Source organism: Cyprinus carpio, chromosome B23, assembly GCF_018340385.1.
Source record: "Cyprinus carpio isolate SPL01 chromosome B23, ASM1834038v1, whole genome shotgun sequence".
Taxonomy (NCBI): domain Eukaryota; kingdom Metazoa; phylum Chordata; class Actinopteri; order Cypriniformes; family Cyprinidae; genus Cyprinus; species Cyprinus carpio.
In genome coordinates, this window is record NC_056619.1 from 19,860,930 (window position 1) to 20,005,108 (window position 144,179).

Here is a 144,179-nt window from a genome sequence, read left to right on the forward strand (position 1 = left end):
GTTGCAGAAAATAAAAACGATTCCTCTGCAAACACAGAACCTGATGCGTACGGCAAACGCACAATGCGGCAATTACAAGAGCTTTAATCGCCAGCCTGTAAATGGGCTCTGATGAGGAGTAGCCACTCAGCGACAGCACCTTGGATAAATTGCATACTTATGTTCCAGCATGTGTGTCTTCTTCAGTTGTTCTGGCGTCATTATACTTGGTACATTTATTGGGCCCGGCATACTTAGTTAATCTCATTTCCAGGCGTTCATGGAGGCCATTACTGTGTGTTTGATTTCTTAATGTGCTGCAAGAATCGCTTGTGTCTTGTACAACTATGAAATGAATGTCACGAATAAACAGCTGCTTTAACTGCCTCAAGCATAATTGTAATCAAGTAACGAAGTGAATTAATGTTTAAAACCATGTGAGTAAAGACAACTAGAGAACCGGACTAGAAGTAATGCAGTGCATGTGCTATTTTTCTAACAGAGGTGGGTAAGAACATCAACCAGGACAAAACTCTTGCTATCCAGAGATATGTGGACGGCTATCATGAACTTGTTAACCAAATGGCCACTCACCTGGAGAAGCATGCATCCGAAAATCATGAAGACCATGAGGAGGTGCTACATTACTCTGCAAAACAGGGTGAGATGCCTCAGAAAGGGTAATGTGTTTTAAATACTTTGAGTGATATTCCTGGGTCTCTATACAGTATCTAAACCATAAAATATGCTATTATGCAAAATACATTTCAAAGAGGAGACTATCATACAGTTTTCAGTTTTAGTTTCAAGTAAGATCATTCAGGTTTTAGTTTTAGTTTTTTCCCTGAAGGTCGTGAATTTTAGTCAAGGGCGAGCAAAGTCTCTGAACAATGATTAGGCATTGTTGACGAATTGTTGGGTTTCTGATGATGTGGATATCAGAACAGGCCATTTTGGCCTCTTAATTTCAGTAAATGCTGTTTATGGACTGGGTCAAACTGTTTATGTCTTCAGTGTCACATGATCCTTCAGAAATCATTCTAATATACTGATTTGGCGCTCAAGAAACATTTCTAATCACCAATGATGAAAGTAGTTGTACTGCTTCATATTTTTGTGGAAACCATTTTAGTTCTTTTCAGGATTCTTTGATGAATAGAAAGTTGAAAAGAAAAACATTTATTTGTAATTGAAACTGAAAGTCTTTACTGTCTTTATTGTTGTGTGTGTGTGTGTGTGTGTGTGTGTGTGTGTGTGTGTGTGTGTGTGTGTGTGTGTGTGTGTGTGTGTGTGTGTGAGAACTATCTTTGCAAACACAACTTCAACTGCTTAAATTACTTAAACTGTCAAAGTAAGAGTCATATAAAATATAGTTGTCTGTAAGCAACTGTAACATATCCAAAATAAATGAATCAAGCCAACAATTGTTTCTGATTGCTTGACAGCCAAAGAGTTCACTTGGAAAGATGTGGACTTGGTGGTGAAAAGGCAACCAGTACCACCTTATCAGCCCCATCTGCTAGACAGAGTATGGCCTCTACTTTACGGCCTCCTGCTTGGATTTGCTGGCGCAGTACTCATAAGCGTGGCCGTCTTGCTTATTAGCATATATGTATCCCATGGCAACAGAACCAAATCCAAGGCCAAGTATCAACGCCGTCGCTGTCCCCTTCTCAGTGTTGTGACATCATCAGAGATACGCCACCCAGAGGACACACGCAGACAGAGTAACGGATGTTCAGGACACTAATGAAGCCATGTTCATCAGTATAAAACACAATATTAAATGTGCCTTTGATGGCTGATCAAAGTGTCTGTTATCTCATCCAGTGTGCTATTAAAATTACAGTTAGACAGTCGCACACGTCGACACCTTCAGTTCCCACTGCTTCTCATAAAGACATTTCTGCAATAAAGCACCTGACAGAACATAATGACAGCAATCTGTTACCTCCATCGAGACCGCTGCCATTGTCCTGTCAGTGTTTTGATGGGAATGTAGGGGAGGCTGCGCTGGAATGCAGCCTGGCTGCTGTTGCCTTGACAATCTTTGCACTTCCTGTTTCCAGTCGGCGACAGTGGCGGCGTGCTCGTCTGGCATTGAGGAAAAACTAATTATCCAGCCTTGCTCCTTCTCCCCTGAGCTTGCACATACCCCCTGAAGCAATCCACAAGGCTAATAACAATGACAATGCCTGCAGACAATGCAGTCTGTACGTCAACCTCAGAGAGACAGGATAGACTGGGCGAGGATGGCAATGAAAACACACGGGAGAGAGCGCTGAAAGGTTTGCAACTGAGTACAGAAGGAACTAATTCAGCAAGATGAGCAATGCAACAGGAAATGAGCTCATGCGCAAGCAAGATATGTCTCGCACACACTGGCATCGTCTCTCTTATCATTTAAGTGCTTCTCTTCTTCTAACAAATATGTTCCCCCTCCTCATCCTTTTTCTTTCCTTTTATTTCTTCTATAATTGAACTAATTACTTCATTATACAAATCCAGACTAATGTGCTCCAGGAACCACACATCATGGATTAATAGTGGTGCTAAGCAGTGATTATAGGCAATTAGTTCATAAATCAACATCTAAACAAATTATAGTGCAGGGCAGGGGGGTGTTGTATGTTCAAAGCACATACTGAAACTTTAGGAGTTCCATCAGCAAGACCTGGCAGATTCGTAGATTCAGAACCGCCATGTAATCATCACTAATCAGATGATTTTAAGTTAAAGACCTGCAAGTATTTGAATATTTGTTTTAAGCTTATTTTAAAAAGGAATAGTGCATTCAAAAATATTTTACTTGACAAACAACTGTCTTTGTCAGACAACCAACAAATGATAGACTGGGAGTCATTTCATTCATTTCCAAAGTAATGTAGTACAAAAGCTGCATAAAGTTCCAACTAAACACATATGCAGAATTTTCAGATCCAGTTTAAGCTTGAATTATTGAACTTTTGCAGCTATGCCGTATGTTAACACCCAACTGGGTATGATGCATTCTAATAAAAAATAAGAGCATTAGAATTACCAACATTTTTGTAGTAAAACAGTGTGACCAATAAAGAGTAAAGTGTAAATTGGCAACAGTGTCATGTGAAAAAATCACTTTCAAAACAAGCAGAACTTGTTCACATTACCAAACTGAAATCTGCATGGGGAAATCTTTCACACACGCAAAAAAACAAATATTTGGTAACCATGGTAAAAGTGACTGTACCTTAATCTTCAAGCAGTATATTTGTAATAATGCATTGTTTTATATAACATTATAGATATAATTAAGAGTTATAATTTAACATTATAAATTATTTTATATTTATTACATAATAATCTACAATGATTAGCCCTAGAAAACCTACTATGCTTTTCTGTCAGACATATTGGTGGTTATTTGTTTTGTGTGGATATATTCATAAATTCATTAATTTAACACAAGGTGAATAAGAGGATGTAACAGTTGGTTCTTGACCAGTTTGCAAGTTCCATGTGACTTCCACTAGAGGGGGCGAAATGAGTATCGTACAAGTTGACCATCATACAATCATATGCAAATGTCAGTGGAAAGGTAGCTTCAAGGACAAAAAAACAGTCCAAATCCAACTCTTCCAGTATTCCAAGTCTTCTAAAGACATTCAATAGCTGTGAATCTTTACTTCTGCCTATTTATACTTTCATAAAATGTAAAATTATAATTCATTTGATCCCATTGTGCCAAAACTGCATTCAAACTTAAAGGGATAGTTTATCCAAAAATTTAAATACAAAATGATTTGTAGTTCTAATATTAAATACTAAAATATAAATACTAAATTTGTAGTTCTTATTTAAACATCCATTTAAAGACCACCAGTATGAAGCATAAGCCATTTTGAAAGGCCCATCATCATCATCATCATCATCATATCATTACTGCAAGGTTAGCTCTGAATCTTGCTGTATTTTGCAGCATTTAAGACTCTGGGTCAAGAAAAAACTGAAAACTGCAGATCAATATTAGTTGTATAACAACAAACCAATCAGATGAATCTTAAGTGCGATGAGCATTTCTAGATATGCTGTATGGGAGTTAAAGCTCCTATAAATGTACCATCCAATTGTTCATAATGCAAGAATGCAGTTTGTGTGAACAAAAAATGTTGTAGCTATATTACCTGCGTGACATAATGTATGTCTAACATCTGACATGTCTATTTTCCCGTTCCTCTCTGATCTGTAATGATTTTCTGATGGTGTTGAAATGCCATGACACAGCAAGCAGCCAAGAACTCATCTTTACAGCAGAATGAAGACAATGCCTTGGTGCAGATGGGCTCTGTCAGAAAGAAACACATAACAACATGGGTACATTGACATTCTCTCTGACACTTGCTATTTTGGTTGTCCCTCACACACATATAAATGTCACAAATGAATTCTGTCTCTCTCACACATGCATGAAAACAGATGGAGACATATCATAACAGACTCATCCATGCATTGATGCAAAGTCTCATCCAAAAGTCTGAACTTCAAATAAGATTAAGTATGTAGACATTTTTGCATCATCTGACATGCTAAAGCAGCATAAAAGTTTGCTTGTATGCAATTCCAATTTATAATTTACACATCATATTTGACATTTAAAATAATGTGTTTTGTCAACCGAAACAAATATTTAAAGTTTGTCAGGTTCACATCTAAAACATTAAACAGACTGTACTTCTGTCCCTCACATCACATCAAATAAAACATGGCATCTGCTCTGACTGAAGTGTGTTTTAACAGCATGCTCTTTTTTATTATCAAACCTAATGTCAAATATGATCACTAGAATAACGCTGAAGGTAAAACATTCTGTATTGTTTACTGAGACTCTGAATCAAAATACCAACTCGTTTGAAGAAGGCATATTTGTTCAGTATGTAAAATCAATAAAATACTAATTTATAGTCTACCCTAAAATACTATTGGCTCCTGCTGTCTTAGAAAGCAGGAAGTCAGTTACAAGCTTTAAAAGGGAGAGACAATTTGTTTTTGTTAGTTTTTTTTTTTTTTTTTTTTTTTTTGACAATTATGAATAATAAGAGCAATTTGTTGTCTTTAACTATTAATTAAAAAACAAAGATTTGTTGAGGAAAGATTCATGATAGATAGGCCTAACCTCACCTCTACTAAAAAGCTAACACAAGGAAGCAGGCCTAAAGGGGGAGGATAAAGCATCTACATCCCAATGTGTAACTCCCGTAAAAATGAACATCTCAAGATATCGGGATAAAAAGATAATTGGATAAAAAAAGGCTTTGCAATAGCAGTGCTTTAATGTCCCCGTCCCCTCAATACATATCATTCCTGCTCCCGTGCCTAAAAAGCAAAAAGCGATCGAGTCTCCAGGGCATGTTGTCATTGTCAATGATTTTATCTCATTTGCATCTTTGACATCTCTCGGGACCCACACGCATGTAACACAGACAGACTCCGTCTGTAAGCCTCTCGTACACACTGTACACACACTCTCATGCTGTTGAGATTACATCTGTGATTTAAGAGCAAACTTTTTCATCCTTATGTTTCCGAAGTTGAGTGGCGGTTTCCTTCAGTATACAAACGAGACTCTTCATTATTAAAGCTTTGGAAGCGCGTTGCTGAAGGTGTGAAGGTGGACTTGACAGAACCACAGTGCCCTCCAGTGGAACAGACACTACAGATCAGATTTACACTGCTCTCACACTGGATCTCTGGGATCTTAATTCACTTTCAAAAAAAAGGTGTTAGTCAAATGGAAATCTTTTTGATATCAACATGGGTCCAAAAAAGTAACAAACACGATGGCAAGTTTTTAGAAATTTAATATTTGCATTCGTTTTTATTTCATACATTTTTGCATTATAAATAATGTTTATGTATATGGTTACCATTTTCTGCAAATTGTTCTGACACTTAAATGAAAAGGTGGTGTAACCATCATGTAAAAATCACTGATACTTTTTATGTACTTTGAATACAAAATAATTGTTAATTTTTTTTTTTTTTTTTCACAAAAGTCATATTCATGTTTGTTTTGTTTGTTTGTTTGTTTTTTGTTTGTTTTACAAATATCGTGAATTTCTGAGTTATGACTAAGAAGTCAACATATCAAAAGTCAACATATCTGGTAGTTTAAAAATAAAAAACACTGTTTATACACACACACACCCACACACACACATATGTGTTAGTGCTGTCAAATGATTAATCGCGATTAATCACATCCAAAATAAAAGTTTTTGTTTAAATAATATATGAGTGTGCACTGTATATATTTATTATGTATATATAATACAAACACATGCACATATATCTTTAAATATATATAGTAATATAAATATATAAATGTATATACATGGAAATATTTTCTACTGTATGTGTGTGTATTTATATATATATACACACAATAAATAAACATTTTGGATGCGATTAATCGTGATTAATCGTTTGACAGCACTTAAATATATAATTTAATTTTTTTATAATTTTTTTTTTCAAAAGTGTTTCATATATTAATAATATTTTATTAAATGGCTTCTCTGTTGTTGAATAAATAATATAATTGTAGTATAAAAAAGATGAAACTATTTATAGCACCATTAATTTCAAGCACGACGAAATATAACATTTTTCAAAATCAGAAATTGTTTTATCACAGAAAAGGTATTAAAGTCATTTTTGGTAGAACTGCATTTTTATAAAACTATGAACGGATATGATGGATTTAGCAAAATAATATTTTATACTCTGCTGATTCACATTTAACACTATCCACACACTAACACCTACCTCATTATCAGGTCTAAAGGTTGGAGAAAATGAACTTATTTTGATTTCCACATGAGGTTCAGTACTGATTATGATAGACATCATCACCATCATTGCCACACATGCGACTGAAATCATTTCTAAAGCAAATAGTTGCATGTCTCACTCTGGTCACAGCATTGCTCACTGCAGTCTATTGGATCCAACTAAGCACAAAATATAGCAAGACCGATACAATCAGATGAAGCTGTGATTGACAGTAAAAGTGGACACTACATCTGCTTGTGTGAATGTGTAAGATAAGCGTCCTCATGGGGAACACATGCACGTACGCCAAAGCAGAACCACAGTGGTTAGCATCAAACAGCTACTCCATTATTATTCACACTAACACACAGTTAGCAACACTGATTACCCCAGTAAATTCAGTCATGAGCATGGGGCCTGTTTTTGGAGTCAGTGTATTAATGGAAATCACCCAACTACATAATCAACCACTCAGCACCTACATGTACATACAAGCATTATACGATATTAACATGCATGGAGGCGACGAAGTGTGCACTGACCTCTTCATATAGTTCATAATGAGATCCCTCGGGAGCCTCTTTACAGCTTTACACAGTCTGTTTAAATTTCTGTCCGGCTCCTGAACAAAGCCCGGTCCACTGTCTGCTTTAATTAGTAGAAGATAACCCTAACATCTGAATTTCATGAACAATGCTGCCAATCATTTCAGCTCAACTGAGAAAAACTACACATAGGCTCTTAGCCAGCTCTTTTTTCTCTGACGATGGGTTATTTTCTGAGGGATTTCTCTTACCGTGTTTTTTTAGAAGCTGAAAGGCCTATTGTTGAACGATTACACAAAGGTCAAGGCAGAGACACTGTGCATAATCAGGCAGATGGCACTTCACAGAGAATTCATTATGAGTAAGTGGATTACAACTCTGTAGTTATGAATGGTGCAAAATAGTAAAGTATGCTGCAACTCACATATGGCCATTAGTAAACTTTGAAATGATAAAATTTTGGCCTAATTTTAGCCTCATTAGCAGTGCAATCAAAGTCTAAAAATAAAAATGAAATGAATAGTAAAATAAATAAATAAATAATATACATTTAAATAAAAAATATTTTATTTTATTTTATTTTGTGAAATTGAAACTTTTATTTCACAATTTTAGGAATAAACTTTTAAAAAATGAATACATTTTGGCATAATTTTAGCCTTAGCAGTGCATTCTAAGTCAAATATCACTATTACTATTGCTTATAATTTTAACACTGAATAAATTAATTAGAGAATATTGAAAAGCCTGAAAAACATTTTTAAATGATTTGAGCAAAAAAATAAAAATACAATAAAATAAAATAATATAATATAATATAAAATAAAGTATTATTATTATTATTATTAATGTTATTATTTGTGTTGAATTTTATTACAAATTTGAAGTATAAGCTCTACTGTTCAAAAGTTTGGGGTATGATTTTTATATAACTTATTTCGGTAAAGTCTGTCGTAATGTTACATGAGACTTATGTCACATTCCCATTTTTATTTAACTTTCTAATTATAATTCTATTTGACACTTTCTAGTGTGTTTTTGGTCAAATAAAAAGTCTTTATGAGCATAACAGATGCTTTCAAAAACAGTAGTGTATATAAAACATAAAATGTTCACCATTCAACTAGATTGGAAATACAGAGTTCTGGCCTAAAGCTCTGATGGTGCAGTTCGATAGGGTTAACTCAATCTGACGTAATGACTTAATTATCACATGGCACAGCTGATTGGTTCTCTCCTGTATTGATAGCCAATGAGCTCGCTGCTCAACATTCAAATATATTACTAGAGCTTGGCGTAGCAGTGCATCTTGCTTCAGAAACCCTCCACCTTCCCCAGCTCCACCTGTATAGATATGCTTTGGGGTTATTTCATGTATGTCATATTTGCAGCAGCAATATTCTTACATGCTCACACCAGCATGTTGTGGATTTATTGGCAGTAGCAAGTCTCAGTACTTGCACTGCCGCCACAGCAGCGTAGCAGATCTATTCTGCCAAGACCAAATACATTAACATTGTCATGTACATTACCATGCCAATCCCTCCGAGAGTTGCCATGACAGAACTGTAGTTGCATGACTAGAAACATTACAGTGGTGTTTTCAAGATGGCTATTGTGTAGACTGATGCAGTTTAAAGAGAATATGTAGCCAAACTTGTGCTACAAACACAATGAAAACCATGCGGCTTAATGAGGGGAGTTGTGATTTTAGGAAATGATTAGCCTTAATTGACCTCTGGTAGACAATAAAATAGAAGAAAAATCCCACAGACTTGCACTGAAGTAATCTTTTTTGACCTAGCAAACACACAACATGCTAAACACCTTAGCATCTGCACCAAAACACCCAGTGATGGTGGCTTTTGCTCTTACATTTTCTTCATTGTGCCTATTAGCACTACAGATAAATTATTTTTCACACAGAATTTCATTTCTCATATTAGAGCAAACAGACAACAGAATTAATTGTGTACTACATGATGCATAACCCAGTTGCTCAAGTGGACTTTAAGTAATTAAGCATCCTCTAACCAAATGCAGAGGCGTTTGCAATTTTACGCCTAAATTAATTACCAATACCATTCATGGAACATTTATTTGCAATCAGACCAGCCGAGTGAGACAATAGACAACATAAATTATAATCTTAGCCAACAGTGACCAGCAATGTCCAGAGTCGGTTTGTAATGGCCAGCGGCTGGCCAGAGATTTATAGCACCATATTCTGTAAACTTGTTCATTAAGGCAAACAATAGATTGTGTCAGCAGAAGATCTGTAAGATTAATCACACTAGTTGATCACTGTCCATAGGTTGTTGGATATGTTTGTGTGTCATCTAAGTCTGGCTAAACTGAAGTGGTTTATTTATGCTGTAATGGTCAGCTGCTTGTTAGGATGCTGCAAATTGGAATTTCCATTTTAATGGAAGGACAGAGAGGAACATATCTCAGTGCTGTTAGTTTGTTTCCAGCCTTGAGTACCAGTTTTACAGATTTATACACTTCAGACACAATGAAATTGGGCCTGTATCTTTATCTAAATGTCACCAACCGAAAATGCTCTCCAAATTACAATTACAATTATCTTGTGTTTCCAATTTACCCATTTCTAATTTACTCGACAGAAAATGGACAAATGGTTCAGAGGTTGTTAAACTGTTGCCCGCTTCTATTTCACAGTGTCCTAGCAGGAACTTTAATTTAAAGCAACACAATGTAAATACAATGTAACACTATGTAACTTTTTCTGTGTTTAAAATTTGCAAAATGTATATAATGAGCGAGTACGTCATAAATTCATCTACCAAACCGCCTTTTTGTCTTATCCCAAATCACTACGGTACATTTATAATAAGTGATTATATTTGGACTATTGTGGCCTGTTCGGGTCGTCACCGCTGCGGAGTAACACATACCTGCGTGAATCGACATGGACATAAACTTGGAGAAGTAGCTCCGGTTAGAATGTTCCTCCGCGGGATACGTGCAGTTCTGTTTCTTAACCACTAGAGCGCCTAAATTGACATAGTGTTGCTTTAATAGCTGCCCAAAGTGGGATATGGATCACTTGCTCACGCATGGATATTTAATAATTTTTTAAGGTTTTTTTTAAACACTTTTAGAGTCAAATGTCATGCACATGAGTGAAATGAAGGGAAATAATTGGCATTAAACTATACATTTTAAAGGCATTCTGCATTGCAGGGTTATTCTCAAAAACATGTTATTTTTCACTCATAAAAAAGTAAAATAGTCAAGAAACTCCAAATAAAAGGCATCATTTATAACAGTTTATGAAATAATATTACATGGCTTACACATATTCACAATATATTTATATTTGAAATTGAAAATCTCTTGTCCCCTTTAGCTGATATTAATTTATTTGCTATTATTTTTTTCCTCCGGGTTAAGGCATAAGTGTGTAATATATATGTAATTAATATAATAATATTAAATAATTTAAAATTTTCCCTTTTATATATTTTTTTATTTCTTTGTTTGCTGCCAGTTTGTTAAAAAAAATTGTAAAAAAGTTAAAGTGCAATGGTCAAAGTACAGAGAAGAGGCTGTTTTAATATTAGTATTGTGAATTTTTTTGAATATGGGAAATTTACATTTAAATTAATTATTTAAAAATGATTTAAAGCTTCATTCATTTGACTTTGCCTGATTAGTGGTAAATACTCTGAGATAATAGACACCATCTTTATTAAAATAAAATTATGTAGTAAAGAAGAAAAGTCAAGTTGTTCTTTATGAGAAGTGGTCATGTTAAGATGCTGCTAAATACTTAACATCCGTTTTTATGGGAGAAAACTGAACTGATTTTTTTTTTTTAAATCATTCAAATTCAAAAATTCATATGTATTAATTAACATGAACAGACATGTATTTATTAATCTTTGTTAATCTTAGTTAATGAAAATACAGTTATTCATTGTTAGTTCATGCTAATTCACAGTGCATTAACTAATGTTAACAAGCACAACTTTTCATTTGAATAATGCATTTGTAAATGTTGAAATTAACATTAACTAAGATTAATAAATGCTGTAGAAGGATTGTTCTTGCTTAGTTCAACTAAAGTAATGGAACCTTATTCTAGAGTGTTACCTTAAACTCAAATTGTGTAGATTTACCACTAAAATCTACTTAAAGTAAATATATATCACACAAATAAAAAGTGCAATGCACATTAACACAGATACATCCTTCTCTACAGATGCTAAATGATGCTCATCAACTTGAGATGTTGAGGTGACATTAAGGAACATGTTCTCACACGAGGAGAGAACAGCCTGTAATTTACCTGCATCTCCAAATGCTCCCAATTAAAGTCTAAAACAGCAGGATCCTTGTGCACACCCACTGTGCCACTGCTCTTCTGAGCCACAGGCAGCTGAAGAACCAGGTGTGTGTGTGTTTGAGTGTTATACCCCAGGACGTCCAAGTAATAGCCTCATAAATCTACTCATGCATAAAAAGCCAAGCAGATCTCACCGCCACTGGGCCAGCTATGCCTACACCTGCCGTCCTGAGCACAGAAGCCAGTCGCCCTCCAGAGGCTCAGTCTGTGGAGTGCTTCATCCAGGCCCTTTTTTGGTGAAATCGTAATTTTGGTCATACAATTAGCTTAGAGCTTTATGAACACAGATGCTGAGGTACAGCCACATGCACAAGCACTTAAATTGATCGCTCACAGCTTTGCATTACTGTTCAAGAGAAGAATGTGAAATCACCGAGACTTTTATGCTACATGTTTATTTCATAATGCTGCATTGATCTGCTTTGATATACAATAAGCTTTTTTTTTTGCAATAATAAGCCATTATTAAAAACATTAGTTAGTTAAAGCATGAAAACTTAATGCAAAAAAATCTCATTAGCATAGAGCAAAACAAAATTAGTCACATAACTGTAAAAATCTAATTCTCAGTACTATAATGCAGAACAAAAAATTATTTTTGCAGTATTACAAAAATAATTCGCATTACCATATTGCAATGTCATTGGCATCCCTATAATGCAAAAAATGTAATTCTCATTACTGTAATTTACTGTAATGCAAAAAAAGTAATAAATTGTAAACTAATTATTTACCAACATTTTTAATAATCGATCGATCAATAGATAGATAGATAGATAGATAGTATATAAAAGTTAACGAGAATTTTGTGTGGAAAATTATATATATCTCATTAACATTCATCATATGCGATTTATGTATTAAGTTCACTCCATGCCCTGCCGTTCTTCCAGGGTTAGGTTGCTTTGAGGAATCATTGGACGATGCTGATGGTGATGATGGTGGTGACCATGGTGACGACGGCCATGTTGATGATGTCCATGGTGATGGTGACCATGGCTGGCGTAAGGAAGATGAGAGTGATGATGCTGGTGGCGGCTGTGGTGATGGCTCCTCCTGTGATGATGACCACCATGCTCATGACGTCTGCGTTCATGATGTGAATGCATAATCACCTTTGATTCAACCATCGCTCGTTCTTCCTGAGTAATGGTTGCACACATGGAGCTATAGAAGACGTCCAGATCTATAAAGACAACTCCTATGCCACCAAAGCCTTTCTGGAGCACCTGGACATTAATAAATGCAACATCATCATCTGATTATCCATCTAGTAGTTTTCATTTCTACATTATGTCACTGCTTTAAAACTACACTTCACTTACCTCTGCTACAAGACTTTGCTCATTTGAGGGACTTGTTAAAGTAATGAACCGCTCTTGTCCACTTTTAATGGCCTGACACACCTGAGAGGATAAGCGTTACAGATGATTAAACAATTTCGCCTATGCTCTACCTGAGGACGCTAATAATTAATGCTAAGCTAATACTATCTGTGGTTATAGCGTACCTGATCGCCCAGGTATAAGCCCAAAACATGGATGTGATCCTTCCTTCCTGTCTCTGTATTCATGTCATCATGCTTGAGGCGATCCCTGTGGTGATGCCTTCGATGTGACCGCCGTAGAAAAGTAGGCATGGCTAGATTGAGCTTTTGCAGGTCAACTTGCTGGTCCTGCCAGTGCTGGGTTATTTTGTCCTGTAAAAGAAAAGAAATATGAGGTAAACCCAGAGTTAGAATACTAACATGCTAGCAGATAAATATGATTTATACAAATATGACAGGTCTATATGCTTGCTAGTTCTGGAATAACATTAATACGAAGATCTCAAGAATTATAGATGCTACAAAAGTTTTACAGACCCATCATTTATCCTCTTTTGAAGCAGTTTTAATGGTGTCAGGCATTTAAGTTATATTATTCCTGGACCATCAAAAGATGTGGACACAGAAATGCATCCTACTAGAGCTAATCACATTATGCGGGCTGAATTTTGTAGGAAAAACACTGAAATTTCAGTGTCACTGAAACATCCAAAAATATGTCATCCTTGAGACACTCAGTGCATTTTAAAGCCAGCAAATAAAAGCCTGTCTCAACAAATTGCAAGAAATTTGAGTAATTTACAATGTATGGTCCATCCTTTTCGAGGTGAGCAGGCAGAATGGATATGAAGTCCACATACTTTGAAAGAAAAGAAACTATTAAGTACATAAAATAACCGAGCACAGTAAGTGTGATCTGAATAGTATGTAGGAACGAGACTCACTGTGAAAGCGTTCGCTCATTATAAGTGACTGCACTGTGGTCAGCAGGCTCTAGTACAGACACTGTTAGAAGAAGAGGCGGGGTTTCTTTTTCAAACGCGCCTTTTAGACTCTACAGACAAAATGGAAGCTTGTAATAAAAATACACTTTGTTTTTATTAAAGCAAAAAACATTTAAATGTGTTTTGCCTGAAAATAATAGTCCTTACCTTCAGAAAATTTGTGAATAGCTCTATGGTTCTGCTAGATTCACTAGAAGAAGGGCCATCCAGCCAAGTCACGTCTAGACCGTCTAAACTCTTGTCCTTTAGGTATTTCAATACCGTTTGAACAAAAGTCTCAACACCGGCCTCATTAGCAGACATCAGCTCCAAACTAAACAACAGCAAATTTAGTTAGTCAGATGGTGCAAATATGTGCAATGTCAATATAGTGTCACTATACTGTCAATATACAGTCATGGTATATATTTCAATGAGTTTTCAGAGATTCTCTTCATTGATAAGTACATGTAAAAAAAAAAAAAAAAAGTGGTAAAAATAATCATGAATTTTTTTGTACCTTGATGATTTGATTTCCAAGCCAAGCAAAATCTTCAAAGATAGATTTCTGGGGGAAATTTCATATTTTTACATATTATTTTAAAAAAAATTTTTTTTGTAAAAGACTAAAATACTGTATTAAGATCACACACACACACACACACACATATGTAAAGCAATACTATTTACAATAATAATAATAATTTTTTTAATTGTATTGTATATTGTAAATTTAATTGTAATGTATAATTTACAAATGTCTGAATTTTAGCAGTTCAGTTTAGGTTTATTATCCTTAACTAAAACTAAAGCTCAGACTAAAATTATTAAAAACAATTGTATTATTTGAAATTAAGTTAGCCATTAACTGTAATAAAAATATTTAAAAAATTACAAAATATAAAAACTTAACTAGTTGCCAAGGCAACATTTCTCATTTTCGTTTAGTACTAAAATAACAACAATTTAATTAAAATTAATCTTAAAAAAAAAAAATTACAAAAAAAAAAAAAAAAAAAAAGAAATGCTAAAATTTTATTTCAAATATTGACAAAAACACTAATAATAGATTCAGTCAGATAATGAGTCAAGAAAAGATCAAAAATCAGACCTCTCCTTCATCATTCTAATAGTAAGACTGTCATCTTCTGACAAGCTTTGGAGGTAAAGGTCGTCATCAGTGGAGGTCAAGGGGAGGATGATGTGAGAGCACGGCCCCTCACGTGTACGGTGTGTTAAAACATCCAGATAGCAGGTCAGTCTGTAACTCCTCTGCGCACCTGAGACGTATGAGTGAGAGAAAACTTTAGTGCTGTGTTATTATTGTCACTCTGAATGCCCTCGGCAGCAGCCTAAGCTTACTATTTTAGTTTCAGCTTGTTCTGCTTCTCAAATGTGTCCTTTCTCAAGTGCTCTCTAATCTAGCAGCCGTGCGCTTGTACCACACACCAGCGTCACAAATGCAATGCTCTCTTTGAGAGACTGTTGAATGACAATCTAAACAGGTTGCGAGTGGACTTACCGACTGAAATCACCAGGCAAAGGAATGCAAAAGCTGAAACACAATAGAAAAATACTTATTAATATCTTGATACACTGATAGAATCAAGAATTCTATGAAAAGTGCTAAGAAAGTAGTCTGTGACAGTGTTTTTTTTTTTTTTTTTTTTTGTGCAAGTTAGTAGGTCTGTGGTTGTTCCAGTAGCGGAAACCTAAATTAAAAGCCACATCCTGATGTGTGTGTAGATGTTGTTACAGATAATATTCAACTGCACAATTTTATAGCAATAAATTATGGCAAAAATGCAACATATTAAACGCTTGTCTTACATGTAGAGCTATTTTATGTTATATATTATTTTGTGGTATGTGTCACTATAATCTGTTATGTTTGCTGTAGATCCAAAGCACAGATGACTGAGCAACATCAGCAATATCTATGTTAGATATTAATATACACTACTGTTCAAAAGTTTGGGGTTGGTAAGGTTTTTATTTTATTATTATTGTTTGTGAAAGACGTCTCTTATGCTTACCAAGGCTGCATTAAATACAGTAAATTTGCAATATTGTGAAAAAATCTGCAATATTGTGAAATATTATTACAATTTCTTATTATCAGTGCTGAAAACAGTTGTGCTGCTTAATATTTCAATAGGAACCACGATGCATTGTTTTCAGGATACTTTGATGAATCTTTGATCTTTAGTAACAAGTCTGTACGCGTGGTCCCTTTTAATAAATTGCATGTTTTAAATTCTTTAAAAAATACTTACTGACTCCAAACAACTGAATGGTTGTGAATTTAAAATATAATTCTAGGAAAAATGATTCACTTCCAAAGACATGTAAACTGTCAGCAAATAATCTGCTGAAAAATTACCAGTTTAATAACAACATTTAAATGTCAAAGTTTCACAATAGTTTGAAGTTCAGAAATATGAAACAGAAATATGCACTGAATACTTGCCTCTGATGAGCTGCATTGTTCCTGAAGAAGTCAGTAGCTGCTGTGTTGTCTGATAAAGGCAGACTATATATTATACACATACAGACACCACTTCCTGTGTCAACACTGGCCCCAAAGTTTCCCCGTCAGCTTCACACTTTGCTGATGAGAAGCCCACATCCTGGTTGTATAACAGGCCTGTGCCATCCTTCTACACATACTACCTTTATATTAAAACAATGCTGATTATATTTTCTGAGGCAGCAAAATTTGTTAATTAAACAGAACATCATTAACTTGATACATTGTACAATAGATTTTCAATTTCACGGAATACTGTAGTTCACCCAAAAATCTAAATTTGCTGAAAATGTACTCACCCACCACATTCCATCCAAGATGTAGATGACATTGTTTTTTCATTGGAGGAGATTTGGAGAAATTTAGCATTGCAAGCATAACTTTCACCTGAGAAAGCAATATTATGGATAGATCACTTGTATTTTAGTCTGAAACAATGGTTTAAAGTTAATAATGTCTTAATTATTAAGTTATTACATGCAGCTTTTCACTTAACAAGATGATAATTGATGGACTGGAGTTTATGTGTGGATTACATGTGAATAATTGTGATGTTTTTATCAGTTGTTTGGACTCTCATTCCGATGGCACCCATTCACTGCAGAGGATCCACTGATGAGCAACTGATATAATGCTAAAATTCTCCAACTCTGTTCAGATGAAGAAACAAACTTGCCAACATATTGGATGGCGTGAGGGTGAGTATTTTTAGGCAAACTAATCCTATTAGGTCTGGAATAACTTTTATTCACAGATAATCAATGGAATTACATAAAAAACTGCACATATATTTATACACACAGATCTGGTTTTACATGCTATATTTATGTATAAACTGCAATTTCAGAACTTTACAATTATCAGACTGATTTTTAGTTCAAAAAATTAGTCATTTAAACGTAGGTATGTCCAAAATTATGCCATGGTTTTTCGAGAAGTACTTACATTTGCAAAATGTAGCTTCTTACACTCGATTGTGATTTAAGAAGACTTCAAGGACGCCTGTTGAGACCTGACGGCCTTAAAGATTCCTGATCCTCTTCCTCACTCCAGATTAAGCTTTGTTTTATCCAGCTCAGAAAGCATATCGCCACCTCTTGAAAAGGAGTGCGTGTCTGTTTCAGTCTGTATACAGATTTTAATCAAGGTTTACATTTGAGTAATGATATAAATATCAGCTCACAATGGTGAGTCTGGCCTACAGAGCTTCACAACACCTGTTTAGTCAAGAAGGCAGTAGAAATAAACCAACATTTAAAGCTAATGTTACAATGCTACATTTAAACTGTACAACACTCTCCACATAATACTTAGCAACTAATAGAAACTCTATGCAGTTTTGTGCTTTTGTGACTTTGAAGACTAGTTAAGTGTGTGGAATTCACTGCCGTAAATAAAGTACAGACGTACTTGTATGTGATGAGGGTGGGAAAGAAAAATAAGCCATTTGTTTTATTAGTTATTAGCGGTCAGAGTATCATCAATATCGTTTTGAAACTGATATTTCAAGGTTAAAAAAACCTCTTACAGCAGCAGATTCACGTTGAAGCGGTAGAAATCTAGTTAAAGAATATCATTGAACTGCTGCCCCCTGCTGGTGAGACATTCAAACACACTCAAACTTACAACCACAATCTTCAGATCAGTGTGTACAACAAGAAAGCCAACTTGGATTTGTGGGATAGATTTAAACAACAGTACTTTAATCCCCTTCAAAAGTCTCAATGTAACACATAATGTGCAAAGTTTTAAGCTGCAGGTAGTATAACTGTAATCAGATGGATCTGCATACAACTGGTTAAAAGCAATATGGTACAAAACTACTTTACATACATGCTATAGAGTAAAATATTGTTGGTAAAAGTTCAGCATTTTGAAGGTGACCCCTTCTACTCATTAAAACGAATAATACATTTTACATTTCTATGCAATCTAGTGCAAAGTAATCTGTTTTTGATACTTTTTGGCTCCTAAAAATGAATGGTTTTCCAAAAGAATTAAAAAATTATTTACTCACCATCAATATTATTTTTTGTTCAATATAATTGTATTCATATTTAAATTAATTTAATTATTAATATTTTTTTGTCTGTTTCTCATACAAAGCTATTATATGAGTTGGTTATTATTATTTTTTTTTACTATAAAAATTTGGATTTAAATGACATGACGGTGAATAAATGACAGGATTTGAGGAGAACTAATCCTTTAACATCTGCAAATTACAACAGATCAGACCACACTTAACATCTGCTCAACACGCATACAGACAGAGCACGCATTCCTCAAATAAACAAGACATGAATTTTAAAACATAAACACTTTTGTAAAATAATCCAAAAAAATCATTTCACATGATGACATAACATATTTAGCATTCAAAAATATGGTGAATTTAGCTCATGGTTTTAACTTAATACAATTTAGTGATAATAAGTAATTAAAAACATAACATATGCAGAAGACTGAGCACCAGTTAGTCATTCATTCAATTGCTCAGTCTACTAGTGGCAAAGAGAGGAAATGCATAATAATAATACATCAATGGTAACGTTCGGAACAGAATACTAGTCATACTGCCAAGTATTACCTATGCATATAAAGGTAGTATGCAAAACAGAATGCATTATGCACAAATAAGCTTAGAATGCTACATTGTCACATTTCAGTGAGTGAGTATGAATGGCTATTTTGCATGTCTTGGCTTTTAGTAGTCGGATCAAATAACAAGTCAACACGGTAAAAGGGGCTTGATATTATTACGGCTCATCATGTTGGTAATGGAAAGTCAAGTGCACTTCATTGTGAGATGTAGTGTCCTGTGCATACATTTTGGAAGAACTGTTCAGATGTATCATTGTATACACTACACCGAAGACATTAATGTTTTATTTTAAAACATTACACAACGTTACTGTGTTTACTCTATTTTTGACAAAATAAATGCAGCCTTGGTGAACATAAGATACTCACTGCAGAATTACTAGTACGGTAGTATGCAGTTCCGAACACAGCCTATCATAAATAGAACTTAGTATAAACAACATTTAAAAAGAAATAACAATTGCAATGGCAAATAATAAAGAACACTATGTCTGAAAACGATAGTAACATTAAATCAGTTAATTCCACCATCGCTGAACACTAAGATAAAGCTGTGCAAATCCTTCATCATACACTCATTCAATACTCTTAAAAAGGTGCAAAGATTGAACCTTGTCACTACAGCAGTCTCTTTAAAGTGAGCCTTTTGGACCACATTCTCCAAAAATGGTTTATAGTAATACCCTAAGAATGCATATCATCAGCACTCGCAGGAACAAATATGCACCCTTATAAAGGGGTAGAGACAAGGTCTACTGCCCCAATGACAATGTACAATTTTTGCACTTTTTTTTCTGACAGTGAAGGACAGCCTTCATTTCACATCTGACATTTGGAGAGAAGTTGCCCTGAGTAAAGTAACAACTACCTGTGACCACATCTAATACACACTTCCTTTGAAACATGTCAATGTAAAACCTCCAATTAACATCGAAAAGATCACAGACATTCACTGACTTCATACTCCAGGGCCCGGATCTGAGGAAAGGAGGACTAATTTGAGTCTTTTCTGTGAAAGCAAGGAGGCTGTAAGACGGTTTTAAAAAGGAGATCCATCTATCCATCCTTCCATCTCCACATTGGCAGGTGAAGCCGCCGACTGGCAACTACAAATCTATTACAGATGAAGGAGCCAATCAAAAGTCACTGAGGATGCTGATGTCAGCAAACTCCTGGCGGTAACGGTAGGAGTACATGCCCAGCAGGAAGGCCCATTTAAGAGTCATGAAGCTCCACACAGCTGACAGATAGAAGCTCTTGGGGTCAGTTATTGCTGGAGACAAAAACATACAGAATGGATTACAGACACTTTATACGTGTATAATATAGATAGATTTTCTGTGGAATGTTTTATTAGACAAAGCTGTCCATGTGAAGGTACTTACACTGCTTTTCTATAACAGCTAAAGCGATGAAGGTGGCAAAAGCAGCAATAGCCAGGAGGGAGAAGACCGTACTAACAAACATGAAGAACTTGAGTCCCTTCAGCCATGTGCGCCAGTAGTCCTGGATGTACATAATGTGGGTGACCAGTGCCCAGAGTGCCAGAACTCCTGGAGATGTAAACCCATAACATATACACATAGAAAAAAATTGAAAAAATTGGTATACACTGTAAAACATTTTTAATTAAATTTAAAAAAAATTACAGAATGAAATAAATGTAAAATGTACTGGTAATTTTCTGATATTATTCAATAGGTTTATGGAAATTCACGTTAACCCTAAAAAAACAAAGCAGATAAAGACCAAAATTCAAATAGCACAGATAAAACACCTGTAAAATATAAATATGGAAAATTCCTTAATATTAATACAGTACATTTTGCCACATTTTTTAAGGATTTTCATGTAACATTTTGAATTAAACGTAAAACTTTTCATTTACAATTTCAAAAATCTTGAGAGCAAAGTTTTGAGGAAAAAATCAAGTGTAATCAAAAGTAGTACACAAAAATTGCTTATTTAATTAGTTTGAATAAAATATTTAAATATTAATTATCATATACTATTTATTTTACGTTGTATTTAAATAGATAGATAGATAGATAGATAGATTATTTGGAAATAAATAAATCATATATATGTGGAGTGCATATACGTTTATTTCTTTCTCTGAGTAGAAACAGTCAAAAAATCTCCATATTTATGCGTGATTATTTCCAAAGTCATTTCAAGAAGATATCAGACTGTTCCTTTTAAGAAAGAAATGAAATAATCACCCATTATATCTCTGTTGGAATAACAAACCACACACTGCATATAGAATGTGACAGAGACTTTCCCAAGCGCAAGATCACACAATAATAGCAACGAATTAAAAAGCATGACAGTAAAAGAAACAGGATGTGAAATGTCTATATTTGACAGCGGATGTGTAAAGAAGTTAAGACTGTGGCCTTGAGTTTATTTACAGACCTGATAATCCGCCCATCCCCGCAGTCCACGGCTGTTTATAAAGCACATTCCACACGATAAACGCCGAAAATCCCACCAACATGCCAACCGTGGCATAACCCACACTGATGTAGATCCTTTTTGGACCCATTAATAATGTGTAAAGTACCGCAGTAAAGATGCAACAAGAGGCTGTAGCGAAGGATCACACCATCGATGAGAGATTATGTAATGCAGCGCTGCTTATTCGTAAACACGACTGCACGACCCGGAAGAGCTCCCCGGTATCACCATAGCAACAATCAACAACCTCACAGCCGCGGATGTTTCAACAGTAGAATAAAACGTTTTATTAAAGGCAACTAAATATGTGCGAGACATAAAAGAATCGTTTGTATGTAATAAAAAATGTAGATTGTTTTATTGAAAACTTGAAAAATTATATATTTAGGCTTGCAAAACACTTTAATACTTTAAATGTGGAAACAAATGGTTGGCATTTCATAAAAAGACTGTAATTTTCATCATGTCAGCAGTGGCTAATCGCATCGTGCTTAAAAAATAATAAACAATTAAATGTGCGTTCATTGCTGAGAATTTAATGTGTGTATACACATGCAAACTAAGCATTTATTGTAAATAATTACAGTATAAATTGGGCTGGGCATAAAGTTTGATTGAAGGTTGCAAAAATCCATGTAAATACATCAAATATGAAACAGGAATGTGATAAATAATAAATCAACCAGCCTAAACAAAAAAAAGTAATAATCTAGAACTGTGGAAAAGTGTGTAGACATATAGAGGTGAGGTGACACAGATAATGTCACATGTTTCTCTTGTTGTTTGTGCAGCACTGAAGATGGTGGTTTTAATCTGTTTCATCTTTGCTCAGTGGTTTTCCATCTACCTGTCATTCTCACAGCACTACAGTAATTGTGAAACAAACAAAGAAAGAAATCATCTTCTCAACTGAAAATGTACACTACCAGTCAAAAGATTTTTTGAACAGTAAGATTTTTAATGTTAAAGTATAAAGAATTCTCTTCTGCCCACCAAGCCTGCAGTTATTTGATCCAAAATACAGCACAAGCAGTAATATTGTGAAATATTTTTACTATTTAAAATAACTGCTTTCTATTTGAATATATTTTAAAATGTAATTCATTCCTGTGATCAAAGCTGTATTTTCAGCATCATTACTCAGTCTTCAGTGTCACATGATCCTTCAGAAATAATTCTAATATGCTGATTTGCTGCTCAAGAAACATTCATTTAACATTTTAATTATTCTTATTATTGTTGTTGTTGTTGTTGATGATGTTATCAACATTTATCTGAAATAAAAAGGTTGTTTAGAGGTTGTTTAGTCAGTATAATTTTTTTATTATTCATTTTTATAATTAATAGAAATTAATACTTTTATTTAGCAAGAATGCTTTAAATTGATCAAAAGTGACGATAAAGACATAATGTTAAAAAAAAAATTATATTTCAGATAAATGCTGTTCTTCTGAACGTTCTATTTATTAAAGAAACCTGAAAAAAATTATACTCGGCTGTTTACAACATAATAATAATAATAATAATAATAATAATAATAATAATAATAATAATAATAATAATAATAATAAACATGTTTCTAGCAGCAAACCAGAATATTAGAATGATTTATGAAGGATCATGTGACTGGATTAATGATGCTAAAAATTCAGCTTGGAAATCACATAAATTACATTTTAAAATCTATTCAAAACAGTAAATTTACATAGTAAAAATATTTCAAAATGTGATTTTTTGCTGTACTGAACAAATAAATACAGGCTTCTTTAAAAAAACATTAAAAATCTTACTGTTAAAAAACTTTTGACTGTTAGTGTAGGTCATAAAAACTGGCGGGAGCAGATCATGCATGCAATTCCATAAAAGAATAGAAGAAATGCTACACCCAGAATTTATCAGGCTGACATCATTCACAAATTGTTCCTTGCAACCAATTTACTTTATTGTGCACATGAATACACGAGGAACAATTGCCATGCCTTTGGGTATTATATATAAATTACAATTACATAAAATACAATTATTTGTAATTATGCATTTATGATCACAAAATGTGATCATGTAAAAGGTGTATGACAGCATGATGTTATAACTGCATAAACAGCACAGGAAATGGAGCTATGCATTTAAAATAATCAAAATGATGATCTCAAGTAGCACTGTTTAAGCATGAGCACACATCTTTGGCCAGACAGATGCTGATGCCCATGTAAACAGAATGAAAGTCTAGAGAGGACTGAACTAAATCAAGAGGCCACAGATGTACTTTGGCCCCATTTCCCCCGGTCACTGTTGAGAACTGAAATAATATGGGTTTTAATGTAATTCAAGGAAATGGAAGATTCATCAAGCTTCAAGACACACCTTCATAGGTCAACCTTCATGAAATGAACACAAAGCCTCATTTCGTGTCACCAATCAGAGCGCGGCAGGAAGCCTGTAACTCGGTGGCTTCAGTGATTCAAATGAGATCAACACTCGGCAGTTTCCTCTGTATGCTTCACAGACAACAAAGACAGACATAAAGAGATCGAGCAAGTGATAAAGAGAAAGAAAAAGTCATACGGAGATAGATACTTCACAAGACTCTCGCCTGGAAGACAAGAAAGACAAGACTGTCCTGATTGGCACTGAAGAAAACTATTTGGAAATAAAAGAAAACACTGCCAACATCATCTGCAGACGGACCAGACATACTGGTGAGTGTGTTTATGGAATCTATCACCGACAGATGCAACCACATTTACCTCGTGTAACAAATGACCCTGAAAAATGACCTGAATTATATAACTAGTAATAATTTCAGTAGATAATTAGAATTTTTGACTAATTCTGAACAAAATCTGAATCAAAATAATTGAAATATGAACCATGACACATTTTAAGGTAACTGGCAGTGCTGATAAAAAAAGGCAGATTGTATTTCACTGTAAATATAACAGATTATTGGAATACATTTTACAAGAAAATACAATTTTGGTGTTTTTAGAGTTTGTATTGAGGTGTTTAATCTGTAAAATTTGTATATAAAACAAAAAAAGATCCCATTATCCATTACAATAATATTTATTAATAAATACACTAATTAAATCAATACATTTATTTCTATATTTAGCTATTCAAATTAAATGATATATTTATTCAACATTTATTTACAAACTGTTTTAACGCATTGCCTAAATTGTGGGCTTTTTTTTTAATGCTCAAAAATTCTCAAATAACTTTAGGAAATTCTGCGGGCATATGATTCATCATGAGGCTACGAAAGAGACTTGAGAGACTGGTGGATGACAGGCGAGCATAAGAAGGTGGGCTGTGAATTTACAGAAGCCCCCAAATAGAAGACAGGAAGTTACACATGATTAGATGTGGGTGAGGAGGTGTGCATTTAAAACATCTCCCTCTGTGTGTTTTCATCACTTCATATTTCACTGGACTTCCAATATAAACAATATTTCCTTCCTCCATGGGCAACAGAGATCCTCTTTCTAAGAAACAGGCGCTCAGCTGGTATAGGAAGGAAAAGGTGATTTGGAATGACAGGATACTAAAAGCATGTAAAATCACATAGTGTTCTAGAATTACAAAGGGATGGGAACAATCTTCATGGGAATATGTGAAGCTTGAGATTCCAGTTAACGGGACATTAATGTGTGTGATTTTTGTTTCATTTAAAATTGTGTTGCATTGGGAATCTACAGGGAGTTGAAGATTGATTACAAAAGGCTGTGATTTGTTGCAGGAAGTCCTACACCCTTTCCCAAAGGAACTGTGTGCTTGTCTTCTCGCTGTATTTTAATCTCTGTGATGTGATTTATTTATTTATTTATTCTAGAAATGTAGCACATGTCCGCCAGTTAAAACTAGTTATTTGTGAACTTTCTGGACACTTTATGGAAGTGTAAAGTACTAAGATTTTTTAAACATACTATAAAACACTCACAAAATGTAATAGCTATAAATGCACACTAGAGGGCAAACTAAGTCAAGCAGCACTACTGCTCATCGTTTGGGTTATGGATTTGAACAAACTAACCCTAACCCTAAATATGAAACTTTGGCCAATAACATATTCTTTCATACTAGCAACATGAATGATATCTAAAATTGTAAATGCTACTTTTAAATTTGCCTGACATACAAAATATTCCCATAGATTTAAATATAAGGAGGCAAATTTATCTACAGACCAGAATATCTGGGGCGCCTCAATCTAGTTTAATGTATTTTAATTTTTTTATTTATTTTTTTTGAAACACAGGTGACATTTTAAGTAATAATAATTGTTTTAATTATAATAATTATAATGTTATTTATAATTATAATAATAAATATGCAATAAATATAGATCAGAAATATATTATAATAAAACACAGTAAAATTATATTTAATAATAAAGATTTAAATATGTCAAATAATAATAAATAAGTTAAAATACATGTACATGTATATATATATATATATATATATATATATATATATATATATATATATATATATATATATAAATTGAATCAATTATAAATATTAATATTTAAATATAATTATAAAATAAAAATTTAATTATCCAGCCTTTAACCAATAAAATCTATTTTACAAGAGTGTCCTGGCCAAGACAGGCAACAGTATAAATTACACGAAATAGTACACAAAAACAATAGGATATTTGAGGTGTACAATAAATTATTCCACTGCCATTATATTTAGTTGGTAATTAAGTATAAGGCTTTGCGAAACAGTTCTTCCGGCTGTCTAACAGGTTAACTGTCTGGGTCTTAATGGACTATTGTCTATGTGAGTTGATCTTAATCTAAAACATCTTGTTTAAAATGTTCTCAATGTAGCAACACCATATCTTAAAAGGCATCTGCATCTTTACATCTACACTGCACACAGACACATGCTGACTGTTGAAAAAAGTGGCAGACAAAGTGTCTCTTGCTATCTAATCTGAGTTCTTCTCATCTGATACAAACTACACGTTCAAATGCCTTGTGAGGGTCACATGCAGGAGAACTGGATTTCTGAGTTCTGTCTTTGGCACCGGTTTTGTCATAGCCAACCACTGACACACACACACACACACACACACACACACACACACACACACACACACACACACACACACACACACACACACATAAACATACAACACACAGCTAAAAGGAGCAATTGTGGATCTTCTTACCTTCATATGCATCACTGGGCCTTAGGGTTTATATCATTAGCTGCTGTGGAGCACGACGTACAGTACATGGAGGATATACATGCCAGAATGCTTTCGTTCTTTAAACAGATCTTGTCTGCTAAGAAGAAAAACAGATTCGGTAAGACAAAACTAATACTGTTCTGTGGAAGTGAAAGCCTGCTTTGCGAGTTTTAGAACTCATGATCAGAGTTTGTGAACATCAAATCACAGCGTTGTATTCTCTGTTGTTCCTGTAAGCACACAAATGCATGCTTGAATACTACTGTTTATGGCACTTTTCAAAAGCAGGGTACAAAATGAGGCCTGAAAATAAAAAAAAATATTAAATATCCAGTGAAAGAAGGCACTTGAGCTTTAGAAAATGCTGATCATCAACCTTAGGGGGTCAAACTAATAAAATATAAGATGTTTTGTGTTTTATTAGTTATTCTGTTTATATAAGTTTTTTTTTTTTTTCAAAATTCAGGAAATTTAAATCTCTGACTTGTGTGATTATGTAATCTTTATTACATATAATATTGTACAAAATGACAATAAATAAAACAAATGAATAGTTTGGGGTTTTATTTATATTTCCTGTGAATGAAAGAAAAAGGTTTAATAATGTATTTTATATGCTTGTTTTCTGGTCATGTAGATTAAAAAGTCAAAATAAGATGATTTGCTTTTTTGTAATGGGAAAAATAAAAGTAAGGAGCAAAACATGGGAGAATTTTATAAATTCTAAAAAAACTAAACATTAAATTTTGTATGATCATTATATAATTTTCCTACATTTCATTCAACAAATTAGGTCAAAATTATATTTCTGTATAGTTTTAAATGACCTCTGATATGCGCAGGCCAAATACAGTATATATATATATATATATATATATATATATATATATATATATATATATATATATATATATATATATAAATCCCTATTTAAGGAGTGCAGGCATTTAATATGTTTAAAACAAGATATTTTTCATGCTAGGTTCATTTCAAGGGATTTGAGCCTCTAAATCCATTCAGTCATGAGACTTCAAAATATACCATTCATTAAAGGTACCATACTGTACATTTACAACTCACGCAACTCCAGGCTAGAGCTTTGTCATGCTCATGTTGAAACACTGAATGCTTTGCTTCAGCAGTCGTTTCTGTTTTGGAGAGAGATGCTGGTTTTGTGGGTCTGCTGCTGCAGTGCTGACAGAGATAATAAACCCAGGACAACAGTTGAGAAATATTTCTGGGGCCCTTGTGGAGAAAGGCAGGTGAACAGAGCCAAAACTGGGACAAGCTTCCAAAAAATGTGCTAATTCAAGGACTCTTTGCAACCACCTAGTTACAACATATTACACATAATCATTAGGAGTTTAGCACATTATCACATAATTTTGCTTCTAATAATTTAGCCATTTTTTTAATACACTTATCAAGGTGTTTACAGCTTGGATTGCAAGTATACACCAAACCGCTTTTCTGTTTGTTATGCTATGCCGCGTGTTTTGATCCCCAATTTGTAATGATTAACATACACATGTAAAAGAGCAGCAACGTGCTTAATTTATATCTTGTTATTCCAGCATTTTGGACTGAGTGGAACAGCAAAAAACTCCACAACAGGAGTTGAGTGACTCAATGTTGTTATATCCAAGTCCTCCAGAAAGGGAAGCTCTCCTCTCTCCTATAACAATAGCCAGGGTCTAAACAAATATTATGTAATGTTTCCTGACCTCCAGCCACATGGACATGCTCAGGGTGGGACATGTCTTAAGATTGTCCCCAACATCACCTGTGGGTGGGGAGGACATACAGTATTGCCCATTATAGTACTGTAAATGCCATTCATTCCTTAAAAAGATAATACAGTACATTTTAAAAAATGATAATAATATCGTTAGCATGGGACACTAAGGTTAATATAAGTGCTGTTCCAATCCTTGTGAGCTGTTCGCCTAAACAGCATCTTTTGGCAGTGTTGCCCCAAATAACAGGCAGCAAAATATGTTGCCTTTTAAGACAACCTGTTTTAGCTCAAATCTAAGACAGCACTGCATATAATCGAGGATAAGGCAATCCAAGAATAGGCTGCCAGAGACAAAGAAAATACATACATTAATATAAAAAATATATTTGTTTATGCATATATTTATTTTTAAATATATGGTATATTATTTCAAATATATACATAAATATTATATTTAGAAATATTTAAATTATTACTTTTATTTAAATAATTATTCAATTTTATGTGTATGTAACTTTGATATATACAGTACATATAAAATATCTTACATAATGTTTTATTATTTATTCATTATTATATATCATTTAATGAATAATAACATTTTAAGGTTTGTTTGAGTTAGGATGTTACGAGCTGCTGCTAGACAGTGAGGCAGCTCAATAGATTTTGAAAAAGAGCTTGAGTTTCTATCTTTGGAACATCTTGCAAGTATAGAAATAAACAGCTAGCAAACACAATACTATTCATCGGAGTTCACAATATCCAGCCACTGGGTTTTGTGGGAGTCATGAGATCTCACAAATCATAAGCATGAGATGGGAAATAACATGATGTAACAGTAAAACGGAGAGCAGATTGAATCAAACAGTACTGACTTCCTCTCTTTCTTTACTTTTGTCTCCTCAGAGGCTCCAGCAATCATGTGCTCAGAAGACACACTCCTCCGGTCGTCTCTGCGCTCGTCCCTTGAAAAGGTACAGAACATTAAAATAACTTCCTTTTTTTTCTTCACATATGAACTCAACTATCAGTTGCTATTTTCTTTGCACTGCCTGGGGTAATTCATGCTTCTCTAATGCACAAACTCTAAATCAAACACTAAAGCAAACCCATTTCACTTTACTGTAAACATTCAAAACTCATTTAAAAAGGAGTTGGGTAAAATAACTATTCAAACATCAGAAGGATTATTATCCAAGCCAGTGCTGCAATTTCCTCTTCATTTACTCCTTCACTCCAACCTTGGCACCTGCATTAGTAAGTAAGGTGGGTTATGGACACGCCCCCTGATCCTCACCCCCTCAAGGTTTATCATGCAGCTGGAACACACAGATAAGAGCTCTGAAGGAGAGACCGTGTCAAACGCACAAGCTAAACATATTTTGCCTGCTCTAGCGGTTCTTTTACTGCTTGATGCAGAGTTTTGTTATGCAAATTTCTACTTTTCAGGATGCAGTTGAAATAATCCTTCCAAACAACGGAATAAGATGCTGTTTTTATTCCACTTAAAAACCTTTGCTTAATCTTATAATGTTCATTGCTATCCCAGCATATTATTATGCATAACAGATCATTTGTTCATGCACATTCAAATGGTTAGAAATGTCAAAACACTGTATATAAAACTGTATATATCAATATACAGGTAACTGAAATAAAATTGCAAGTTTTAAAATTAATTTTTATAACTGTTAAGCTATATTTAATTACATTTTAAGAAAAAAATGTAGGTTTTTAATACTTTATTTCAAATTAACATTCATTTTATTTCAAGTGATGAAAATATGTGTGGGGGGGGGTTTAAAGGTTGAGGTTTTAATTAACTAACCCTGGTTCAATACCATGGTATATAAATATGATCATCATTTAGCTTATAGGCATAGTGGAGAACGGGACTAGTGTTCACACTTCAGCCCGTGTGACAACTTCCCCCATCATAACTAACCCTAGGGCCAGTTCTAGCACTGTCAAATGATTAATCGCAATTTTGTTTATATAATATATGTGTACTGTGTTTATTTATTATGTATACATAAAAACACACACATACAGTATATATTTAGAAAATATTCTATATACATTTATATTCTTATATTTTACATTATATATATATATATTATATTCTTCTTAAATATATACATGCATGTGTTTTTATTTACATATACATAATATACACAGTATACACGCATATATTGTGTAAACAAAAACGTTTATTTTGGATGCGATTAATCGTTTGACAGCGCTAATATAAACACACACACTACGCTACAATCGTCAGAACTAGTCCGACCAAGTATTGCAATTAACAAAATGCTACAGTATATGTGACCCTGAACTTCAAAACCAGTCTAATTAGCACTGGTATATTTGTAGAAATAGCCAACAATACATTGCACGGGTCAAAATGATCATTTTTTTCTTTTATGCCAAAAACTATTAGGATATTACATAAACTTCTTTATGAAGATATTTTGTAAAATACACCCTCAGATTCCAGATTTTCAAATAGTTGAATATCGGCCAAATATTGTCCTATCCTAACAAACATCATGCATCAATGGAAAGCTTATTTGTGCAACTTTCAGATGATGTATAAATCTCAGTTTCAAAAAGAAATACCCTTATGACTGGTTTTATTTTTTTATTTTTTATTTTTTTGTCCGGGGTCACATATGATAATACAATTTTAATGTAAACAAACACCTGCGGATAATCCATGCGGATGCTGGTGTAGTGAGAGGCGGAGGCAGAGGCGGAGGCGGGAGCGAGGGGTGGCGCCTCGGCAGGATCGGCGAGAAAGCGCAGGCACGTCTGACAGCGAACAGCAGGTTTTAAAGGCATTCGGAGGCTGGAGATCACACGCACGCAGGAATGAAGCGTGCAGGTCCGGTTGTCCTTAAACGGGGATTGTCAGATCCTTACTGGAGATGTAGTTTTCGACATGTGTTGCTGCAACAGATTATCTTTAAGTAAAATAATTGTTCATATATCGGAACGGACTGAAACATGCATCTCTTTCGGAGTTATAAATACCAAGTCTTTCCAGATCGGTGTACCGGTGAGGAAAAACCTCAGATTCGAGGAATCAGCTGGGTAAGTGGGAAGAATTTTTTTTTTTTTTTTTTTTTTTTTTTTTTTTTTTAAAGTAGAATTGTTATTTGTCAAGAACGAAAGAGAAACGCCTATACTCTGGTTATTCCATGAAATAGGAGCTTGTTTGAAAAAGTAATGTTCTTTTTTTTAAAGATTTGAAACATTCTTTCAAAGATTGTTTTAAGTGTTAATAAATTACGTTCTACAATCTCAGGTTAAATAAACTTGCTCTGAAGTGTGCTTAAAAATGCCATCTTCATGGAAAAATAAATAATAATAATAATAATAATAATAATAATAAATGTACCTGTTTAATGATAAGACATTAAATGTTGGTGTCTGCTTTTTATTGGCACCCTTTTCTTTGAATAACCCAAACAATATTTCCATTCTGAATACATACAGGTACAATTTTCTCAGAACAACCTATGGACTCTGTATGGCTAATGAAGTGTGTTTGTGTGTGTGTGACAGTCAGGATGTGTGTGAAGGGAAGATGGCATTGAAACCAATGCCAAATGATGTGAAGCCGGAGGCTAAGACACTTAACCAAAGCCCCTTAGACATTGAACATTACCCCAAACAGTCAGGGAGAGCAGATTGTTATGTATATGTTTTTGTATTTACAATGTTGTTAAAGAGTTAATGAAGGATGAGTTATTTATAGCGTATTGTTCATTGTCCATCTTAAGGTTTGTTCCCTTACAGTATGGAAAAGAATGTGCACAGGAAGACCTACACCACTGTAGACCCTAGTGAACTTGAGTGAACTTTAATGAACTACAGAGTAAATCTCATATAATGAGCATTTTTACCAAAGTGAAGGATCTCAGTTCAAAAAGAGACTGACTGATCTCTTTAGATTACATTCTTTTCATTTGGTTTTGGTCATGTGACTTTCATATCAATATCAAAAAGAAAAAACAAAACAAAATACTCATAAACACGGGATGAGGAAACATATGGACACTGTGTAAACCTTAGTGGTGCTTTCCCACCTTCATATTACATTAAACATTGATTAACCTGCACATTTACTCCCATACTTATCCATGTCTTTAAATACACATGGTAAACAGTAAGTCCAATTAGGATGTGTTTTCGTTTCTGCCCTGCTGACTGTCAGATTTTATGCGGTGGTCTTTTATATATCAAGATACTGGACCCCCTTTTCCTCTTCTACATTCCAGCAATAAGGGTCGTGACTCACGTTGCCCAAGGACCCCCGGGAAAGAGATAAAGAGCCCTAGTTAAAAAAGATACCCATGTGTTGTGTCAATGTCTGCACACTTATCAGAGTTGACTTTTATCTGTCTGCTATTTTCTGGAGGTTTGTTCCACCTGAAATTATGTATATTTTGTCAGAATACGTTACAAAACCAAACTTTAGACTGAGACATTTGTCTTAAAGGAAATAGTTTACATGAAAATTTGCTTAAAGTTTACTCACCCTCAGGCCATCCAAGATGTAAATGAGTTTGTTTCTTCATCAGCGCGGATTTGGAGAAATTTAGCATTAAATCACTTGCTCACCAGTGAATGGGTGCCGTCAAAATGAGAGTCCAAACAGCTAATTAAAAAATCACAATAATCCACAAGTAATCCACACAACTCCAAACAAATCCATCATTAAAAACATTTTTTAACTTCAAACAAACTATTGCTTCCAGCTAAAATATGAGTCCTCTATTCATAATACTGGTTTACTCGGTGAAAAAGTTGTCTGAATCAGGAGAGATACCTGCACAGATCAAGCACAGTTTAAAACAAATCAAACAATCCCAAACATTTCATTTTTTCATTAAGACTGTCCTGCATTAGTCACAGTGTAATAAATTTGTGTCCATCACATAAGTGGGATTCCCATAAGAGTTTCTAAGATAAATGACAAGTCATCTTTAATTTGTATATGATTTTCTTTCACTGCCATGGAGCTTGAGATACAGCAATTTACATTTAGAACTACATCTTACTAAATACTGAATAATGTAAATCTAATTTAACAATGTTTGACAGCAAAGACATCTATCTATCTATCTATCTGTCTATCTATCTATCTATCTATCTATCTATCTATCTATCTATCTATCTATCTATCTATCTATCTATCAGCAATTATATGGTTAATTTGGACTCTCAATAAAATAAAGGAATAAAGACACCTGTCAATAGCATTTCACGATCATGTGATTTCAAATACTTCCCAGCACCTTCATCACACTTACAGTCAATATCCCGGTGTAATTTCCCTCTTGTACTGGAACATGTGATCCAGCAGCTGTAGTTTCACTCTACACAGTTTACTCAGTCAACAGAGCCACAGGGTAGAGATATCTCCATGCTGCCAACCTTATACTAAGTTAAATCAGGCGTGAGGATGCAGTGAACCTGATCACTTGAGAATCATCCAGCCATTTTTACTGTCCATTGCTGCTGTTGAAAGCAAACCAAGCGGTGGAAATGCTGAGAGAAAAAAAAAAACTAGTTTCAAAACAAATCAGCTTATCCTTATAAGATCTGAGAAATGATACATTTGTTTTAAATGTTGGCACTGTTGACTGGCTGATGCATTTTCTGTGGGCGTCTGCTGCATTAACTCCCTAGGTGGCGTGGTGTAGTGTAGCAGTTATAGAATAGTAAAATTATGATTTACTCACCCGCATGTTGTTCCAAACCCATATGACTTGCTTTCTTCTGTGGAACACAAAAGGAGATGTTTAGCTCATAGTGGTGTCATTTAACAGAATGCCAGGTTAGGTTATGAATGACATTAGAGCGACTAAATTATGACAGAATTGTCCTGAATGGAGCGAGAAAGGAGAAAGCCTTAAGTATTATTATAATAACCATGAGCCATTGTAATTGTAAGGGACTGTTCACACAGGATAAAAACGAAAGATTACTTTTCACAAAACCTATTAAGATACATTATCAGGGCAAGTCCATGCTTCTTAATGCTTCACAGCATTAGTCAGCTGATGCTGAGTAACACCTGCCATGGGAACAGAGTCTGACAATGCCTCATAAAAACTGAGTTATGGACTCTCCACCATATGGACAGAGGGGACTCAGGTGGAATTCGGGCGGATGAACACTGGAGAGTTTCTCTTTGTCAGAAGGTTAGAAAACTATGCTGGCAGCATCTCAACTTGTAGCTCACGTCCTTAATGATTCAAGTTGGTCATCATGGTAACGCTCCCCAGCAGCTATTTTCTAGTCATGCAAGTACAGCTCCCGTCTGTTTGAATAGTGAAAGCCTGAAGCTTGCAGTAACATTTCAAAACAAATGTATCATACATTCTACCTCTAACTCAAATAAGGCTAAACATGTGTCATGGAAAATCTGGAAATATAAGGAAATTTTGTTTTCTAGGCCTGAAAAAGTTTACATTTTAAAAACAAAATATTAAAGGTGATGAAACTTTCTAATGTACTTTTTTTTTTGTTTCTCTAAAATATCCAATCTGCTACTGCAATACTGCTTTTGTGCAGAGTAAAACTTGCTCTCAATCTGAATCTGTGAATTGATCCAGGTTCTTGAATAAAAGAATTGGTCAAACTGGTTCAGGGTGATTTATTTAAATAATGATTTTTTTTTTTTTCAATTTAATTGCATTGGTCAATAATAGATATGATTAGGTTCTTTCCATATAAGTCATGGGCACGACCAGAGTTAAATAAATTGACTAGAGATTATTTTTCTATAAAATACTGAACATATGCAAATGCATTTTTGCACTTTTGGGTGACAGTATGCAGAATGGATTTAAACATGATAAAATGTTTTAACAGATTTAAAAATATTTGATACACTTAAAAATAAAGGTCTATCTATAGTTCCATGATGAGTCTTTTGCAAAAAGGGTGCTATGGAAAAAGGTTCTTCAAATTTTCTTTACACTAAAAAAAGAAACAAAGAAAATCTTTTAAGAACTGTTCACTGAAAGGTTATTTTGGATATCCAAAATGGTATTTCTGTGGCACTGCGAGAAAAACAAAACCCTTTTGGAACCTTTATTTTTTTTAAATGTAGCTGAAAGCAAAAATTATATTGCTTGACCAACATATTTAATAAACTTACATGGAAGCTGTGTATTGCATTGTGAGTGACAGGAATTCCAATTCTTTAGCACACAGATTCTGTGTGGGCCTGGGTATCCACCTGTACCAAGAAATACAATATGATGAATTATATTAGATATTACCCAGGTCAGTTCATTGCAGAATCAATAACTAAAAAGCATTTGGGCATCTAAATCACCGGTGGTTAACAGCTTACCAATAAATATTTAAACATAGTTTATCCATTATTCTGTCTTCAATCTCATTGATGCTTTGATTTTTATGATGTAGAGGAGAGAGAAGCTTTTCTTGGCCCTTGATTGCGGACAGAGATCAGAGCTGCTGGCAGTTGTTGTTAGTTGGCTGAACAGAGAACTAAAACCTTGAGTGCCTCTTGAGCAGGAATCCAATCAGATATGGAAGCTTACAACCTGGTCATTCTCAAGTATGTGTAAAAATTGTAATTCTGAGGAAAATAGGCAAGTTTATATCTCACAATTTGGACTTTTCTGCTCAGAAAAAAACTCACAATGCAAGTTAACACCTTGGAGATTTAGTCTTTTTTTCTCAGAACTGCAAGACAAAAGTCAGAATTGTAAGATATACTGCATTGGGAAAGAAAAAAGTGAATCGTGAGATTTAAATATCAGTCAAGCAAACTGTATTGCAACAACAAATGATAAACCTCTTAGTCTTAATGACAGTCTCTGTCCCTCCTCCACCACAAAAGCTTACAAAGCCAAACATTCCTCTTAAATTCTTTGTACATCTTAATTACATTATGGCAGTTCATTAGTCTTTGCTGAGAGGGAGGCAGGTGGCAAAGATCATGTGCAGAGCTAGTGTCAAATACCACACATGGCGGCATTAGTCTGGCATGTCTTCTGGCATTCTTTAGCCCACGGTGCCTTTGTTGTATCGTGTTTTAATACTTTTGACGCTGTACATGGACAGAATGGCAATTTTGCCAGTTGCAGATTAATTGTATAATCTCAATAATACTATAAAACTAGATTTAGTGATTGGTTCTTGCCTATAGGCCACCATAATGCTAGAGCAGGAACTCAGCTGCAGGTTCAATTCTTATCATTAAACTCTTTCTCTCTCTGTTTTTCTCCTCACAGACACCTCTGCCAGAAGCCGTGGATACACAAGACACCATCAAACAGGTATGAAGGTCTTCGAACAGTGGCCTGGGTTTTGTACACGTTGACAAGCCTTAAAGGGACAGTTCACCCAAAAACGAAATATCTCATCATTTTCTCACCTTCACGTCATTCCAAATCAGGATCAGTTTTCCAAATCAGTTCAAACCAAATCAATTTTCATGCATTTACAAAGAATGAAGGCTGAAGCTAAACAAAGGAGAAAGAAGTGCAATAAAATCAGCTACTCATTCATTATGATTCAAATCTTGTGAAGTCAAACAATACATTTGTGAAGATGAGACCAAAATTTGAGCCATATGAACCTATTTAATGAGGCTTTTGCATGCTTTTTAACTTACACAGATGAAAGAAAGCCATACAGGTTTGGAACGAACACATGAGATTACATAAATGATAAAGGAATTAGAATTTTTAGGTGAACTTCCCCGTTAAATGAGTTCCAGTAAAACTCATCATAGGGATGTGTGGCATCTCTTTAACAGAAAGCATGCTTTTATCTTCACACCTCTGACTGCTATGCTATGTGGTTATAATATCATGCGCACAGAGATTATAAAGGGTGGTGCTCTGTACAATATTGTTAAGGACATAAAACGGCTGATGGAATTCTAAAAATGGCTCAAAACACAACCTGAACAATAATATTACTCATCTTTTGGAGTAGTTTTGTCTAGATGTCACAACATTTCTCCAGAATGGGTGAGGCCACAATACAGATTAATTTGAATCATTTTGTTGCTGTTTTTGACAAACAACCATAATTACTCATCATAATGTTCAAAACACAGGTCTTTCATTCCATCTGAGTGTCATTTCATGTGGATTGCAAATGCAATGTCTGTGTTTTGATCATTAATTTGTGTGCAATTGTATCGCATACATAATGGTTTGCTTTCTAAAAGTGAATTAGTAGGATTGCATACACATTTCACCGTTCTTTCGCAGATATTTCACTACTACAGATGGTTCTAGCATTGCAGTGTCAACTCTCTCTGCTCATATAATACATGTCCCTTCAGTATCATGTGAGCCCCCGAGGGAAGAAGCCACTGTAAATATGTTGTTGTACTGGCTCTCAAATGTACAGCAGATTTTCAAGATCTTGTTAAACTAGGTCAGTAGCTCTGTATCAGCATCATGTCTTAAGAAGTTTCTCCTAAGATTTCACTGGGAATATACAGAAACAATTGAGTTTACCTACAGTAAAAGTAGCAGCTCATATAATTAAATCTGCACATCTGAGCACATTTTGAGAATTTAAGAGGCTAAACCCCCCTTATGCTCCACCTAAACCCCACCTTAGTTCATTCATCCTCATCTGTCATTCCTCAAAGCATTGTCAATGATAACTAAGAATTATTCGCTGCTAAACATGCATAGCTATTGTTTCTGCTTGAGCAGCTGCCTAACCCACTGAAACCACAAATGAGTCTGTTTTGTGCCTTAAAAGCATACTCTAATCACCATAAATACCTATTTACTTTGCACACACCTTCCGGTTCTTTTCTTATGTGATTCTGCATTGACCACAAAGAGGGGGAATGTCGAAAAACCTGAGAAAATGCAGCTAAAATGCTTTTTGTTTTTCAGTCAATAGTTTTAAGCAGACATCTGGGCTTGCATGTTTGAGTATGGTCAGTGCCTGATGGGACAAAAGGCAATATTGCCAAGGATTTAAATGTGGTTTATCAGAGCTCTGGGAGGACATTTCATCTGTGGAATGCTCTCAGCTTCTTTTTTTGTGGGCACAGTGATTCCTGGAGTGTGTTCCTTTGAGCAGAAAGAGAATGAAAGTTGTTTTCATCAAGCTCTTTTCAGTTATTACTGGTGTTTTTAAGGCAAGCATCACTATTATCATTATAACTCCTACAATAAGTAGTGTTTTCTAACTAAGGGTATTCTGAAACCCTAACCTTGGAAAAGAAAATATAAGAATTATATTAAATGTATATGTACTATTATAGTTTATATTTTGTGTTTTTTAAATGTACTATTTAGGTTGCATTTATTTAATTATTTAAGTTCAGTTTTGTTTATTTTTTTATTATTAGAAATTTTAGTGCTTATATTAATAAATATGTATATTTCTTCAGCTTTACTTCAGTTTACAAAATAGTTTTTAATACTTTAGTTAACAGTAATATCCTTGATAAGTTCATAACCATAATGCGTCCCGAGTGGCTTGCTATGTATTGTAGAGAATGAAGCCTTTCCCTCGGCTCACCAAGGTCACACCATCACGACTGCCTCCGCTGATACCGTCGCCCACAGATGGAAAACACTGCCTGTTTCCTCCCCGCACAACAGAGGAGGACGGGTCTTTGCAACTGCTACTACAAAACCCTATGCATGTGGGTGACTAACACTTGTATACAAAGGAAGCACAATCACATCCCTGACAAGTCTCTATAGTTGAGGTATTGTGTTAGAAGCTTGCAAAGCTCAGTAGGGTGAGGCTCTGTTGTTTTGTTGAGCAGCTATTCATATTCATACAAACAGGGATGGACAATAAGGATGCCTTTCAGTAGTTCAGGTGGCATACAGTAGTGACCACACCACAAAAAAGTTTTTGTTTTATACATATTTTATCACATTGTATATATATACAGTATGTGCTACCCTGCTGCCTCTACATTGTTTGTATAGCAGCATGACCTACACTTGAACAATGCCACCCTTTCCCTCTGGACAAACCCTTAGTGATGTTGAGACATCACATAATCAGTGTTCTATGACTTGGTAGTTTGGTTGCTCTCCAGGGATCCTTAGACATACCTGAGAGAATCGGAAAAACAAGTAGATAAATATAGCACAAGCACAGCCAAAAAAAAAAAAAGACAAAAAATTGTATATTACAATAATACACATTAAACATTAGGATTGTTTGACATTTTCAGGTTGTCAAACATGTCCAGAGTTAACGTGATGAACATGTATTGCCTACTACCGTCCAAAAGTTTTATTTTTAAAGAAATTAATACTTTTATTTAGCAAGAATGCAGTAAATAATATAAAAACCTCAGAATTTATATGTAAAAATTGTATTATGATTTCCTCAAAAATACTAGGCAGCACAATGAAAATACAAACAAAATAATTTCTTAAGCACCAAATCAGCATTTTAGAATGATTTCTGAACGATTGTATGACCTTAAAGACTGTAGTAATGGCTGATGAAAAATCAGCTTTGTCATCAGAGGAATAATTTTAATTTTTAAAGATATTAAAATAGAAAATAATTTTAAATTACAATAATATTTCACAATATAACTGTTTTACTGTGACCAATTCTCACTATTAACTAGTTGCTTATTAGCATGCCTATTATTAATATATTGGCTGTTTATTAGTGATTATAAAGTAGGGTGACCAAACGTGCCATTTTCCCAGGACAGGTCCTGGCCAGGATTTCCATATTGCCTAAAATATCCACGTTTTGACATTGTTTGTGCTGCGCAGACCAATTGTTGTATGACAAAGTACCGTGAATGTACTTTGATGTCATACACCAATCGGTAAGCTCAGTATCGGTATTTGCATCGCTTTGACTGTTCTCTGTAGATCCCACCTTCTCACGCACCACAACTGGTCAATTACGTACAATGTCTGCATGTTACTTGTCAAACGATCATTACCTTCATTAAGTATGAAAACAGGTAACCAGAGCCAAAACCTGGATTTTTTAGGAAAATTTAGAAATCCTGGCCAGGACGTGTCCTGGGAAAATGGCACGTTTGGTCACCCTATTATAAAGCACATATTCTGCATGATTCTAAATGCCTAATCCTACCCAATACCTAAACTTAACAACTACCTTAATATTAATAACAAGCAAATTAAGAGTTTGAGTCAAAATTTAATGGTTTGTTATTAACAAGAATTGGACCTTAAAGTGTGACCAGTATTTTTTATCAAATAAATGCAACCTTTGTTGGCATAATTCAAAAACATTCCCAAAATCTTAGGACCCCAGATGGTTTTAGAACCTTTAAATGGTATTGTACCCCTTAAAATGACCTAAGACATTTTCAAAGCTTTTACAAACAACATTAATATGTGAATTGAATGATACAGTGGATATTTGGATTAAATGGAGAATGAGCAGCCATGCTTTTTGTTGTCACAGGTATCCTATGATACATCTAATCCCAAGTGTTCAGGAGAGTTGTCAAAGTCAGTGATCCACAGTGAAGTAATTATCCCCCAGGAGACTGTAGAATGCTGGGAATAGGCTGCCAGCTACTGTTCCCATCTATACCCTCGTCTCCAGGGACAGAATCATGAAGCAGAGATGACAAGGGAGAGATTTACATGCCCAGGGTCTGCAGACACAGAGTCTGGACTCACGCTGTGTAGAGTGAGCTAGATGGAGAGTTCTGCAGCGTGTAAGTCTCGGAGGATACAGGCTAGATGTAGGTTGACCACATTTACTAGGACTGTGCTGCTTAGTTGACTAAACTACTTAGATACTAATTATCAAATGAGTTACGTTCGTTAACAGGCATTAAGAAAACTGTAACTCTGAAATTGTCCAGGGATCATTTGGACTGGGGACTAAACACATGTTCTGTACAGAGCTGTCCTTGTGCAGCGTTTAATGAAGTGGTCCTGTGAGAACAGCACTGTAGATCTGGCCTCCCTTCGAACTGAAAAGATGGGTCAGCTGATCCCTCACGGGTCAGAAGCCAATTACATCACCGTGACTGACCGACCAGGCCAGAGGCCTCCAAGAAGGGGCACACGCCACCGCCCTCAGCAACAACCACAACAAATAAAGTGTGAGAAATCAAGGCAATTCAAGTTCAAGACCTCATCCTGGGACAAACTGTTCTGCAGAGGAACAGAACACACAAATAAAGGTTCAGACTTTCCGTAAAAAAAAAAAAATCACAAGACTTAAGAATGAGACAGCTAGGGTGGAGCAGAAGCATGTGTCCTAATCCACATATTATCCATTCCAAATAATATGCAGTATTGCAATATGTGTTTTAATAGGAAACTGAACATTTTGTTTAAATTTCCTGTAGATTTGACTGAAGTGCTTGTTCTTTTTGAGCTAATACTGCCCACAAAAAGTGGTTGTAGTATACAACGATATATATACCTTTCATATATACTGTTATGGTACATGAATAATACACTACTGTTCAAATGTTTGGTGTCCATAACTTTTTTTTATTATTCAGCAAGTATGCGTTAAATTGATCAGAAGTAACAGACTTTGTTACCATTTAAAAAATGTTGTTCTTTTAATAAATATATTTATTAAAAGAAAAAAAATGAATCACAAAAATATTAAACAGCTCAACTGTTTTCAACATTGATTAGAAATGATTCTTAAGCATCAAATCACCACACAAGAATGATTTCTGAAGGCTTGTGTGACACTGAAGACTGCAGTAATGGCTACTGAAAATTCAACTTTGTCATCAAAGAATTAAATTACATTTACAATACATTAAAACAATAAAAAAAGTTATTTTAAATTGTTATTAATTTCACAATATTAATGTTGCCAATGTATTAAATGCAGCCTTTATGATACTTCTAAACAACTTTACCAAAAAATTTTGAATGGTAGTGCATGTACTTTTGATTTTGACCAATAAGCAACCACCTAGTCATAGGCAAAAAAAAAAAAAAAACACACACACACACAAAACACCTTAGCAATCACATAGCAATGCCCCGACAACCACTCACAACACTCTAGAATTATGGCAGCACCACTCTCGTTTTTAGTCAGTAAATGCACAAATAGTTATCAGTTTTACTTGGGTTGGCGTGCTGTTACGGCCTCATGCAACAGCACCAGGCGTTTGGCTTTGAACTTGCAGCTTTTGATGTTGTGAAGCATAAATGTAAAAATAAGGGGTATTTTGGTGTGTGTGATCTCTACTAAAACCACTTCAATCACTTTCAGAGTGTCGTCAGGAAAAAACAACAACAAAAAAAACAGCATATGTTATATTTTTAGCAATAACTTGCATGCCTCCTTTCGTTATTGCAAACCTGCACTAAAACCAGCTTTCAACTGGATGCCTGTCTAAGCGGGCCATTCTTCTAAAACTAGCTTTTAATGCAATGCTTGCCTTCCCAACTTGTCTATATCCTCCTATGTTTACCTACACTTCAACGGAGGTTTGTTTTTTTTACAGTGTGTCAATGCACCGAACCAGTTTTATCACCATGTGATCAGTGAGTTGGTCTTGGCAGGCATGCAAAAAAAAAAAAAAAAACGAAGGCTGCGTAGCAACCACGGTGGCATGCTTCAGTAGTTCAATAAACCCTAGCCTCAGTCAATGAGGTCGAGTTCTTACACTCCAGTCTTCTAAGTCTGTTTGGGAGCTAGAGCGGGACACACCATCTGCGGGGGGTCCAACAGAGTGAAGGGTGGGAAAAGAGGAGACGTGTAATGAAAACAGAAGTCTTGGAAGGGAGGGATGGATGAAAACAGCAAGTCGATAGAAGGAAAACAGACGAGTGGAGAAACAGCTTCCATACGGGGGAGGAGTGTGAATGTTAGCGATCTTCAGTTTGGTAAATTCAACTCGGCGGAGGTGGTGTTGGAAAAAATTTAGCATGTTCTCACCCTCCACTCACCTGTTCAGTAAAACACCAACTTGCTGTGTTTCTATATGGCTGATATGGTTGTAAAGGAAATTTTGTGTATGACTGTAAACACAAGAGTAATGGAAATTTGTAATTTGGAAATGAACAAACTTTCACCCAATTCAAAACAACATGAAACCGCAATTGCAATGCATTTAATTTGCATAATATGGTGTATTCAGTGGAAAATAATTAGGGTGAGATATATCTCTTGATGAAACCGTTAAGGTGACTGGGTTAATATTACTAGTCACTTTCCAGAATGTTTTCCTTCACTGTTCCTTGCTGGTGGAATGCGCTTTCCACTCTCATCCGGAAAGCCAAATCCCAAACAATATTCAAGAGACCGCTATAAACTCATTTCTTCCGTGAGCACTTCATTGCATCCTACTTAAAATTTTTTTTTTTTTTTCTCAATCCCTCCCTGTTCTAGCTAATACTATTCTAAACAATGCCAGAAACTTTGTATTATTAGCACTTTTTTGTCTTTATTTGCCTCTTTATGATGAATCGCTTACTGTATTCCTCATTTTTAAGTCGCTTTGGATAAAAGCATCGGCTTAATGAATAAATGTAAACTGTAAATGTGCTTCATATAAATTTAAAGTAATTCAGAAACTTTTTAAAACTTTCAGGAAGTCATTAAGAAGATAATTGGGGTCAATTTTAATTTCCTGTTATATTTAAACAGCATTCAAAGACATTTGAAATATTACAAAAGACTGTCTTCATTAGTACGAAATAATAAAAAAAAAAAATGTCAATAAAAATATTCATTACCTTTTTTCTGTTTCTCTCCATCAGTTTTTATCCGATCGGATCCTGAAGGCTGCGCGGGTGGTTTACAGCACTCTGATGGAGCGTAACCCAGGCCTGATAAGAGACAGAAAACACCATCTTAAGACCTACAGGTGAATCTTTCACTCCGTCTGTCACATGCTTGTGCAAAGCATGTTATATTTCTGACTGTGATGGAAATGCGTCTAATTTTTCCCAGGAAGTCACTTGGCATCCTTTGGAGAAACAAATAAATCAACTTACTCATTACTCAACCATAGAGACATGCAGATAAATGTGTAACACTTGAACTTCAGTCTGCTTTTTGACTGCTTTGTCCCACAGACAGTGCTGCAGTGGGAAGGAACTTGTGGATTGGCTAATGAAACTCAATGATTGCTTCCAGTCCCGCAGTCAGGCAGTCGGAATGTGGCAAGTTTTGGTGGATGAGGGCATTCTGAGTCATGGTGAGTAATCATCTATAGATATCAACACAAGATCATCTCCATTTTTTGCATGCTTTTCCTTTAAACAAGAGTCCTATGGTACAGTGATGGTATCAGACTGTAATACTATGGCATTTTGATACATATCATGGGGCTGAGGAATTACATCATGGTATTTACTACAATAGTACATGTCCAAAAAATTGTTTTGTCATGGCCAAAACATGCTATTACCATAGTATCTAAATATATTGACTAACTGGTAATGAATGTCTCTGTAAAAATGTGCAGTGAAACAGGAGTTAAATTTCCATGACAAAGACACACAGTTTTACCGCTTCATGGAGGCAGAGTTTGAGCTTAATCACACAACGAACGAGAAAGACTCCAAAGATGAAGAACTCCAAGAGAGTTTAGCACTCCTGATCCAGATGGGTCCAGATGCTCTTCTGACTATGATACTGCGTAAATGGTAAGACACCAACAATTGTGCCAAAACAGTCTGAAAAATAACAAGCATAAACACAGTTTATATAGTACTAGCACTTGAAGACAAAGAGTGTCATTTCTGTGCACTGAAGTCACCAGATAAAGAGCTTGCTGAATAGAAATAAACTTTGATTTCATTCGGGGCTTAAAAAAAGAAAGTGCCATTAAAATTTTCAGTTTAATTAAAAAATGCATTTAATGTATCGCCATTGGCTTAGAAACAAGCTAATGTCAGACTCTTTTAGCAATCAATATCAAATCAATATTTGTGACAGTTATAGTTGTCTGAAGATATTAAGCTGGGAGAGAATTTTAACATAAAAAAGCCCCACACTTCACTTTTATAAACAGCATAAGATTTCTCAGTGTAATAATCTGTGTCCATGTTTTAGCCCAAGCCAGAGAACTCCAGAGGACCTGGAAGTTATTTATGAAGAACTTATGCACGTCAAAGCTGTGGCCCACTTGTCTACATCTGTGAGTCAACAATCGCTGACTGCCGTCATGTTTGTTTGCGCCACAAATCTTCATTCGTCCCTCATTTCTTTCATTCTCTCCCATAGGTTCGGAAGGAGCTGGCAGCAGTACTGGTTTTTGAAAGCCATGCCAAGGCGGGAACAGTCTGTGAGTGTGAAACCAATGATGACATTTCATTAGTGGTGGGCGGGAAGAAGGAACGGTGCTAATATTGAATTTGCGCTTAGCCAGAGTAAAAATGAGCAGCGTACTTCCTGTTTAGACACCACAGACAGACAGCATAAGAATGAGATGATTAAATCATTTTATTGTGTAATTCCCTTGTTATGTGATGAACTGGATGACTGACATCCTAATATCAGCAAACTGAGAGACAAAAGGAAAAGAAATGAAAGCATTTACAGCACGTCTGGCGTCAGCGCAGCAGTCATTCATGCATAGTGAATAGCACGAGTAGGAAGCAGACACTGATGATTATCTAATAGGGAAGTTTAGTCACTTTTAAAATCTGTCAAGTTTCATGAGCTCATATTAGTTCAGTTTATTCAGACTCATATATTCACATATTAATGCTACATTATGATTTTAAATTTCAACACAAATTCTGATATTAAGATTAAATGACTTTAAAATAGATCCAGCGGATTTAGTTATTAGAATTGACGTCAAAATGAAACATAAAATCCTTTTTTTTCTGTAATAGAATGTATTTCTGAGTGAAACAGGATATAAAACAAGAAAAATCAGATGAGTCTTGATTTTATTTATTGTAAATTACATTAAAATGAAATGAAAGTAAAAAGTTAAATCTTACAATTTTTCACTAAATATATTTTTATGATCAAGTTTTTCATAGCATGATTATTTTAGTTACAACAGGTTTTCTGCAGGTTTTCTGAAGGTCTTTTTAAGACCTTTTAAAAACCAAGTAAAGAATTTTTTTTAAATGCTCTCTAAATGTAAACATGTCTTCTATTAGCAACACATCAAAGTTTAAAAATACTTCCAATAGATCTCCAGTATTTTTAATTCATAAAGTGATTTTCTTCATCAGTATTTTTGTCTTGTTTTCCAGCGCAAATGTCTAAAGATTCTTAAATTAAGATACGTTTACTTGCATTAAAAAGTCTTGTTTTATGAGAAAGTAATCAAAGTGAGTTTCTGATTAAAAAAAAGATTAAATATTTGCCATAACCCATTGACAGATATTTGTTCTCGTTTTAAGCATAAACCCACTTAATTTTATTCAAACTCTCTCAGAAAACAAGCACCTCGTATAAATTTATTATGATTTAAGGTTGTTTAGGGTTTTTTTTAGATTTATATTGGAAAACAAAACAAAAATACTAACTTAGATATTAATTTAAACATTTAATGCCATTACTTTATGAATTTAAGGCTTTCTGCTCCAATTCAAGATCTTTTAGGTCTTAATTTGTGAAGGGCGAATTAAGACTTTTTAAGACACACAGAAACCCTTCACAAAATTATTGTCTAAAATGTTGAGGGAAAAAATTAATCTGTTCACATGTCTAAATTTGGTCAGCCTAATCAAGCTTTTTCTGTGTGTGTGTGTGTGTGTGTGTGTGTGTGTATATATATATATATATATGTATATATATATATAAAGGTAAGTTTGTGTTTACTGTATAAACTAATACAAAGCAATGTGTGTGTGTTTATTTCAGTATTCAGTCAGGGGGACAAAGGGACTTCCTGGTACATCATCTGGAGAGGCTCTGTTAATGTCATCACACACGGCAAGGTAAAGCTATTTAACATCACTTGAGTGACCTTTAGAAGTCATTGAGTTTAAATATAGATATACTTACATGGTTTGAAGGTAATTCATAATGTGCGCTTCCTCTTAAGGAAAGATGATCTTGTGTATGTGCGTCACATAGGGCTTGGTGACCACGCTTCATGAGGGAGAAGACTTTGGACAGCTGGCCTTGGTGAACGACGCCCCTCGTTCTGCCACCATCATCCTGAGAGAGGACAACTGCCACTTCCTGCGGGTGGACAAGCAGGACTTTATACGTATCCTAAAGGTAGGTTGTGTGTGCGTAGCCTAGGATCTGCATGGATGGGTATCTATGGTGGTCTATAACCTGAACTGAACTGCAGGATGTCGAGGCCAACACTGTCCGCCTGGAGGAACACGGTAAAGTCGTCCTGGTTCTTGAGAAGAGCTCAGCGCAGGAGTCCACCTATCAGGGAGGATCAGCAAGCAGCAGCAAGTAAATGATTCTGTCCATTTTCATGCTAAATTGCATACCTCAATGATTTACTTAAAGCTTAGTAATTTTAATTCTTAATTAAAGTAATTACTGCACCATAAGCATCATCAAACAGAATAGCAAAAACTACTGTTTACTAATGTAAAAAAGTATTTTAGCATCATATATATATATATATATATTAACATTTAACCCTTACTGTAAGACTACATGTCAATGTTTTAGTCCAAGACAGCAAAAATCATTGAACAATTATAGATTTCAGCTCATGATGATGATTTAACCCTGTAAAGCCTGACATATAAAATAGCTACAAAAACTATTTAAAACAGGTTATTGAACCAGTTTATAGACAAAATATTAAATACATAATAAGATTTTTAAAAAAAATTGAGTATTGTATTTAATTTAATACATATGATTTTATGGCTCATATAGCATGATATCACATTTATTCAGAGGCCCAAACTGAGCAAAAATGTATTTGGTGCAGAAATTCTGACTAGTTGTAATATAAATCAATGAGATAACAGTATAGCAGACTAATTACATAAACTGCATATAAATATCTGCTGTCTATGTTTTCTAACAATATGTCTTTGTAAGATACTTAAATGTAGTAGATTGTGTATAACAGGTTTTCAGCAAACTTTTGATTATGTTGATAGTTTAGACGCCTTAAAATGTGCATCTCAAATATGATACAGTATGCATTTTGGGGTTAATAAAAACAATTACTTAGCAATTTGAATTGTGTTTACTTTATTTATGAAAATATCTCTTCAGTGTTAAGCCCATTTCACCACACATGTGAGTAAATTAAATCAGCCAATTCAAATCCATCTTCATAAACCATTTATATAAAATAATTTATATGAATAATACATATCCAGAATAGGTAAAGCAGTTCAGTGTCTGCAGTTAAAGATGATTCATCCTGAGTACTTTACCTACAAAAGTGCTATTGTACAATGAAATGCAAGCTCAGTCATTAGTCATCACTGTTATTTGATTTCAAGTGCAATGAACCAATTATGAATGATGGAAATGGAGGACACTTAATTGTCAATCTGAATTATCCACCTCTCAGGTACACAGTAATGTCAGGAACGCCAGAGAAGATCCTAGAACACATGCTGGAGACGATTAAACTGGAAACCAATGGCACTGATTTTATAGGTAAGGCTGGACTTGTATAACATTTCACTTAAATACGAAAACTTTAGGAATCTAGAATTTGTTTGTTGAAAACCGATCAGTTAATTACAGTACCACCGCAGAAGAACGAACTGAGGGAGAGACCAAAACATTCTTGCTCATTTGGTGTTTAAAACCAGCAGTCAGATGATTCTGATTCTCCACACAGCTCAGTAAAGAAAACAAGTCCTTGTTATTGAAGTTTATGAGTCTGTTTTGTACATCTCCAGATCCCAGTGTGACTGACTTCCTCTTAACACATCCAGTCTTCATGCCCTACAGCCAGCTCTGTGCAGCCCTCCAGCATCAATATCCTGTCACTACAGGAACTACTGATTTTTTACTTCACAATGATATTTCCTCTGTGTTTTATTTGTTTTGCCACCAGTCTTTATGCCAAAGGGCACAAAGTTCTAACTGAAACAATAAGAAAGTGTATCCTTAACCTACATTTGTACCTACCAAGCGGAGCCATCGGAAGGTACAGACCTGGAGAAGGCAGCGTATGCTCTCAACACCAAGCAGAAGGTTGTGAAACTGGTGGCTCACTGGGTGGCTCTGTACGGTCTGCTACTGAGGGACAATCCTGTGGCCTCTGAATTCCTGGAGGTAAAACTATTTTAAAGGCTGTAGTACTTCAGTAGTAAAACGTTTCAATTTTCAAATGTTTTCATGGTACTTTAGAGGTGAAGATGGTACACTTTAAAACGTGAAGACTGAATATAATAAAATAAAAACTGACTTCTATAAATGTTAAAGTACACCAATATTATTATGTTTAATCCAAAAATGTAATGCATTTTCCCAGGGAGGGAGGGAGGGAGGGAGGGAGGGATGGATGCATGGATAGATGGATGGATGGATGGATGGATGGATGGATGGATGCATGGATGGATGGATGCATGGATGGATGGATGCATGCATGGATGGATGCATGGATGGATGGATAGATGGATGCATACATGCATACATACATACATACATACTGTACATACATACATACAAAATAAATAAATGTTAACCAATATGGTCATAACCTAACCTAACATATATAATCCAATCAGATCCCAATGAATACATTGTCACCTTACTTTATTTTCCTTTGAATACTGTATGTATTTTCTCAAAAATGTGTCACAAAATAATATAAGTTAGTTGCATTGTCAGTTCTGTTGACACTCATGTTGTCTTTAAATGTAATGCAAAAGTAAGTTTATTTAAAATATCGCTATTTTTGTGATAGAAATTTAGGGAAGGGGTGATGGCTGACTCGAGACTTTCCAGCATTCTCAAAGAACAGCTGAGGGACAGAAGAAAGACAAAAATGTAAGTAAAACACTCGCCAATGTCCATTTGTACACATACAAACACTTGAACAAAAATATTTGGGCATAAGGACCAAAACCAGGTCTCTTATGTTATGATTTGTGACCATGTGACTAATGGATATGGCTCAGCTGTACTTCAAAGTCAAGTGAAGTAACTTTTATCGTTATTATACCAGTATTTGCGCAGTATTACACTTTGAAGCATTTTCAGAGCCAAACTGATGATATAATCAGAGTCATAAAGTAATAAATACCATATGTGATTTTTCGTTGACCTGCTTTTATAAAGTCCACACCTTTTCTCTTGAGTCTGCTATGTCATCAAACCTCTTACATAATGCTACATCCCTATTATACTCCTTACAGAACTGAAAATGGATGTCACACTCTGACAAAGGTAAGAGGCCCTGCTTTCTTAGTCTAACTGGGAAACTTAAACGATAAGAGACCAACCAATAAATCCTACTTACTTTATGACACAGCATGATAAACAGACTCGCCGGTGGAAAAGTCAACATCTATGAGGCCAGAGGTCTTTAGAGAACAAATTCAGAGAACAAATCAAAAGTAAATCCCGTTCTGTCAGAGTCATACACGCTATATTTAAAATGTTCTCCCTTGCTGCAAAAAAAGTAACGGATTTCTGTAGGAAATACTAGTAGTGCAATGCAGTAATGCAATACTGGTAGGATTTTTCACCTTTATCTGAGAGAAGGCATCCTAGAAATGGTTTTAAAAAGCCATAGTCCATCTTTCACCGGATACTTGATTTTTAATTTTTTTGGATTCCTCACATTCTTGGAATAAAAACTGCACTTTTTCACAGAAACAAAAAAAACCATACCTGAGACCATCGATGCAGTCCATTCATTTAAGAGACCCAGTCTGTCTAAACATGTTGAAAACTGCCTTTTGCAGCTCTAATTTCCAATATTGTCATCTGTTTGTTTCAGCTGAACCAAAAGTTTGATTGGTTTTCTGCTCACGAAGAGCCGGTGGGGAAATTACGGTCGATTAAAGCTCAAGATAAAGGTTTGTATTTTCACTTCAGTGAGAGTTTTAATAATAATCAGTGTCATAAAGAAATTAAATTAAGGGCAGATGAAACAAGGATAATATCCCAGTGAAATTGCTCAAATTAATCAAAATAGACACCATTGAATGTACCTAATTAAATTTGTTCATTTAAAAGAGTCCAATTGTCCGTTTGCAGTCTTATATGAGATCTTTAAAGCGGATCATAAGGCTGTCAATGTGATGCTGCCGGTCGATGCTTCAGTGAGCGATATCTTGACTACATTAGTGGATCCTGAGAGAGACTATGTGCTGGTCAAGATGAATTCCTCAGGAGGTAAGCTATGAGATTCAGGTGATATAGGTTCAGAGTTTCCTCTGAAGATCTTCTGACTGTGCCAGAACAGTTACAGCTTCAATATTAGATTCTGTCCTACCTGATCAGATATTTTATGTGATCCAAGTGTCTTCTGCTTCTTGCAGACAGGGTCCAGCTCAAGTTGGAGACCACAGCGGTCTCTGCCTCTTTAGGAGTGAATGAGAAGCTTTTCTTCTGCTCTGCCAGCCAAGTGGAACAACTGGTGAGGATGCCAACAAAATTATTGCTGTGGAAATTCTAGCCATACAAGTCAGCAGTAAATATATACATCAGCTCTGACATATTTGTTTTTCTGCATACTAAAATACTTTGCCAGGTTGGTGATAAAATGTTTTTGGATACTTTAAATAATGAGCTTTTCTCAGCAAATATTCATTTATTTTTATTTGATTAATATATCATGTACTTATTGAATGAGACAAAATTTCAAAATTCAATCATATAGTTTGAAATGTAAAAGGTTACATTCTGCAGTTAGTTAATTAACAGAATTGTCGAATATTATGGTTCAGATTTAAGAGTCTCCTTTAAGAGTGTGTGTATTTTGCCCCTGACAGACACCGGTGAAAGAACAGCTGGGGCCAGAGAAGAGCACCATGGACACTCTTGAGCAGATGTGCTCCAAGGACATAGCCAGCCAGCACACCAGCTACGACTGGGAGCTCTTCATGGCCATGCATGAGGTAACAGATTTGTCACTGGCACATGAAACGGTTTCATTATAATCTTTGATGCAACTTACCTGGTTAAGGAGGAGTACTAAACAAAAATGACTAGAAACTAAGACTAAATGAGAGGATTTGATATGTTAAAGCAATCGTTCACACAAAAATACAAATTTAAGGAAAATGTACTCACCCTCAGGCCACCCAGAATATAGGTGCAGTGAATGGGTGCCGTCAGAATGTGAGTCACAGCAATCCACACTACTTCCGTCCATCAATTAACATATAGTGAACTGAAAAGATGTGTGCTTCATTTTTAACTTCAAACCCTTGCCTCTGGCTAAAATACAACAGTACAGTGCTCTATCTATATTGCTTTCTCCAGTGAGAAAGTCGCCTGGTTTGATGAACTATTCACAAGCAAAACCAGTCCAAAACAGTTCTAAGCAAATACGTTGGTGAATTTTGATGAGAGAGGACAATAGGGGAAAGAACTGATATTATTAATTATGATGGATTTGTTTCTTACAAACACATACCTTTTCACTTCAAGATATTAATTGATGGGCTGGAGTGGTGAGGATTATTGCGATGTTTTTATCAGCTATTTGGACTCTCATTTTGACGGCACCCATTCACTGCAGAGGATCCTTTAGTGAGCAAGTGATGTAATGTTACATTTCTCCAAATCTGTTTCGATGAGGAAACGAACTCACCTACATATTGGATTGCCTGAGAGTGAGTACATTTTTAGCAAATTTAAATTTTTGGTTGAATTCTACTATTCCCTTAATCACCATAACCAATAATCACAATAAGAGCATCACAGCATACTAATCCAGTAAATATCAGCGTGTACTTGGCATTTAAATAGAAATCGTCTCACACGTTCAGGGACACAAACGTCACAGGATGTGATTAGTCATGTGTGCAGCGTATCTGTTTGAGAATTAAACATGTCAGTGAAATATTTTAATCGCACGCCTGGCTCACACCTGCTAGGTAAACATTTGAAATATCTGACGCCGGCTCACAAATACCTGCATATCAGATGAATGCTTGTTTCAATGACTGTTTGTCCTACATTCAGAGCAATGAAATACTTTGTACAGAGCAGATAAAAGCAACTCTAACCTTGAAGAGATATACTAATATAGTATATATTTAAAGAAGAAAGAGTTTAAGAATGATCACTTTAAAAAAAATCCAATTATTAATGGGATAAAATGGGATATCATTAATGGACAAAAGTTTGGAGTAATTTAGATTTTTCATTGTTTTTAAAAGCATCTTATGCTCACCAAAAATACATTAAGACAGTAATATTGTTAAATATTATTACAATTTCAAAAAACTGCTGTATATTTTAATGTAATTTCAAATTTAATTACTTCTCATGATGGCAAAGCTGAATTTTCAGAGTCACATGATCCTTCATAAATCATTATAACACGCTGATTTGCTGCTCAAGAAACCTTTTTACTGAAATTACTGTAGACATAACTAAAGTTAGTCTGCTGTGCTACAGGTGGAGTTGGTCTACTACGTTTTCGGACGGGAAAAGTTCCCTGGATCCACGACGGCTAACCTCGAGCGGTTTGTGCGTCGCTTCAACGAGGTTCAGTACTGGGTGGTGACGGAGCTGTGTCTCTGTGAGGACCTGGTCAAGAGAGCCATACTACTCAAGAAGTTCATCAAGATGGCTGTTGTGTGAGTACAATATCTATTCACAAGATTCAAGGCGGCCATACGATACAACACACATGCTTTATAATAGAGGATATTCCACATATCTCAGTGGTTTATTCGTTAATGCTTTTACATTAGTCTTCCTTTACGTCACACTTTCGTTAAAGTTCACCTTCAAAACATGACTCACTGTAACCGCCCGACCCACTAAGACTTATTCACGTAATCTTTAAACAAACTTTGTGCAAACTCTGTTTTGCAACTTTACAGCTATGTAGAAACTTACATAGGAGAATGTGTACAAACTATCCCACTAAATGTTACAAATATATGCTGAAAAAGTTTGTAAATACTGGAAAATATTGGGATAGAAACAATGTGCACTTAGAAATATATTTTTAAATTTTACAATTACAAAGAAATCTCAAGTAACATTGAATTATTGAAATATAATTTTTTTCTAATAAATAATTTTGATCTATTTCAGTCTTAAAGAGCAGAAGAACCTGAACTCGTTTTTCGCAGTGATGTTCGGGCTCAGTAACAGTGCTGTACAGAGGCTCAATAAAACATGGGAGGTAAGAACAACTACATACTATTAGTCTAGTCTAAATGAGCCTTTTGTTTTGTGTAAAATATCATAAATTTCTTTTGAGACCTGTAACACGTTAAATGACCCTACATTAAATTTGTTGCAAAATATAACTATATTATCGCACAGCTCTTTATATAAAGCTGCATATATAAGTATGTCCAACTTTATCCATATACTATATAACAAATCTCATCTGCTTGATTGATTGTAATGTCGCAAAATGTTAACTATATTATCGGGAAGCTTTAATCTTCTAAATGTGACTATAAGGCATGAAGATATTATAAATATTATAGTTAACCCAAAAATGAAAATTTGCTTTAAATGTACTCACCCAAAGGCTGTCACAATGTAGATTAGTTTGTTTCTTCATCAGTACAAACTAAAAATTGTGAAATTTAGAATTATATCACTGGCTCACCAATGGATCCCCTGCAGTGAATGGGTGCCGTCAGAATGAGAGTCCAAAAAGCTGATAAAAACACCATTATAATCCACACAACTCCAGTCCAGTCTTGTGAAATGCTGCATGTTTAAAGAAGAAGGGAAAAAAACAATCATTAACATGTTTTAACTTTAACTTTAATAGATTAATACTCATTTTTGGGTTAACTCTTCATTTAACATCATGATGTTCTGTAAAGCTGCTTCAAAATAATGTATAAACAAATACATTTGACTTGACTTGACAGAGACTTCCAAACAAAACCAAGAGGATCTACTGTGCATATGAAAGACTGATGGTAAGATCAAATATTTGCACACTCTTTACAAGGATTTGTCATGTCTAGGTACTATATGAAAAGTAATCACCTCTTTGTTGTAGGATCCATCCCGCAACCACAGGGCCTACAGACTGACTGTAGCCAAACTGAGCCCTCCATACATTCCCTTCATGCCTCTACTGCTTAAAGGTGCAGTTTACTACTGATCCAGTTGACATTATTTACTATTATTTACTATTTATGTCACGATTATTTAGTGAAAATAAGTTTAATCAATTTATCAATTAATCATTTGCCTGTGTAGACATGACATTTATCCATGAGGGAAACAAGAACTACACTGATAAACTGGTCAACTTTGAGAAAATGGTGAGAGTATTGCCTTCAGTTTAAATGTTGCATTAAATTGAAACTCTGTTAACATTGAAAAATATTAAATATGTGCTTTTTCACCTTATTTTAGCGCATGATTGCCAGAACATTGAAGACAGTTCGAGAGTGTCGAAGTCAAGCTTACGGTATGGCTCCCCCTAGTGGTTTGGATTATAGTGTGTATACTCTCTAGAATTTCATTTTCACGCTGTGCATTCAGTCTGAGCAAATCGAATTCAGTAATATTCTGTGCTTTTGCAGTGCCTTCATCTCCACAGAAAGGCTTGACAGAGAGAATGTTCTTGGATGCCCAAGCTATCCGACTATCAACATGTACGTTGTTCTTTCTTTTTCCTTTAGTATGATATATAATGCGAAAACATGAAGTAAATCAGCACAAGTCTGTCATTGCAATTCAGCATTGATTTCTCTCTCATATCTTGCAGATTCAGACCAGTCCCTGACCCTGCGCAATGCAGGCAACATAAAACAATACATCCAGAACCTCAAAGTGATCGACAATCAGAAGAAACTAACTCAGCTCTCCAGAGCCATAGAGCGCTGAGACGCCACAAGACTGCCTTTCTTTAGCCTGTCCTGCTCCATATTGGAGAACAAAAGCGACTGATGGAATCCATGATCTCCCTATGTGTGGTTAATTGGTGTAAATTCTCAAAAACTTTGTCAGTCAGTGCTGCATGGACTGTGCAAAGCAGAGCATTGGCTGGGAAAACGCTGACGAGTGACAATGCCTTATCAGAGTTGTTCTGATCTGACTGCTGTGACTAATATGCGCCGTATCTGACACACTACACCATGAGCAAAGAATTTCACTTTAGTGCTGCTGGCATTAACTGTTATTTATAAAAAATGTATACCATGGTAAGGTTGATACTGATTACAGTTCTGTATCTCTTATCCACGTTGTTTCCAAACTAGCAACGTTGGCTTGGACTGCTTTTAGAAGCATGATATTGTGTAAAAAAAATTATTTTAGAGACAAAAACCTGAACAATGTCTCAGTAAATAAACATTATATAGATATTTTGACTGACAGTTGAGTCTGGACCATTGAATTATTGAAAATGAATGCACATAGATGCAGGGATTTTCAGTAAAGCTACGGTCCGTCAGCACTTTTTAACAGTATTGTGGCTTGTTTTGAATATCAACCTTTGAATTTCATTGTGAGCAAGCACTGGTTAACAACAGATTGTACAGATTATTACTAGCTGCTGTATATATAAGCTGAATACCACGAAGCTAAACCAGTACTATGAAGAGAGCACAGTTTTGTAGAAATTATATATAAAAGTATATATATATCTTATGCATTTTTCTTAATGAAGTGTGTTTATTTTTATATAAATAAATTATTGAACATGGTGCTTTTTTGTTTGTTTGTTTGTTTAAAATTATTTATCTACTTAGTATCTCTTATTCCATTTTTATTTCTTAAAATAATTTTTTATAAGCATGCTAAATGATCTAAAAAGGAAAAACCGTTCAACCAGAAGTTGTAAAAAAAAAAAACTGAAAGATTTATTTTGAAATGCAAATTGTAAATACAAATAATTACTTGAACATCCCTCTGATTCTCCCCAATATGGGGCGATGAAATACGTCAAATCAGTATCAGCTGAAAATTAAAATAATCTCCTCACCAAACATATTTACAACTTAAAACAAAAACACAAACGGGGATTTGGGGCAGTTTAAAAATAATAATAATAATAATAATGAAGACATACCCAGTGTTTCCTCCCGCTTAAACTCTAACTTTTGAAGGATGAAGGAATAAATAATTTTTGATAATGTACAAGAGATTCAAAACATTACTAAGGATTCAAGTGGAGTCTATGTGTCAGTTATTTGGTTTTGTACCAATTCAAACAACCCCGTTTGGTTAGTTCAACCCTCACAGACACAATGTGTCTTAAATGACAGGATGTTTACATTTGACAAATAACTACTGGTGATTAAAAACCTAATTTTTATGGTACAGTCACACTTTATATCATTCAAAATCTGGGCCTTTTTGGCAGTTGAGTCACGTTTCTGTATATTTAGACTACAGAATTACACGTTCTTTTAAATTATCTGAACATCTGGGCTAATTTCAACCCTCAAACTGGGTGTTGTCTTCAAATGCTCCTTATTTCTGAGAACTTCTCTAAAATATAGTATTAATATGCACATGACAAAACAAGTTGAAAAAAAAATAAAAATACAACAATATTGCACTTCCATACAGATTTCCTACACATCCCACAGTTCCAGCTGCTTTCCCTTTCTAGGTGGCTCGCTGAAACAGGAGTTTCACGATGGGTGATTGTAGTTACTTCCTGTCTGATTTGGCCACTTCAGCACCATGATGTACGGAGGCATTTCTACACTGTGGCGCTCCATAAAACCAAAAAAAAAAAAAACCTCGCATCCAAATGCACACAAGCAGATGATCACATAGACACGCATACAAAAAAGACAAAAAAAAAAGTATACAGGTGTTTTTCAACATTCAGTCCCTGGATGAGGCCTGCTGCCTTGGAAGAGGTTTGCTTTCAAATCTCCATCCAAGTCCACAGTGATTCTCCGTTCACCCACAGAAGTTTGGAGGGACGACCCTTCCGCTTTTTGGCCCAAGAGTCTGTTAGCGTAATGGCAAAGCACAGCTCTGCTTCAAGGCATCGGCGAGGTTTCACAGGCTCGGCGCGGATCCAGTTGAGTCCCAGATGACTTTTAAGGCAACGTTGTCACTTGTTACTACTACGATAACAGGACGGAAAAAGCTGACATTCAGTAGGGAAGAACGGTCGCCTTCCGCGAAGGATCCTGACAATGTTTTCCGCGGAAATGAGTCACTCGATCCTTTCCGCGTCATCACCTGAGAGCGAAACCAACCTGGCTTGCTTTCTTCAGAAGATACAGAGGAGACTGGGCTGAAAACATCTCATTTGAAGTGAAAACCCATTAAAAACAAAAAAAAAGACAGCAGGAAACTGGAGATGAGCGTCCATGGTGAGGTATCAAACTACCTCATTCTCACTTTCAAAACATAATTTATGAGCAAAACCTGTATCAATATCTTTAGTTGGTTGTGAAATACTGCATAGAAGTTTTTTTTTTTGGTGCAAACGTGTGTGTGTGTTTAACGTTAAAAATGTAAAATGCTACACTGCAGATGCTGTTTAACCATCTGAAACACATGAACAGTTACGGACTAAGACCAAAGAACTAAATGAAATTGTTACAAATTCAAACATAATAAATGTTACTCTTAATATTAGTGCAGATTGTGTCGCCCAAAATGTATAGATTTAGTCTCATTTTCTCCTTTAGCAGGTTGCCAGGTGAGGCAAGTGATCCTGAGTTTTGGTTATGATCTGTTTGTGAGTGGTAGGCTATAAGTGGTGGTTAAAAATGGAAACCCACATCAAGGAAAAACATTAATATAAAATAAACACTGTCAACATTCATTTGGCTTTAAGTCCTCAGGGTCTCATGATCTAGTGCAGTACAGTGAAGATCCAGTGATCTTTCCTCCGTATTCCTTTACTGCAGTCTAGTCTTTGTCCTTTTTTTTTTCTTTTTTCTTTTTTAACAGCAAGTAAGCTCTCTTTGGATGGCCTCTGGTTAAGAACATTCTCTGGGATGTGTTTTCTGAATGCTCTCTTGTGTAGTTTAGGCCTCGGATGCAGCCTGAGGTTTGAGCTGGGCTTTTTCCATGGCCGTGCCGTATGGAGTTCTCTTGAAGAAGCCGAGCTACAGGAACCAAGAAGAGAAGGAGATAAAATTATGGTGAAGAAAAGACTCATTTACATCTAACAGGTTTAACAGGTTCGAATTATAAATTAATTCTATTACAAAAAGTACCGATTAGCTAGTCAAACTAAACGATCAAGCCCAACTAGAAATCAAAACGGCAGACACTGACCTTGTAGAGGACGTAGATCAGCAGTGCAAGCAGTAGAAGACCAGCAAGAATAGCCAGAATGATGATCCACAGAGGAACAGCATACGTACTGTCCGGCTTATTCCAGACCACAGGAGTGACCACCTACGGGTAACAGACAGAAGATGAAGATCAGTGGGTCATTTAACTAATATGAACCAAATATATGGTCTCTATCGATGAACGTGAATTAGATTGGATGAGTAAATTACCTTTTTAGCACCACTAGGAGTCACTTTGGGCAAAATGGCATATGGCATCTTTTCCACTTTGTAACTAGCAAGGCACTCCAGAATGAAGTTTTTATAAGGATTCTGCAATAAAGCATTAAAAAAAACACATTTAGAACATCAACAAGAGAAAGTAGGAAAATTACAAATCTAACATTATGTGAATTCATTTGAATTCTGAACTGAATTAAGCTTTTTATGTAACAATCCCATATGCTTCCAGATGGGGGCAGTATCGTTTCACTGAATCCCAGTTTTTCAGTCTGGCTTTGCTTCTCACAAAACCCCTCTGACATTCCAATCCGCTGAGCTCTCAGGATTTCTCCTCCTAATGTATTTTCAATGCACTCACTTATAAGCTTTGTATTGGCTAGAACTGCAGAGAGCATGTAAGGCGTCTCTCAAAAGAGCTCCTGTTCAGAGATATCATCTGACTGGCTTTAACATGCATGAACAGACGCTCACAAACTCTGTTAGTTCACTTATTAGTGACCATGCCATACACAGCCAGACTTTACATCAAAAACTTGGATATTTCCTCAGTGTAAGTTGGAACAGACAGGTCAGCAAGCTTTGGATTCTGAAATTTGGCTTAGTGAAAGCTTGTACATGCCACGCTTTGCTTTTATAGCAGTATTAGTAATAATCTAGAGAAGACAGCTTTGGCATCAAGGTTTTCCACTCACCTCCATGAATGTTTCTGCCCAGATTCGCGAGCGAACATGCAGTATGGCACTAGTCCCTCGCTCCAGCAGGCCAACGTTACACGTTAGAGTCCAGCAATCCACACTGGAGCAAGACTAACACATCAGAAAAACAGAGAGGTAATTATGATCAACATAATGAAATTTACAGAAGTATTTCATCACACTGCATGCTAGCTCCTGGCCACAACTCATTACAAACCCCTCCTAACAACAGTCATTCAAATAAACAAATGACACTGCAATGTAATGACATCATAAAGATGTGCTCTTTAAACAAACATAGCTCAAATGAATTAAATTTCCTACCAGAAATACATAAAATCAGCATAAAAGCATGCCTGCATGTCATCTGGGATACAAGCATTAATTAAAAACCCATGTGAATAATAGAGATGGGACCATAAGACGTTAGCGTCACGAGCCAACAGCGATGACAAAAGACCTAATGTTAACGTCTTGTGCATCGACTGCTTTAAATTAGAGGGAATTCACTGGTAGAGTCACAGGACTCTGCCTACAGCTGCCTAAAGCCAAATTCCGACCCTCCGATGCAATAACATTTAGCTCCCTGGTTTTTACAAGCTGTACACTACCACATACGTCATTGGATACTTGTAATGTGACATTTGTTTCATTAGGTGGGTAGAAAATAATGATCACAGAACATACGAAATTCCCTTTATTGGTATATGGACCACATCAACGTTTTGCTTGGTTTACAGCTCTTGCTCTTGTACTGCATAAATAAATAAAATAAATAAATAACATTTTAATTATTTAATACTTTTGTAAAACTTATGTAAAACTTTTTATGTAAGAAAAAATAATTACATAAGAAAAAATTTCTTTTCTAAAGCAAACATTTATGACTATCATTCATTTTTACCATGATTTACAGGAGACAACAACTAAAATGTCACTCAGTGTAACAATATTTTATATACCAAAAAACTCATTTAAAATATAATCAAATTTAGTTTTATCACTTACTCTTTTATATATTTTAAAAAAGTACAGGTCAGAATAATGTTTTCATTTATGTAGACATTTATGTTTTCTATGTATATAAAATCACTGTTGTCAATTTAATTTGATACAGACACCAAAATTGTCTATTTTGGTATTACGATAGCTATATATAGATATATATATATATATATATATATATATATATATATATATATATATATATATAATATATATATATATATTATATATAATATATATAATATATATTATATATATATTATATAATATATATATATATATATATATATATATATATATATATATATATATATATAGATTAGATTATATTATATTATTAAACAAGGTCAAGTTTGCTTCAAGTAAATTCTTGTTAAGGGACACTCATTATTGTTGTTTGAGGTGTCTACGAGTCCTGTAACACTGTTCACTAGGTCATGTCAACAGAGACTCCTGTTCTCCCTCACTAAAATAAGCACAAGGGATCAGGCCGGAGAAATAAATAGCCCTCTAGGAACACGTCACCTCAAGCAAGAGATGATAAATGTGGGTGATTGAGCGCAACAGGCGACAAAGCCCTCTTTCATTTGGTCAGGTACAGAGCAAGGATGAGACCTACGTGCCTACAGCTGGACGACACAATCAGCTGCTGTCTGAGAGAAGTGCTAGCTGAAGCGGTTAATGACGCAGTGAAGAACGAGAAATTACAGGGCAGAGCGAGGACATTTCAACAAACCCATCACTTTGGAGAGTAATGAGGTCATTAATGTTCTATCACATGGTCACGCACATATGCAAGCACACAAAAACACACACATACACCTAAACCAACCAAGCAAAACATCTTTAATGGCAGCCAATCAGTCGCAGCAGATCTCTGACCCTGTATAACTTGACCTTCTGAGTTCCTACACTAGTGAACCAAAGGTCTTACGGCATCTGAGGTCATGAGAACGCTGAATTAGGTGTGTTTGTTTAACATTTGCATTTTACCCAATGCAAATGTCTCATGCTGACCTTCCTGCTGACAGGACTCAGCAACTGTGTTCCAAAACCTAGCGAGCAGCCTACCTAGACAGAGTTCTGGCCAAATTCAAAAGCAGCATTGCATGTGTCAATCAAGGTGAATGTAATCCCAGAATGCATACATCTCAAAATTTTACCACCATTTTGGAATCTAAATAGCTATATTTAATTCATACAGAGCCCATAAAGGGACATAATGTTGGAAAAAATAAGATGGAAAAATTACTTTTAATGATTTTGCATTCTTTTCCATTCTGTTTTTCCCTGAGTTCTAAAAAATGTTACATTTGTTCTAAAAAACTTTGCATTCGTACACAAAACTTGAGAACCGTTGCATTCATTCTCAAAACTTCTGCTTTCCCACAAGAAACCTTGTGTTTGCTCACAAAAGTTTGAAATGGAGATTTCTATCTTTTCCATTACCAGTTTTGTGTTCACTCGCAAAGGTTTCTCAGGGGAACACAAACCTTTTGCAAAAAAATGCAAAAGTAATAAAATGTAGGTTTTCCTCCCACCCCATATTATTTACATCACCAGTTATTGAAACAGAATACAAAACTTTCTTGGAGGAATGCTTTCACGTTCTTGTGAGTAAATCATTTTTCCTCTCATCTCATTTTTCTCCATTTTAACCAATATTTATGTGGGCTATGTATGTTTTTGCACATTAGTTTCCCTCCAACCCAAGCTGGTTTGCTGGTCTTGGCTGTCTTAAGATGGTCTCTCGGCATGGCCAGCTGAAAAGTGTCCAAAACCCCTCAAAAACCAGCCAACAGATCAGCCTGACCAAGCTACTGTAGTAGCCCAACTAAGACCAGCAAACCAGTTTATGCTGGTTTATGATGTTTTAGCAGGGTTTTTCCAAAAGTTTCCCCACCCCCACCTTTACTTTCAAGAAATCTCACCAGATTGGTCAGCTGAGACAGCTCGCCCTTGTGTGTTTCCCTCTTCTCGATGTGGTGTTCGTGTGCTGCGTCTCGTAAAGGAGGCTGCTCAGTAGAAGACTGCTGGAGCTTCAGAGAGAGAGAGAGAGAGAGAGAGAGAGAGAGGAAAGGGAACAGAACATTGAGTGGAAACTCACCACCCTTTTGGACACTGTGGACTCTGACATCACGGTTCAGTCTGTACTGAAGCCCTCTGACTCAACACGGACATTCATCTGTGAGCTCAACGGGAGGGACACATTGTGTGGGACGCAAGGGGCATTTTGCAACAGATGTCTGAATTTTACCCAACTTCTCTGTCATGTAGACCCATTCACTCCTCAAAACCAAGAAACACACCCTAAGCGGCATGAGAAACTGAACAAACAACCACTTAGGGGAGAAATTCTGCAGAATTCCAGATGGAACAGCAGTTTTGTGTTACAAATCATCCAGATTTCTCCCAAAAAAGACAGGGGTATACAAACCATTATAACAAAGAATAATCATTAGATGTTTAGATTTATTCTTTTATGTGACCCACACTTTTTCAGATCATTTGTATAACCCTGGAGTGAGACAGAGAGATGTTGTAGAGGGGTCCTTTAAAAAGAGCTCTGATTGAGCTGATGGCTGTGTTTATATAGACAGCAGTGGGACGTGAAGGGAGCAGATTGAGATGAGAGTACGGCAGGAGGATCAAAGGCTGCTTTAATGCCCATGGGTGGGGCTCTGTGAGGGACAGGGTGGACTCCAAGAATGGACATATTAGGAAATATGGATGGATGGGTGGTGTGTGCATGTGTTGGGCATATGTATTTGACTGTATGGGACAAACTGGGTGTTACTGACAGCGGATGTCCCTTAAGTTTAAAACCTTTAAGAGCTCATGATGTTCTGATGGACATCTGTTCTCTCCTCACATGACTGCATGTGAGTCTCCCATCTCTAATGTCTTTACAGCAGAAATGACAACAGTTTCACATTCCTGTAAGAATAAGTTTGAGATAACCTATCAAGAATATGTCCGGGTCATTTTCAGCACTACGTTTTTAATGAAGAAAACAAATGTTGCCATGGTATAAAAAAACTTATAAAACAGTATTTTATATATATATATATATATATATATATATATATATAGTGTATATATATATATATATATATATATATATATATATATATATATATATATATATATATATATATATATATATATATATATATATATATATATATATATATATATATATATATATATATATATATATATATATATATACACACACACAGTAATTACATTTTAATTAAACTATATGTCTTCACATTTATTCATACAATTTTCTGCATGTTACATTTTTTCACATTACAATAATGAAAATTAACTAAATGTACTGGTCCTTAAAATAAGCTTCCTTGTATTTGATTATTATATATAATATTATATATTATATATTTTAAAGTAAAATCAGTTTTCTTCTCTTTTCTTCATTATGGGTGAAACACGACCCAGACATGTTCGCCCATAAACGGTGCTTTAAAAGAAAAGCCTTACAGATCAAAGTTGTTCACATAATGACAGAAAGCACCCCAGTCTTAATTATTTTGTGAGTTCGTACTTTGATTAAATCTCTGCCCTGCGGTTAACCCACAGCCTCTTACCTTGAGGTTCAAGGGGTTGACTATGTTGTGGGTGGTGCAGTTAACAGGGCCCTCTGCTGTGACCTCCAGCGGGTAAATGAACCTGTTACTTTGAAGCCTCAACGGACATTTGAGCTGCAGTAGAGTGTGACTGATGCGGCTCGGCCCATTGTTCACCAACTGAGAGGGAGAAACAGACAGAGAAAGACAGAGATATGAATCAAAAATCTATGGTATGTCATAATAATCCCTCTCAAACCCTTTGGTTTAAAATCAAGGTTGCTGCCTTGTCATTTTCATGATTACATCATCACAACCACAGGATAAAATCGAGCTGTTAAAGTAACTCCACAGGTGTTTCTGTACTCTCTGGTCATCATAAAAGGATGGCTTGATGCCTTGTGCTATTTTAGGACCTCTATGTAACTTTTGGAAATTCTCCATGACAACCTCTACATGTGCAAAGTATTTGTATGACTCATCAGCAAAACCCTAGCAGAAAGTATGTGTCATATAAAGAAACCAATCTGCAAGCAGCAATTAGTGGAACTGACCGACATGAAATGGACTTAGTGACTTCTGTGTTAAAAAATAATAAAATAAAATTTTAATAAAATTAATAAAATAAAATCTATGACTGAACAATGCATCCATCACAAACTGCAAGCAAACATATTTTCAATGAAGAAAAAACTTTTAACAATAGTGTTGCATTGACTGTATTTTATTTCTGCTTATAAAAAGTTTAAAAATATATAAATATGAATGAATGAATGAATGAATGTTTTTAACAAGCAGTGCATGAAAAGAAGTCTCTAGCTCAAAAAAGCAGGCAGGGCTAACATTTAAAACATTGCAAATTTAACTGCTAGTTGCTAGGCAACTATACATCCCATAATTACACCATAGGGATTTATAGCTTTTACTCTGGATTCCTATCAGTGACAGGCCTCTCTGACTTCAAGTCCAACTGAAGGACTCAGACAAGGTCTTTACCTCGTAAGTGTGCTGGACGGAGGGTCCGACATCCTGTTCAACCATCACATTCTTGGTCAACTTCCAGTTCGGTGGGGGAAAGAAGACCTTGTCTGGTCGGGAGACACTGTAAAATGAGAGATAAAGAGAGAGCGGAAAATGAGAAAGTGAAGGAACAGGGAGAGCTTCCTAGTGAGAGTTCCAGAAGAGCAGTGGACTTGTGAAGTGCTTCTAAATGGGTTCTGCATGTGAACTCACCCCTGCAGAATAACATCTGACTGGACCACCACCTCCAACTTGTAGGAGACGACTTCACTCTGGGAGTTATTCTCATTCTTACTGCAGATTGAGGGACGGAGAGCTTATTAAAGAGCATACTAAGGCCTCTTTAACGACATGTGCAACTAACCTAACCATATTAAAGATGCATGATATATGGGGAAGCATAATAGTCTCACTTACAGTATGATTAAAAATATGATGGCCAATATGAAATACCTTTTTAAATAAATAGATAAACAAACAAATAAATAATCTATCAATTTTTGTTTAGACAATCATACGTTTTTTAAATATCAATAAAAAAAGTGTATTTCTTTATATAAGATTTCCTTTATGTATATTTCTTTACACATTTCATATATTTCTTTATACTTTTCTTATCTATAAATAATTTAAAAAAAAAACAATTCAAACAGTGAATTCAAGGTGTCCTTGTTACAGTATAATTATAGTTATAATTTAAGAACTAAGAAATATGAATTAACTGCATGTGCTTACTTAGGGTTAGGGTTACTTGCATATAATTATGCATAATTTATTGTTATTATAATAGTAAGTACATGTAAAGTAAATTTAACGTGTAACAAAGGTGCTAAAAAAAATAAAGTGTTACCATGATCTTTTACTTTACAAAAGTACTAAGCAGTTATTCATGTTTGCTACTATATAGTTTAATTGTCTGTAGATAGTGTGAATGTTTATTTTTTTAAAAACTAAATTAAAACACAACACAAAAACAAACAAAAACAAGACAAAACCAAACAAAAAAACACCACAACGCAAAACAAAAAACAACACAACACGCAACAAAACAAAACAAAACAAAAAACACAAAACAAAACACACACACACAAAAAAACAACAACATTAAAGCTGTGTGTTGGTTTCAAGTTTCATACCTACGGATCTGCAGGTCAAACTGCACAAATTTGTGTGTGTCCTTCAGACGTGGTACTGTGAATCTCAGTCCGGCCCATAACTGAAAAAAAAAAATATTTTAAATAAATCCAAAGTCAATTCCTACAAGTACATATACATATACAAGTACAAGTACATTTAATTAATTTATTCATTCATTTAAACAACCCAAAAATGAGAGAAATGCAAGCAGTTTCTCATAAAGGAGACAACAATATTAGCAGTGCCACAACACTGAATTTCAGCTTTCCAAGAATTACACCAGAGAATTCTCTAAACACACAAATCCCCCATAATGCACTGCCATAGCAACGGAATTGGATGTTGAGGTTGGTGGAATGTTCCTTTCCTGTATTCCATCCAAAAAACACAAGTGGAAACAATAAAACGTATCCTCGCTCATTCATCTAGTGATGTCATGTTTAGGTCCACTGTCAAAAGCACTCCACTTAGTTACTACCCTAAAATGCTGAAGTCACCTACCCAACCCCAGACTGCATGGGAGTTCCAGCCTCCCTTTTATAATTGTGGTTTTATGCTCCCACCGCACGCACATAAACTCTGGCAAAAAGACCCCATACGAGCGGCTCTCGGCACTCAGTGTGTGAGAGTTCGGGTGTGGGTGTCCGTGCAAGTGTGCGTGTGTGTGTGTGGGGGTGGCTGTAATTTCTGAATTTCTCATTGCATGAGATACTATCATAGATACAAGCCAGTTGTTATGAGGAACCTCTTAGGTGGTCCTGGAATCCAAAAATAATAGCATTAATAATAAAAGTGTTGAATAAAACACCCAAATAACCTGCCCATAGCTAATGAGAGCAGCTGACTAAAAACAGACTGGGGTGTCTGGAAACACATATTGACAGGGAGCAGTTTGAACAGTCACTCAATTATACTCCATCTCTGCAAAACCACAGATCACACCACCACCACACAGTGGCATTTTGGAGAGGGGAACTCCACTCTCTAAGGGAGCAGAGCCAAAACGACTGTCACTTCCTGCATCACTGCTGGGAACTTCCTGTCTGTCCAAACATGATCCTACACAGCCCCCCAGACAGCACTACGAGCTGACTAACACAGGTTAGATGAATAATAAAGGTTGCGTGACTAACAGGGCACAATTATGGTTGCTGGAGGCCTGTTTTTTTTTAAATGCTAGATGACAGTAATCAGAATTTCCATGATTTTTCCAGACGTTTGTGAATACTGGAAAAGGATAACTGGATAACCATAAATTATTTTATAGAGATTGCGCACACAAAAAGCAATTTCGGTAACACTTTATTTTAAGGTGTCTTGTTACACGTTACATGTACTTACTATTATAATAACAATTAATTATGCATAAGTACATGCAAGTAACCCTAATCCAAACCCTATTCCTAACCCTAACCATAGAGTAAGTAAATGTAGTTAATTAACATTACTCAGTACTTAAATGTATAATTGCACTGTAACAAGGACACCTTAAAATAAAGAGTAACCGCAACTTCTATCCAAGGAAAAAGAGTTGAGCATAACTACAACTATATATACTGTAATATAGAACAATAGATTTAATTATTTATTAAATTATTTACTTATCCATGACTTCATAAGATTCTTACTTCTATGACTGTTCAAATCACAATTTTCCAATTCTCAGATATGCTGGGAAAGCAGTAAGATTCAATTGCACTTGATAAAAGGTGCTTTTTAATCAGCTGAATGTGAAATCCCAAGTCACTCAAGTGTGTAAATAACACACAAATAGAAAGAATAGTTAGGTGCTTACGCTAGTGCCTGATTTCATGGGGTTTCCCAGGTCACAGCTGAGGTAACGGGTCTGATTTTCCGTCTCATAACTGCAGGTCAGTTGGGTCAGGCTCTGTCCGGAGAAATAGAGAAAAAAAAACATTACATTTTGGGAAACACACACACAGTGATAACTCACAGCCCGTCTCATGTCTTGACCTGCTTAGAATAATTGTGGTACTACTGCTGACTGTTACATTTATGTGCTAAATCATCCCCACACAGGGTTAGGGTTAACAAAAAAGTACAAGTAATTAATTAAAACAGACCCTGTTTGGTGCCCATAATCCTCCGGTAAGCACTACCCCTTATTAAAATGTAAAGTAATTTATATTTTTGCCTCACTACAGGATTTCTCATCACATGTCTCCATTATTAAAAAACAAGTCTTCTCTGGAGTAACAAAGTAACAGAACAAAGGTCTTTCTCAGCTGAAATGCTGAACACATGTAGGAGTAATAGGCAGCACCTGGAGGGAGGGTCTCCATATCTCACCTCGTTATTGCGGGCTATTCCGCTGTAGTCGGCCTCTGGTGGCAAGACCACATACAGCTCGGCTTCGTAAGCCCCGCCTCCATCGTTCTTTGCGTTGAAAGTCAGGGTCAGAGAGTTGTCATCGCCCATGTACACTTCCTTCCTGTCCCTGTGGAACCAAAACACGAACAAAACATAAAAAAATGTGTATTGGTGGCTAATTTACTTTCTATAGGGTCTATAGGGTGAAGACCAAATATTCAAATTGTACAGTTTTTACAATGGAAATTAGGGGTTTTTAATAGGAAATGTTAGGGATTTTTAACTGTGAAGTAGTTTTGAAACTAGCTGTGAATTGTTAAGCATAGAGGACATTGAGCGTATGTAATTCTGCTGAGCTTGCTGTAAATGTTACTCAGATCTTTCCAACAGGAAGCCCTTCCTCCAGCACTGTACACACATTTCCTATTAAAAACCCCTAATTTCCATTGTAGCTATAAAGTTGAACATGCAACGACAAAGACTGTGAAACATTCCGCAATGTTCCCTTTATTTCTATTCGTTCGAGTTCCCTCCCCTTTTTCTTTTCTCTCTACATCTCAGACACAATGAGAAATTCCATGCGAGGGCCACACAGACGCTTCCAATTACTGCCTGGCCTCGTAAAGCCATGCTGGGGAAGCGGCACATACTGAATTCAAACGCTGGCACTCGGTTGGTGGAGGACTCGAAACATTGAGAAAGCCATCGCTTGCTGTACTTTCATAACAAACCCCTCCAGATGGCACATATGATGTTGGGTTCATGTCATAAAGAGGTCATGATTTGCATTCAATGGCTAATCAAAATAAATATAAAGACCCTTACATCAACTGAACACCAGCAAGTTCTAATAATCACATGGAAATGATTTAGTATAAGTTAATTTGACAGAAACCTGGATCCAGGAAGCAGATACTGACAGCGGTACTAAAGAATAGCCATGTTGTCCGAGGCATCTCTGATGTATTTTCACATTTTCTCCTAAAGAATAACCCCTCACGTGAATTTCCAAGAGATACTATTCCCTCTGCTTGTTGAATGACAAGAAAATCCAAATCACTGTTGAAAATTAATACCCTCCACAGTTTAATACACATTTGCCTTAAGACAAACGCAACAAATCTGTAAGGTTTTTGGTAAGACAGTCGAAGAATAACAACAGACACAAACAAATCTGAGTATAAAAGAGAGAAAATGCCCACAGATTTTACAAATCAACTGCAGGAAACTGCCATTGTAACTGCAAGGAAAAGGGAGCCACAGTGAATTACAAATTTTCCAAACTTATCCGCTTTATCTATGTAGTGTTTTTTTTTCCACAAGCCAGCCAAGTCCCAGCACCTGTTGCATAGCCCTCCTTTCTGTTTTTTCCTGTGCATCTGTCCAAGTGTGTCCAACTTTCTAAAAGCTGTGACTCATCACATATATTTATCCATATATCTAATCTAAACAGTAGCTGGAATAGCCATAACTTCTAATATCTCGTGCCTACTTTATATGTGCCTTTATTGCAAACTTTGCAAAAAGCACACTAAACCCCAGGCTTTTATTTCTTTTTTGCATTCCATTCTAATCATCTTACCCGTGCACAGAGATTTTCAGGTCAGGGACGCAGATGTTGTCCTCTCCGCAGTCCAATAAAATCTGGGCCTAGAACACAAGCCAGAAAAATGTTAAGGTAAGTTACTGACAGATTATAGTCATTCATTTGCAACCTATTTTAGAATCAGAATCAAATTCTTATAAATAAAAATGAATCTCCTGGGACCTGATTTTACATTTGACTGGATGGTGAAAAGTGGGTATTACATACCAAAATAAAGCCAGAAATGATCTACAGTTTATGCAAATACAGACTTCTATTCATTTCGAGATCTATTCATTTATTTCAGAATAAATTAAAAATGCAATTCATGACAAGAATTTTTTTTATTTTTTTTATTAATTTTTATAACTAGGTGGGGGCATAAATGTATTAAAAAGAAAAGCCTTAGAAGTTTGGCATCATCTTGTGTGTTATTTTTTATATATATATAAAAAAAAATATTCAGCAAAAAATTCATTAATAATAATATTTTTACAGTAATTTAATGCATATTTGTAAGTAGGGATAAGTAAAATTTATAATAAGACCAGAAATGCACCTTTAGAGTAGCTCAATTTCAATTTCTTTGAATTAAAGGGTAAAAATAGAAAGCAAGTCATTCGTTTACGAACAATTTGTTATCTAAAAAAAACAAGCTGTCTGAGATTCTCCAGTCATTTTCTTAATCACATGCAGGATCCCACCTGCAATCCAGTGTTTCTAATGTCCTTCAGGCATCATCGCCCTATAATTAGCATACTTTTAGTCACACTTCCCATAACCAAAATCCCAACTAAACATCTCTAGGCAGTTTACACAGAAAAAAAATCCAATAAACCTTTACAAACTTACAAATTCCCATGAAACTTCAAACTACTTACACTACGAAATAGCTTTTCAAAAATCCAAACAAAGCACAGAACAGACAGCAGCAGCCGGCTGCATTATAAACAGTGTGTTCACTTAGGTTAAGTGTTAGCACATAACCATGTAATGGTCAAAGAATATTGACGCCTAATACACTACCGGATATAAACAAAATGAATATAAACATTGCTGTTTGCAATCGTAAACATCACTCCTCAGTTTTAGATTAGTTTACACTGCTGAATGAATACTGGGTTGAAGAGCAGATGTGTACAGGCTTCAAAAAACATATAGAGCTCACTTGAAGGGATAAAGAGCTATGGTTGTACCCATAAGGCCGTTCTATATGCCACCAACATCCACATCAGAGGCTGCCGACCCTGAACCACATGCTAGCTGCACGCGACACCACCCAACTCTCACCACACAGACAAATCCAAATATATATACACATCGCATAAAGCGCACATACATTAATGAGAGAGAATCTATATAAAATTTATGAATGACTCGAAGACATAAAGAAAAGGGGAAAGTGGTGCCGCGGCTAATTGCTACCACCTGATGCTGTATTTTCAACATGTGCAAGGTTGACGCAACATGACGATGAGGATAAGAAAATAGAATGGGGAGATTAGAAAGGGCAAAGTGGCTTCCCTGTAATTAGCAGTTGCTGAGCTCTAATTACAACCGATGAGGGCGGCCACCCCTTTCCATAGCTCTGTATCGGGTCGCTCCGAACCTCCTGGAGAGGGTTGTTTGGGTTCACTGAAGCAACCAAACAATTAGAAGCCCAAGCAGAGATACAAGAGAGGGTCACATGTGCATATGTCCTAGCTGATCCACAGCCAAAACCACCATAAAGTGTTTACGGAAGTGTCAAGGTCTGCAAACAGCATGATTGGGTCAGCAAACTGGAGGGCGCCTGGCGGGATCACCAACAACATTTATAAAAGGAGGTCCAAAACATCTCAATCTATTGGCAAGATGAATACGGAGCCTCACACCTATAGTCCACTGAAAATAAAGACAACAAATAAGCTTTTCCCCTCCAGATTTATTAATTTTTTTCCATTAATTCTTGAAAAGAAAGTCCTTAGAAATTTGACAGCTATTTTTTTATTTGAAAATAATATAAATACTAATAAAAATAATAATATGACTTTTCATTTTTGTTATAAATTACTGTAAATAGTGTATATTTATGTTATAATATTTATGCTATAAAATATATTGTGGTAAAACTATCATCATCATCATCAACATTATAATTTTTGTTTTATTAACTTAAACATTTTGTATATTTATATAATATTTACAAATATTTTAAAAAAAAAATCATTTAATTATTCTAAGAATAATGTGGATATTTTTATATATTTGTACTCTATAAAAATTTGTAACTTTAATAACAATAGGGTTAGAAGAACAAGAACTTTTTATTATTATTACACTTTTTTTTGTGTGTGTGTAATTTAAAACAGTATAAAACCAATGTGGACAAAAAGTAACTTTCTAAAATTATGGCAAGTGTGTTTTAAACTCGGTTTTTAAATGATTTTTCCCTTTCTTTATATTTGACACTCTCATTTATCATGAATAAAAGGGCTTCCACTTAGTTTTTTGGCTTGAATAAGCGAAAGTTTTAGAAGATCGTTCCATCTGCAATGTTTCCAAGACCTCGGATTAGAATGTTTCTGCATATGGTCAGTGCGGCCCATGTGTTCGGCACGGTCTCAATAACTACTGAAAGAAAACTGCCACCCAAAAAGCTAAACCTAAACAGACGGCATATGGCCTGCGAGAACCTGCCCGGAAAAAAACAGAAATCTATTAACCCTCTATACGCACACAAACCTCCACAGTGGAGTTTCCACAGAGCCCAGAAAGCTACTCCTAGTGGGACAGTGAAAAGTTCTACACGCTACTCATTTCCTTCAGCTCTCAAATGGCTTTCCAGACAATTTGGAGAACATCCCAGATGTATGTTTTGAAAATCTCTTCATAAAGGAGGAGAAGAACGTACCGCTTCACGCAAAACCTCAGTTTGTTCACATAAAGCATTGTGGGATATCTGCAGCAGCAGATGTACGTACTTTCTGTTCGATGAGCTCTGCTGTCTGGTAGTTAAGGATGGGCCGCAGGCCGTATCTGTCTGCCGCAGCTTGAAGGTTCAGGCTGAAGTTGAGCGCAACGAAGATGGGCGACAGCTTATCCCTGAAGTCCTTCTCATCCTACAGAGAGGAAAACAGAGCGGGAGTTTGTGAGAAAGGTCAGAAAGCAGGACAAAACGACACTCTTAATCCCTTGCAGCATTTTTGGCATCTGTTGCCACACTTATCTTGCTTATCTTCACTTTTAACACTTATCTTGTACAAAGAAATGGAAAATTAAGTCACTAAAATGACGCAGGTCATCTTTCCCCTCAATGTTTCCAATCGTTAGCCCCACCTACTCTTAATTCTCATTGGCTCATCTTCTGAATGCCACATTAGGACATTTTATATTCAACTTTTATATACTGTATATACTATTAAGTCATTTATTTGCAAGTCACATGAAAGCCCAATTTCTAGATAATCTAGACTCAAGATAGGGAAGTCGTGAATCATTGCTGTCAAAGGCGAGTTGCAAGTCATCAAATTTGAAACTCCAAGTCCAAGTTCAAAACCCTGCTATTTAGTTCACCATTAATGTCCTGCTTTTGTAGGTAATCTGGGGTCAAACTCACCCGCAAGAAGATCTTGGTGTCACTGCAGACTCTTGCTCCATTTGGCACAGTCAGAGTCCTCTGCAGAGCGGGAAGCTGGGAGTCTAAAAACAGAGCTCTCCGTACAGCCCCCTTCTGCTGCTGCTTCAGCCGGTCCAGCTGAACTTCAACGTTAAACTCTACAAAACACACACATTGACTGATATATTTCAAAAGTTTTGGGCACAATGCCTTTACATTGGCTCCAGCATACAGGTGCAAGACCGAGCCAAGCTGACACAGCACTAAATCTCAAAGCCTGTTGAGTGGGTCTGAACTTTGTGCTTTGGCAAGCATAAAGACGTCTTTCAAACATTTAGTTTTTATCATTATCCAACACCTGAAGAGAATGGCTATAAGAAAAGCTATAATGCTTTTGATAGAAAATCGTGAGGGCATGAAGGAATTTGCATGCCGTTCAGATGCATGTTGGGCACCTGTGCTCAGTTATCTGAGCGTGTGCAGTAGGTGTTATTCTTCGCACATAGTCTAGGCCTCTAATGGCAGGGCATATGGTGCTATCATTAGCCCAGGGGGAAATGGAGGGAAGTAATTGCTGAATAAATGCATTGTAAAGGTTGTGTAGGTATAAAGAACAGCTTATGGATGGAATGGGAAACATGAAGGCTCTTTTAGATGCCTTAAACCAGATTTATTTTAGGTTGTGAGGGAAATTAAGTCATAGAATAAATGATCGCCACAATGCATGGGTGTTACAGGTGATTGTAAGGGCATGACTAGTGTTCTGGGTGGTTGGTTATTTAAAAAGGAATACTATTTGCAAAGGGGATCAACAGGTGGTTAAACAGGGGCAGATGTGGCTTACCGAGATGATTTGGTAGGTGCTTCCCATTGGCTGAGAGGCAAAAGCTCAGGTTGACACTGTAAGAAACAGAGCAGACAAATGATGAGAGATGAAGTGGATTTATTACAGTGACGCATTAGAAACACATTGGTTGCATCTCTTTGGCTATGATATTTGCTATTATTGTTTCCTCAGGCTGTAACACTTGACAGCTTGAAGGAAGGATGACTCCAGTATAATGGATCACACAACATATGTGAAGATGTTTTTAAACAGGATAGTTTAACTGATGTAATGTACAATTTCTGAAAGACGTCTCTTGTGCTCACCAAGTGTGCATTTATTTGATTAAAAAAAATATATAGTAAAAGAAGCAATATTATGGAATATTTTTAACATTTTGAAAAACTGTCTACCATTTTACCATTTTTGAAATGCAATTTATTTCTGTGATGGCAAAGTTGAATTTTCATTAGCCATTACACTAGTCTTCAGTGTCACATGATCCTTCAGAAATCATTCTAATATGCTGATTTGGTACTTAAGAAATATTTCTTCTTATTATCAATGTTGAAAATGGTTGTTCTGCTTAATATGTTGTGGAAAATAAATGAGGGTTCAACTGAAAGGAAACAAGAAACTAAAAAATGAAAATACATTTTGAAAAACAAGTTTAAATGAATGAAAGAAAACATTTTAGAAAGAACTGAAAAAGTTTCCAAAAAAAGAAGAAAAAGTAATAAAAGAAATAGAAGAATCCAAAAGAAACACAAAACACAAGACACAGAAGGGGAAGAGTGAAAGACTGAAGAAGAAAAAAAGAAGAAAAATCACGATCCAGGCTACTTTTGACCTGTGCAATAAACGCAGTGTGTTCCCATGTGTGTTTCTGAGCTTCAGTATACATCTGTGTGTGTGTGAGCTCTCATGCATGTGCAGCTCATTGCGTCCTGATGTTTCCCAGCTGTGTTCCACCACTAAACAATATCTCATTCAAAGCCACTGCTAGATCCCTCTCTCTCGCTCTCTAATTTCTCCCAAAAGCCTCTGTGTCTAGGCAACGACTTGTAATCAACACATGCGTATACAAACTTTCCCTGTATAAAACAGAACAGGCGAAGACACTGACATTTCATGTCAGAGAGAGAGACCAGCCCTGAGGAGTTTCCTTTCCCTCCACAGATAGGACGCATATTTCAAAAATGCATGGCATAGTGTTGGGAAAAGGGCATTTCATGCTTTTCGCCACCTTCTTGGCTCACCCTCAACCAGCATAGCGTGTCCAAACCATTTGGAAAAGCCTTGCTGACAGCATAACTACACCCTTCCATATGTCCAGCCTGACATACAAAGCCCAACTGTGGATGTAATGAAGTAAGCTTGATTTACTAAATTAGATTTTTTAAATTCCCACATAAGTGCACTTCAGTGCAGCTTAAATGATGTTAAATGTGAAACACTTTTTCCATATCATTGCATGTTGAATGTTTAGGATTTGGATAAACAGTCTTATAAAATCTATTTACTGCTTTGGACCAGGAATGCAACAAATTCTGGCTGATACAAGATAGCAGACATACCAGGACACTTGCAGGGTTTCGTTCCCACGGCTTATGGTGCAAACTTTCTCCTCAGGATTAATCATAGTTGGAGAGACAGTCAAGGTAGCACTGGTGTTCACAATAGGACGAGACCTGGAAATGACATAATATCCTAAAGCATTTAGTCTGCACTCAAAAGTATTTTAAATAGCTTTATGATTATAATTTAAATAGGAGTTATTGGTGAATTCTCTTTTGCTCACAAAGGCTGTATTTAATAGATCAATAATACAGTAAAAAAATTTGAAATATTTAAAATGTAATTTATTCTTGTGAAGAATTATGCCATTACTCTAGTCTTCATGTCTGTGACTGACCTATAAAGAACGGCAGTGTTTGCACCAAATGCGCCAACAATAAGATCTGCAAGAACAAAAAACATGGTATCAGACTAGATTTCAGCAGCAGTATCAGTGGTTTATGGTAGCTAAAAACTCTAGGTTTTCTCACCTGGGTATCCATTATCATCCAGGTCTTTGCCTCCACGAATGGCGTAACCAAAACTGGCAGGTAGAGCTGACGGTGTGGCAGAAGCCCATTGGCCAGCGATCACCTGAGAGGGCTTTTCCTTGAGTCCTCCAGCATGTCCGTTATAGATGAGCACCAGACCCTGTTTGTTTTCCCCACCAAATGGACAACTGATGGCCACGTCTGTTAAGAGAACAGTGTGAATTAGAGGTGAAAAAAAAAAATTACTTACTTTCATGTTATAGGTAATAACCGATAAACAGCAGAAATTAAAGGTCTATATTATTTTGTCAGAATATTTTAAATATAAAGTTCTAAAAAAACTCAAATTAATCATTTTTAAATTAACTGAAAAACGGAACGGAAGATATAAAAATTCTACATTGTTCTGTCTAAAAAAAAAATAATTTAAAATGATAGGGCAAAATCTCTCACCGTTGTAACCATCTTGGTTGAGGTCTCCGAGAGGGGTAATAGAGCTGCCAAACCGGCCGAACGTATGAGTGCCGGTGAGGTGAGGTAGCTGAGGTGTGAGATCCAGAGGTCCGTTCTGCATGTACACATAGACCCGACCCAACTCCTCCAACCTCCCATCAGAGTCACGAACCATGAACATTGGTGCGCCAACCAGCAGATCCGTCATCCTGGAGGTGATACGAACCACAAACTTAAACACTGAACACATTCTTGTGGTAGATTCTTCTCTAAACCTGGTTGTGTTTACCTACCCATCATTGTTGATGTCAGTAGCAGCCACTGCATAGCCAAAGTAGGAACCCATCTGAAATTTCAGAACATTAAAAACTGAAACAGATCTCAAATCACATGTAAATACAAACTGTACATACAAACAACATGCAGGATCTTATGAATGTCACATGGACTATATCTTTATGCCTGAAGGCACATGTTGACATATACTTCAATTGATTATGGTTTGAGTACATGAAAAGAGCTCTTTGATGATTCAGATGTGGCTCGGTACTCTAGCCCCCTGAGGTGGGCACACACAAATGCTTTTTGATTGTATTTACTCAGCTGAGGCAATCAGAGCAGTTAAAGGCCTCCCAACAATTTCCATTTGCAAAACTGTGGTGCTCGTTTAGGAAAATTGCCCGTAAACTCTTGCCTCACATAATCTGCCCTTTACTGCCTACCACAGAGCACTCCAGCCTGGTTTAAAGAGTCTTGTAAAGGAAATGATTTTTGCTTATGTCATCAGTGTGCAACAGTTTGAAGAATATCGGGTGGGACGAAGCTTTACAAAGCAGTAAGAATGACATAAATTCTGTTAAAATGTCGCATACTAAAATAGCTGCAGCAAAATATACTATTAAACCACAAAAGCCAGTAGAACAAATTGGCGTACTTGCAATAAAATGAATGCCATCAAACTTACCTGCTCACCAGTGAAGGTCTTCAGCATATCCAGAGAACCATTGAGAATTGAAACCTGATCGAAAGACAACACACTAGAGTTTTCATTCCATCGAGTACCATCATAAAAACCTCTGGTTGATTACCAACTCCAAACTAAGTGTCATACTATAGTGGATGTGTAATGGGTCATATTTAATGCACTAAAATCTGACTGAAAAGTTTTCTGGCTAAATGTCACAGTTGATAGTGTGACTGCTTCCTCTCACCTGTCCATGCAGTTTGACTCCTCTGGGAATTCCAGTCACAAAGTCTGAAAGCAGCCGAGCCAAAAAAAAAGAGAGGAAAAAGAGAAAGATTTAATAGTGGAAACATGGAAATGTGAGTTCCTCAGGAATTCTGGCAATCAGAGTACTCCAAATCACTCCACAGGCTCTATTTTCGAATTTGTTTAGGTGTAATGGATTCATAAAGACGGTATAATCATAACACTTCCTTTGAAAGGTTCTACAAACAGTGCATGGATTTAATGCATCCGTCTATGGCTATTCCAACAGCAGATGATGATATTAAATCACTATCAGTGGTACAACACTGTCACCGTCGTTCTATCTCCATTTTTAATGAATATAATAAAAATGACATCAAAATAATCTAGTCAATCTGTAATCGAATGAGCACTATAATGTAGAGGTTTTATATTTTAAGGTCACAACACTCACCTTCATCATCATCCCCATTGAACTCGCCGACAGCCACTGAGTAACCTGTGGAACGTATAAAAATATATGGGTCATGACAAACAGAAAAATCTAAGTATTTTTAACTTGACAGCTAATAAGAGGGATGGAAAGACATACCCATGTAATTGTCATCAAATGTGATCTCTTTTTTCTGTTTGGTCTGCATCTGGCCTTCCACTGAGGTCAAGAAGAATCCTGGGTAATAGGCTTTGACTATTTCTTGTTTAACGGCAGTGATCACTTGGCCTAGAGATGGTAAGGAGAAACTGATCTTTTAATTGCATTTGCATTGAGGTAAAGGTCACAGTCGATGCAAATAATAAATGCAAATATCCACATTTTGATGGAAAGCTAATCATATTACAAAACAGACGTTTAAGGAGGGTTCATACACTACTGCTCAAAAGTCTGTAAGATTTGTTTAAAAGTATCTTATGCTCACCAAGGCTGCATTTATCTGATTGAAAATACCATAAAACAGTATTATTGTGAATGCTATCACAATTTAAAAGAACCATTTAAAATGTTATTTATTCCTGTGAGGGCAAAGCTGTATTTTCAGCCAATATAATCCAGTCTTCAGTGATACTTCAGAAATAATTCTATTCTTATTATTATCAATGTTGAAATCAGTTATGCTGCTTAATATTTTTTTGGGGAAACCATGATGCATTTTTAAGGATTCTTTGATGAATAATAAGTTCAAAAGAATAGCATTTATTTGAAAGAGACTTTAATAAAAAAATAATGTTTTGTAAATTTAAAAATGTCTTTGTCACTTTTTTATCAACTGAATAAAAGTGTTAATTTCTTTATTTTTGTTAGTATTTAAGTTAGAAGCCCTTAAAGACTATTCTAAAACAAGTGTTTTTATTTTAAAAGCCAAACCTTGCCAGAAGTAACTGCCAGGTCCTCCAAGCACCACCTTTCCTTCCTGTAACACAGCAATAGTATCTAGGTGAGACCAGAAGGAAATAGCAGATAAGCAAAGCATTTTGTTCTATTCAGTTTCAATATCGTCGTACCTGTGTAAAATCAGCACTGAATCCACCTTGACAGTAGCCTTGTCCTTTTCTTCCACGGAATTCTGCAACAAATGGCAAGTTATGTTACTGTGACTTCAAAACAACTGAAATGGAAAAGTGCCACAACAAAGCAACCGCAAGCTCACCTGTGCGGCACGGAGCATATTCCACAAACTTAGTGAAGTTATTGACAGACATATAACATGAGCCAGTAGTATCAGCATGAGGCTTGTCCTCCATGGCTCTCCAGGAGTAGAGGGGGGCACAAGCCTATGGAAAAGATAATACAAAAACACCCACATGAGTAAAGAGTAAAGCAACCATGATGATCAATTCAGTTCACAGTTTCATAATCCATTAGGAACAGCACCTGGACTTTTGATGTTACAGCATTATCCACAAGCCAAAGAGTCAGAAGGAAAACTAAAGACTATAACGAATTAATAGAGCTGGATCTGATCTGATTAATTATCATTTGAGACTTACAAAGTTAATTTAATAACATGAACTTAGACTTGAGTCACCAACCATACTTTGGGTTCAAGCACAAATGTTCAAGAGGAAATAATGGTTTGTCATGATTTGAACGAGAGTTTATGTCTGACTATTATACTGACTATTTTTCATGAAATCAAATGAGTAAGAAGATCTTACCAGCACACTATCTTCATGCACTCGTACTGTTGCTCCAAACCACTGATGGGATTTGAACTCTCCCTGATGTACTGCTTCATTCACGTTCATGTTTAGATCTCCTACAGCCATGGAAAAGAAAAAAAAAAAAAAATCAAGTGAATATTAACCCTCTGGAGTCTAAGGGTATTTTTGGGGCCTGGAGAAGTTTTGTCATGCCCTGACATTTGTGCTTTTTTCAGTTTCTTATAAATATCTAAATGGCTAAAGTCTAATCTCACTGTAATCAGCACAAACTAGGCTATAATAATATGTGAGCAGCATGTATGTACATGATTGTGTTTTTGAGACAAAAAAAATGTTATGCGTGGTTAGTGAAAAACTAAAAATGTTAAATCACTTGAATAAGGCAATAAAACAGATATAGAAAATTGGTTCCCCGGGACTTTTGAGAACTGGAGCTTGTAGCCTAGAATTTTTTTTTTTCTAAATGATGTGAAAATCATCTTGTTTACTCACTTACAGAAAACAATATATTGATTTAATTTTTTTTCTAAGACACTTTTTGTTGGTAAAAAGTCATATGCGAGTAGGCGTCAACTATCATGAATTCACACCTGAGAAGACAAAGGCCTGCATAATGAGCTGCATAATGAGCCATTCAGTCAGCTGTGTCACTGAGAGGGATGAGTTACAAGAAAGAATGTGAGGACAAAATAAATGTATATAATTTTATGTTTGTAGTTTATTTAGAATATATTTAATTATCCCACAACATCGGGGTTATCAGGAGAAAATACCCCAAAACGCGTATACGCGTTAATCGACTCCAGAGGGTTAACTTTTTTTTTTTTTTTTTTTTACAAAGACACACACAGTTTATTCTGTTTATTTACAAAAAAACATTATATGCAATAAATGTCCTTGCCTTTATTGTGCACAAGTCACCAAAAATGTTTATTTAAAAAAAAAAAAAGAATATTATATATATACTTATATTATATATATACTTCTTGGTTTTATTGTGCACAATTCCCCAAAAACTTTTATTGTGGGGACAGGGGAAAAATATTAACTATAATTATCATTGCATTTCACAACCCATTCACATCCCAATGGATAAAATCAAGTCTGTCCCAACATTATTTTCCAGTGAATATTCTAGTATGTCCCATCACATTAGTCAAATGTGACTTTAAGCACATTTAGACCACTAATAAAATGAAAAGACCAAGGTGGAAAAAAAGAACAGACTGTATAGCACAGGCTCAGGTGTCTGCTGAGGTTAAAGGTCATATCATGAAGAGCAGGCACAAGACAGATGGTCACATATGGGCTGAAATGGGATTCATAATCAAAAACAAAGGTGACATGTCCTGGCCAATGAGAGAGGTTGGGACTCAACAATAAGACCACCAGACCAAGACCATCAGAGATCAGGTTCAACTGCCAGAGGAGTCACTAGGCCAGAAAATTCAAACTGAATCACCCGAAAGCCTCTGTTCCCCACTCTGACTGCCAAACTGAACTTTGCCACAGACATTTCTCCAGTTGCACCATAATTACAAGCATGATGCAACAGCGTTCTGTGGTGTGATGGAGGGGAAGGGGGAAAGAGAGATTGAGGAAGAGGAGAAATGAGTGAAAGGTACAACTGGCAGTAACACAATTCTCAGCTGGCTCTAAAGAGGGCCGGGTCTCATTCGCAGTGAAGAAACTGTGCCAGCGAGCCTCATCCAAACAAAACTCCAGCTCAGAGCTCAAGTTATGTGGGTTAATATTACGAAAACTGTCAAGAAATGTCTGGATCATACTGCACCCCCGAATCAAAAGAAGAAGAATGGGAAATTATATTTTGCATTAAGAAAACCAAGTCTACAATTAAAACAGCCAAAATATTACTAAGCACCATTAATCAAACCCCTTCCCCCAACTGTCAGTAGCCTACTGCAATGCAAAAAAAACTTTAAAATACAACTTTAAACATTCTGGTAGTATTAAAAAGAAAAAAGAAAGAAAGAAAATTAATAAATGAATACATAAATGAGAATGTATACAAAGTGAATAATGTATACAATATATACATGTTAACAATTAATTATTGTATCCATTTTTACAGTTTCGTATTACAGTTTTCCTTATCTCTTAATTTCTTTTTTTAACACTGATTTTTTCATGTGCATAACAGTCATTAAAATAATGTCAGAATATAAACAAAATACAAAAAAATAGTGGTCTTAAAATAGGCCAAATCAAATCTTTATGCAACATGTGAAATATAACCCTAACATTTCTATGTGTGTGATTCACTCAATTGGTACGACTCTATTTTACTGTCTAAAAAGATGTGGTCTCATTCTGTGTGAGGAAACGAGAACCCTCATCCAAGCAAAACAGGAGCTCAAGCTATCTGTCAGATACACTCCTACTGATACAAACACACACTCTCTCGCGCTCTGTCTTCAGTTCACAGCACCCTTCACCTTCCTTTTCCCTTTCTCAAAGTCTGTCATCCCTTTCTAGGAATTCCGCTTCATTATTTTCTCTGTTTAAGTCACCATCTCCCACTCATTCTTTTACTATCTTGTATAGTTTCTTTATCTCCCTCTACTTGTCATCTCTGTATACTTGTCCTATTCTTTTCCAAAGCACCCTTAACACAGAAAGACGCACACACATGCCTCCTTTTCCCCAGACGTCTTTTGTTTCCTTCTCTCAAGGATGTTTGGTACCCCAGCAGGAAAGCAGTGGGGATTAGAGCCCTCTAATAACATTAGAGAATATATGCCTTATGGTCACCTCCAGGGTGATGGTTTTTTCTTTCTTTTCCTCCCTGTCTTTCCCTCGCTTGCTGCCAAAGTAAAGAGGCCTAAAGAATTACGCAGGAAAACTAGCAGCCCTGCCCCTGTGAGATCCCTTACAACTGAAGACTCAAGTGAAGTGTGTGTAAAACACGTTATATGGAAGACGCCAGCTAATGTGAAACTAGTACAGGGTTGGTGGGGGGGGGGCAACGTCGATGGAGGTGGGCCGTTAAAACTAACAATTATCTCACTTTCCACATCACGGGTGAAGCGTACAGCTGGGAAGATAAAGCTCAGCGGGGAAGGTGGGGAAAATGGTGTTGTTTGGCTACGGTTAGGGGAGAGCTACCCAAAACTGGATGAGATTTCCTTTTGTGTCAGAACAACAGTCGTGATTGTTTAAGAATCTGATGCAAGATACTGTTGAGTTACAACTGTTGGAGATTGAATCTGTGCATTTATTTACACGTTTAATCTGATTGGATGGCTTAACACAACTTCTGAGCAGTCTGATTATCTTTAAAAGAAACAAAACTGAAAACAGCTGAAACATTAGTTTTCAGATTTAAGTGGTGAGATCTTTGTTTGAAATACTTGCTGACAAAATGCAAAATGTTAATAGAGCGTAAAATGGGCTGTTATTCACTTTCTCCATAGACAGACTTTTAATGACAACAAATCTAGAGAGATCTAACATGAGCTCTTAATGATATTTACTTAAAAAAAAACAAATAATTAAAATGAAGCAAAAATAATACAAGAAAAAATAATAAATGAATAAACAAGTCAAATATTTTTTTATTAACTTAAACTGAAATAAAAACTGAAACTTCACTAAAACAAATTATGAAAATAACTAAAATAAAATTTTAAAAGGCCACATATTAATTTACATTTCTGATAAATGGTACAATTTAAACCTCTAAACAATAAAAAAAATAAACAAACTAACTAAAAAAAAAAAACTCAAAACTGAAACTTCACTAAAAAAAAATTATGAAAATAACTAAAATTAAATTTTAAAAGCCCACAAATCAATTTACATTTTTGATAAAATGGTAAATTATAAACCTCTAAACATTAAAATACATAAATAAAAAAGTTTTCAATGACTCAAAAAAAACTGAAAATACATTCAAATAAATTATGAAACTAATTGAAAAAAGCTCACAAATTAATTTACATTTTTGACAAATGTTACATTATAAAACACTAAACCCACCTACATGAAACAAAAATGACACTACTAAAAAAACTATTTAATATATGGTTCGTGGAAGATTCAACTCAATCTTCGAAATATATTCAAGAGTTTTGTTTGTTGTTAATAGGAAATAAATAACATTTTCCGCTTTGCTCAAGGTTAAATCCAACTTTATCTTAAACATCATATAAAAACGTCTGCATTGTGGATCAGAGCTTAGTCTGGTAACGTGAGACTAATGCTGATGTCACCTACAGGATTTAAGAGGAAGTATTCAAACAATTAAGGCACCTTAAGAGACACCTCTGCTGTGATGTACAGCCATTTTAATCAAAATTCCGTCTATTGCTAATCCTATGAGTGCTCTCAGCTCCTGGAGTCAGGCCAAGACGACCTGGCCGACTCTCTCATGGGACGGTGGAGGTGAGGAGGTCACACACACACACCTCTCTCTTTCAGTGATGAGAGAAGAGCCCCATTAGTGGAGTATCTCGATCAGTGTGAGACAAAGGGAGGGGTAGCGGAAGGCACAAGCCACATGGCTAAATTCAGTCATCAAATCAAGCATCCCCGGGGAGACGCAGCGAGACAGGGAAATGAGAAGAGACGAGAGTCAACGCTAGCTCTCCTCCGATTCCCGCCCACTCTCATCATTCTCTGTTATTTGCTTATCAGAGAGGAAGAGGAAAGAGGTCAGATCTAAAGACACGATTAGCTAATGCTCTCTCTGACTGAGGGATGTTACGCAGGAGGAAGTACTATGTGACCCTCTTGTGGCCCACTTAAAAGAAGCAATAGAGCATCGGTGGCCGCAGGGTCAAGCCCGGATTTAAGTGGTGAGGTCTTTATTTGAAATATTTGCTGTGACTAAATGCAAAATGGAAATGGAGGCAACAGTAAGACTGGGCTGTCATTCATATTTTTACAGAAATAGATTTTTAATTATGACTCATTGCCAAAAATATAATTAATGAAATATTATGAACTAATAAACAGTGTTGGGTAGTTTTTTGTCTCATATTTACATCATATAGTTAAGCAATATAACACCAGCAATAAGTGGAATATCACACTAGTGCAAATGTGATACTGATCTTATACAACAGTTCCTGAAGTAAGAAGTTAATATTGTTATTTTAGACACAATGTTGTCCGTTTTGCTCAATTTTGCAAATGGAAATATAAAAACAAAGCAGAACTGTCCACGTCGAACAAGCCTAATGATTCAATGGACCATTCATAAAGAACTATTTACTACACTACTAAATGAATCAGCCATTTGAAGAATCGAATGAATGAATAAATGACTAGATGACTTAATCATTAAGACATTTACCACCACCTACTGACAGTTTTAGTTTATTATTTAGAGTATCATTTCATTAAAGAAATAATTTCATATTTCCATAGTAAAAATAATAAAATTAATAAAACTAATTATTAAAGGTATAGCTCACCCACCCAAAAATGGCAATTGTGTCATCATTTACTCCCCCTCATGGTCCAAAAGAATATATGTAATAAATTTTCTCAAACAAAATATTTCTTGCTGAAGTTACTTTTTGTAATGTCTGTTTGATGCTTTACACAACAATGACTTTAAATTATTTTTGGGGAGTTATTTCTCAGCCAAATTTGATGTGCGATTAATTAGATTAATTAATCGCCACATCATGTAATTAATTAGATTAAAAATTTTAATCGCTTACCAGCCCTAATATAAAATTAAATAAAATATATGAATAGATTAAATGAAACAAACATCTATGACACATAAAATAAAATAAAAATTTAAATAAATTCAAGAAATTAATTGAAAAAAATAAAATAAAATAATGATGGGGGCAATACTTCCAGAACCAATGGTGCTAAAAAAAAAACATCTAAAATAAAACTAAATAAAATAATGTGGGAAATACTTCTAGAACCAATGGTGCTGAAAAAGGTGGTCATTATCATACCTTTATTTCAGGTTATGTTCTGAACTGCTGACACTAAATGAAATTGAAGTAAATGCGTAAAAAACATTTGTCAAAATATCCACCATGTTGGATCTGTCAGGGTGTATTGACATCTAATTGAATGATCATTGGATAAGCATTAACCTCTGAGGCTAAACCAGCCTCTGTAATGCATCACACGTCACGAGGTATTAGCTAGATTCAATTATGATCTTCTGCTTGACTACTGAGTTAAACCAAAATAAAATTATATTTTAATTGAAGTCAAACATAATAAAAAGAAGAGCATGACATTTACATGACTCATAAGCACACACAATACGTTTGCCCTACATAGGAAAATCTGCTATATGACGTACCTGGCTGTTTTCTAGAACATGCAGCTGTGCGTCATAAGTTTCAAAACGAAAGAAAATTTTTAATCATGGATCTTTGTGACAGATTTGTTGGAATATATCTCCCTGTGTTTGATTAATAGACAGTAAATCACAGCTTGGATTTTCAGAGGAGACTTTGATTCTGAAGGAAGGAAGCCAACAGTCTCTCACTGAGATTGTGAACATTTCATTGTCCCCTGACATGTGTTCTACATACTCAGCAACTTGGAACAGTTCTTAAGACTGTGTCTGCTTTAAGAAAAGAGACAATACACAATTGATAGAGCATAGAGTGCACAGCAATCTGAATCCTAATGAAATGCATTTTTTATGTTTTACGTCACCACCACAACTGAAATTATTCTGGCATGGTGAGTAGATCAACGACCAACAATGCTAGCAATGTTAACACGCAGGCACTAACAAGACAGCCACAAAGCTGCACAGTCTCTGTGCATATCAAGAATGAATATCTGTTGTAAACGCCACTTGAAATTCTTCCAGTGACGTTTTTTTCTTCCTGTATGTTGAGTCTTTTCCTGACTGACTAATAATATATGATCTTTTTGGTCATGTGATGACATTCCAGATACATTTTTGCATCAGAATCAGACTTCCAGAAAGAAACTACAAAAAACAACATCTATCTACTCATTTCAACCATTATTTAGCAGTTGCTGGTAAACATGTTCTGTTGGGAAACGTATCTAATTTAAGAAAATCAGAGCTTTGATGGTAAATCCGGAAGTGAAGGGCTTTGCAACTAAAAGGTGCTAGCTTTCAGGAAGCCACATAAAGGAAGGAGCAAATTTCCATCAACACTAGGATTGTTTTAGAAAGGATGTAGTAACTCAAGTCAAAACACTGGATCCAATATAATTGTTGGTAAAATTAGCATTGTACATTCCCATTCACTACATTAGCCGCACAAGCTTAACAAACTTGATTTGAGGATCAAAACCATAGTATGTATTGTACTGATGCACAAAAATTTCGGCAACCAAACAAATGCAGCCAAAAAAAAAAAAAATTGGACAAAAACCTTGTCTGAGGACTGACGATTAATTATCGCTTATCTGATGACTATTTTTGAGAGTAATAATTTAATGCATATTTTGTGCAAACATTGATTACTTGCAACAAGTCAGCAGATGACTTGTTAAGTAATCAGCAAAAATTATGGTAAAGTAGCAATATGTAATTTTTTAGAGACTCACTCATTGCCAAACATTTCATATTTATTATATATTTATATAAAAATTTCCATTACTTGTGATAATATGACCATTACCTAAAATAAAATATATATTTTTTAAGGAATTTTATTAGAGCTTGTTGAGGTTCATTAAGTTTATGTTGAAGCACTAAAATAAAGAAATAAAAAAACTAATAAATAAAAAAATAAAAAAAATACACCAATTATTAAAACTATGAAAATTAAAATGAAAACATACATATATATATATATATATATAAAAACATTCAAAATAACAGTATCTCAGTAACACTGGACCAGAGAATACGACACCCTGAAAAGCTTTTTGAGTTTAATCTTCGGTGACCACCCACATCCACTGGTTGGTGAGACTTACCCTGTGTATCGAACTCTATGCTGCTGCATTGTGATTGGCTGAGGCTCCATGGACAGTAGAAGACTGATCCTCCTTCTCTGATGTTGGGCTGGCTGGTGTTGGCTTTGGGAGCTCCAACTATAATACTCACACTGTTCAAAGAGAAAAAAAGATGAAGGAAGCTGTTAGCATACTAATAAGACTATGAGGAATATTTATAAGAGAACAGGACAAATACAACAGTGTTCAGACTCACAAAAAGTCTATAGGAAGCTTTGTTAAAGGGTTAGGATTCGAACATCAGAGCTGTAAAGCAACAATTATACTTCTATGTTGAAGAAGAAAACAGATGAAAAGTGTTGGGAAGCCATTATGAAACAGTAGCATGTTGAGTTACAATCAAAATGGGATTTTGCCATGCTACATCAACAGCTTGATATTAGTCTCATTTCGGATATGATTAAGATTAACATATAATAAAGGCCAGCAGACAACTTATGATTTTTGAGGAAATGGACCATAGCTGAATTATGTAACAGTGTGGCCATGTGCAATAGTTAGTAACTTGGTTAGCAACATGGGACCACCAACACACAACCACACACACCAGGCCCACTGGGTAATAAGTCAATGAGAAAACAAGAGCCAAGACTGCTGAAGTCAAGCTAGTGCTGCTTCTACAGCTGTTTATCTCCCTGAGTTATCATAAACACAACCAAATATTTGAACACATACAGACAAACATAACAACACCATATTTAAAAGCATGATCTCCATGTAATGCACATGACAAAACTTCATAAACCAAAAAAACTTCTCAACAGAGAGGAAGAAACAATTGTGGTTGGACAGTACAAGGAAAAAAAAAAAAAAAACAGGAACCAGAACACTGCTGTGTGGTTTCTAAGATGTTCTGATTGGTGTTTAGTGTGTTGCTATGTGGTTGCTAGGTGGTTTCTTACAGGCTCAAGTCAAAATTGTCTGATATTCTGGTCTCTAAGTATGGCTTGGTTCCTTCTTTTTAAGTACACAGTCAAATGTTTGTGGCCAGTAAGACTTTTTTTTGTGTTGTGTTTAAGAAATGAATAGTTTTATTCAACGAGGACACATTAAATTAATCAAAAGTGACAGGAATGTTGTGTTAGATTATATATGTTGTTCTTTGAACTTTATTCATAAAAGAATTCTAAAGAATTTATCATGGATTCCACAAAAATATAAAGAACAACCGTTTTCAACTTTGATGATAAAAAAAGCACCAAATCAGCATATTAGAATGATTTCTAAAGCATCATGTGATCTTCACTGACATAAAAGCTAATATATTCATAATATTGCTGTTTTTTTAATGGAAGCTTGTCTCCCCAACTGAATAAAAAATATAAAAGTTAATTGCTACTTTTTAACTCACAATTCTGACTTTTTTTCACAATGGTGTGAGATATAAAGTCAGAATTGTGTGGTAATAAAAATATCAATTTAGCTTGCAAGTCTGACATTGTAACTCGGAATTATGAGTTCATATCAGAAGGCAGAGCTGTTAGCTTAAAAGTTGCAACTAGCTTTTATTTTTGTTATTCCATGGTGGAAAAAAAAAGCTTCCATAGTTTATATGGTATTTTTGATCAAGTAAATAGGTGAACAGTAGTGACTTCTTTCAAAAACTTTTTTTTTTAATCGTACCTACCCTAAACTTTTGAACCATAGTGTGAATCTACAGGATTTTTTTCCCTGTTTTGTCATCTGTCAGGAGAAAATTATGAGAATGACCATTAAGAAAAGTAATAGCACATTGTTTCTTGAGATCTGACATTCGAAACAAGCTCTCTGAAATGTACCCAACAGTTGGACAGCAACTCCCACAGTCCCTGCTCTTCTAATCTGTGTCTAATTTTCCAAGAGCCGGCATGGATTGGTGCAGTGCCGCCATGACCTCATTGTCTGTAAACTTACTATCATCTTTCCTGTCATTAAGGCCGGTCCATTGAGAGATGGGGGATGGGGGTGTGGAGGTGTCTGTAAGAGGGCACAGGAAGAGAACACCCTTTCCTGCCCCCTGGGCTGGTCTCAGTCACGTGTAACAGAGGGCTTACTTAGAAAAGCTGTATTCAGTAAACCCTTCGGTCAGCCTTGGAGAATCAAGCACACTTTAGATGGACTGCAGAGATAGAGTCCTATGGGTAGGACCAGATGACCACTTGAGTCGAAAACAGCAGAGCAAGCAAAAGACAAATCGTTGACCACATCCTAAATGAGAGGGCTGGATTTTCTCAGCTGTTATTTACAAAAAACAGTGTGTCTGGAAGCAAAGAATTGAACATTTGAGAGCATATGTGATACGAAATACGTGACATTCTGTTGCCACCAAGTCAAAAAAATAAATTAAAACAGTAGCGATGGGAACACCCTATTAAGAAATGATTAAATCATTTTTGATAATTTAAACAAATCTATATTTTGGTGTAAAAAACAACAACAACAACAACAACAAAAAAAAAAACATTCTATTTAAAAAAATAAAAATCCCTGAAAATTAGAAATGTTGTCTTTGATTTAAAATATAAACAACTAAAACTTAAATTAAAATTAATAAAATAAATGACAAGAGAACATAATAAAATTCCTTAAAAACTTTTACTTAAATGAAACCTGAAACTATAAAAATAAAAGCCAATTCATCATATTTCTAAACTGACTTTTAATGTTTTGGGGGTTTCTTTTGTCTTTGTCTTTGCTATTTTTTTTTTTTTTTAACTATGCTTTGGAAGTCACGCAACAAGATTTGTTGTACAATGACAGTAAAAGAATTGAATAATTTTATAGGAAAGTTTCCAAATCCTGCACTGGGAGGAATGCCAGATGAAAAAGAAAAGGCCTGAACAAAGGATAAAAAAGGAGGACATTAAACATAGAAATGTTTGTTGGGGTCACCACATTTTAAGGCCACTACAAGTGGAGCACAAACCACACACACACAAAAAGAGCAGACGCTCAATTTGTTTTTATAAGGGGGGGAACCAAAACAAAGCCTTTTTCCGGTTTGGACAGAGTATCCCATTTTTCCGCCATATGTGTGTATGGACAGAGGGAGTGTCCCAGAGGTGTTATAGAACCCCAGCTGAGGTGTAATGTCAACCCCAGATTCCCATGATGGCTTTCTCCTGGGAATTAGGGCATCTCACAAGATTCCCACTCTCAGCGATAACACCTACAGATAATGTCTAAAAAAAAAACTCAAATGTGAACAAGCTGGTCCACCTCAGTTGAACCCCAGCACACTATGAATGAACTCAAGTGCACTAGTCTGATGAAATGTTATGTTGCTATGATGCATGTGAAATGCGTCTAACAGCTGCAAATTCACTAGCTTTCCCAAGCACTTTCACTCTTCTGCTCGAGTTCCTGGGACGCTGTACACTTACACTACTGCTTTGGCTGACTGCTCACAAGTGTACAGTTACAGTGCAGCTACAATCACTGCACTTCTGTTATAATAAATTACACTAATTTAGTCTCATTACGGTTGAGTTTTATCTTGAAAGTCACTGGAAGTTTCCACGTAATGCAAAACCAGGTTATGTTTTAAATATTCATTCATTTAAAATTAAAAAAAATTACACCACAATGTTTCTGTTTAAGCATGAGAAGGCAAGTAACTTTGTGCCTTTATTTGCAAAATAAAAACCTAATTATGTGGCACACATGTAGCCTACTCTCACATTAAATAATGCACATTGAAATATGCCACTTTGATGCAAAATTATAATAAACAAACTAACTATCAGGAAACTTAGAAAGACCAAATTGCTGTAAATAACTGTGTGTCTTCCGCTTAACACTCATGAAACGTAGCCTAAATTGTGCCGTTTTGATAGCGATCTGAAAGAACTGTAAATAAGAAACAATTAGCATGTAATGGGGGTTTATCTTATGGGGCGGTCTTAAATTTCCTTCTTTTCTCCACTAAATGCTTAAATGTTGGGCTAACATTAGCATAATGATAAGAGCCAGAATGCTCTTGGCTTAGATGCTAGCTTTTGTAACAGCTCCACATAAAATGAGAAAGACTTCAGGAGGCCTTCCAGCAGAACAAATGCCAAAGTGAAGCTAACTTTAATTAAAACAATCTGGCCTTGTAAGAGAACAACAGAATGTTGTTTCAATTCTGTTATATGGGGAAGAAATGTTGCTTTAACTGTTATTAGCATCTGTAAGTAGTTGGTGATCAGAATTATTGCGAAGGTCAGAGGTCATTGCCTATGGAAGTTGGATTTTTGCAACAGTGGGCATCATTTACTTACAAGTTTATGGAAGACATATTTGTATGACAAATATATATTTTGAAACATTTCAATTAGTTTTTTGTCTATGAAAATCAACAGGATTTGATTTTGTTTTGGACCCCATTCACTTTCATTGTATGATAAAAACCACCTGAAGCATTCTTCCCAAAGAATCACTCGCAAAAAAAACAGGAACACAAAGTAAACAGAGTCAGTTTTAATTTTACTTTAAGGAAGAAAAGCAACATTAACACCCCTTGTGGTATCTCTGAGAGAGACAACCACTGACTCAAACACCATTCTCGGTGTGGCTCTAATTAAGCTAATTGAGTTAGTCTGACAATCCGGCTTGAATATGTTACCACTAAAATGCTAAGCTTGCTAGATACTCACCACCAAGGCAAAGGACTTCTTAAGACTTAACCCATCGCTTCTGAGGTTTGGTAATCAGACCAGAATTAAAGCTATAAAAATGAATCGGCGCACCACATATATCATCTACTTAAGTTGTGGTGAGAAAACGTTGAGTGAAAGATGCTGATAGCGCAAAACTAATGGCACTAATGCTTAGAGGCCATTAGATGGCAAATGCCTTAATTTCCACCACCTTCTGCTTAAAACATTCTCCCACCCATACCACACTTCATTATCGTCCAGCTGTTTAACTTATGTCACTTGAACGCTGTCATAAATGCTTAAGCTTGCCAAGAAACCACACTCGTTGCTAATGAAGGTGAAAGAAAATCACAAACAGACAAAACACACAAAACCTCCATCTATCATCATTACATTGTAAATGACACAGAAAACTGCATGAAAAAAAGAAAGAAAGAAAGAAACTGAATTTTGGGGGAAGTTTTGTATACTACATTAGGACTCATCAGCACATTACTGTTTGAAAGTTTAAGGATATTATATTTTAAATTAAAACTTTAATTCCGGTAGGATGCATTAAATTAACCAAAAGTAACATTAAAAATTGTTAAATTGATACTTTCTATCCATCAAATGAATAATAAGAAAATGTTTCTTGAGCAATAAATAAACATTTAAGAATGATTTCTGAAAAATCATTTGACACTGAAGACTGAAGTAATGGCTGCTGAAAATTCAGCTTTGCCAACACAGGAATAGCTAAATTCCATTTTAAAATATATTAAAATAAAACATTTCACAATATTACTGTATTTTACTCCGAGAAATTCAGCCTTGCTGAGCATAAGAGACTTGTTTTAAAAACATTCAAAAAAAAAGTCTCACAGTGGCCAAACTTTTGAATGGTAGTGTGTTTCCTATCTTTGTGTGTCAAAAAACAACAAAATCAATCAAGCAAACTGGATTTCAATATGCACGCCAAGAACAATTCATTACCATCAGTCACTTCTGTAAGTAACTTTAGTTATTTGTGATTATCCCAGTTTTCCCATGGCCACCAGACATATTAACAAGACTGTAATTCTTAAGACTGATTGCAGTTTGTGGCCTTAGGAACATTTTTGAAACTCGGCTCAAACAAAGTTGAACAATTATCAAGCTATTCAGAGGCAAGCAGAATTTGAATGTTGTTATTAGCAAAAACGGTTACAGTGATAGCACACCACGTCCTCCCAGAAAATGTGGAGTGGATCCAACACAAAGTGTACACTGTTGCAACTCTCCGACATCAAGAAAAATCCAATGACCTCAATGAACTAACATTTTCAAAATCAAAGAAAGCCAAAGTGAAATTCAAGGCCCGGAGGGTTCGTTTTTGGGTGTTTTCCTTTGCGCGACGCCAGCAAGCATTAAGTCGGATGCCAGTCTGTCTCTGCATCGTTAAGCAGCTAAGCGGCTGTGATGGAAGCAGTTAATAATGAGATGGATAAAAGTGGGCCGAAGAAGATCTTTCTGTGGCCCCCGTCTGCTCGCTAGACCTGATCCGCACGTGCTCTGTTCTGCTGTCTGGGAGTTGCGGCCCAAAGATGATGAACAAAGCAGTGACTGCTGGGTAAGCTGGCACTGGGGGACGACAGCTCACTCACAAAGCTGGCGTGCCAAGAGCCCTGAGGAGAACGGCATAGTAATGGAGGAAAACCAGAAAGCAGTCACTAAATCTCCTTATATTAATACAAAAAAATTAACTTTGCGCAAGAAAATTAAAAACACTCAGTTTGTGTACAAAAACTGAAAACGATTAACGGATTCACTTGTAGTCAAACTGCTTCAAAGTTTGCACAATGCATTGGAATGTTGCAAGATGCAACAACAATCTCTAGTTCCAACAATAAAAAGTCACAGGCTCGTAAAAAAAAAAAAAACACTTGTGCAATGTCTGCTCCAGTGTTGTGCTGGTCTGGAATAACCGTTAAAACGGCACAAATGCCCTCGACTGTTGATCTGATAAATGCCCCCACCCTGTTTTACACAGGCAGATTTTAAATGTCACCACAAAATCATTTCCTCCCAAAGGATATGGTTGAAATCAACATCAGTAAACCAGCTGCTGAGAGGTCAGCCATATCTAGAGCACTTGGCTTGACTCGCAAAAAGCCAGCTCTGCACTACCTGCTGTGCCAATTAATGCACTAACTATCAAACCAGAGGGAAGCTGAAGTGGAAGCATAACAACAACATGCTAAAGGGTGTATTTTAAAGAAGTGAAGACTGGGAATCGTGTTAAATTTGATGTACCTTTATTTATGTCTAACACTCTCAATACAGTTTGAAGTGCATTTTTTCCACTTAAAACTCCACTTAAAACTTGTCATATCAATTTCCACACGAAAACATTTATCTCTTTATCTAGTAAAACATCTATTACATTCTTGTAGAATAAATTACAATATTCATACAAATAGGGCTTCCAGCAACAATTAAGCAAAAATGTTACTTTTGTATTTGATAAAGCATCCACGCCACTAGGTGTCAGTGCTAAGTCTGAAATTACCATTGTATCCACTAAATAAACATGAACTTGGTGGCTGTGTCCATAATTGCATACTCTCTGATAAGGTACTTCTTTTAAATAAGTAGTTACTTTGTGGCCATTACAAAGTATAGATGTTTGTAGTATGAATGTCATCCAGGTATACTATATTCGCCATGTTGTCTTTGTCATGTGACCTACAGCGTCAGTTGGGTTGCTTCATTGTCATTCACAAATCCTCTCCCATTGCCTCATGGAATAGTAAAGTGTCCAAAAGTAGGAAGTCATCCAGGTACTTTTTGCCTATTGTTTTATGAATATTGTGTTTTTGGACTTTTCTCACATACTGTTTTTCACCAAATACACAGCAGGATGTATTTAATTTCACATGCAGTCATTATGCTGATTTTATGTAAGGATATGCTGTCCCCTCATTAATAATGTATAAAAGTTTATACTTCAAAAAGCAAACAACCTCTTGTAGGAGAAAACAGTCTGGAAAATGCATCTAAGAAAGCACAAACAATGTCATTCAACTGCAAGCCACATTTTCTTATGTGACAGGACAACAATTTCAACCACCCCATGACATTTACATAAACACAGACTGTGGTTTTACCTTTTAAATCTCTTGATACCAAATTGTAACCACATCCCCCAAGAGCTATAATTCACACATTCACAGAGACCAGAAAACATCCCATAGCGAGTTGCAACTGTTGGCCGTCGACACCTCTGAGGGAGCTTTCTCAGCATGGAGTCCCATCTTTACACTTAAAAAGAGTAAGAGGGGCCATCAGGTGCAAACAATTAGCATCAGTCGCTCACCTTTGCATGCTATGCCTTGCGTCCTTTGTTTGTAATCCTGCAGGCAATAAACGAGCCATCTAAATGCTGTCTGATTGGAAATTCATTGTCATTGCCAGCCCAGCAGGGGCCTGATAAACCAAAACAGAACAGATCAAGATGATAATGATCTACCCAAAGTGTTCATCAGGAACAATAGAGATCTGCAGTAGTCCACGCATCAACCCCAGGCCATTGTGGAGCCCAAGGGCAATGCATCTGCAAAGTTGACTGGGCCATTTGTTCTACCGTGATCGAACACATGCCTGTTTTTCCACCAGGGCACTTGTACACCCTTGCACACAAGAGCCTTTTATACGAGCCTGCCAGGTCCAACAAAGTCATAAAAAGCAGACATCTTGTCAACGGTAAAGACAATCTAACCCACAGTCCCAATCAGCTAAGGTTGCACCCAAATAGTGGACTATAATTTTACAACAGGCCAATCTGATTGACACTACCATCACAGCCAAATGTAATCGGGCCAAAAAAGCTAAACAAGGTTTTATCGAGAACCCAAAACATGAATAAATAAATACAGATTTAAGTCACATGGAAAAGTTTCACTACTGAACCGACGCACAAAGGACTCTATTGTACAGACTCCATGGAAAACACTAGTCGTCGTAGGGAGAACCTGGGTGAAGAATAGCTTGGCAGCCAACGTACACACACCCATCTCCAGCTGGATGCAAGACTACAGACAACAGACAGTCTAATCCATGGAGGAAGAGTGAAAATGATAAATAGCAAATGAAACCCTGGTAGAGCTGAAGTAGATCTCTGTATTTAGCAAAGGCAAACTGAGCTCAAGGACAGAGGTAAATATTGATGTAACAATGACCTTCTTAGAGAGAGTAAACTTTGTGAGAATGATGACCACAGCTGAGGACGACCTACTGTACACGATATCAGGGCCAAACCATCAATGATGTAATTCCAATGTACCGTTCTATACAAACATACGATACAAGACAATGGGACGTTCTTAAGAACAAATGTCTTCGAAACTTCAAAACGAAATTTGTATTCCCAGAAATACTTCAATAATGTTCTTTCCGGGATCAATCCCGGGTTGGGAACCTAGTAATATTGCCGGGTTCAGTCCCGGAATGAGCTCTGTGTGAACAAAAGCCAGAACCAATGCAGTAAAGGGTGTTTTGTAGTGATGATGCACGTTATCGTGTGATTCTTTTACCAGGTGTTTTGAAGGCAGATCAACGTTCGCAACAAAAAAAAATATGTGCAAACTGTAATGAGATTGTTTGCCAACTTAAGTGAAAGTTAACGTGCCTAGCGTTTATCCTGATGTCACGTGTCATTACGGGACCTTTACGGGTTGTGTGTGAACACACGCACATATTCCGGGAAATCACTAGCAGTGTGAAAGGGGTAAAATCTAGTGACCCGGGAACAATTGCTGGGACACATTACCCTTGTATTTTCCAGAATCACAGTGTGAAAAGGGCTTTAGAGGTTGATAGATGGACAACATCTTTTAAAATTTATCTTAAGAACTTCATAAAAAAAAAATTCTATAAGATTTTTGTGAATCTAGCCCCAGGAGGTCATTATCAGAAGAGTGCCGAAGGTTTTGATAGCCAACGCAACTTGGTAAACCTCAACTTTTGGTAATAAAACAGACAGAGGCAGGTGAGAAAGTTTTTTGTGTTTTTACAGTAATATTCCTGCCATTGTGGCGGTAAATTTGTTGCTTTTGGCCACTAATGCAGACAGTCCAGCTCCTCGGATTCAACCACAAGCTTCAAGTGGTCGCCAACAATCATCAAACACCAAAAACCATCTTTTTGAACATCATAAACACAAAAGGAATTTATGCATAGGAACACGTTATTCTTTGAAAACAACACTTATCATCCGGGGCCATGCAAACCCCAGCAGGAAGAGAGATGGTGGTGTTCGGTTTCTATTGTTTCTGCAATCCAAACATTTCAAATAAAGCCATTTCGTTTTCTGACATTCAAACCTACATCCAGTCCCTGATCTTTGCCCTTTCACGGTACAGAGGATCATCTTCTTATCCAAAGGTAAAGAAGACAGAATGAGGAATGTGGTGTACATCATTTTTGGAGGTAAAATAGCTGTTGGGTTTCTGACAAGAACATACAAGGAGACACTTGTTGCAATAATCAACTAAAAGACTTGAGAATATCCTCAAGTCAAGTTATCAAGTAGGACATCTAGCCATTATTTTTTAGGACAAATTAGGTTTATATACCAGACCATCCGGATGAGGCCCATATGTAGGAATTGCACTGTTCTTCTCTCAGCATTCAAGAACCATAAATTTCTCTTCCATGTATACAGCTGTTAAGCCCCCTGACACCAAGATCATGAACCCTGTCCTCAGGCAGTTCTCAGTGGTGGTCTGCATACTGGCTAATTCTATTAATGCGTGCCAAGGAGTACTATTCTCCTCAGACTATCAGGGAGTGGATGAGGCCAGGAGTGAATGTTTTGCAAAAAAAAGAAAGATTTAGAGAGCAAGAGAATGAGGGAGAAGAACATGCAGGACAGAGAGTTTATACCTGACACCAGATTCTTCATTTTAAGAAAAAGAACACTGAGTCTTCAGACTTCTGGCTGCCGCTGTTCAAATGAAGTTTGGAAGACAGGCTTTTCCATCCCACTTTGACTATGATTTCACTAAAATATACGTAAATCAAACCTCTACTTTTTGAAAATAATATGGAGGCACTCCACTGGATCTTAAACTGCTGTAACTTCTAACTATAGCATGACGTAATAGAAAGGTCCTAAACTATATATTTTCACTCAGTGTTGGGTTGTCCAACTGATTAATCAGCTAGTCAGTTTAAAGGAGGCCCTGAATACATTTGTGTCCTTCAGACCGCATTCAGCACTGCATTTCTGAAAAACATTGTAAGCCAAGTAAAAGGTAGAAAACATTGTAGATGTCACTGGAGCCAATCTAATTAGGTTCACGATGCTTTTGGGAAACACAGCCCAGACCTGGTTCTAAAGGGGTTTTCCATAAAAGACATGTTTTTATGCTCAAAAAGATGAAATCCTGATGTTCATCTAAATGTTTACATATGCTCAAAGTTAAAAAATATTTAAATCCAAAAATGCACAGCCATTCAATATGGTAACTGTCAAAAATTCAACAAATAAATATAGTAAACAGCTAAAATATAATACATTAAATGCTTTTATTGCATAGATGATTTGAAGGAGCGAATTTAGTGAATGTGTATGTTTTGACAGCACTGAAACTTTAGAGAGGATCTAAGATAAAATGATTCCTAAATTATTTTAATAAAATAAAATTAACTTCAAAACCTTTTTTTTTTTTTTTTATGAAAAATAAAATTAATGAATAAAACACACACAAAAGATCAGTTAGTCAATTTCAGTAGCCCCTAGACAACTGCTGGTCGACATACAGCACCGGAAAATTAAGAAATACACATTCTATCGAACGCCTGGGAAGAAAACTCTTGATATCCTACATTCTTTCACCCCTTCGCTCAGGCTCCAGTTTGAGGGCCATCCATCCTCCACGACGCCGACGACATCTCAGGAGTGAAAAGTTCAGATGAAGTCATCATTGAGAGAGCTGCCTCTTGCCATGACTTCACAGTTCATAAGAATGAGGCCAAGATGCCGTGTAGGAGTCAGGGGGTGTACGGTCTAGAGTATTAGACTGGAAGTACAGGGTAAGGAGTTGAAATACCATGCCGAATTACATCATCATAAACCCAGAACGGAGAAACACACTTATAGGTGCACACACACTCCTCTGACTCATTCAACCATGCGTCATGCTCTAAATCATTCGCCGCTTCTGAATCGCATCTTCGCCAGACACACCATGGCAGACTTAAACAATAGCTGGAGGGTCTGCCTTAGATAAAATGAGCAAAGAAAGACAATAAAAGACTAAAGCGAGAGGAATGGAGAAGTCTCCCTGAAAATAACACCCCCAAGAAACCAGATCCAGCATGAGCCCACTCTGACTAAAGCCCCTTTACAGCTGTGCACGGCCAGACACAGTCCAGCAGACAAACACAGATGGAGATGGCTGATTGTGGCATGTTCTAGTCAGGGCATGCATGATTATTACTGCAATCATACCTCCGAAGTCCGAACAGTGCCGCACAGCTGTCTGCAGCTTGAAAAGAGAGTAATGCAGCCAAAGGGCAGGGAAACCCAGCAGATCAGCATTGTGATTGAATGGCATGCCTCATATTTCCCCTTAGATTTATCAACTCATATGTCCACAGAGATCATATCTACAGGTGGAAGGTGATCGTGTGTTCTTGCAATCGAAGCTAGATTACATTTACGATAACTGCTGCTCCATTCAACAACATTCTCCATTCAAAGCTGTGCCAAAGGCAGAATGCAGGTATTTGGGCTACATATAAAATCATTTATGCATCATATTGGCTTAGCATTACTATTCAATAAGCAAGCACTTAAATGGACAGTTAATTCAAAATTCTGTCATAATTTACACATGGTTTTTCAAACTTGCATGCCTTTTATTTTCTTTGTGGATAACAAAAAAGTTATTCCTAAAAATATAATGTTTTTTTCCCATACATTGGAACATGGTCCAATATTGATTTGGACTCTTTTAGCTTGCATTGTATAAACAAAACCAGTTGAAACACTCTTACCAATATCTTTATGTTCCACACAAGAAAGTCTTACAGGGTTACACCAACATGATTAAATGATGGCTTTCGTTTATAATTATAATAACAGGATATCTATAACTTAACATATTAGCCAAGCAGTGAAGCATCACTTAATATCAGTCTTTAATCCTCAGAACATGCATTCTGTGACTTATCTACATCATTGAAAAAGTTCAGTTTTTTCCCAAGGGTTACTCATAATCTAGTAAAGTTAATCTTTGAATGGTTGGAGATTCTCTTGTTAGATTATGTTGAAGGTTTAAGTGACCATAACACATGCAATCAGGGATAATTATAGGGGGCGATCTTCATTCCTCTTTAGGAGAGCTGGTACCTTACTATGACATCATTAACTCTAGTCAATTCCTATTTATAGAAAAACCACCAGCAATGCCACTGATAGAGGCATTGTCATCCGCTCACATCTAGACATGCACACACACTTCAAACTTGCGGTAAACAAACACAAAGCCACAATTTTAGGACTGTCGCTCCCCAAAGTTGGTGATACGCTTTGATCTGAATGGCAGTTCACAGACTGGGCTGGGATTGTAAACAACAGTTGGGGGATACCCCTGGTTTCATTGCCCCCAGAGTACATTTAGAGACCCTTAGTTGAAAAACTTGGCTAGTCTTCCTTCATCACATTAATAAAAAAAAAAAAAACACGGTACCTTTCTTGGATTTGAATGACAGTAACCTTTCATACTATGGTACTGTACTTAATACAGAGGTGTGTCACTACATTAACATTTCTAAGATAAAAATGCATATGGGAAAAACTTACATCACAGTCATAGCCGGATAAACAGCAATAGCAGGGTGGACAAAAAACACCAATATGTGGCTTTTAAAGTTATTAAACAGCATTTACATGGTCTATAATTAAATATCTGTATATAGGGCAATTAGTGAACTTGGTCTAGTTGTAGGACTTTTCTTTGAATGCACGCCAAGCCTCTTTAATTTCAATATATAAAATAAAAGAAGGAAACCTACCTTGAGTCAGTCATGTAAAAGTCCACCGAGTACCCGAAGTAACTACCGTTGGGTCCTGTGTACACCGCTGGGTTCTCCACATCCAAGTTGAAGGCAACAGACAAAGGTAGAAGAATCAACAGTGAAAGTCCCATTGAAAAACAGCTCGGTTTGTGTGAAGACGCTGAAGTCTTTGGACGGTGCCTTTTGGAGCCCATGGTAATCGATATTTCACAACCCACTTCTTTATTAAACTTCTCTCAGAACAAAAGAGGGCACTTGAGCGGAATTCTCCTGAAGATGCTGCCTTACGCAAAGCGCGTGCCTCAGCGAAGCGTATCGGTCTGATCCTTGTTTTTCCAAGCGCTCTGGTACCGCGCCTCCGTCTATCTGTCCCCTTCTCTCCTTTCTGCGTCCTCCCTTCAGCTTAATTGAAGGGGTATTAGGAGGAGGTTCAGTTCTTCCACTCGTGACAAACTCACATAGAGGTGGAGCTAAGAGCACAATTCACAAAGTGGAGGAAAAAAAGCGGTACAACATCGAGTTAGATAACTTAATTAATCAAATGAGTAGACATGCGTTGAATAAAGCAACGAGATTAAACCATTTAGGGATTTTTTTTTTGTAGAAATTTTTGAAAGCTGATATTTAAATTATATTAAGTTTATTAAAAAAAAAATACCTATAATTACATTTTAAATTGAGTATTTTAATAATTATGTTCAATGATACACTGTGCCATTTAAAGCTAAATTAAACAAACAAACAAACAAATAAATAGGAAAAAAACGAAGACATTTACTTGTCCTGAAAGGATGATGTCATGACAGTTTTTACTTATGGTTTTAGTAGGCATATTTAATGTTTTGATGTATAACCTGGGAACGCATCGTCAAGAATTAGCTATGGATAAAAGATTATGTTCACTAAAATTACAATAAATAAATAATACTATCTTAAATAAGAAAAATAAAACAAGTAGAACATGTGTGACCTGTCCAAGAGTTTATCTGTCCACTTGAAGCACTCTTTGCATAGTGGTCAAAGATAGCTGAATGAATGATTAACATTTTAAACAATGAAAGAGCTGTTTTCAAAGTGCGTTATCCTCCAAAAAACGATCTCCAAACTTGCTGCCTTCAACGTGAACCTTCTCAGCATCGAGATATAGACGCTAAATGCTGATAAAGCTTGCCAAGAAGCCATCACTGATTTGAAGTAATACTACAAATTCTACGTGTAGGTATTAGACTATGAGTCAGTTTTCATTTGGAGAAATGTTGTTTATAATACACAAGCCTGTACACTGAGCAGTCTCCATTTATAGATCTGACACCGTCAAGACACACGGAGCAGGGAAATAGCGCGTCTCTGAGCTGTAAAAACCCACCCAGTGTTGCCAACTTAGCAATTTTGTTGTTAGATTTAGCAAATTTTCAGACTACCCTAGCAACTTATTTTTCAAAAAGCACACAGCAACAAATTTATCTATTTTAGAGCTATTAAAAAGTTTTGGGCAACTTTTAGCAACTTTTGTAAAGTGACTCAAATGATAAAAAGACACATAGTTTCATCTAAATTACACAAAAAGAGGAAACCATTGAACAGCTAGCCAGCCAAGCAGCACATCAACCTGGAGAGAGCTAGAGAAAAATGCCTAACAGCAACCTCAAATGTGCATTAAGTTGCTACTTCCAATTGGTCAATAATAAATGTACATTTATGATACAGCATGTTATTAGCTTGTAATTGTTGTTCAGTATAGGTACACTGTAATAAAAAATATGTGGAAAAACTGAAAAAGTACTAATTAGTACTAAAAAGTACAAATTTTCTGCCAGGATGTTATTCATTAAGTTGTAACCTGTAACCTTAAAACACAAAATGCAATGTGGAATTTAAAACACAGGTAAAAATACGTAGGCCTATTGTTCCTTCATATAAACAGTACATTGTGTCCTATCTTTATAGACTTTTGTGTAGCACACTAATTAACTACCAGTACACTGCTTAAAACTATAAATGTTCAGAATGTGCAGTATTGCTAGTTAATAAGAAAATACATAAAATGTGTAACTGTTCGATAATTCAGTGTTATAAAAAAAATCTGATCATAAAGATGTGCTACTTGTTTCTTTTACAAATTAAAATATTTTATGTTTATAATATTTTCATGAACAAATAACATTTAAAAAATATTTTTCACTGAGGTTTGAGTAATATCGTTGCGTATTCCACATAAAAACGCTGTTTTGTGTAATGGTTATGCAATGACGTCATCACGCAATGACATCACAACGTCATTTAGCAAATCGAGCAGCCTCTAGCAAGTTCTCCTGAAAATGAGTTGGCAACATTGAAGCCTCCACACCGACTGGAATTAGATTGTGTTGTTTTAGTTGATTCAGCCTCTGCCCAAGGGATTGATGTGGGGAGCCAAATTTGGCTGCGTGGCTACAGGGAACTCGCCGTGAGAAGCCTTCTATTTGGGAAAGTAGGGTGTGAAGGGGGAGCTCACAGCTGTCGGACCACAGCCACACCACTTTCAACCAAACTTTTCGTCTTGTTTAAATTCAGACCGACCACAAAATGTTCATTCATTTCATACTAACGAGGTTCGATTCGTGAACGAATCCTTCCTTTGAATCCGACATATAAATGAACCACAAAATGAATCTTAATGATTCATTCGCGAAAGCGATGCTTGAGTCAACTCACTGAATCAATGAACTAAGAATCTCCTTCTAACCTATTCGATTACGCACAAAACCACACATGAAACCAGATGTGGTTTCAATAAACAGTATTTTAATAAAACGGAAAACCAGCGCCTTTGATTATTTTTTCATTAAATATCGCGTTATTGAAATGTTTAGATCGTGTAATATGCCACGCTGATGGGAACGACGTGATAACGTAATGGCGAAAAGAACCACTGAATCGGTTGTTTGAAACAAAGTTCGAAATGATTCTTTCCGCTCGAAAAAAAATATACGTATGTATACTCACGCATCTCATCACTAATGTAAAGCGTTATCAAACTAGACTGGCCAAAGTAGGCCTAAAATCTGAATGCGAGAAGTGCTGGTGATCGCGAAAAAATTATCTTTAGGCTACCTGTATGACCACAGCATTTCGATAAAATAAACAACAGCTCGAAGTCAGCTGGCAGTAACCTATGGAATACTTCGTAGTAATGAACACTTTGCGAAAGATAGGAATTCCCTAGATTTTTCCCGAACTTTGCAAACACAAAAGCCCAGTCTAGGCTACATTTGACAGAAAGCAGGTAAGCAATAATAATAGTTAATATTTATATGTTAGGTTTCTAAATATGTTACAAATATGTAAAGAACATTTTCTGAAAGTGCTGAATATACTTTACGGGGCTTTTTAAAATATATATTTAATTTTTATAATTAGCTGGGCAGGAAGTTTTGAAATCTGAAATGTAGTGGTGTAATAGCGCAATGATTTTTTCTTAAGAAATTCCCCTTAAGACCCTTAAGCCTATACCTTCTGTAATTTGGGTTTATATTGTTCTTCACTTTTTTACACATACTTGATTTCCGTAATACAAGCCATAAAACATGCAGATATACTGATGCAGAGTGACGCTTACATATACAAATGTATGTACATGTATCCTGCTGACACTATAAGGGTCAAAAGTTTGAGGACCTCTGAGAGACTTCAGCATATACAGTTTAGAGAGCGATAAATGGTTACATGATCATTCTGTCTGAGAGTCAGCCCTCCTACTCCAGAAGGTTTTCCTCCCTATTACCTGAGAGACTGTAAATTCTTGACACTAAACACATTATGTCTGCTGTGCACCTCATCATCTGGCACCTTGAAGAGAATGAATGGTGTACATTTCGCAAATCGCATAACAAAGCATCCAGAGAAACACAAAAGGAAAGCCTTCTAGATAATGTAAAGCCATGCCATGAGAGACCTTTGTACATATCTGGTATTGCAAATGTTGAGTTGGAATAACAGGAAAAGATTAAGTAATGGGGCTGGATGTGGGTCAGTTTTTCTTTTCACGGGCTCTGCAAAGGGGTGTTATGTCTGTAGGATATTGCTTGGATGTTGTCATCCATGAAGGGGCATTAATGTTTTTAATTTTTTTTTCACAGGGTTTGATGAATTAAAGGGATAGAAAAAAAAATAACATTTTTGCAATCCATATTGGCTTGCTAGATACAGTGTTCCACAAAAGAATGAAGGTCATACAGATTTTGAATGACATGAAAATAAATAATGACAGAATTTTTATTTTTTGAGTGAACTATGCTTTTAAGTTTTCACCCACACATTGTGGTTTTTGGTGTATGGGTAAACTTTTCATTTTACAATGAATAATTGTGGAACTACCCACTTTTGGGCGTTTTTGCACCACAGGAACTGTGTGCGATTTTAGTATCGGACTGCCTTTTTCGAGAACCAAATTAGCTCCTATACCCCGGAGCAGGGTCTAACCAGCACAATTATCCATGTAGGCCTTGAAGTGAAGGACATGTGCATTTGGTATCATGTGAATTAACACATGCACAACTGGTACTACCCTTGACGTAAGTAGACATTGATTGGTCAGACGCGTTCGAAAACGCCCTCACCCGCCATGATTTAAAATGGCGTGTAACATACTGTAAACATTATGTGAACTTATTTTGCAAGTATGATGAACAGCGATAAATATACGGACGATAAAGTGCAGGCACTTGTAGAAAATGTAGCACTGCCAGTTGTCATTAGAGATACTTAGTCCTCCTTTCCATTCTTTGAATCGCTTTACGTATATGTCGACATTCCATGTCCATTATTGCGAAACCCGCAAGACACAACAAAAACACAGCTCCGGTCAAAGCGTCCTCCATCGTCCTGTTGTTAACATTGTTCTTCTTTGTTAATGTTGTTGAACGTCGCGCACAATTGACATCGCTGTCGACCGGCTTACATCATGTACTAGTACACACTGTCGGTGTGAATGCAACCCTTTAAATGGTACTGGAAAATAGTTCGCTGTAGTAGTGTACATTTAGTTCTGGAACTAAAGCGGTGCGAAAAGCCCTATAAAGGGACTAAGTATGTCTATACAGAAAGTGATAGCTTACTATTTGGTAGCCAAGTTACTTTTGAAGGCAATTTGCTGTCCTTGGTTGTTCCATTCTGAGTCAAGAGGTTTGTCATCGATGACTGGAGTCTAGAGAACATTCAAGGCGTCTTTGAGTTTAGACACTTTACAAATGAGTCTTTCATCTGTGTGTCAGACCATCTCTTGCGGTTTGTCACACTACTGAAAAAAAGCACTTCTTGTTAAAACTATATCTGACAGGATATCACACTCTGAGCACTGAATTTTAATTGTAACCCCACACAGAAAGCTTTCTGGAAACATTAGGTTAAGATTTCTTGTGAGGTTTTAAACAGCAAAAGCCAGATTGATTTCATACTTCACTTCAAAAACATACGTGTTCCCTATACAATACCATTTCACAGTATGGCTTGTAAATACCTTGTATATTTGGTTAAACTTTTACTTGGACAAATTTGTAGGAGGGGGACTTGCATGCTTGAATTGCGACTTCACAAATGGTTTCATGGCAACCAATAGAGAGCACAACAAAAATAGGGTGAGTGGTGCATGCTGTACTTCAAACAGCTGGGGAGCTGTTTTAAGACAGAGCAATACTGTAAATATTATACATACTCATATTCATTTGCATTTATAGATATATATGGACAGGTGTTGTATTCACATGATACCAAATGCACATGTCCTTCACTTCAAGGCCTTCATGCATAATTGCTTTAAAGCTCACATAACATTGTGAAGTTCAGTTTCATTTGTTGATCCTAACATGTATTTTACTTAAAACAGGCTGAATATGTGCAGTTTTTTAAAGAAAGTTTAAAATAAATTCAACTGTAAGTTGCCTATAATTTGTCAAGTAAGTTAGTCTTTTCTTGCCCCATAGACTTCCATAGTAAATGTAAAAATAAAATAAAATTTCTTTATTTACAGAATGGTGGATGTCAAATATTTTCTAATTATTGACAGCTTCCTTGTGACTTGTATTCAAGCCTAAACATTCCATAAATGTATCATTTGATTCTTTATCTGAGTTTTTAGTAAAAAATTAAAGAACAAAGCAAATGTGTAAAAGTCAGAAAATTTCATGTTCTTAGATGTTTGAACTTCAAAAGCAAGAACAAGAAACCAAGATGCTTTTACTTTCATACTAGATTAGTCTTATGTGGTAGTAATTTGATTTTAAAACAAGAAAAGGCTGTTTCTTTGTTTTCTGAGAGAGTGAAGTTATGTTCAAATTTGTGTTGGCAGTATGCCTTAATCTGGCAATCTCTTATCAAGCTCTAAATACACAATCGAGTGCTCTCTTTTTCTTTCTCCCTCTCTTTCACACACCCCTTTACCTAACTTCAGAAAACTGATATGCATCACACGGACAGGAAATGCCTCTAACGTAAAGACCTGCCTTCACTTCCTGCTACTTCCACTTATTGCCTTTCTCACGTAAAACGACTCTGTGGCATTTCTTTCCCTCATTCTGTGCTTCTTTAACGTTTTCCTTTAAAAGGGAGGAAGTTTGGGGAGCTGATGTTGCTGATAGCTGCTAACTAACCTGTTACATTATGTGAGTTAGCAGACAGATGCAAGTTTAAGGTAGGGGATTTTGGCTAGTGGGAGTGTTGGGCTTTCCATTGTACCTGAGAAGCAGAGCGCAACTGACTTGATCTTTATAATTCTAGTGATTTTTTTGGGACAAGAGTCAATATTTTAACAAACCCAAAACAGGATTTTTAAACTCTATAGCATAGGCAGCACTGTAGTATAGGGACCAATTCCCACTGTTGCTTATTAGCATGCCTATTGTTAGCATATTGGCTGTTTGTTAGTACTTATAAAGCACACATTCTACATTCCTAATCCTACCCAATACCTAAACTTAACAACTGCCTTACTAACTATTAATAAGAAGCAAATGAGTTTATTGAGGCAAAAGTCATATGGTTTGTTAATAGGGAGAAATGGAGCTTAAAATAAAGTGTGACCATAGTATAAATCATTTGTACTACATAAATTATATCTCAAATCATGCGATTTATTGAGAATAGGTGTGCTATTAATCAAAGTGATCAAACGTAGTGCTTGGCAGATAGTAAAATGGGTTAAAAATTCCTCTAGACCAACACTGATACATTTAGGGACTTTGTTGGCAGCCTTTTTTTTTTTTCTTTCTTTCTTTTTTTTGAAGAACTCAAGTTCAGAACACATCAAAATTGTCTCATTTTAATGAATGGGAATCTCATGTTGTGACCGAGAAACAGTTCTATTTCCTTTTTTTTCTTCTTTCTTTGATTTGTCTGTGATAAAGTTTAGCATATGTGGCAGACGGTGCTCTGATCTCCGTTTTTTGATGTTGGGTTTGTGTTGTTTGGACCTCCTTCAGCTTCTCTGAGTAACTTGCTCCAGAGCTACATTGCTCTTCAAAGACTCATTAGAATTATGTCCTCCTGGAGAAACATTGCAGACTCCATAAATTCTCCCACTGTGTAATTTCATTACTCTGCTCTAGATCTCTAGAAGGTCACCAAAATCATTGTTGTTTTCTTACTGTTGATAGGTACAGTGAGAAACACGGTCTTGCATGTTGATTTGGTACTAAAAGATCATCAGCCAAGACCAGTAATTTGAGAAACCAAGATGTAGAGAACCCCCCCCCCCCCCCCCCCACAACTGTTATTATTGAATTACCTCATTACATTACAGGCTAGGGCAGTGGCTCTCAATCGGATTTACTTTAGAATTTACATTTTGCATTAGACAGACCAATGAACACAGCATCAAAAGTGCATATCATGAACAAGTAAACAAAACTCCTTAAAATTTAATATGTAAAATTACTAACATAACATTTGGTGCACATAAATGCGTCCATACTCAGAAGAATAGATGGGTGGGTCTTATGTTTATATGTGACCCTGGAGCACAAAACCAGTCTTAAGTCGCTGGGGCATATTTGTAGCAATAGCCAGAAATACATCGTATGGGTCAAAATTATAGATTTTTTTTTAATGCCAAAAATCATTATTATATCAGGATATTAAGTAAAGATCATGTTACATGAAGATATTTTGTAAATTTACTACTGTAAATATATTAAAACTTAGTTTTTGATTAGTAATATGCATTGTTAAGAACTAAAGGTGATTTTCTCAATATTTAGATTTTTTTTGCACCCTCAGATTTCAGATTTTCAAATAGTTGTATCTTGGCCAAATATTGTCTTATTCTAACAAACCAATCAATGGAAAGCGTATTTATTCAGCTATTTATTCATGTATAAATCTCAATTTCAAAAAATTTACCCTTTTGACTGGTTTTGTGGTCCACGGTCACATATGTGGTTTGTTTCATATTATTATTTATTTCATATTTAGCTTTGGTTTTTCCCTGTTATTTGACACCCACCAGTTGAGAACCATATCATACTGAGAAAACTCAATAAATTACCTCTACTGAACTAGGTCAATACTTTCAACTTTTTTTAATTTTTTTATTGCATATTATAGTAAGCATAACTTTAATTGAGCTCATATGAATTCAGTTTACCTCACCCAGGTTTATTTTACATTAAAAACAGAAGAGAATATTCCTCATTCAGTGAAAAATGAAGCCCCTGTGGTGACGTTTATCCCAAGAGTTGGGGTCAAGTTCAGATGGTGTAAATTTAGAATACAGAAAATGCAATGTTACATATGGCTGACCCCATCTCATCTGTTGTGTTTAAAGTTTCACTGTGCTATTTTTGTTTCCAAACACAAGCTGTAACCGTGGCACTACAGGAAACCGCTCTGAGATTACATTAAAGTTTGCATTGTTTTGAAACCTTCTTTAAAGAGCCACAAAATGGTTCACGACGTGTGCTTGTGTTTAATGCACATCCACTAGGATCCCACACTGAGACATGAGGCGTAGTATTCTGCATTGAACCCAAGCTTAAAGTTCACCAGGCAACTAATGAGCCACATAAACTTCCCACCATGCCATTTACAGCACACATATGTTGCATTAGCATAAGATCAGATATCAGCCATACAAATCATTTTTTTCAACTTTGTGTTAGTCAATGAAAATTCTTTACTTTTAAAGGCGACATCATGTGATGCTTTTACCATTCAAGTATGGTTACGAATTTCCAGTCTCCCATTTTGACATGCTTGTTTAGGAATCGCATAAAATGTGACATCATTTCACAGAAGAGGTATAGGACATTGGTCAGAGTCAGCAGCCGAGTGGGTATGTTGACAGAGAGTGCAAAAAGATCTATGTGAAGGCCTTCAGGGTCACCTAAAATCCACAAGACAGCAGAGGTGAGCACGTTTAGAGCAAACATTTGAGTTAACGTCAGTTTAACATAAACTAACGTGTCTTGAGCTCTGTTTCCAATCCCAATGAGCTGCCTACATAAACTGCATCATGGGTTAGTTTTTTTAAAAGGCAAGTTCACTTAACTTGCGCAATAAATCGTGCAATGCATTTGAGTTTGCCTATAAACATGCTGATTTAAAACAATGTATCATAGATCATGATGAAGGCCATGCCAAAATGCACTGCACAACGGTGAATAAACAATTCAAGGTGGAGTACAAAGTGAGCAAAATATAATTTTTTTAAAAGAAATTAATGTTTTTATTTAGCAAGGATACATTAAACTGATAAACATTAATGATGTTACAAGAGATTTTCATTTTCAAATAAATGCGGTTCTTTTGAACATTGTAATCACCAATAATTAAGCAGCATCAAAAATATTAAGCAGCACAACTGTTTTCAACTCTGATAATAATAAGATATGTGAAACTGAAGACTGGAGTAATTTCTGCTGAAAATTCAGCTTTGCCATAATAGAAATAAATGACATTCTAAAATGTATTAAAACAGAAAGCAGTTATTTTAAATGCAGCCTTGGTGAGCATTGAGACATAAAAAAAAAACAACCCCTGTAGTGTACGTATTTTAGTCTTAAATTCTACAATGTGCTAAAAAGCAGTTACATGTAATTAAAATTGACTTTTTAATCAGTATTTGTTACTGTATGTGTTAATGCTTAGAGTTGTGTGTCGTCAGCTTAGCAACATGCTAATCACAAACTCTATTTGAATCGCTTTTGTGTTGAGTCTCCCGAAATGCATCTCACTAAGTTTTGGACCAGAGCTTTGTTTTTTAGGCTCATGGGGTCAAACACTAAATGACATACTTGGCATTTTCCAAATTCTTACTTTGAATGGGTTTGGAACAAAACAAACGAACATACTTAACTGGATTCTATGAATCCTTTTTTTTTTATATTAAATGGTATCTCTTCTACTTGCCGTGTAATATATTATTTACTCTGCCCATTGGTTTCTTAGTGTAACAAAGGCCCTCTGACCCCTTTCTGTGTTTTCTCATTGGGTTAAACCAAGTTGGAGGGCAGGCATGAGGCCCAACGGGAAAAAAATATGGGTAAGTGTGTTTGTGTGGGTGAGTATGTGTGTCCAGGGGTCCTGAGCTCAGAACAGACAGGCAGTAAATCAGGCTTTTAGGGGGATGCCACAGGGGAACGCTGTTCCCTCTGTCTTAAACCCCCAACACACATAATCACGCACACATAAATAAACACAGATCACCGCTGTGGTCATTCCACGTCCATGGGCTTCTAAAGTTAGAAGTATTATGCTCAAAAGAATAGCTAGCTGTAGTCCATAAATCCTTCCACAATCAATTAATTCCCATTCAGTGTCCTCAGAATGAAAATGCCAATTGTGGCATTTTAAAATGTGATTAGGTTAAACTAACTGATTTTTAACACATTAAATATACTCAAAACACTATGAAAAATTTTATTGAGTCATTTCCACAACTTCTGATTTAGTGTTCGGTTTTGTTATGGAAATGACAAAACCGAAAAAAAAAAAACACTTTTCTTATATTAATGACTACATTAAGACAAATTTCATAGCTAACAGACTATTAAGCAATATTTTGCACATTTTTTGCATAATTCGGCCAAATTATTATTATACTTAGTTTTGAACAAAACTTTATTACAGGAAAAGTTATTTGTTGTTGTGGAAATGTTACTGTGGGATAATCATAATTTGTGCAAATATTTAAAGTAAACTTTGAAATAGTTTATAAACTTAGATATTATATTTTGATATTCATAGTTCAAGACTGAATACTTGGGTCAGGGCCAAGGGTAAAACAATAAAATTCAGTGATATTTAAACTGAATATTATCAAAACTGAAGCCACCTGATAGGTCACAGCCTCTGTGTGTTGTGTTTGGCTCTGAAGTATTCTTTAATGCTCTGTATTTTATTGTTCCTTGCATCCTGTGCAGCCATAGTTCTGCCATTTTTGGTGAGCGAGACTGTTGGCACTCACATAAGAAGGTCAACATAGTCCTAGAGCATCATCGCAGCCCAACTGCAATGAAACACGGTGTTCTCTGGAGTGACTCACAGCATTTTCTAATAGCCTTGTAACTCTGACCCTCAGAATATGACAGAGCCTTCCTTATAAGACTGTGCTCACAATAAAACAGGGTGACATACAACAGAGTACCTTATATAGATGGCAGGTTTTGATTCCAATATTTGCATATCTGTATGGTGGAGAGGACCGTTTATTCCGTTAGTCACTTGTAGGACATCATCCCTCCTCTAAGAACAGTTGTTTGGAATACGACACCATTTAGGGTGCATCTCAAAGAAGCATTGGAGGGGCTGTTTTAAAACACTGAGGGCAGGGCTGATGGAGCATGGTTTACACTTCTTTTCTTTTGCGGGGTCAGGTTTCTGTGAAAATATACCACAGTTGTCTTCACAAACAAACTTGGGGCAGGGGTGAGGTGTTTCTTTTAATGGAGAAGTCCAAAGCATGCTGACCATTGGATATGCACTGGTAACTTGAGATATTCTGACCATTAATAATGCCAGTTCATTTTCCATTTGTTAGGGCAACTCCACCTGTTAGGATGACCTTAAATTCCCTATACTTGTGCAGTTTATAAGATAACTGTCAACAGCCTGGGTTGTTCAAAATACATGATGTTTAATCAAAATGCATAATGTACTGTATAACAAGGACTAAATAAGAGTTATTTTGATTATTTAATAAAAAGTTGTTTTTTATTTTTTATTTTGTACATAAACATTACCAGTCAAAATTTGGAATGATTATGTTTTTTGAGCGGCATTTATCAAATCACAGTAAGAACTGTAATGTTGTGAAATAGTATTACAATCTAAAATTACCATTTTCTATATGAATTTATTTAAAAATGTTATTTATTCCTGTGATGGCAAGCTGATATTTTTACATTACTATATAAATTTAATGTATACTTGGTTACGGCTGCAAAACGATTAACTGTGATTAATGGCATTCAAACTAAAAGTTTATGTTTACATATTATATATAAAATATGTGTATTTATCATTATATATAAATACACACATAAATGTATATATTAAGGAAAAATAAGTTAGATTTATATATAAAATATTTATATTTATATATAATATAAATGATATACAAGTATAAATATATATACATACATATATGTGTGTGTATTTATATATACATAATAAATATACACAGTACACACACATACAGTTTGTAAACATAAACTTTTTATTTTGAATGCGATTAATCATGATTGTTTTTCAGTCCTGTACTTTATATATACAGTATATATATATATATATATATATATATATATATATATATATATATATATATATATATATATATATATATTTTACATGTGTATTTTACTTTATTTCTCCATTGTGGTCGGTCATCTTTTCATTTTCATTAGTGATCATTACTATCTGTTAGACCCAACAAAGGGCCAGCAAAGCTGGTTGACCAAGGAAGTCTTGGTGATTAAATCTCCTTGTGGAGACACTTTGTATGTGTACCATTTATGGCGTTAAATCCGGACTATATGTGTTGTTACAGGAACAATCCATCACTTCCTGCTATTGTGTAAAGGAATGTTGCTATGTTTTTGGTTGGTTTGGAGAGTCTGATGCATCTCCAGCTCTTACAATAAAAAACATATTTCATGCTGTACTGTTGAAAAGTCTGGTGCAGTACATGATATACAGTCTTGAACAGCATGGGGTGAAGCTTGTTTATGACTGCCTGTCCATAAACTAATGTGCTTCAGTCTTTGTTTAAAAGCTACTCCAATATCACCCCCATATTTTCATTCCGAATGTTTTCTGACCATTTCTCATGACACACGGCTTTGCTTTACAGCTCAGTGGATTGCCACAGGGAGTCTGACACCACCGGGACTTTAAGATGCATGCAAACATCTGCTACTGTGAGAGTCTCATCTGCTCATCCTCATGTTTCCCAAAAGAAGGGCTGGGATTCAGACGGGATTATTTGTGGCAGATCGGACAGAGGAAATGCATGGTATGCCACGTAAAAACAAAACAACATTCTGATAAATGTGTTTAGCCATGGATAGGCAGCTGGAGAATGGTGAGACAGTTGCATTTCCTGCTGAGAGACAGACTCTATGTGTGTTGTTTCTTTAACACTGTGGCATGTGCTGCTCTACTCTACCAATTTTGTCTTTTAGTGTTTCTGCTACACTGGAACACCCAAGAAGAATGAGACCAACCAATAGATCTACATTATGGTTTGCTATTTTATTTCAACAAATCACCCAAAGTCACCACAGGAAATTATATTTTATATAAATAATATTGTTTATTATATTTATTAAAAATACTTCTAATTATCAAATGACATTCATTCATTCAATTACATTAATTTTAAATTAATTTTGTCTTAAATTTTTTACAGGCCCCAGTTTAAAAAAAAAAAAACAGAATGAATACTAAACCTGTTGAAATCATCAGGGCTTACACAAAGCACCAGGTAACCTTGAATGCTCCCTTTATGTTTATTTGAAATCAGCTTGTCGAAATAAACAAGACCAGCTGATAGCCAGTGAGAATCCATCACAGGTACTTTAGAGATAAACCCAAAACCATAAGGAGAGCACAAGGAGGAGAAGACATGGAGCCATGAACAAAGAACAAGAGGCAGGCTTCCTCAGCAGTTTTAGGCCAACAGGGGCCTATCTGTGTAACAGGGGATCCATTAGCAGCTAATGTAAACTGAGCAAGAACAAGAGCAGTTTTTAACGCAGTACAAAATAGCTTCAGATGATTTGCTTAGGTGAGAAAGCTGTTTTTGTGTCAGATACTGCATTCTTCTTTAGCATGTAAACATTGAGAGACTATAAAAAAGGTTATTATGTTGTAGGACTATTTACATGTGCAATTTCGTGAGTGTTTGTTTTTAAATTATTGTAAACTCACTGCGTGCCGTGTGTGTAATCCACCATAATGTGAATCACCATAGTATATTTTTATTGCTAAACATAACCTTCATATGAAAAGTCTCATGCAAACAGATCCCCGTTTGTGACTACAGGATGTGAGGCATCTATTCTTTTGTGAATCAGCTCGTCGTCCTTCATCAGGGAAACTCACTAACATCTAACTGTTTATACTAAACCGACCAAGCCACCACCTTGTATGGCCATCTGTGTTTTCAAAGAGGCTTTGGCTATTAGACTGCTGATTCAAGCGCACTTAATGATGACCGCGATGAGTGTGAGGTTTAAAACAGAACACAGATACAGTTCTCAGCTTATCTGTATCATTCCTGACCGCTAGTATCAAGTGATGCTGTGGTAGCGTCATACCCCCCTAAAAAAGCTAATACAACGGTTCCCAAAGGAGGTGATGTAGAGTCTGTTCTGACATGATTTCAATACTGAAAAGAGAAAGTGATCCCAGATCTGCTGATAAGAGGCCAGGGTAAGTGGAGCCATTCTGACAGGATCACATGAAGCTGTTCGGAAGTTGAATGCTGCGCTTTATATCTCTTATGACAGCTGACTACATAATAGTTCAGAGATTGAGAGGGGGTACTATCCCCTGAAAGTTCCTGGGAAATATGAGTCACAAACGAATGATTATGAATCATATGATTTACAGCTTGAAATATTCACACACCCATTGCTTGTCTCTCATATGTCTTTCCGTTCCTTGCCCTCCAAGTATGAGTCGTTTTGGGCAGTCCTGTGGACACACTTCCCTTATTTTTAAATTCCACGCAGTCACCTCTGGAAGATAGGATTTAAATAGCTCTCAAACTGGGGATCCAGTAAGTTCTAGCCAATGTCTGAGCCTGACAGTAGAACATCATGTAATGTCTCACTTCGTGAGTGAGTGGACTTGGCTGCCATCCTATCAGTCTACATCCCACCAACCTCACATTTCCCTTCCAAGAGGTCAACTTTCCAGATGTCCCAGCCATGATAGAGTAGGTAAGCCTAGAGAGTGTGACGTTGTCTGGAGAAACTCTGGAGGAGGTAAAGAAATAAACTTTAGGGTAGAGATCTCACGCCACATGACCTTTTGTAGCATGGGATTTCCACATAGCCATGGCAAAGAAGAGGAACCCCATATTACTATTCCCCTCTCCTCTATGTATATCCTTCATTTCTTTTCCTCTGCTGTAAAAAGTCCTGCTCCCCATTTGCCAGAGGTCTGGTTTACATTAACGAATTGGCATAGCTCCCTTTGGGGAGGTTAACACAGCCACGAGAGCCCTCATTGCTCAGACCCCCGCCTGTCTCAGTTCCATCCACCAATCGAAGCCTTCCAGCCCCCTACAGTCACACACACCACCCTCCCTTTTTCCCAACTGAATATTTAGACTCCTGGCCAGAGCTCGGAACGTGTGAGTGAGCTGGAAGTTTGGTGTAAGCAAGCTGGTTGCTAAGCTGGAATCTTTGAGGAGTGTGTACACACTCATGGCTAACTCACCCTGTCATCTTCTGGCTATAGACCCTGAGCTGAGGCTGGGGATTTTGGGAAGGCCCAGAGTACTCAATTCTGACGTGAGCATTATTGGAGACTGTAAAAGATGTGGCCAAACCAGGCAAGAATTTTAAAGAGAGAGATATGATGCATGATGTAAAGCTCACAAGAACTCAGGGACTTGGGGAGATCTGAATGAGAGAGAGTTTATAAACTTGGTGGACAGCCAGGTTTACTGATGTCACTCCAGGCAACCACTAGAGCTAGGTACGCCTTTGTCCTGTTTAGCTCAGAGTAGATTTTGTCCCCCAATAACATCTACATCAGGTCTTCAAATTCAAGTCTTTGGGTTCTTCCGTCATCTGTAATATCATCTGGCATTTATGATTCCCCACCCAAACAGCAGATCACACCACAGTAAAGCCATCTATCCTCTCATCCATGCTCAAGTTCACATCACCTCCCATCTCACGTGTCACAGAGTCTCAAACGGTTGATCAATGGTTTGGCAGGCACAGAGACAGGGTTGCTTTGATCCCACCATTTGAGCGCTCTGTCTTTTAAAATGTTCCCGTGCTTTCCTACGGCCTTAATTGCTTCCATCTCTCTCAGTTGTGGTGCAGTCGACGCTGACTGCTAGAGAATTAATGCAGGGAGGGCTAGGAGAAAGGGACGGGTGGGGAGGATTAGGTCACCTAGTTGTGATTTCTTTTTATTTGTATTGGATCTTACACCTTTGAATGTACTACTTGCTGCTTAGAGAAGCTAAGAAAGTATATGCAAGACTCGTTCACATATTCACAGATAAACAAAAGTTGTCCCAAAATATTCAAATCAACACATTTGAGAAAAGCAGTGCAAACCAAATCTTTAGATAGGCAAGCAAAAATAAGACAAAGTGAATGAAAACCATGCAAGAAGGAGACAGACAGAGAATACAGCAACTTGCTGAATAAGAGAGCGAGAATGGGAGCTTTTGATTAAAAACACATTGCACACGGGTTTACGAAACCACACTCTCAAATATCAAAATGTCCTTACACTTTTGATAAGAAGCTCTCAGCACTCTAAGTTGAATCTTTTAGAACTTGCATGGAGTCCTTCACTTTTGGTGTAGTTAGGACCATGGCTGTGGAGAAGGCTTGCCTAACAACACACCTTAAACCCAGATTATTTCCACCCACACCACCAGCAACATTTCTATCTTATAAACAAGTCTATATAGAAACCACACTGTGTACGAAGCCTTCTTCTTTTGTATCAGGAAAGATCGATGGAAAGGGAACTGGAAGGTAGCTGCTCCCGAGTCTCTCCCAGCAGGTGAGATGTTGAATTCCACAGGTGTGCTTTATCTAAGCCCTACTGTTCTCCAGGTGTGTCTTGAACACATGTTTCTTTGATATGAATTAAGGAGGGGTGACATGAGGATAGGTGAGTAGGGGAACATGGGCTCCATGGCTGAAATATTTAGATTGCTACATTATCCTTAAATTACCCCATTAGAGGTCCCTGCATGCCATTAAGTTGTTAAAGTTCTGTCCCACTGCTAAACCTTGACCAAGAGCGTGTGGTAAGTAGAATCACCATTTCATCTTTCCTTATAACCCCAATCTATCTCTTGTCGGAGTGGGTATATCTTTTCCATTGTGTAAACCTGAACTGAGTCATTTTGTTTCCATTGAGTCTCCAGCTGAGTTAATGTGACCCTTACCTGGGGAGTCGGCACGAGACCTAGTTTGACTTGCCCTACAATGGCCAACTCAACTGAAGAAAAGCAGAAAAAACAGTTCCCACAGTCTTTGCGGTGAGTGACGCTACAACCCTGACCAAGCCATCACCACCTCCCCTGCTGGAGCCAAAACAGACTCCTATTGATGAAGGAAAATGGTTAGTTAGTCACACACACATACTCAGAATAATGCAGTCTCCACATGTTCATGCAGTTGATGAGCCTCCTACAGTAATGACTGTGAGGATATTTCTCCTGGGAATGATTGTTGAGAAAAACGAGGCAGACAAAGTGTGTATGTGTCTACGAGAGATAGGATCTGCTTGCTGTCTGTCTGAGTATGTCTCCTAAGGTCACATGGTAATGAGGAAGCACTGACCAAACCAATCTTAGCAATGTCTGTGTGAATGAAAAGACAAAGTTTTCTTACGTGAGAGTATGTGAATGCCAGAGTCCGTTTCGCAACTTCAGGGAGGGTGTGAATGTCAGCTTAAATGTTCACATCCATTGGAGGATGTCCAGGTCTAATATAATGAGGCCTAGCTTGCATTTCTGTGCAGTGAGACTTAAATCCCTGGGAGATTCCCTTCAGTCATGGCTGTGCCTTGGAAAACTTACATTTTATGACAAAGTTTATGCCTATAAATTAGGCAATAAGTTCTCCTCCCTAGCTCTCCCCCCTGCAAAGATAACTAAATTCCATCTGAGGTGACAGAAAACAGACCAGACTTTGAAAGGACACAAAACTTTAATTCTTTTCAAAGTTTTTAGAATTTTTCAACAAAGACTAGAAACTACATATAGACGTGGTACAGCAATGACCAGGCCCACATGGAATCTCTGTGCAAAGAACTCCACAGAAATGTTACAGAATTGGAATAACATAATTTACAATGTTCCACAGTTACTTACATTTTGTACTTTTGTTTATTAAATAATTGAGCCTAATTTGCTTTCAGCTATGAAAAGGAGTGTAGTACTGTCAGCATATCATATCAATACAAAACAAAACGTTCACAGATTTTATCTGACCCTTGCAACAACCATTTAGAATCTGTTATAGGCAAAGTGTTAAATTTGTGTGGTGCAAAGTGACCTAACTTGTCTTTGTGTAATGGAAAGTTATACTGATCTCTTCTGAATTCTGTCAAGACTGCTGTGTGTGGTATGATTTTGTGTACATCTGAGTAGGTCATGGTGCACCACAACTTGTTTGTTTGCTGAGGAAAGCATAAGGTCATAGCGTTACGGTGGGAATAGGCCCTAGATGTTATCTGAATCTGTCCTTTGGTAAGGTCACATGCTTGAGCAGATCACAAATGTATCTGTGCTCTCATGCAAAAACATGCAAGCTGACATGCACTTAAATGAAAAAGTGCAGGAAGGGGTAGAGAATATATGTTCTCTCTTATATCTTTCTCAGTATCCCCCTCCTTTTTGTTCTGTTTTCTTTCTAATGTCTGGAGTCATATTGGAATGTTTTGGGAAAAACTATTAGATAAACATAGGTGCTGCATGCTAGAGAGTTACAACATTACTCTATATATCTGTCCTCATCCTCATTGCTTTTGCAAACTAACATCCCATTACAAAATCTATACAGCAGTCATGTTTTATATCATATTCATCAGAACACTATGTGAAACGCAGAGGGACTGGGGGACCAATCCTGAAGTATAAATTCAGCTTTAAGTCTGGAGTTCTCAGATTATATTTATAATTAAATGAAGACTGTGTCCTTCTCATATGCTGACTTTGTGGTCAAGGAAACATTTTTTATCATCAGTGCATTAATAAGAAATGTTTCTTCAGTAACAAATTAGAATATTGGAATGATTTCGGAAGGATCTTGTGACACTAAAGACTGACATTTTAGAATATTACAATAGAAAACAGTTCTTTAAAATTGTAATAATATATATATTTTTTTATCAAATAAAAATACTATAATAATGATTATAGGCACCATTAGAAACATTTAATGATTCCACACTTTTGGCTTAAAGTAAAGCTATAATAATCAATAATGGCCTTGATCATCCTCGGTATTGGGTCAAAAAGAAAATAAGTGGTATCATCCATCCCTACAGAAAAGGTGACCTTTGAGCATCATTTGTCAACATGGTATTTTGTAATGTGTCATCAAATCAAGATTTAAATAAGGATCAGGATGTGGTAAAGCATGATATTTTGACCTTTTCTGACCCTAGTGTGGAGGTTATAAGCCTGGTGACCTCAGGAGGACCATATCACAGTTTGACAGAGCCTTAAAGAATGCGATCTAGATTAAGTGAAGTGGACATGTAGTCAACGTAGCTGACACTTGCCAAAGATAAATGGCTGAATACTAGCTTTTTGGCCTTATCTTATCCTGAAAGGCCATTCAACACGTCTGGTGACCAAGGTTACACAATGGAAACTTCACAGATCATTGGAGCTCAGAAGGGAAGTTCTGCTTCCATTTCAATAAAAACTATCCATTATTATTTTTAAAACTCTTATGAATGCAAACAATGCTGTTATAAATAACTACAGTGTAAATTCTTAAAGTCCTCCATTTGTTTTCCAAGAAATGCTCTGGGACTTTTTGAACAGTCATAGAGCGTAAGATTTCCTATTAAGTTTTCTTTTTAATTTTGCTTAGATTTGCTGTTTTTGGGTATTTTAAATAGTGTTTTATTCCTCGCTGAAAAGAAATGAAAGCAGATCATAAAACAATACAAAAGGGATTGTTTCACTGCTCACCCATTTAATTAATTTCTCTAGACTGGACAGAAGGCTTACTGTGTAAAAGTACTCACATTTTCACTTAAATACCAGAATTTGCATTAAAAATCTGCTATTGTTACTTCCAGCTCTTTGTATGAATTTAATGCTGTGACCATTTCAATCAACATTCCTTAAATGCCACTGTAGGCTTTGAAGTCTTTTCTTGTGTTTCTTAATATTTAATTACTTTTCATTATTGAAATTCCTCAGCTCATCATTATAGGGATAGCCTCCACCAGCACCAGTTATTTCCAAACATCTAGTACACCCAGAGAGCATCCATGCTGGGTAGAGACAGTGAGCCAATCCGCCCTCATTATCCCAGCATGACTTTTTAGAACCTTTAAAATTCAGTGCCCTCAAGATGGTTAAGGCTACCTGCCACCTGCTATGTCTAAGTGACAATAATGGCTCTTTGACAATTCATTCGCCCTCTTTTTGCCTTACCTCCTTTTCTAAAGATGTCCTTAAAGACTGGGACAACAAATGGAAGTGTGAGTCGCCTGAATTGTTACTTTTGAACCCAGGTACTTGGTCTAAAACCAGGTCAGAAATTATTTTTATAAAAATAAAATAATATAAGCATATTTGCCCCATTAGACTGAATTTTAGGAGCATGTTTTGGCTTTATATGGGACTTTTTAAATGAATAGTTCAGTCAGCCATGAAACTCTACTTACATTCTGTTATGTTTCAAGCCAATCATATTTATAAAATTATAAAATTATAGCTAATTTTGCCCTTCATGATAACTGTGAGGGGGGTGATGTTTTTTTATAACTCATCCGTTTAAATTATATTAAGCCTTAAAGTTTTGGATAATTAAGGGCGTGGCCACTTGAGTGACAGGTAGATTGCCGCTGCTGACACTGCCGTCGAGCTAGGTGGGCGTGGTTTCAGCAACCAGCTCCTGCCTCTTTGCCCATTTTCAATTATCCGGGAGCGACGTGCGGTGACACGCTGCCAAGATGGTGACGGCCGCCTCCACCCACTTTGAGCTTCAAAAATTGTCTTCGGAAGCCTACGGGTGACGTCACGGACACTATGTCCATGTTTTTATACAGTCTATGGTCTACTCTGCACACTATGCTTGTCCTTATATTAGCCCACCGCCTCCCCAGCACCACCTGTCTTGATCTGCTATGGGGATCTTCTTCTCTCTAGCAGCAGCATCATGTTTCCTTTTAATATTATGATCTGAGCATTTAACAGAAGCAAGTCTACTTGCTCCACAGCAGCAGCGTAGCAAATCTAGTCCGCCAAGACCCAACCTACGCACAATATATTTACGTTAATAAAGATTTTACAATCCTTTTTACAAAAGAGTTGTCATGACTGAAATATGTATATGCATTAAAGTTTAAAAGTTTGGGGTTGGTAAGATTTTTGGTAAGTCCCTTATGCTCACCAAAGCTGCATGTATTACATATAATTTTAAAATAGAAATAAACACATTTATTTATATATTCAATAGATACATATGTTTATTTAACACATATGGGGGGATTTTTACTCCCATATTTTAAATGTCTAGCACATTTTTGTTACTTTTAGTGGCATTTTTGCCTAGAGCACTGGTTCATTTCTGACCTTTCCCAAAACACTTTAGTTGTTTTCTGAAGTGTTACTTTTTTTTTTTTTTTTGCCAAAGCCAAATTTCAGCCCCCTTTACAAAGCATATATTTTTGATTTACCTAATAGGGAAGAGTGTGACTATACATTAAAGAGAAACCTATGACCTCTCACTCCCCAGGAAACCCCTCATCATGAAGCACTGGAGCTCTTGAGTTTGAGATGAACGCACTGGAGGAAACCCTGAGGGAATGATTAATTAAATGAACCCTACATGCCTCAATTCAAGCCCTGCGAGAAGACAGAACTTGAGTGCATATTTTCTGGTGAGTGTATATGTGCTGTGCTCATCTTACTCCATGTCCTCTAGCATTTCATTTCATCAGCTATATCCATAACCAATTATGTTAAACAATTTAGACCATGGCAGAGATCATGAGACGGGATCCTTTGTGAAGACTAAACATTGGCAACTGTTTTCTTTACAACTTACCCGCACATTTCAGTCTAACAAATTTATACTGAAAATTAATTTGACAGTGCAGTGACATCAAGTTCCACCTGCCATCATTTGCTGTGTGAGAACACCACTTCTCATATTAAAACTTGTAAATGCAGGATCTATAGATTAAGTGTGGACTATTCAGGCTTTGTGCCACCTCAGATGTTGATGGAGATGGGTGGGAAGGAAATGAGAAAGATCATTCATTTCCCAGCCATAACACACCACACAGATCATACATTAACACTTCTGGATCATTAAGTTCAAATATGGTAACCGGATTTAATATAACGACTGTTTTGATTAGTTGTTCCTGTTTTTAGTGTCAATTACACATGGGGAAATTAATATTATGCTTTAAAATGTGATATTATGGTGTAATGGTGAATTTAATGTTTATATTAGTTGCTGAGTGAGATATGTAATAAATATGAATGAATGATTTAAAACTAAAATGATGTTAAAGAGATTACATTAGGAAACTTACATTTCCTTATGCTGATTTGGTGCCCATGAAACCACTGAAAATCAATGAGATGCTTAATATAATATTTTATGGATGTGATATTTTCTTTAGGATTCTTTGACGAAGAGTGTTAAAAAATATGTCCATGTAAAAGTATTTACTGTGACTTTTGAATAATTTAACGCAACTTTGCTGAATAAAATTAAACAATTTAATGCAACCTTGCTGAGAATTAATTCCTTCAAAAAACTGACTCCAACTTGTGTAATGAACAGCATTTAGGGGATGCTTTTATCAAAAAAACATTTGTTTTTTACGTCATTTGTACTAGCGACGTCAGTGTCTCAAATCTAGTAAGCTAGTAAGCAACGACCTAGAAACCACAAGTAGACCCTAGGAACTGCATAGCAATGTGCTTATCAGCTGCGTAGCAACAGCCTAGCATCATGGTAGCAAATTTTGCATGGTTAAACACCACTGAAAAAAAATAATATGGTAAAACTCAGATTCATTTTATATGCATGTTATCTTTCCATTCCAGTTTAACACCCAGCACGTCTCACAGCTTAAACAGTATTTCTCTGGAAATCTCAATGGATTTTTCTTTGGAGTTGAGTTTCCTGTATTTAGACAGAGAAGAGAAGAACATGTGCTTTGGATGGTCTGGATGTGTAATGTACTGTTACCTGTGAAAGGCCACTAACTATTCAGGAACAAACCCTAACATCTCAAGCCAGTTCGAATTACCGCCTCAGAATTTATAGTGGCTAAAAGCCACTCCCTCTAAGCTGGATCCTGTGTAGGCGATATTGGGTTGCCATTGAAATTGTTTTATCAGTTCCTCCGGAATTCGGCCAGCATGGGAGTATAGCATAAATCTGCAGCGATTCGAGCCCTTCCTCTGAAGTCCTCAGGAATTCGTTTTGTCAGGCCTGGTTTGGGAGAGTGAGATAAATGAGTACCCAGGGCAGCCTAGCACCATGAAATCTCACTGCTGAGATGAAACCCAGGGAGAGATACATCTCTTTGAGAGGTATGGCGGTTGACCGTCCAGCCAGGCGGGCAGAGGTGACGGGCGATGCAGTGCAAAGGAGAGAAAAGAGTTTGGGCGGCTGGTGGTGCTTTATCCTAAATCTCCGCTTCCAAGATGGCAGTAAATCATGTCACGGTGAGCAGCAGTGCATTGACCCTAAATTCCAGCCATGCCTTTCACAATCCCCCACTCTGTACCCATCTACGGTTTACAACTTCACCAGGACAGCATTACAAGACAAATAAGAGTCCATGATTAAATTAAGAACCGATCCTGATGAGGTCTTACTCATGCAGAACATTTGCTGATATGGGGATTTCTGTGTCCGCTGATTTATGTGCACCGATGAAGGGAGGTAATCCACGATCGTAAAACGGGGTGGATTCTTTGGTAATTACCGGAGCTTTTTAATTCTAGAGGATGTGAGGAATGTTATTTACAGTAGATTGAAGGATGGATGGCCTCATTGGTTTATAAATGTTAGCCAAGGACACTGGCGTGCTTTTGCAAAAACATACGGTTCATACAAACGCTTCGCTTCCATTCCCATGACTACAAACATTCATCATAGTTGTGGTAAAATTATGTTTTAAAGCACACTCTCAAGGCATAGAGCCCAGATGTCCTTTATTCTCAAAGAGCATAACATGATCCCCCCTCTGCAAGCCCCCTGTCCTGGGAGACTCTATAAATAACATTATGAGCTCACTGCAAATGGTAATTAATTACAGGCAGGGGATCCCTACAGAAGAAGCCATAGGGTATCATGACACCCAGTCGTCCCTCAGGACCCACTGTCACCTCTCAGGCCCATGCTGGGCATGTTTTCCCACCAGTAACCTGGTTAGTATCTCCTGCTGGGATGTAATGGAACCGGAGAGCTGCTGGACAAATCAACACATTAGAGACCGGAAACAGTGGCTGTCCTGCTAGTGTCTGTCTTTCTTTTTTTCTTTTTTTTTCACTGGCTGTTGTACAGACTTTAGTGGTAAATCTGTTCACATCTGAATGTGTTTAACACAACACTTCCTCTACGCTGAGTTCAATTAAAGATACATAAACTTCGAAAGCATGCTGGTCTTATGGTCGATGCACTTATTTCTGTTCTGAGATGATTTGCATTACACTGTAAACTTGTGTGTGATCATTTTCAACACCTACAAGTTGTTCTGAAATATCCTACTTGGGTGAGAATCTTGAAATAGTAAAACACATCCTGTGTGAAAATTACATTCTCCATGATAGATTTTCATAATGATAGGTCACATAGGTTACAACTAAATAAAAATATACAAACTATATATATATACTGTATATATAATTACATATATGTAATTCATAAATACATACATTTATATTATTATAATAATTATCTTAATATTTAGAAATAAACATGATAAACCATTTTAAATTAAATAAATATATGATTAAAATATAATTTAAAATATGAAAAAAACTTATATTATAAATTATATAAAGTTTGATTGTACAATTCACAAACTATGCTTTCTTGGTTAGCTATATATTAAACTATATCTATTTTTTAGCTATAATATCACAATCAAAACCCACCCTCTGGCATTAAAGCTCTGCCCCTCTCCATTTACTCCAAAACAGGAATCCCACAGCAAAATCAACACTGCCGAACTAAACACAACAGGTGTCCTTGTGGGAAAACTAACGAAGGTCTGTTGTCACCGCCCAGGGTGCTAAATTTATGAGCAGCTCTTTGAGAGTGTGAAAAACAAGTGTGCACTCAAGAAAATTAAGACACTGGGTTCAACACAGAGATTAACCTGCTCTTACTTTATGCACTAATTCTTAGCGAGGAAAACAAATATTTCCAGTTATATTTAAATAACTGGATTTTCTTAAAATAATTTTTTTGGTTCTCTTTTGTTCCAGGAAACTGTTGCCATGAAGAGAAATATAGGAAAGAGGAAACGTGCTTCCTCTGTATCTCCAATTCTACAGAAACCACTTCCTTATTGCCCTTCAAAAAACAAGTGTTTTCCTACTCTCACTTGAGCCTCTTGTTTCTCTTGACCCGGAGGGCTTGATTTCTCCCTCTGCAGCACACAGGAAACAGTCCCTTCACCCTGAATCACTCCTCTATATATCCCATCCCTCAGCATGATCTTTCTCTGTGTTTCCAATGATTTCATGTGACTTGAATGAATGGGCCTCTTGTGGGGTGATTTTCTCGTTTTTCTGCATCTCTACAACTTGCACTGTTGTCATTTTACCCCGGGTATTAACATCCGTCTCAGGTAATCTGAGATTCAGATTGCTGTTTACACCTGGTATTAACAGGGATCTTAAATGCATCTCCTGTGACTTCATGTGGTCGGATTTCACCAGATCTGATTTTGCGTTGGTGATCAGTTCATGACGATAGAGTAAACAAAAGCAAAAAAATAAAAAGTTTTCATATTCATTCCAAGTACGCTTTTCAGTTTTAATCTGAAAAGTTTTTTTTTTTTTTCTGTTTTAAGCTTTATGGAAGCATTTGGGTATTGAACGCATTGGGATGTGTTATCATTTAACAGAATATATTATCTCTCATCACTGAGCAGCTCTTGTGTGACTCGGTGGTGACCTCTTACCCTGCCTGTATCTTCATCTGTCCATCTTTACCTCCCTTAGTTGTTGATTTCAAACCATTAACATCTTAAATCACTCAATAATGTTGTCTAGCAACCCTTGAGATACTGAAAATTCTCCTTCTAATCTAGAGTGTATCACATGTCAGATAAACTAGCTCATGTGGTCAGACATGAAAGTCAGAAATGACAAGCCACAGTCATCTACCCTTTACACCCAAACTGACCACACTCCCCCTGATGGTGTGAAGGCCTTCAGCAACCCTGAGAAACAAAAAATCTACCCTTACACATTCTCACGATAATGTCTTCTCATGAACGCTTCCTCCCTCCCACAGATTCTCACTCTTAATTTGTCTTCTCCTCCCTTACAGAATGATCAAGGCTTGATCGACCGACATCAGCATGATGACAGACGTTTAAAGATGAGATCAGTGGACCTACAGGCACCACAGTCTCCTTCCCAGCATTCCCTTTACCCATATCTCTCCCTACAATGTGCAAACACCAAGCACTCCCTTTCTATGTGACCCCACGATGCAAAGCTCTTCATGCACTGAAATGATTTCATGGCCAAAGCATTAATGAGATGATATCACTTCACCCCCCCACCCAAAACTCTGTTCAGTAACACCACAGTTTTCCGCTGACATCACTGTGCACAATTCATGTCAGACGAGGCCCCTGAGCACCCAGATGCACTCAGGTCCTGTAAATAGAAGAGTGTTGAGCTAATTTGAAGTGTATGCTGAAGAGGCAACAGATGTATCGCTCATAACACAACGTTTCTGCCGAAAACAAGGTCACACCTGTGGCAGGATACATCTCAGATAGCAGAGGAACGCTGAGAGATTGACACAGGGAAAGAGTTCAGTGAGTTTCTATGAAACTGTTGCCAAAAAATAAGGATAATTGTAATTCTTTGCCTTTAGCTAACGAGTCATAATCACAAGTGTTTTTAAAACGGCATTCAAAATCTGTTTCTTTTGTAATGTGCCATATTTTGGTGTAGGATGGTGCTTCTTCATATTTATTGATAACTGATTGAATTATAAAAAGTGGGTGGTACATACCAGAAGAAAGACCTAATTATGTAGGTTTTAATACTTAAAGTTTATTTTTACATTGTTAAAATAGTCAATGTGACATCAGTGGTTCAACCTAAATTTTATGAAGCTATGAGAATACTTTTTATGCGCAAAGAACAAACATAAACAAAAATAAAGATTATATTCAACAATTTCTTCTCTTCCATGTCAGTATTCAATGCGCATTCACGAGAGTACCACAATGGAATGCACACGCATGCGTTGAGGTTCTCAGGTCAACGCTCGTTGAAGACTGACACAGAAGAGAGGACATTGTTGAATAAAGTAATCTTTTTTCCTGTTGGGCACCAAAAGTATTCTTGTCACTTCATAAAATTAACGATGCCCTTACTACATTTCTGGGCCTTGAACGTGGTAGTTGCTTTGCTGTCTATGGACGGTCAGAAAGCTCTCGGATTTCATGAAAAATATCTTAATTTGTGTTCCAAAGATGAATAAAAGTCTTACGGGTTTGGAATGACATGAGGGTGAGTAATTAATGACAGAAATTTCTATCCCTTGTACATAGAAACTATCCCTTTAACCCCATGTTTTTTTTTTTTTTACTCAAATTGTAAAATAAAGTATGTACCCTTTTGGTGAAGAAAAAGTACACACTTTTGAGTGTGTAGTAGAAGAGTAGGCAAGCTTTATTTTTATAAAGTCATACAATTGCATCTTTAAAGGACCGCTCTGTTGTACCTGTTACACGCACCCTGTCACTGTAAACTGGCCTGTCAATCATCTTGCCACAGTTAACATCCTCCACATTTCATTTCATTTAACTTCCTATCGTACTGGAGAGAAAATATGTAGATTTTTGATATGCCAGTTGTGGGTCTTTATTGGTGGGTTGTTTGTTTGTTTTTTGCGTGTTTTTGATTTTGAGAGTTAATGATGATGTGTTTGTTTGTTAAAGTTCACATTGCTGTTGCAGATGAAATATAAAATGGATAACAATAAATAAATATTTTTTACCAGGTTAAAGTAACTCAAACCCTTTTTTGTAAACGTCTCTACCTAACCATCGATCGCGCGCATCTGCTACATTTGTAGTTTTTCTAATGCGTTTTATTCTTGTTTGTAGTTCTGGACCGAATCCTTCGCCAAAGCGCAATGGATTGTTGGCAATTTTAGCCATTAGATTGTTCACAGATCCACTTCAAAAATCGACCTGAAATAGTAGACCATTCGGGGACTTTTGGCATACTCTTTTCAACATACTATGCTTTGGGACACACTTATTCTAATCTCACATACTATTTATGATGGTTAGTATGAACATTGAGACGCAGGGAGAAACTTTCATCTTAGTGAGGAGATGCTACCTATCAAGTCAAGTCAAGTCAAGTCTGCTTTATTGTCAATTCTTCCACATGTACAGCACATACATACAGAGAATTGAAATTGCATTACTCTCAGACCCATGGTCCATACAGATACCACTAACAGTAGAGCCTAAAAATCCAGATAGATACAGATTAAATATAAAATATAAAATACAGCTATACAAATAAGGGCATGTCAAAAATTATAAAAATAAAGTTAAATAAAGCAGCGCAAGGCACATGGCAGATAGAGTGCAAACCAGTGAAGTGAACAAACAGTGCAGATAAAAAGATTGTAGTGCAAAAAAGCTTATTCAGTCTGATTAAAGTGACTAAGGGCTCAGAGAGTGGTTCTTTTATTTAAACTGACTGAAGAGGTAGTAGAATGACGTCAGTTCTATACTGAATGAGGTAGTGAGCAGACCAATACTGCACAAAGTACCTAGTGCATGTCACCGCATTTTAGTGGGACGGGGGAGTGGAAGGACCTGGGTATGTGGGACCTGTTGGGGGGGTGGGGGGGGGTACATAGTTCAGTGGTGCCTGGGGCAGAAGAGGGAAGTGGGGGCAAGTTCGGGAGCGAGTTTAGCTTCCTTACAACCTGATGAATGAAGCTGTCCTTCAGTCTGCTGGTCCTGGCCTGAACAGTATACCGTACATAGATTTTCAATGGAGGGTCAGAAAGCTCTCGGACTAAATCTAAAATATCTTAAACTGTGTTCCGAGGATGAACGGAGGTCTTACGGGTTTGGAACGACATGAGGGTGAGTCATTAATGACATAATTTAAATTTTTGGGTGAACTAACCCTTTAAAGATGTAATCAGACGATGAACACTATTAACAGCAATTATTATACGATGCAATCAAACTTATAGCAAAATTTGGTGGTCTGTATGTTGTTTCAGGGTTAGCATCATCTGAGGTCCTCTGAGGGGTTGGCATCATCTCTTTTCAGGTGTTCTGGATCCAGACTGAAGCTTGTGTAAATCCTAGTAACCACGGAATGTAAATCCTGTGGCAAAACAGAGAAACAAATAGAGACATAATTAGCGTAGCTCCTTTTCCAACCAAGTAAAATTAATTAGTTTAACCCAAGCTAAATAATAATAATGCGCATTTGATCAGATATAACTGCAGTCCAAAATTTTGAGATGCACTATTTGAATGCTTGGCCAAATAGATGTCTTTAATCTAGATTTAAACAGAGAAAGTGTGTCTGAAAGTTCTGAAAGTGCTGTAATTGTTTGTGTGATCACTTTGCTTGTAGAAAGTTATGACAGACCAAAATCATCACTGCTGCAAAGTTGCATTTTTCCAGTTGCCAAATATGTTAATGTACAGCCACGTTCACACAGCAGCAGAATACAGTTGTCAGTCCTGTATTTGAGTCCTTAACACGGTTACATTCACACAATAGCCTACAGTTATTTACGGAGGTGACAACTGCATTCTATAACCAAACTCACACCCGTCTATTTTCAATCTCAGAAAACACGTGCTGTATGAACTGGACAACTTGTAGTACAGTGCGAGAGAGCCGCTCATGTGTGGTTTCATTCTGGGCAATTTACAGCGATGGAGAAATAAGCTGTATATCATCTGAAGGTTTTAGATCCAGTCACAGTTTTCTCCACTGGACTGGAGCAGTTTCCGTCAGTTTTGTGTTCTGTGCGTGACTAAAATTCAGTGTCGTGCGCGAGATGCAGAAAAGGACGCGTTCATAGCCTATACGGGCTTGACTCTCATTGCACATTTACACAGACAGTATTCGAGATGATACTGTAAAGTATGCTGCTGTTTGAACTGGACATTTTGAGACTGTAGGGAAATGCGGTTGTCAATCCTTAAAACTGACAGTGTGAACATGGCCATAGTGATTACTTTAATTTCTGGCACTATAGCATTTTTAAACTGTGTCAGAGATGTTAGCGTGTCTCCAATAACATCGGTCACAAACATGATCCCTGCACCATCTAATGTGTAGCGTCTTATGCATTGTGTGCAAATATGCATTTCTTCTCCCTCGTCAGGTGTCATTGATTTTCTCTACTGCTTAAGAAACTCTTAAGCCTCTTAAAAGTCTTCGTCAGTACTCCTAACAATTTTGGACCTTAAGAGCTCTTTTAAGGGTTAAGGTGCTTTCTGAATTACTTTTTTCTTTACTAGGATCTTTTTTTTCATTCTAAGAGGAAACACCCACATTTCTAAGAATTTTCTTACAAGGAGACACAACTCTTAGCACTAAGATTTTTCACAAATATGGGCCCAGGATTTTGGGTTAAGAAAGTAAATAATGTTGATTTTAAGTTACCTTCAAACAACTCGGGAGAGTCTGATAGTGTTGCCGTTGGTCGTGTCTCCTGAGGTCTCCCTCTAGCAGACCATAAAAGGCTCAGGGTATGACTTCCAATATACTGTAGTTAATTACATACCTCTCTCATCATTCATCTGCATGATGTCAGCATGTCCCTTCTGTGTCTGGGGATCTACAGGAGAGTGAGTTGACCATGATATGTCTCACGAGAGCCACTTTAAAAAGGGATTATGTATAAAATAATTAGCTTTTTCATGAAAAATGTGAGTGGGTGAGTTAGATTTACCTTTAACATGTAATTTACTGTGACCTCTTTTGTTTTCCTTTGGAAATGAAGATGTCATTTGTTAGGTAATGTAAAAAATATTTGGAAGAGATTACAACCGTATTGTTTTCAAAAGGCACTTCAGCACCACGAGTGTTTACACATCAATGTTGTCAGAACAATGGGAGGCATGGAGACTCATGAAAAACTACAAAGAAAGAGATGGCTAGGAATACTGATGTAAACGGATATGAGGCAACATTTTTTTCCAACCAGTGAGAAATGGTTAGAAAAAAGACCTCTTCCCAGCAAGGTACAATTTACACAAGAATTTATACATTTGGAGCATAGCAGGCAAATCGCTGTGAAACAAAGAAGACTGTAGTTTGCAGTGAGTGATATAAAAAGATGTTAAAAATCAATGTGTGTAACAGAAAATAAGCTTAATTTTTAATTATTTTAGAACTGAATGGTCCTACAATAATTTAAACGCTAAATAATTGTTTTTTTTTTTGGGGGGGGGTTAAATATGACCGAAAGATGTTTTTGAGACATTCATTCTTTCAAACAAACTCTTCACTATAAACCTGTTTCTTTTTAAGAAACTTTTCTTCAGCTGATGTGCAGCTGTTTTGTGGGACCTCTTGGAACAGCTTGACTATGTTGTCATGTTCTGCTTTTGTTAAGTTCCTCTCTTATTTTCCTGCACGATGGCTGTGTGCCTGCAAATGTATGACATAATTGATTTCATATGGTTCTTGCTGTATGGTTTAGTAGTACCTCTGCTGCATCGCACAAACAACTCATAGGACAAAGATCATTTTAAAATGTATACTGTAACATAATCAATGGTAAGTTGGGATTTGATGTGCATACTTTTGTCAGTAATGTGACAGGAACTCCCATTGTGACATGAGGGTTCAGTGCTCCAGATCAACCACAATTTACATCATATGGGTGGGTCGTCAATGTGTGATTCCCTCTGCCTGCAAAATGAGGAAGTACATTACGACAATATCTGCTACTAGCCCCTCTTCTGCTCCCACAGAACCGAAATCTTCTTTGGAAAAGGAAATGTAACTTACCACAACTTCCTTTCACAGCTGCCTTTGCTTGCTAAGGGAATATTTCTGAAAAAATATACACAGAATTTGGTTTGACACTATGTGTGACTTAATCATATTCTATTTAAGATGCTAAGAAGAAATGAAAGTTCTAACAGCCATTCAGCAATTTTTAGTCAACAACAGTTCAAATGTTGCTATAACCACAAGGGACAATAAAACAAACAAAGCAACAAATGGTTGTTAGCGGTTAAGATATATTTAGTACTCTAATGTAAGATCAAATGTAATAGTGATTCTTGCTCTAGCCAGTTTTGTATTGTTAACTTATACTAATAATAAAAACTGTTAAAAATAGTTTCTGGTAAATAAAATAAGGCTCAAATAAATAAAATAGAAAATTTGGATTAAAAATTTAGAAGTTATTAGAAGTAGAAATGCTGATTTGGCAACTAACGGAAATAAGTTTATTTTGAAGAAAAAAAATTACTAAAAGTGAAATAAAGAATAATTGATGCTATAAAAAATATTTAGAAAAAAAACTAAAACTACTAAAAATGATGAAAGCACATAAAATTACTAAGACAAAGCAAAATGAAAACCAAAAAAGCTAATTCAAGATATTAACAAATACTATCAGTATTTAAATAATACTAAAATTGCACTCTATCAACCACTAATAATAATTAAGTCATATATGCTTGGTCCTGTTGTATTTGAGCTCTGTGGACAAATTCATAACACTTGAAAAGTTTAAAACTGAACAGAAAAATCACCAACATTGACATTCAACCTACTTTTAAGGGGTTTTTTTTTTCGGCAAGAAACTATTTTCCACTGATCAATTAGCCTCTTTCTGCCAGGTTCTTAACATGCTTGTTCATTTTACAAGTGCATAAAATGGCAAAAAGTACCTTTCCATCATTCTTGAGTCACATTTTTACAGCTTTGCTTCTCTCCTCACGTTAAGTTTTCCTCCATTCATTGTGTTCCAGAGGGAGGTGTTAAATCTATTCTGAGTGTGGCTGTTGGAGTGCAATGGCGTCAATGGGAGATTGTTTTATCATTCTCTTCGTAAGAATTACAGAATTCCCTCAGGCTGCGATAATGAAGGAAATCATTGTGGTTCATCAGACTTTGTGAAGCACTAATGATGCTGAGCTGGCTGTGATCAGAAAGCATTGTTTTACTGGCTGATCTTTTTTAGATACACGCTGATGAAACCCTTTAAATAGCATAGTGCTTTGTTGGCCACTGAACTTGTGATCTATAACTCATTTTTAGTCAAGTCACACTAATAGCAAAAATATACACAGTAGCGCTGAATCGTAAAAAAATAAGTCCAAACTGTAAAAGTCAACCAGCTGTTTTGAAACTTTGTAAGAACAGCCTGAGCCAATTAACTTTCACTTCAGTCTAAAAATGTCTTTCTTTTGGCATCACAACAAGCTTAATTCATTGACCAGGTTATAGCAAGGGATTACTACTCAAAAAGTAGCATAAAATTTGATTGAAAATTTGACTAGTATGTACAAATGGAAATTAAGCAGCTTGTGCTTCTCTGTAGTAACTATTTTTGACAAGTGTAATGCGCTGAACACAGCAGAAAATGTTGGAAATGCACAATAATCCAATTTATCAACAATGTTTTGCAATGAATGCTTTTAAAAGCAACATAAAATATCGCAGCATAGGGGAAGAGACTGTGGGATGCACAGTGACTGGGACACCAACAGTCTATTCAGATGATTTAAACAGTTCATAGCATAGACTGTAAAAAAGATGGACGACGCACCTTCATTCACTTCCACTGAAGAAAAGTGAAGCTGCCATTGTCCCAATAGGGTGCGGCCATATAGAGTGGTACTATGATGTCACTTTGTAGGCAAAAACCCAGAAGCGAGTTAGCATTTTAGCACTTCCGGTTCCATGTCCCAGAGTCAATGGGTTTTTTGAATGGGATTTTGGTTAATTAAATCCCTAAAATAAGGTCTGTGGTTCACACAGGCTCAAGATACTTACACATTTTATTCTACGACATAAAACACATCAGTTACACCCCACTCGTGTTTTTTTAAACTGATATGTTTCTTAAAAAAGACGGTTGCTAACAAGTTGTTAAATGGAACTACATTGTGCTGTCGGAGACATTATACGTCATTACGCCGAACAGCTTATCAATTTATAGTATTTTTCAGTCTTAGTATAATTTGTAATACAATTAATTGTAGAATAACCAATTAATAGTTTCCTGCATTTTATATTGTTGGTCGATGATGTTTTTTTGTTTTGCCCTGAAATGCAACACAAGTCTTCAAATGGAAGATGCTCATTTTATCCGCTTTCCTGCTGATGCAGAGACTCTGGGTTTGTAAGGTAAACTATTACAATTATTTCATGTAAACACCACATTTACTGGCTGAGTCACGGTATAAAGTGAAACTTTAACGATGCATAGTGCTTAAAGCCAGGTTAATTTAAATGTTTACGGCCACATGAAGCTGTTACGGAGAATACCCTGCTGAAAAAAAACAGCATATGCTGGTTAGGTATATTTTGACGCGGAGATGCTGGTTTATGCTGGTCCTTTGCCAGCACATGACCAGGATAAACCAGCATCCCAGCGTCAAAACATACCTAACCAGTATATGCTGGTTTTTTCAACAGGGTATAGATTGAGGATTTTCTAGAAGCAAGGAAAAAATTAAATTTTGTGTAACTTACCCACCCTAAAAAAGCTGAACGTGGTACTTTATTCACTAAAATAAGTTTAGTCTTACCATATCCAAAAACTCGCTCACTCTGCTGTTATTTAATAGATTAAATGCACTAGAATTTTATTGAATAGTTCGTGGAGAAACGTTTTTAATTAAAATATTCATATAAATCAAGAATTTGTTGACTTTTAATGCACCTTATTTCGAAATGTACAGAAATACGTGCTTTCATATGTCTTTTATTTATGATTATTTCATTTATTCACTATACTATTTATTATTAAAAACCATAATGATACCTACACTTAAATATTTTCTTCTCAGCCATGTCATCAATTGCTTTGAGCGAAATCTCCTCCCATCCGTTGTCTGATTGGCATTTCGCAAGGATTCCTGGGTAGTTAAAGTGTGCGGAGCCTGCATCTATGCGGGCTTCGCGGGAGACCGCTTCAAGGGTACAAAGGAGGCGCTGCTGAGCACACTTCAGAGCGTTAAAATGCTGAATGGGATGGCTTACGGACCGCTACGGACTCGTAGACTCGGCGAGCACGCGCAATTTAAGTCCACGAGACCGAAAGTCCACATGAAGTGCGCCATTTGGGACAGGGCCACTATGTATTGCGGTACGCCGGGAAGCCACGCCCACAGTGAAATCTCATTGGTCCAAATTAATGCTCTACTAAACTATAAATGTGTTCTGATTGGACGTCTTCGTTTCAGGTTGCCTTGTATCTTAGTGTTGACAGACAAATTAACTGGAACTGAAAAGTTATTTAAGAGTTTAAACAAATAAAACTCACATTAAAATAATAATAATAATTAAGAAACGAAAATAGGAAAAATGTCAGGAACTCAAAAACGTCAGGGTCACAAAGCCAATTACTTTTTTTCCTGTAAATGTCTTACATTTTAAGGCTGATGCTCTGAATCATTTTCCCCATGCTTCTGCCACGTCATATTAAAGGATGTTGTTAATCCACTGAAAGCATTATTTGTGTTCCTTACCCATTCTTCATCTTATCTACACAAACCTGCTACTGAATGCTCAAGTGTTCTTATTCAAATCATTCTGTTTAGTTATACAGCAAATACTTGTTAACAGTTTGGCATTTCCTTACTTTTTGCATTGTATTGCACAGTCATTGGTTCTTACTCGATCTGCATTCCTTCGGGTCTTCCAGCTTTTGGAAGCATGACACGATGGTGAAGCCAAGCAAGGAAGTGATGGCTGACTGACAAATCTCCCTTACCGTTTCTTGATTATTGCTCAGATCCTGGTATGTGCTGAGATTTTAGTGTCATACATGCAGCAAAAATATGAAATAAGTGATATGTGTTGGCAGTATTGATGATTTTTATAACTACAATTTATAGAAATAACATTAAAAAGCACAATAACTCCCTTAAATATGTATAATCAAAAATCTGTCATTGTATTCCTTAAGAATGAAACGAAGTCAGTGTTTTACAAATGCATATGTTTTGCAAAAACTCGTCAAAATCGTAAGTGAAAAGCAAATAGCAGTGACTGGGGATATCCTTAAAGGACAACACAACATTTCAGCAGTATTTTAGGCTGTGAGTGGCAATGTTTTCTACTGCTAAAGGATACAGGAAGACAATGCAGACACCCCTGAGACAAAGAGGCATTTGGTCACTGTACCCACCAAGCTGTTTCCTCCCATTCAGGGGATACAGGAACATTTCATTGTTCTCCAGGCAAGGCATGAAGTGATGTTGAAAAGATGGTCGCAATTTTATTAGCAGTCGCCAAAACAGATACAATACAGCCTTAACTTCAATTTGCATGATAAACGGACACTGGCTTAATGCCCCCTCCACCCTTAAAATGCTAAAATTAAAAATGCACAACAAAGCATACTGAATGTTGACATAAGCCTGGTATTTCCCAATAAGCAATTCCTCACCAGGATGTCAGCAACTTTCCTCAGGCCATCCCTTCCTTTTTCATTCTGAATAACTGTGTGGAATATTAGAGACATTCATGTGTTTATTGAAAGCCCTGTATGGTTTCACAGCATGTCGGTGATGCTATCATCATTACTCATATTCTCGAACCAAAAACAGTCTTGTGCGAACATTAAAGTGATAAATGTCTGAAAGTGAGAAAGCTGAGCTGAAAGATGGGCCGGTTTCTGCTGGTTTTACAGTCAGCATCTGGGGTGTGAATAAACAGAAGGTGACTGCAAACAATGACGGGTTGAGAATCTTGGGACGGCTTGGTAGGCCTCATTTTTGACATTGACATAATATAGATAGATAGATAGATAGATAGATAGATAGATAGATAGATATCAGAGAACAAGGGCAAACAATGAACAAGACAGAAAATTTCATCCCCTCATGCAGCATAAGATTTATGGCTGATGATGAAGAGAGGGAAACAGCAGGTTCTCCCTGGATGTAAGCCGACTAAATAAACATTTGCTTACGTCTTCTCCATTCATGAGAGAGTTTCGCCCTCTAGTGGAACGGAACGCTTTGTGCTTAATGCAAAGTTTAATTTATCACGTGACTCGTCCCCTTAAACTGTTTGCTCTCAAAACGTGTCAAGTTCCACTAATAGAGTCTTCTTAAAAAGCTTTACTCGATTTTCTATCAAAATAAATATGATTGTTTTTACCAAATAATTTCAATTCAATTACCTCAAAATTGTTAAAAAAAAAATCAAAGCATGTGATATGTATAATAAATTGACTGATGGACGACTTGGATACACCAATTTATATTACCACATCACGTTTAGTACACGTATAGTAGCGATAAACAATTTCTTTTGACACTGGCCAATGTGTATTTTAAAGTTTTTTAACGGAAAATAATAACAGGTGCGCCCCCGCGCTGATTTTTATTTTGATTTTTGATTTTTTTTTTACATTTGAATTGAAAACGGACCGTTCCTGTTCAGCGAGGTAATTTTGATTCCCTCATGAATACTGTTAATATATAACGATAATTTAATGCAACTCAACAAGCTCACATTAAGATGGACACAGTTGTTTTATTCATTTTAGATTTTACTTCACTCACATTTTCATATAAAACTTTGTATGTTTTGTCTCCTCTGTAGGCAACAGTTAGCATAAGTCACTCTTACAGGTAGAATTCAACTTCATTCAGCCTTATTAATAAAGCGCCTCTAACACACACACACACAAACATAAATGCATACAATCATAATGTAAATTGTTTTTCAGTTATTGTAGTGGTCTCAAATCTGTATACTTAAAAGGAGGTGACATGAAAAACAAAAATATATCTGACTAAAAGATACTTAGCGTTTCAGCTACAGGTACATTAGCATGTGAGACATTCAGGACTCCTTTTAAAGCCAATAGTTTTTAGACCACTGGACTGGTGGATGTTCATACATCAAAATAATGAACGACAAACAAGACTGACTCTCTTCCATGTTTTGGTCAATAGCAGGCCCTCAGACCACCATTTTTAAGGATACACCAGTTTCTAGCTCAAGACACTGCTACAGACAAAACTAGCTTGAGTGCAGGAATGTGTGGAGGTGGCATATTTTTCCAAGTGTTTAACACACACACAAAAAGACATAAAACACACGTAGCCAATACATCAAGATCATTCAGTAAACTGAGACGAAGATACATGCTAACATACAATGAGGCAAAAAATAAAGAAAAAGAAAATTAAACAGTAACAGTATAAAACAAAACAAAAAATCCTTTTTGTTTGATTGGTCATTTGCAAAACACTTAATTATTGCAGATTTAGGTCTGAATCAAACTTAATGCTTGGAGCTTTACAATGCTAAGTCATACAAGGGCGCAACCATGCTAACAAATTCATGATTAGCCTCACATGCTGCATTTTAGCTAATGTAATCACATAATGAAGCATCTCCTTTACTCAAGACTAAAGGGTGTAGTATGGATGAGTAAACTTGAAGCAGAGAGATAACAGCAACATTTGCATTTACAACCACTGTGGATTTTTAACATTTCTTTTTCTCTCTACATTGACTCTACATATAGTATTAATATGAATATGTAAAAACTAAAATAAGAGCACCTTTTGAAATATAATGACCCCATACTGCAGTCACAAACATTGGTTCATCTGACAAATCAGCATGAATCTTTCTGGCACACGTGCAAACACACAAACACATACTGCAAAATGATACATTTCTTGGGTTCCTTACGTTTAAATAATTTAGCAACATCACAGAACTCATTTAACAATTTGAAGACACCTTTTTTTTCATGTAACCATTTAAATTATTACTTTGTCCTTAACGTTAAACAGAAGTGAAATAAAACATCTTCAACAAATCATCCAAGTAAAATTTTCCTCAACATTATTCATATTCTAAAACAAGAGGGATGAGAGAGGGATGGACTATAAAAATGCAACAGGGAAGAACAGTAATGATACAGAGGCAAGAAAGATGGTCTTCACAGGGTTTAAATGAGGGTTTGGACATTAAAAATGAGGTGCACTGTTGACTTGTAATGTTGCTTAAATAACAGGACTGGTTAAAACTGTGGCCTAGTGAGATAAACTAAAAAGGCCAATGTGTAAGTCAAACTTACACATAGTCTTCCTTGCCTTGTCATACAATACATAAAGGCCTACATGATCTATAAGATCACCTTGGATTTTAAGTACTGGATTTAAAGGTTGAACTTATACAGGTCAGTCACACAAAATGTTAAGAACACGCCTTTAATGGTGGTAAAATTGATTTTAAAATAGTTTAAAAAAAAATCCTTTTAAAATGTGACCTGGATGTGTTTTCATGAGATTCACCCATAAAATCTCTTCTGTAATCTTTAAAGGCTTGATGTGCAATAAATGTGTATGTTCTCATTCACCCAAAAAAAAAACAACCTAAATGATTGTAGATGACAATATTCACACACATTGTCCTCGCCCTAACAATATAAAGCGGTGGTAAATAAATAAACGTCCACAAACTGGGACGGTAGGCTACAGCTTCAAACGGTGTCAGGTCAAGACTACGATAAATCAGTAAAGAACTGCTGTGCAAATGGCTTGCACATTCATTCATCCTCCTGATCCCCTCTCAGCAAGTTCAAACGAATCAAGTTTTCAACGTGCATACAAAGAACAAGCAGCTTTTTCACTCATCTTCATGCTAGCTCTTAGCAAAACACTTGTACAGTACATGAAAACCAAGTATTTCCAGGATCATTGGGTCTATTCACAGGAAGGATGCTACAAACAACACCCTCTTCTGAAATTAGCAACCCCTTCTCTTAGCGTTAGCACTGAGTTAGCATTAGCCATATGCATATTACTAATGTTGCATTCACGCCCTGAAAGAATTACCATAATTACAGGATTCGGAGTATTAGAAACCATTCAAGGCCTTTGGAAACTTTTGTAATTCCAAGTTTGGAACTACTTAATTTTACAAAAGCTCCAATCCAATGTTGATGTGAAATATTATTTTTTTTTTTTTTT

At 36.2% G+C, this 144,179-nt stretch overlaps 6 protein-coding genes and 2 long non-coding RNA genes across 11 annotated transcripts in view; 2 read left to right on the forward strand and 6 right to left on the reverse strand.

Moving 5' to 3' along the window:
• LOC109047992 (transmembrane and death domain protein 1-like) overlaps nt 1–1,789 on the forward strand; it is a 5,602-nt gene extending 3,813 nt beyond the window's left edge. Inside the window, exons 4-5 of the mRNA XM_019065653.2 lie at nt 482–640; nt 1,425–1,789. Coding sequence (XP_018921198.1) covers nt 482–640; nt 1,425–1,729 — 464 coding nt within the window. The 3' untranslated portion in view covers nt 1,730–1,789. The remainder of the gene's footprint in view (nt 1–481; nt 641–1,424) is intronic.
• A 10,296-nt stretch (nt 1,790–12,085) lies between these two features.
• On the reverse strand, nt 12,086–17,631 carry hrct1 (histidine rich carboxyl terminus 1). The gene is made up of 11 exons (XM_019065662.2): nt 17,492–17,631; nt 16,487–16,535; nt 15,539–15,571; nt 15,128–15,296; nt 14,537–14,584; nt 14,185–14,350; nt 13,978–14,087; nt 13,836–13,893; nt 13,217–13,405; nt 13,032–13,112; nt 12,086–12,935 (listed from the first exon to the last, which is right to left on the reverse strand). Exons 2-11 carry the CDS (start codon nt 16,500–16,502, stop codon nt 12,573–12,575), a joined length of 1,233 nt encoding a protein of 410 aa, XP_018921207.2. The 5' UTR covers nt 16,503–16,535; nt 17,492–17,631; the 3' UTR covers nt 12,086–12,572.
• Nucleotides 17,632–18,228: 597 nt separating this feature from the next.
• LOC109047995 (heme transporter hrg1-B-like) lies at nt 18,229–22,539 on the reverse strand. Its single transcript, XM_019065660.2, has 3 exons — nt 21,569–22,539; nt 20,536–20,703; nt 18,229–20,423 (listed from the first exon to the last, which is right to left on the reverse strand). Exons 1-3 carry the CDS (start codon nt 21,696–21,698, stop codon nt 20,287–20,289), a joined length of 435 nt encoding a protein of 144 aa, XP_018921205.1. The 5' UTR covers nt 21,699–22,539; the 3' UTR covers nt 18,229–20,286.
• A 1,436-nt stretch (nt 22,540–23,975) lies between these two features.
• LOC122141839 lies at nt 23,976–29,024 on the reverse strand. The gene is made up of 3 exons (XR_006158131.1): nt 27,900–29,024; nt 26,799–26,916; nt 23,976–24,108 (listed from the first exon to the last, which is right to left on the reverse strand). It is a non-coding gene; the product is annotated as an uncharacterized LOC122141839 (long non-coding RNA).
• Nucleotides 24,104–57,272, forward strand: LOC109047993 (rap guanine nucleotide exchange factor 3-like). 3 transcript variants are annotated; one of them, XM_042750096.1, is made up of 28 exons: nt 24,104–24,309; nt 29,464–29,531; nt 36,837–36,881; nt 44,298–44,404; nt 44,616–44,737; nt 45,008–45,188; nt 45,598–45,682; nt 45,769–45,829; nt 47,371–47,447; nt 47,587–47,733; nt 47,810–47,922; nt 49,013–49,101; nt 49,350–49,428; nt 49,578–49,728; nt 50,363–50,445; nt 50,814–50,844; nt 51,401–51,479; nt 51,661–51,798; nt 51,945–52,042; nt 52,398–52,523; nt 54,034–54,215; nt 54,682–54,772; nt 55,482–55,532; nt 55,616–55,703; nt 55,819–55,883; nt 55,978–56,032; nt 56,148–56,219; nt 56,333–57,272. In XM_042750096.1, the coding sequence occupies exons 2-28, from the start codon at nt 29,478–29,480 to the stop codon at nt 56,449–56,451; spliced, it is 2,589 nt and encodes an 862-aa protein (XP_042606030.1). In that variant the 5' UTR covers nt 24,104–24,309; nt 29,464–29,477; the 3' UTR covers nt 56,452–57,272. The 3 variants fall into 3 exon arrangements, with proteins under 3 accessions (XP_042606030.1, XP_018921201.2, XP_018921202.2); XM_019065656.2 differs by lacking the exon at nt 24,104–24,309 and adding an exon at nt 26,780–26,937; XM_019065657.2 differs by lacking the exons at nt 24,104–24,309; nt 29,464–29,531 and adding an exon at nt 31,217–31,650.
• A 135-nt stretch (nt 57,273–57,407) lies between these two features.
• LOC109065256 (integrin alpha-5-like) lies at nt 57,408–103,786 on the reverse strand. The gene is made up of 30 exons (XM_042750095.1): nt 103,332–103,786; nt 89,632–89,762; nt 81,715–81,815; nt 81,207–81,330; nt 81,061–81,122; nt 80,924–80,969; nt 80,153–80,281; nt 80,015–80,059; nt 79,562–79,605; nt 79,315–79,368; nt 78,644–78,696; nt 78,351–78,559; nt 77,898–78,098; nt 77,765–77,810; nt 77,427–77,540; nt 75,868–75,923; nt 75,024–75,181; nt 74,389–74,526; nt 71,423–71,490; nt 69,820–69,967; nt 69,305–69,397; nt 67,509–67,588; nt 66,586–66,666; nt 66,349–66,454; nt 65,374–65,532; nt 63,694–63,801; nt 60,755–60,868; nt 60,051–60,152; nt 59,821–59,943; nt 57,408–59,648 (listed from the first exon to the last, which is right to left on the reverse strand). Exons 1-30 carry the CDS (start codon nt 103,526–103,528, stop codon nt 59,568–59,570), a joined length of 3,171 nt encoding a protein of 1,056 aa, XP_042606029.1. The 5' UTR covers nt 103,529–103,786; the 3' UTR covers nt 57,408–59,567.
• Nucleotides 103,787–135,792: 32,006 nt separating this feature from the next.
• LOC122141958 lies at nt 135,793–136,332 on the reverse strand. Its single transcript, XR_006158237.1, has 2 exons — nt 136,003–136,332; nt 135,793–135,903 (listed from the first exon to the last, which is right to left on the reverse strand). It is a non-coding gene; the product is annotated as an uncharacterized LOC122141958 (long non-coding RNA).
• Nucleotides 136,333–144,159: 7,827 nt separating this feature from the next.
• Nucleotides 144,160–144,179, reverse strand: part of csrnp2 (cysteine-serine-rich nuclear protein 2) — a 7,958-nt gene continuing 7,938 nt past the window's right edge. For both annotated transcript variants that reach the window (XM_019065665.2, XM_019065664.2), the window contains one exon: nt 144,160–144,179. This exon is cut by the window's right edge and continues 1,479 nt beyond it. The gene's annotated coding sequence lies outside the window, so the exon portion shown is untranslated.

Excerpts from the sequence above, each read along its gene's own strand:
- hrct1 (XM_019065662.2), bottom strand. Across the intron at positions 14,585-15,127 it reads ATTAGAATGATGAAGGAGAG|AAATCTATCTTTGAAGATTT; the intron begins GTCTGATTTTTG and ends AATTTCCCCCAG. Across the intron at positions 13,894-13,977 it reads AATGAGCGAACGCTTTCACA|GTATGTGGACTTCATATCCA; the intron begins GTGAGTCTCGTT and ends TTTTCTTTCAAA.
- LOC109047995 (XM_019065660.2), bottom strand. The coding sequence starts at position 21,698 with ATGGGTCCAAAAAGGATCTACATCAGTGTGGGTTATGCCACGGTTGGC. Across the intron at positions 20,704-21,568 it reads GGGGATGGGCGGATTATCAG|GAGTTCTGGCACTCTGGGCA; the intron begins GTCTGTAAATAA and ends TTACATCTCCAG. Across the intron at positions 20,424-20,535 it reads AGCTGTTATAGAAAAGCAGT|CAATAACTGACCCCAAGAGC; the intron begins GTAAGTACCTTC and ends TTTTGTCTCCAG.
- LOC109047993 (XM_019065656.2), top strand. The coding sequence starts at position 26,805 with ATGCATCACTGGGCCTTAGGGTTTATATCATTAGCTGCTGTGGAGCAC. Across the intron at positions 50,845-51,400 it reads GATGTCACACTCTGACAAAG|CTGAACCAAAAGTTTGATTG; the intron begins GTAAGAGGCCCT and ends TGTTTGTTTCAG. Across the intron at positions 55,533-55,615 it reads GTGCATATGAAAGACTGATG|GATCCATCCCGCAACCACAG; the intron begins GTAAGATCAAAT and ends TCTTTGTTGTAG.
- LOC109065256 (XM_042750095.1), bottom strand. The coding sequence starts at position 103,528 with ATGGGCTCCAAAAGGCACCGTCCAAAGACTTCAGCGTCTTCACACAAA. Across the intron at positions 81,816-89,631 it reads CATAGAGTTCGATACACAGG|GAGATCTAAACATGAACGTG; the intron begins GTAAGTCTCACC and ends CCATGGCTGTAG. Across the intron at positions 75,924-77,426 it reads GAAACCCTGCAAGTGTCCTG|TGTCAACCTGAGCTTTTGCC; the intron begins GTATGTCTGCTA and ends TGTTTCTTACAG.